This window comes from Drosophila tropicalis, unplaced genomic scaffold (genome assembly GCF_018151085.1).
Source record: "Drosophila tropicalis isolate 14030-0801.00 unplaced genomic scaffold, ASM1815108v1 contig_158, whole genome shotgun sequence".
Classification (NCBI taxonomy): domain Eukaryota; kingdom Metazoa; phylum Arthropoda; class Insecta; order Diptera; family Drosophilidae; genus Drosophila; species Drosophila tropicalis.
In genome coordinates, this window is record NW_027172602.1 from 4,754,171 (window position 1) to 4,896,744 (window position 142,574).

General features: G+C 38.3%; 13 protein-coding genes and 2 long non-coding RNA genes across 19 annotated transcripts; 4 read left to right on the forward strand and 11 right to left on the reverse strand.

Moving 5' to 3' along the window:
• Positions 1-6,646: 6,646 nt before the first annotated feature.
• LOC137587137 (cuticle protein 76) lies at positions 6,647-12,609 on the forward strand. The gene is made up of 4 exons (XM_068303402.1): positions 6,647-6,745; positions 9,180-9,438; positions 11,958-12,054; positions 12,149-12,609. The coding sequence occupies exons 1-4, from the start codon at positions 6,734-6,736 to the stop codon at positions 12,213-12,215; spliced, it is 435 nt and encodes a 144-aa protein (XP_068159503.1). The 5' UTR covers positions 6,647-6,733; the 3' UTR covers positions 12,216-12,609.
• Positions 12,610-18,123: 5,514 nt separating this feature from the next.
• On the forward strand, positions 18,124-22,687 carry LOC137586844 (uncharacterized). 2 transcript variants are annotated; one of them, XM_068303022.1, is made up of 3 exons: positions 18,124-18,345; positions 18,424-18,474; positions 21,757-22,687. In XM_068303022.1, exons 1-3 carry the CDS (start codon positions 18,175-18,177, stop codon positions 22,537-22,539), a joined length of 1,005 nt encoding a protein of 334 aa, XP_068159123.1. In that variant the 5' UTR covers positions 18,124-18,174; the 3' UTR covers positions 22,540-22,687. The 2 variants fall into 2 exon arrangements, with proteins under 2 accessions (XP_068159123.1, XP_068159122.1); XM_068303021.1 differs by lacking the exons at positions 18,124-18,345; positions 18,424-18,474 and adding an exon at positions 21,376-21,629.
• Positions 18,635-19,059, reverse strand: LOC137587274 (uncharacterized). Its single transcript, XR_011033909.1, has 2 exons — positions 18,961-19,059; positions 18,635-18,894 (listed from the first exon to the last, which is right to left on the reverse strand). It is a non-coding gene; the product is annotated as an uncharacterized lncRNA (long non-coding RNA).
• LOC137582472 (uncharacterized) lies at positions 19,468-19,812 on the reverse strand. Its single transcript, XM_068297042.1, has one exon. It carries the CDS (start codon positions 19,810-19,812, stop codon positions 19,468-19,470), a length of 345 nt encoding a protein of 114 aa, XP_068153143.1.
• On the reverse strand, positions 20,409-21,189 carry LOC137587133 (uncharacterized). Its single transcript, XM_068303398.1, has one exon. It carries the CDS (start codon positions 21,078-21,080, stop codon positions 20,520-20,522), a length of 561 nt encoding a protein of 186 aa, XP_068159499.1. The 5' UTR covers positions 21,081-21,189; the 3' UTR covers positions 20,409-20,519.
• A 1,815-nt stretch (positions 22,688-24,502) lies between the features above and the next one.
• On the forward strand, positions 24,503-25,199 carry LOC137583857 (uncharacterized). The gene is made up of 2 exons (XM_068299011.1): positions 24,503-24,709; positions 24,777-25,199. The coding sequence occupies exons 1-2, from the start codon at positions 24,503-24,505 to the stop codon at positions 25,197-25,199; spliced, it is 630 nt and encodes a 209-aa protein (XP_068155112.1).
• Positions 25,200-27,997: 2,798 nt separating this feature from the next.
• Positions 27,998-65,510, reverse strand: LOC137586757 (uncharacterized). The gene is made up of 7 exons (XM_068302905.1): positions 65,314-65,510; positions 48,862-49,365; positions 46,089-46,268; positions 31,229-31,320; positions 30,976-31,101; positions 30,056-30,397; positions 27,998-29,986 (listed from the first exon to the last, which is right to left on the reverse strand). The coding sequence occupies exons 2-7, from the start codon at positions 49,354-49,356 to the stop codon at positions 28,333-28,335; spliced, it is 2,889 nt and encodes a 962-aa protein (XP_068159006.1). The 5' UTR covers positions 49,357-49,365; positions 65,314-65,510; the 3' UTR covers positions 27,998-28,332.
• Positions 65,511-66,508: 998 nt separating this feature from the next.
• On the reverse strand, positions 66,509-70,926 carry psh (persephone). 3 transcript variants are annotated; one of them, XM_068302499.1, is made up of 8 exons: positions 70,592-70,926; positions 68,924-69,022; positions 68,659-68,848; positions 67,875-68,450; positions 67,655-67,737; positions 67,310-67,584; positions 67,055-67,238; positions 66,509-66,990 (listed from the first exon to the last, which is right to left on the reverse strand). In XM_068302499.1, the coding sequence occupies exons 2-8, from the start codon at positions 69,015-69,017 to the stop codon at positions 66,626-66,628; spliced, it is 1,767 nt and encodes a 588-aa protein (XP_068158600.1). In that variant the 5' UTR covers positions 69,018-69,022; positions 70,592-70,926; the 3' UTR covers positions 66,509-66,625. The 3 variants fall into 3 exon arrangements, with proteins under 3 accessions (XP_068158600.1, XP_068158603.1, XP_068158602.1); XM_068302502.1 differs by lacking the exon at positions 67,875-68,450; XM_068302501.1 differs by lacking the exon at positions 66,509-66,990 and having other exon boundaries at positions 67,073-67,238; positions 67,305-67,584.
• Positions 70,927-72,748: 1,822 nt separating this feature from the next.
• LOC137587285 (uncharacterized) lies at positions 72,749-74,647 on the reverse strand. Of its 2 annotated transcripts, none has more exons than XM_068303613.1 (4): positions 74,480-74,647; positions 73,504-74,399; positions 73,269-73,440; positions 72,749-73,200 (listed from the first exon to the last, which is right to left on the reverse strand). In XM_068303613.1, the coding sequence occupies exons 1-4, from the start codon at positions 74,601-74,603 to the stop codon at positions 72,860-72,862; spliced, it is 1,533 nt and encodes a 510-aa protein (XP_068159714.1). In that variant the 5' UTR covers positions 74,604-74,647; the 3' UTR covers positions 72,749-72,859. The 2 variants fall into 2 exon arrangements, with proteins under 2 accessions (XP_068159714.1, XP_068159713.1); XM_068303612.1 differs by having other exon boundaries at positions 73,501-74,399; positions 74,480-74,646.
• A 365-nt stretch (positions 74,648-75,012) lies between these two features.
• On the forward strand, positions 75,013-78,048 carry LOC137587284 (ice-structuring glycoprotein-like). The gene is made up of 2 exons (XM_068303611.1): positions 75,013-77,682; positions 77,760-78,048. The coding sequence occupies exons 1-2, from the start codon at positions 75,205-75,207 to the stop codon at positions 77,763-77,765; spliced, it is 2,484 nt and encodes an 827-aa protein (XP_068159712.1). The 5' UTR covers positions 75,013-75,204; the 3' UTR covers positions 77,766-78,048.
• Positions 78,049-81,296: 3,248 nt separating this feature from the next.
• Positions 81,297-83,261, reverse strand: LOC137583868 (uncharacterized). Its single transcript, XM_068299037.1, has 6 exons — positions 83,151-83,261; positions 82,576-83,078; positions 82,205-82,361; positions 81,644-82,124; positions 81,389-81,581; positions 81,297-81,332 (listed from the first exon to the last, which is right to left on the reverse strand). Exons 1-6 carry the CDS (start codon positions 83,227-83,229, stop codon positions 81,297-81,299), a joined length of 1,449 nt encoding a protein of 482 aa, XP_068155138.1. The 5' UTR covers positions 83,230-83,261.
• Positions 83,262-84,688: 1,427 nt separating this feature from the next.
• Positions 84,689-85,418, reverse strand: LOC137587147 (uncharacterized). Its single transcript, XM_068303417.1, has 2 exons — positions 85,055-85,418; positions 84,689-84,983 (listed from the first exon to the last, which is right to left on the reverse strand). Exons 1-2 carry the CDS (start codon positions 85,266-85,268, stop codon positions 84,727-84,729), a joined length of 471 nt encoding a protein of 156 aa, XP_068159518.1. The 5' UTR covers positions 85,269-85,418; the 3' UTR covers positions 84,689-84,726.
• Positions 85,419-88,235: 2,817 nt separating this feature from the next.
• On the reverse strand, positions 88,236-89,413 carry LOC137585715 (uncharacterized). Its single transcript, XM_068301621.1, has 2 exons — positions 89,066-89,413; positions 88,236-88,740 (listed from the first exon to the last, which is right to left on the reverse strand). The coding sequence occupies exons 1-2, from the start codon at positions 89,316-89,318 to the stop codon at positions 88,484-88,486; spliced, it is 510 nt and encodes a 169-aa protein (XP_068157722.1). The 5' UTR covers positions 89,319-89,413; the 3' UTR covers positions 88,236-88,483.
• Positions 89,414-91,961: 2,548 nt separating this feature from the next.
• Positions 91,962-94,483, reverse strand: Pgant7 (N-acetylgalactosaminyltransferase 7). The gene is made up of 3 exons (XM_068303273.1): positions 93,868-94,483; positions 93,246-93,722; positions 91,962-93,168 (listed from the first exon to the last, which is right to left on the reverse strand). The coding sequence occupies exons 1-3, from the start codon at positions 94,058-94,060 to the stop codon at positions 92,075-92,077; spliced, it is 1,764 nt and encodes a 587-aa protein (XP_068159374.1). The 5' UTR covers positions 94,061-94,483; the 3' UTR covers positions 91,962-92,074.
• A 41,932-nt stretch (positions 94,484-136,415) lies between these two features.
• On the reverse strand, positions 136,416-136,931 carry LOC137571903 (uncharacterized). Its single transcript, XR_011031499.1, has 2 exons — positions 136,855-136,931; positions 136,416-136,782 (listed from the first exon to the last, which is right to left on the reverse strand). It is a non-coding gene; the product is annotated as an uncharacterized lncRNA (long non-coding RNA).
• Positions 136,932-142,574: the final 5,643 nt, after the last annotated feature.

Genomic DNA, 142,574 nt, shown 5'->3' on the forward strand with positions numbered 1-142,574 from the left:
ATAAATAATCGAAGATTTTAACATGTCATAATGTCTTCAAAACTTTAGAGTTTAAGAAATGATTTAATCAACATTTCAGATTTAAGAGTGGAAAGATTTTGGGCTGAATGCAATAGCCCTGCGAATGCAGTGTGCAATGTCATTTAGTTTATTCGGTCTTAGCCATATGGTGTGTGTGTGTGTCGATAAGATAAGCTGGCCAAGACTCAATTCCTTTGGGCCACACGCACCTAGAGTAGAGTGTACGTTTTTTGTTTTGGACTAGATGTTGCTCAAGTGCGGCACTTAATTGCTGCATTTAAGAGCAATTTTCTGCGTAAAAACTCAGCGTCGACTCATTGTTATCTTGTTACTTTATTTTTATTATATTTTTTTGTGTTTTTTTTTGCGTTTTTTTATACCCTTGCAAAAAGGGTATATTAATTTTGGTCAGAAGTGTGCAACGCATAGAACGAAGCATCTCCGACCATACAAAGTATATATATTCTTGATCAGCACGACGAGACGAGTTCAACTAGCCATGTCCGTCCGTCCGTCCGTCCGTCTGGATCAACGCAAACTCCTCCTAGACCGTAAGAGCTACAGAGCTGAAATTTTGCACGTAGGCTTGTATATACTGCAGGCGTTGTATATCTCGGATTCAGCCGGATCGGACCACTATATCATATAGCTCCCATACAAACCCCAAAGTCACGAACAGTGACTTTTCTCAATAACTTCGTTATTTTCTATGCTATTATCGTGAAACTTAATATTAGAGAGTTTACTACGCCTATAAGCGACTATGCCAAATTTGATCAAGATCGGGTGACTATATAATATAGCTCCCATACAAACGAGCAAGTCACGAACAGTGACTTTCTCAATACCTTCGTTATTTTCTGAGCTATTGTCGTGAAACTTAATATTAGAGAGTTTACTACGCCTATAAGCGACTATGCCAAATTTGATCAAGATCAGGTGACTATATCATATAGCTCCCATAGGAACGATTGGTCGAAAACAGTGACTTTTGTAAATAACTTCGTTACTTTTAACGCGATTGCTTTTAAATTAAACATTTCTTAATTTAATATATATGTTAATGACTGTGCCGAATTTGATAAAGATCGGGTGACTATATCATATAGCTCCCATAGGAACGATCGGTGGAAAACAGTGACTTTGATCAATATCTTCGTTATTTCCTATGATTGTAGGCCTTTCTTTCTCAAGCTTAAGCCTTTTTAGATAAAACGTTCTTCCACATTGATGGCTAATAGGTAAGGATAGAGTTACCAAAAAAGTTGCAAGGGTATACAAACTTTGACGCGGTCGAAGTTAGCCCCGGCCCTCTGGTTTTTTTTTTTGAATTGCTCTTGTACAAGTAAACTTGATTGCGAAAATATCTAGAGAGGCAGCAACAGCAGGCGGCATGCATTGTTGTTGTTGCTGCTGCTGCTGCTGCCCCTGTGGGCGTTGTTGTAATTGTTGCTTTTGTGGCAAAGAATTTGGCATAAGAATGAATGAGAGAGAGATATGGAGGGAGAAAAATTAAATTGTTCTGCAGCTAAACCAACCAAAAAAAACAGAAAAAGAAGTTAAGAGTGCAGTAAAAAGTTTTTCATAGACGAGATAATCATCTTTTTGGTTTGAAATTTGTGGCAACAACATTGAAAGAGAATTAAAGTGGCTAATAATACCTTGTAAAAAAAAAACTTTAAGGGTTTTCATATAATAAGCTAGAAAATTGTATAACCCACAAAGTGGTTAACTATTTTCACACAACTCACATAATTTATCGTTGTTATCATTGTTGAAGGATGCAACACAAAAACCAATAAAAAAAAAAAAAAAATGGAAATCTTGTCTCAACAATTTCCATTTATGAAATTACACTATAAACTCTTAAATGGGGGAAATATCTTAACCCCGCAACATTAATCGTTGGTTAAACTTGAGTTAAGTTTGGCGGTCATTCGATTTGACCTAGAGAGGAAATGGCGACTGTTTCCTTAAGAGACTTTTTATGACTATATGAGACAACTCTAAAGATATATCTATGAAGTGTACACAATTCTTTTGATCGGCTGAATGAAGGCAATTAGTCAGAATTATTTTCATTGTAGGTCGTAGAGACAGACAGGCAGAGTGTTGAAATTCAAAAGCAAAAGTCTGTATTTGATTTCAGTTTCGTGGGCTCACATTCTTAGTTTGTGCTCCTCCCAAAAATACAAAATTGTGGGCGACACTCGGGGCGTGTTAGCTAAAAATGTAGCAAAAAAGAAAAAGCAAGAAGAAAATGGAAATCTTACAACACGAATGATTTCTGAACATTGCCCTGTTATTTCTATTATTCTTTGTGTTTAGCGCCTTTTCTTCATTAATTTTAAACATTTTGAAAGGGTATATACATTTTGACAGGGAGGAGAGCTTTTAAGAAGTCAAATTGAACTCGTAGAAACTGGCAAGGACTTAAAACTAAAATGGACTTTGCAGTTAGCTGAGAGAATCTTGAAAACAAAACTCATAATTATAACTATAATTATGAATTTGGCATGTAAAGGTTATATCAAAGTCGGCCATGATTAAGTGAACATATTTTAATGTTTTCTTGATTTCATGTTTTTTAATTTTTTGTCTTTTTTTCTTGGAGGCCTGTTTGCTTATTGATTTTGCCATTGAAGGTTGAATTTTTAATGTGTTCAGGCTCAAATTAATACCAAGTGAAACGGCCCACATCTCGCTCCCCCACCAACAACAAAAAAAAAAGGCGGTCCATCCCCATTTTCCTTTCCATTTCCCAACCCAAAAGCAACGCGAAGCGGCTTCTTGGAAACGTCTCTAAGCTTTACAAATTGAACAAAGTTTTCGTAATTAAATTGCTTAATTTGATGTTTGTTTAATGATGAAGCGCCATCAGGTGGGTTGATTTGATTTTCGGTTCTTTTTGGCTCCTCCTTCCCCCTGCCCCTTTAATATTGTTTTAAAGTTAAAAAGTGCAAATTTGATTACTGTCGGAAAAGTGGTTTGAATATTGATACTGATAATGAAAGCAAATGATGATGATTATGATGATCATGATGGCTAGAATTGTTGGTAATTTCTTATGGGAATTTCAACAAAATTTGAATTGTTTGCAAGCGACCTTCAACCACATGCACACACGCATACATACTCATCGCACACGTCCTTCTCATCATCAGCATCATATCTATCCCCCCTTTATCCTCATCATTTCCATAGTCGTAATGATTCGCATTCCAACTGAAAATGACGCCATTTTGCTTGGCATTGCCAATTGCCTGCGGTGTCCCAGAACTGCCAAGGCAAATGGGGTCGGTCCACAATTCTAGTTGGATGCATTCTCAATCCTCTCGTCCCAAACCCAAAGCACATCCCATCAGAAACCAAGTCATATTATACCGAAAACCATTACGTTACATTTTCCTTCTTTGCTCTTTGCCTTCCCTTGCCCTTTTTGTTGTCACTTCTTTTACTGCTTTACAATTGTCCTTGCAGGCTATCATTTTTGTCCTTCTCAAACAGTTAGAGTATACGCACAATTCGGTTTACGCTCTGGATTGGTTTTTTCTCCTTTTTTTTCCATTCAATTGCCACACCCATCAATTACCAGAGCTAAACAAAAACAATCTGCACACGCTTTTGTCTCGAAATTAATTTGTATAATTGCAGTTGCCAATACGAAAAATATCCAAGCACAGACAAAATGCAGTCAGCCATGTCCCATATCCATATCGATGTCGATGTCCGTGTTCATGCCATTGCCATTCCCTGCATCCTTTACACCCGGCACCTATGTAAGTATGTACATACATACAAACATATGAGTGTGTTTGTATATTGGTTCGGTTCCCACCACTGTGTGTCCACTCAGGCGCAACATTTCGCCATGTCTATGTGGGTCAGCAAAAAGGCGCAGACTTACAAACAAAAGAACAGCAATAAAAAAGCAGACAATCGGATAATCAAACAGGAAACCCAATTCGAATTCGAAATGCCCTAAAAATACTAAAAACATCCGAAAGCAAATGCCGAAGAATCTGATGGACAACTAGCATTTTGGAAAGGAAGGAAGTAAGGATCCTTCGTAAGATCAGAATTCAGACTTGTCTTAGAAGGAAGAAAAAAAAAAAAACATTAAACATTTTTCAAACTTGTTTGTTTCATTTCCCTTACCATTCAATTGCTTTTTAATATTTTAAATCTTAAACCGCCTTGATTGATCTATGAAAAGTAATTTAGCTAAATATATATACACAAACGTTCCTGGTAATTGATCAGATCCAATAGAAAGGGTATATAAAAAGGACAATGCCTTCTATTGACCATTGTGTGCGCTGTGCCATGTTGCCCATTAGCCTATTGTTGTTGTTGTTGTTGCAGTGTCTAAAGTTAACATGCCGTCGACAACACTTGTTTCAATTGCGCCTATTTGAGGAGGATATTGATGTCCTTGTGGCTAAATACTTTGCCACCACCACCACATCCACAACCATAACGCAAGAACCGCCCATCAACCGCCAACCACCACCCACTAACCACCGCCTGGGACATTCAACCATTATCAAGAAAACTGCGTTGTTGTTGTTGTTTTTTTTTTTTTTGCTTTGTGCCTTCGGTGTAGAATTTCCCATGCTGATGAATAATGAACGACATGACCTGCCCCGCCATAAAATTTGTGTGCATTGTGTTGGGGTCATGTTTCTGGCTAGCGAACCCACCTGAACGCCCTGAAGCTCATTTCATTTCATTGATGGCTCAGGTATTGCAATTAATTTGATGGGTAAAAGGTCTGACAAAGTACTCAACTTAAACCATTTCGATTTTTAATCCCCATCATCCCCGCCAATGCACACCACGCACTTTTTCTCCTGATACTGTTACATAACCACAGCGAACAAAAAACAACAAATCCCTCTTAGTCTCAGTCTCAGTCTCAGCCTGGCTCCAATTTTTTTTTTTTTTTTTTTGGGTAAGTCACGACTCCAAACGACGCATAAATTGTGCGACCCACAAAGCATACAACAAATGCAAAAATTGTTAACCAAAATAAAACAACAAAAAAAATCAGCTTAAAAAATCACAAATCAAAGCACTTGCAAGCGTGTAAGTGAGGCCCACAGAGGCCTCCAATCTCCACACACAGAAACACATTATAAAATTTTTTTTTTTTTTTTTTTTTGCGAAAGCAAAAAACCAGAGTAAGCCAAGTCAATGTGTGAGTCTTTGGGCCTCTGGCTGACTGCCCAATTTCCGCGCCCATTTGGCGGCTGGCTTGCTGCGTGAGAACAAATAGCAAAAACCAAAACCAACAAAAGAGAGAGAGAAAAAAAAACTCGATAACTGCCAACAGCAATATGAGGCTGGGGGCCCCATTAATAAAGCACTTGACGTGAGCTACACGAATGATATCGACCAAAATGAGAGCAAGTTAAGGCACAGAAGGAGGCATAGAAGGAGCCACAGAGTCCAATTCAGTTGCAGTTGCAGTTGCAGGTGGTGCATGGTGCAATGGTGTCAAAAGGGGAATGAATGAAATTGAAAACTTTCAGAATTCATACCAAAAAAGGGATCAAATATTTTATATACAATACATATTCGGATATATTCTGCCAACTCGTAGTTTTTAATGAATCGCTCATGTGGGAATTTGCTCGTTTTGTTTTTCAATGCAATAACTACATTTTTTTTTTTTTGGTTTTTCATGGCATATAATTATTACCTTTGTTACTTATATTACAACAAGCAAAAAGAAATAACAAATTATTATTCTTTTAATGCTTTGAGTTCTAAAAAGGATTGGACAATATTATTGAAACGGGATTTCATCAAGTCCATCGGATTAATGATGAAAAACTATTTCAATTTTAATAAAATTTTATATTATTTATCCACTTGTGTTTTATTTAAACTCAAAAGAAGGAAAGGAAAATACTTAGTAACTTTGATTAACTAATAAAAGCCTAAGGAAATCTTCAATACTTGTTTGTTCTGCCTTCTTTGTTACTTTAATCTTAATCAATGAAATTGAACTGGACTACAGATATTTGTATATTATTTTTAGCATATTTAGTTTGAATGATGCACTTCTTTTTTTTCTTTTTGATTGTCATTATTCAGTTCACTGACCATTGACAAAGTCAATCCTCACCTTGCTTCTTCACAGCTTGTTGGCATTTCCTTTTGCCGCATAGCTCTACAAATAGTTTTAGACAACTTGTACAAAATTAGTCAATAGTCAACAGTCAATAGGCAGTTTCCAATTAAATAATGTGGTGATGTGATGTGATATGTGCATGTGAGGTGAATTCGATTGATTAACTTGATTTCGTTTTCGGTATTAGTGTTATGAATCGAAAGGCAATCAAGAAACAGCCATGGGGCGGGTGCAGCAACAAAAAAGACAATCCTAAAAAGTTGCGTAGACTTTTGGGCCGGGCCGGGCCGGGCCAGCCGAGCTGCAAAACTCGGCGCGCCTGCGCACATTCACAAGCTCTCCGAACTCTGCCTGCTTTGCCAAATGGAAAACTCGTTTTCATGGACCATATTTTCCATGGTTTCCACTATTCAATCAACATGCTCGCCGCCTGGGCATATAAATAGAGGCCAAAGAATGCCAAACTGAAACAGTTAACGAGACGCATTCAAAGTCGTGCTACTATATACGATTTACAAAATATATTTTTCTTTTAAGTGCAACTATAAAGAAACACACACAAACATATTAAAAATGGCATTCAAGGTGCGTGCAATTGAAATTAAAGTGCTTTGCCAGTGCATACATACATATACATAAATATATATATATAGCTGAGGGAAAAGGAAATGTAGTTTGTTATCCTTTGAATGGTCCCCTCAATCTCAATCTGAAGCTCAACATTTCACATGGAATTCACTCACAGGCTGCCAAACGCAAATGTTCATTGCAATTGCAGCTCCTTTTTCTTTGTGGCAGTCCTTGCCAGTTTTCATCCTTCAACCATTTTTCGTGGGTTTGTGCCTGGAAGGCACTCCGTCGTTTCCCCAGTCCCACTCCTGTGCCAGTGACTTCTGTTGTAGTCAAAAACTATTTGTCGAACAAAGCAAAAATAAGTGCAATTTTCCCTTTTCGCATACCCTTTATTCAAGTCAATTCAAGGTTAACGGACATCCTTTAAATCTACTTAGTATTAAAGGGGAAGGGTATCAAGTCGTCGGTCGGCAAACAAATTGCAAATGCCACCGAAAGTAGGTAAAATTGATCAGGTAATAGCAGAGCTAACAAAAATATACCTACAATTTTAGAAAAGGAATAAGCTCACACAACACATATATGCCCCACGCCATTATGGCATAGAATACATTGATGTACTTAGCAAAAATAATTAAATCACTCGACTTTAAATGGAATTTAAAGTAATTGTATTTGCTGTGTAATTAAATGTTTGCCATAAAAATTTTAGAAATTCAATTAGGCGCACTTTAAATTTATCTATGAACATTGACCCAAACGAGTGACCTCCTCTGATTTCGCATTTCACCCCTCCGCCGCTCTGACGCTCTGCATGCAAATTTAAAATGCATAACTCAAGGCGTTAAAGCTCTCTCTCTCTCTCTCGATGAAAAAGAGAATGCATGCTAATTATGCAAACATATATCTAGCAATGTGGCTTAACTTGCCAGTGGCTGTGAGAGATTGAAAAGTAAACTGGGTCAATCGGATGCAAAAAAAATACCAATTAACCAGTTGCAGATATCATAACACTAGCACTCAGCACTCAGAGTGTTGAATAAGTGTGGTTGTCCTAGCATCTGAACCCTTATCTTTTTTGCTGCTCTAGCAAAAGTCACGCTTAATTAAAATCTGATAAATACCGAAAGGCAAATAAAAAATGGAGTCAAGACCAACGCAAAAAAGAAAGGCGAATGAAACGAATAAAATGGCAAACAAACGAAACCAAAAGGACATAAATTTTACATACAAAACCATAGGGATTCTCCAGGAATTTCAATTCCATAAAACCGACAGTATCAATGCCCTGCCAGGATCTTATAGCAATGCCAAAGGGATCAACTCCAGAAACCCTTAAAAAAATTATAATCAAATGACGATGTGAAAATGTTTATGTCCTGCAAAAATTAAAGTTTTAGTCATAGAATCAAAACTGTTTATCCCCTTCCTGCGGTCAGGGTATATAAAAGGAGTCGTTTTTCTTTCATTCTGTTCTTTATTTCGTGTTTTTTTTTTGTTGTTGGCCTTTGTGTCTGCCCTAAACCCAAATCTTTTTCTCTCTTTTTCTTTCTGGTTGTTGTCTTTGGTATTCTTTTTTTTGGAAGTTAAAATTCAATGGAAATGTTTACATACAAAATGCGAAAGAGCCAAAATAAAAACCAAGCAAACAAAAAGAAAAAAAGTCACAATGCGAATAAGAACGAGAGAAGTTGGCAAATAAAGGCTAGGATAAAAGGTGAAGAGCCAAATGCATTTCATATTTACCATTTGCCAGAAACAAGGATACAAAACGTAATTGATTGTTTTCATAAGAAATTATTCGAAACTATTCTCAATAAGAAAATGAAATCTAAAAACTTTTTGAAACTGCTTCAAATGAAATGCGGCTAAAGATCTGTTTTTATTGTGGGCAGATGACAATTATCGATATATTATCAGCAAAATTTGCTCTAATTTGACAGTTGACAGTACTTGAGACTGCAAGAGCTTATTCTGAAATATTCGACACTTGATTTAATTAGTCGCATCGTTTGGAAAGGTAACTTTTTGGTCCTTTTAGAGTCATGTTTAGTTTGTCTTCGGCTTACAGGATATCTTGATACACACACATACATATGTACAGAACATGGATCCACATATGTATGCGAAGGGAACATTTTCCATTGCCCTTGTTCTGTGTGTTTCATCTTTTCGTCTGCCTTCTTTCTGCCAGCCAGTGTTGTGAACTACTTTAGCAACTTAATTAAAAGTTTGTGCGCCTGCAATTTCCTGCTGCGTTCTCACCGATATGCAAACAAAATACAAAATGAGCAGAAGTTGACCTGCTCCTGTTACTGCTTCTGCTTCTGCCTCTTCTTCTTCTTCATCGTGGGTACCTTGATTTATGCAGAAAGTGAAAGAGAACCAAGGGAAAAGCGCAGACATCTCGTTTGTATTGTAAAATTATATACCCAACATTTTGCAGGTTATTTTCTGTTTGGCCGCCATGTCGATTGCCTGCACCCAGGCCAGGCCCGGTGGTCCAGCTGCCTATTCCATCAGTGCGCCAAGTGTGGATCACGCTTCGGTGGGCAACACACAAGAGCATACGGTGAAAGGACACTATGGCCAATCCTCGCAATCGGACTATGCCAGTCAAGTGCAGACGGCTCATTCGCAATCGCATGTCCAGCGTTCGAGCATTAGCAATGATGCTGGATTAGCTCCTGCTGCCCATTATGCTGGTATGTCGTATCTACCAACCTATCTCTCAATATTTACATACACACACACATGCCCTACCTTATCATTCTCACTGAAAGACTTACTCACCAATTTAGCCACTATTATCCAACACTCCGCACTGCCCCTGCACACAGAATACATTCATTCCATCATATAAATTATTTCGAGCACGTAGTTAGTTAATAGTTAACCCAAATCTAGCTGCTCCTGCCGCCACTTATACCCTGGGACACACTGCCCCGGCCCAGATTCAGCATCAGGGCTTGGGTCTGGGATTGGGATTAGGCCATGCCGGTCATGGTTATGCAGTCGCTGCCGCTCCAGCTCCAGTTTTGGCCTATGGCGGCCATTATGGAGCCACAGCTCCTGCTACTCTAGGTGGACACGCTCAATTGGGTTTGGGCCTTGGACTGGGCTATGGATATGCTGGTAGCATTGGAGGCTATGGCTACAGTGCAGCCGCTCCAGCCTACTCACATGGCTATTTGGCCGCTGCCCCAGCACCAGTTGTGAAATATGCCGCTGCTCCAGCTTATGGTAGGTGGTCCGCATCATCAACATAATCAGCATCATTGTTATCCTGAAAAGACCAGAGAGTCTTGCTCCATCTTTTCCTCTGTTTCTCCTCTTCTGCTCTAATCCACTGCACTTTAACTACGCTTTCTTATACTAATTTTCACCTATGTAGAACTTAAAATTGAATCTTTTGCAGCAATCCAATCGATATTCTGCTACTTTTTACTGCATTAAATACATATATGTACCTATGTGTTGGCATATAGTATCCTATCACCGACCGAAATGCACTCGAATTCTGTGTAAACAAGAAAGAAGAAAAAACGAAACAAAAAGCGCAAAATATATGTGTATCTTCCTTTAGCGTCATGCTTGACGCTCGTGCTCGGTCTTTCAAGTTACGGCTTTGATGACCATTCAAATGGAAGACCGACATTTAGATGCTCTATCAAATTATCACAAGAGTCAAAGTCTCTTAAAAACAAGTTCGTTTTTTGAATCGATCGAAAAGAACTTAAGCTATGAATTTGTTACTGTCCCTTTCTCCATCTCACATAGTTGCTCCTTGGGTGGTGGTCATGGCATTTACGAAATCGAATTTTATATGTACCTGCAAGGCTTTGTTTATGGAAATTAGACACTCCTACCGAGCACCTTATTACCCCTTCCATTCTGTCTTTCACTCTCTCTCTCCTTATGTCAATAGGGAGAGCAGAGCGGGTGGAGGGCAAAAAAATTAAATAGATTACCAATAAATAAATAAAGGCGGCTTTTGTTTTGCTGTCGACCTAGTAGGTTCAATATGTAATTTTTTTTTGCCTTCTTGGGGCCTTTCCTATCGATTTGTCGATGACTCCGTCTACTTCTCCGTCCGAGCTAGTCAGTTAGTCAGATATGTAGTCCGTCAGTTTGACAATTCCTCGGTCGGTTGTCAGCCAGTTAGCTATCCATACGGTGTGGCAGCGCGTGCCGTATAATCAATCATTCATTCATTCATTCGTTTGTTCATTGTTGCCGACCACTTTAAAGCATTGACACGAGGCCCGCTGATGATGAGCCTTTTGGGGTCCCATGTGGGACTGCCATTCCGATGGAATAGTGTTGGGGTCCGTCTGAAAGGACAGAGAAGGTTTTCTTCTCAGTTGGCTCAGCTGCCACAGCGATATGGTCAGTGCACATGACAGTTGCTGCGGCAACGTTGCCGCACTTCAATTTGGCTGACTAGTCGAAGGCTATACAGGCTATGTATGTATGTACATATGTTGTTATGTACTTGTACACACATTGAAGTAAATTACATACATTGTTTTCCCATGGCTGCATTAGTTTCATAATTTTACACAACAACCGGAACAAGTAGTTAATAATTTCAAATTCCATTGTTGTCACACTTCTTTTGGGACACTCTATCTCTCACTCTCTCTCGATCTGAGTTTTGCACCTAACAGATTTCAAATTGATGCCATTTCATTGTGCTTAGGTTTCGTGAACATCCATTGAAGACACGACTCTCGTATCATACTAACGCTGTGTCATTTGATTGATGTCATCTTGTTGTCATCCTGGCCGAAGGATGGATGAATAGATGATGATGCTCCTTGGTCGTTCTCCTACGTCCAGTAACCATCTTGTTTTTGTCAATTGCCATGTGTGTGTGTCTGTGTGTGTGTGCTTCGATACAATTTTACATTCAAGTGTGTGGTCGATGGAACTGTCGAAATTCTATAGTGGGCGTGTGTGTGTGTGTGTTGTCTCTGTGGGTGTGTGCATATTTACAACAACAACTATACTTTGGGATAGTCGCATACATAATCATGTTGTTGCTCTTGACAACTCTGACAAGGAGCCATCTTATTGTCAACACATTGCCAAAACGAAACATGCTGTTGCCTTTTTTTCGGTTTGGTTCTCCAGTTTCTTACTCTTTCTACTTGTCTCTTTCTCCATTTAACGATAGTTGTATTTTAAATACTGAAAATACTTGTACTTGTATACCTCTTAGCACCTAGCATCATTGGACATGGCATTGGACTGGCTGGCCATGCGGCCATCGCTGCCCCAGCTTATGCCACGCATTTGGCTGCTGCCCCCGTTGTGAAGTGAGTAATGATTGTTAACTTGTTTATAAATAGATGTCATCGTGGTTATCATCATCCACATCATCATTACCATCATCATCTGCTTTGTTTATAGGGCCATCGGAGCTCCCGCTTTGGTGCATACATCGGTTTCGGGCCATGGCATTCAATATGGCTACTAGAGCGGCGGAAGGGCAACAGCTTTAGAAGGTCTCTGCCTTTGCACATCGCACCGACCACCTGCCCGCCCTCGCCCCCACCAACAGAAACATGGCTAATAATAATCGTATCGTAATATCCGGAGCGTGTCACTAACTGTAAATAATGGCTGACTTAATTAAAACTCAATTTGCAGCGTTGCCAATTTTAAACGGGCAACGCTATTTTTATTACTGTTGGCAGCCCCCGTCACTTCTCCATCCCGCGCCACGCCCACTCGAATCATCGCCCATTCGAAACTCTTCTCTACCCCCTTTCTCCTTCAATTCAATTCAACATGTTTTTATCGCGGTTTAATTTTACTTCTTTTTCTTTTGTACAATTGTGAAATGCGAAATATTGAAAGTAAAAAAAAAAATATATATATATATATATAAATGTATATACAAAAAATATCATGTAAATCATGAGACTATCAAAAAAAAAAAAAACGCAATACTTTTTCTTTGGTTTTCGAGGTCAATTGACAAAAAAAAAACACACACACACACGACTAAGAGCAGAAACTATAAACTAGTTTTTAGCAGGGAATCGGGGGGATGAACAGATTTATGGGCTACGCATCAGTTGGTAAGCATACTTTATGGCCCAGAACATTGCATGCATTGGATCGAATTTATATATCGGGGTGTTGGGGATTAATGTCAAAGCGAAAGGGCAAAAAACTGAAAATCACTCCTTGACCCACGGCCGCCCCAGAGTGGGGAATTGTGTCAAAAATAAATGATATACAGGTATCTATCTATGTCGCAAACGGGGGCAACCCTTTTATGTTCGCCCTCTACGTTTTATTTTTGTTTTTGGAAATAGATCGAGAGAAATGTCAATGAATTTGGTGTCCTCAAAGGAAGTGCTTTTGGCCTTTTCATGAATGAAGAACAAAATGAAACATAAAACCGAAATGTGAGTGAGTAAGAGTTTTTGTGAGTGATATCGTACGAGATGGCAATAATCACATCCTGGGAAGTAATCTACTATTGGCCTTTTCTGCCTATCATTACCAATTATTAACAGTTTTAAACAGTTTTAAGTTTAACATTTCAATTTTAAGTTAAAGAATCAATATTCATTGTACTTTCTGTCTCTTAATATGTTCAATAAAAGAAACTTTTTAATTAGCCCATTAAAAAGTCATAAGGTCAAAATGACAAAAAAAAAAAAAAAAAAAAAAAGATTTTTTCTTCATTTAAATTTGACTTACTTGTTAATATTTCTCTTACACACGCTCAGATACACACACACACACGCATACTGAGTCAAACGCACATTTATATAAATGGACTTTTGCAGAGTTTTAATAAGCCATGTGATTGCAGTTGTATGAACACATACATCTTCAGAAAGGGACACAGACAATACGGCCAAATGGTTGAGTGGGTGTGCTGATGAATGTGGTGGGCAGAGGGAAGCGGAGAGGGGTTAGTTTTGGGACAGCTGCTACCCCAAAAGTTGAATGCAAACAGACGTGCCTAATAGAACGCATTGCATTTTCACTTAAGTTGAACTGGAAGCTCTCTACCAATCCCACCATACCCACCCCGACCCATCACCGACCACGACCCCATTCTTAGTGGGCTCTACAAAACAATGGCAATCAACAGACATGGACATGGACACGGTCAGGTCCTTCTCTTTCTCGCCCCCCGGGTTACACACAAGTTTGGTCATTGTTTTATGCCTTGGCCAAAAGGGGAAATGAAGGCACAACACACACACACACACACACTGGACCTCCATAACTGTAACTGTATTTATTTTGTGTCTCGGCTAGTTTTCTTTGTTCCGAAATTTTGTTTTTTTTTCCTCCCTCCCTCTCTCTCTCTCTCTCAATGGTCGACACTAAATTGGAATTCTCTATGCAAATATACAGAACCCATTCCCAGTATTTCTACCAAAGTTCTCCGCCCCCAAGGTACATCAGCATCAGAATTCTCCAATGGATACGTTTGTGTTGACTTTTGTTTCCATTAACGTTCTTTAAATCGAACCAAATGCTTTGAAATTCTAGTTGAAAAAGAATTTTCTGTGATTTATTGGTTATGTATAGAGGAAAATGTAAAGAAAATTGAACACAATTAAAATATTAATTAAATTGTACATATAACTAGAAATTTTTTTATCAAAAAATTACACATACGCAGTGTGTGCCATGGGTATTACTATGTATATGCGTGCTAAAATGTAAATTAACTTTGAATTGATGGTTAAGTTTGATCAAGAATTATGTGGTATCTGGTTTGAGATGCATCGGAGGCTTGGGGTTTGGGTTTTTGTTTGTCTTATTTATATTGAGCAAGTGGCTTAGCCTTGGCTTACCATAACTGGAACCCTACTGGGCTCTTGCCTTTGCTTTTGCTTCTTACAGCATGGCAAGGCATGGCATCTCCTTAATCCTCTCACTCCTCTCACTCTTACCTACTGCGTGTTTCTCACTTTCTCTTTGTTCTCGACTTTATTCGCCGCTATGGTGGCCCGCAGCGCCTTTTCTAATGCAATTGTCATGTTTTGGCTTTGAGTTTCAATTGCCATTTATTTTACTTGGCTTTCGATTTAGTATTTACATTGTGTGTGTGTGTGTGTGGGTGTGTGTGGGTGTCAGTGTCCTTGCTGGCAGGTGTCCCAAGCAAACATAAAGCTGGCAACAAGGACACAATAGCCATCCAGCGGTTAACTAGCGTCAAACGCAGCAGTCTAAAAGAGGGGCTAATAATATGTTTATGTTTCTTTTCCAATACAAATTCATGTACATATAGACAACTTTATCTATGTATATGCTTTTTTTCCTTTTCTTGGTCGATCAAAACAACTCAGTCACTTTACTAAATCTTTTGGCAAACTTTAAGGGCACCTGTTGCCTTTCATCATAGGAAGGAGTGTAGGAAATTGCAGAACAGTTGGGAAAAGTCATCTTTGCATTGCTAATTGATTTGAGTCCGGAAAACTTTCATTTTCTCCAAATGAACAGAGACATCTACAATCTATTTGACATATGCATGTTAGGCCTGTCTATGTCTGTGTGTGTGTGTGTATCTTTTGGAGTGTTTGTGTGTGCCAATTTTGTTTTGCTTACCATCCTTTGCTGCAAATAGAGGCTTGTGCTCTGGCAAATAACCGCAATATGTTTGCCTGTGGTAAAGTGGAAAACTGTTTTTCCACTGAAATTGTGCTAGTCTCCATACATACGTATGTATGTATGTATGTATGTATATATGGAGATAAGCAGTCAGACAATTATTGTACACACTGCGGTATTTTCGAAGGGTATTTATAGCTCTCATGTTTATGGATATCGCACCCCCTTCCATCCATCGACCAGCCTTTATTATAGAGTCCCCTCTCATTCTCGTCTTCTTTGTGTAGATATTTGCATTTGTGGTTTTTTGGTTAATTCGGCAAATTCACATTTTAAGCGCCCATTTCGCCCACTCTTGGCCCTCTCTCTCTCTCTCTCTCCATGGATATCTATTTATAGGTGGAAGGCTCTGTCAATGTTGCCATGGTTTGTTGAAGTTTTTTTTGTGGGGGGAGGACAGAGAGATATAAAAGGATTAAATATATTTTATATTATATTACCGTATTGCATACAAATTGCTTTATGGCCAAATGCAGTTCTTTAATACTTTGTATATGGCTAAGAAGATTAGAAATGGCTATTGTATGGCCAGATGGTAGACAGATTTGTAATTGTCTACAAACCTTTGATTTTGATTTAACAAAACATTTCAGACTGCCATAGCAAACGTGCTTTAGTTTGCCTCAAAAGCAGTCTCAAGTCTCAAGTTAACAAGAATATTTCTTAGAATTAAAAGCGAGTCTTGAAATTGCACTAATCTAAGGACTAATTGGAAAAATTCCATCAAAATGAAAGGATAAACTTGATCTAATTAGAATAGTTAAATTTCAATCAACTCGCCTACTTTTAACTAGAAATCTTTTGCTCAATTAGTGGGTAGATGGAAATTGGTACATAAAATCATAATATTCAAGTTCTTTAAATTATTTAAAATTTAGCGATTGTGTACACTTTCTCGCACTCTCCCTCTTCTCTGGCATTGGCTGGTCAAGGCCCAAGCAATACCCTGCTTAAATTAAATAACCTCTCAGTTGAATACTTTTTTAGCTGTTTTTTTTCGACACTTATGCCCAATATACCCCATCTTAATGTGGAGTATGGAATAAGCCGGCTTCATTATTGTTGTCTTCGTTGGCGGCGGTGGCGTGCTGTTGCGGCTCTTTGGGGCGATCCTAAGTTAAGTACGTGGCAAGACTCAAGCCCCCCAAACTCTAAACTGCAAATGTTTGAATGACATACAAACACAGTCGTAAACAACTTTCAATCATATGATATGCGCTTTCAATTATGTGCGGGTCGTTGAAATGAAATGCGCGCAAATAAAATTTATGTGGATCACGTAGTCATTCAATGGACGGCGTTAATACCTGATGGCCGCCCGCCCCCTCTCCCACTTCTTTGCCGCCTCACCTGTGTGTGTGTGTGTGTGTGTGTGGTTGGCTTAAAGCAAATTGATAACTCCATTGCGAGTGTATCAAATGTGCAGTAGGCATGTGATGCGTAGGCTTTCATAATCGCATTTCGATTGCGAATAAAATTTCTTGTTATTTCGGTTGCCAGCACAAATATTGCAAATTGCAAAAAAAAAAAACACACATACACACACACATACATAGTTTCAGTCTGGTCTGGTTTTTGAATGGCCTTAACCCCGCTTCCGTCCAAAAATGTTCCCCAATCTCCATTCTCGCCCGTCCTCTATCTCTCTGTGTTGGTTTATTTCGTTTTATTTTTCTTTTTTGGCATTCATTTGGTAGTCGAGACACGTTTCTATAAACAACGTTTTATGCCCGTGTTTATGCTTTAGTTTGCCCTATGGCTGGACACTGGCGTCCAGCTTGTTATGTAAGTGCCAAAGACCATATTCAATTTGAATTGAAATTGCCAATGTCTCTATTTCTTTCTCTGTCTCTCTCGAATTGTATATACACACATACATACATAGGTATGTGTCTCTCAACGCATTCAAATTCAATGCACATGCCATATTCCAGCAACAAAACAGTTTTAAAGAAAGTTGGCCACAATGCAGAAAAGAAAACTAACTAAATCAATACACAAAAATAATATAATTACTTAACGTCTAAAGAAAAAGGTGAGGGCCAAAGCAAAGCACAAAAATTACTATAATTTTTAAAGAATAGTTTCCATTATTTACTAGCCATGTTAGTTACTTAGAATGGAGTTAATAGATAATACTTTGCTTTAGCTATTAAATTGAAATATTTTAAATATGAAAGTGGTTGATGCTGGCTCAAAGTCCTAATTATTCCTTTCTTAAGGCCAAAACTGCTTGCGAATTACACTTAAGTTTTTATTTCTTGTATAATGACAATGAACAGCCCTAAACCCATTCGCCAACAAGTGATAGTATTAGCTCTATATAATTATTATACGATTCAGTTTATATAATCCTTCATGCAATTTGGTTTTTTGGTTAAATGCTCTTCTTGGCCACCTTTTAAGACTTATGCAACAATAATAATAATATTCAAATGAAAAATTACATGGTACGCACTTTTTATTTCTTATGTCTCCCTGTGTTTTTATTGGCTTGGCTATTGTGGTGGGTTACTCTCTCACTCTCTCCCACTCTCTGTCTGTTGGCTTTGTGGAAATTGTCGTGACATATCAATTGAATTGTCGTTTAAGCCATATTCAAAAGGTAAGTATAAAACACTTAAGCCCTGAGCCGGCGCTGCACAGTCTTTGTCTTTGCGCCAACGTCATCGCCATTGCCATTGTCTTTTCCTCCGATTACGAGACCGACGAGCGTCGTTTGTTTTTGTTTCTTTTTTTCTTTTCCTACGGTATCGGTTAAACGAAATCAATTACAATTAGTATAAATCATGTTGTCTAAAGCGTTTCTACTGACCTTGCTGGTCCTGGCCAGTCAGCAGGATGCTTGCAAAGCACAATTATCCTTCCACAACGATGCCCACACAAATTCCTTTACACTAAAAACACCCGGACTTCAGCATACATACACAAGATACTACGGAGCGGCGGCCAAGCAACAGGCACAGCAGGAACAGCCTCAGAGTCAGGCGGCCGCCAACCAGGTTCAGAGCCTGTCCCAGGATCAGGCGCAAATTCAGCAGCTGCAGCAACAACAATTGCAATTACAACTGCAACAGCAGCAACAATTGGTGAGTTATTCCAAAAGAAAAAGAAGAGAAACGCTCGTAAAACAGAAGCAAGTCAGAATTTGTATTTGGAGGACAAAAAAAAAAAACGTTTCATCAATTTTACCAACAAGCGAAACAAAAAAAACAAAAACCACCTCTGAGACAAAAAAATTGTGAAATGTTTTGAGCGTTTTGTTGTTTCTGTATTTGTGTTGCACATTTTTGTGGAGACTTGTATTCTTCATTCGGACTCAATGATCAGCCGCCAATAGATCATAGTCCACCCGACATTGGTTGCATGACCTCACCGAAACCCATTTGCATGCCTCCTTTGATCTGCTGGCCCAATATTTCCACACTTTGTTCTTGCTTCAATCCACCGCCCGTTTCGATCATCTCTTTCACCTGGGACGCGGCTAACATAAGGCCAGTGCTGAGATCCTTGTAAAAGAAAATAACACTATTAGAAGGACAAGATTAAGGGACTTAATTCCAAATTAGTCCCACCTGAGGTCGGGCCATGGTGTAGCCCAAAAGTAATAGTAACCAAGTCCAAACAAGAGAATTCATTTTGAGGAATGAGTACTTCAGATGCGAGATGGGGCTTATTTAAAGCTTTTATTGAATCTAATTAGCACTAGCATGACATTTGGCAATGTTGCGTTGTTTTAATTACTCTTCCTCTCTCTTTCTCTCACTCGTGAAGTGTCTCTGTTTTGCCGTTTTTTGTTAGTTTCCGGTTGCAAATGACTTGCATAATGCACACAACTGGTGTGCATTGATCGCTCTGTGATAATCTAAGTAGTAATTACTAGTGCCAAGTCAAATTATAGCTTGTTCATCATATCCCACATTGAGTGGCTTTTCCAAAAAATACGAGCTTCATTCTCATTACAAATGTATAAAAAAAAAAAAAAAAAACTCTCTTCAAAGTAGTTATATAATTGTATCAATGCAAAACGAAAATGAAATTTCAAATTCCCAAATTCTAATTTATTGAAGCAATAAAATAGCTTAATTGTTTGTTGAAAATACTTCAGCATCGCCATTATTTATGTCTCCATAACCATAGGGTTGATCATTGCCATCTGTGGTAAAGAGATTCTTGAGCTCATTGAAATAGTTATGAAATGAATCCACCATCGATTCCCAGGCATTTTTCATTTGCTGTCCAAATTCCTTGGCTGCCTGACCCAAACGTTTGTCCAATCTCGGCTCATCGGGATAAATCAAATGTGGTCGCACATCGTCATACTCATTGGAGTACTCGAAATCAACTTGCTCATCCCCGGCCTGGGCCAGCAGCAGCATTGTGGCTGCAATCACAATAACGAGCACAAAGCTGAATGCGGAAGTCATTTGGCCAAACTGATGACCCGCCAGTCATGATTCGGTCTTTTTGTAAACAGCATTTCATTGCATTTTGGCTACGTGTACGATTGAAATGCGATCAACTGATATGAATCGACACTCTCAACATACTAGAGAGTGTTATGGCCAACTTTTGAGATTCATCTCGAATGTGCCGGAAATTGTTTAGCTAACATAACCCAATTATCGTGTTCTAGCACACCAAAAAAACAATTAAATGAAACTCAAATAATTCTATAAATTTATAATAATGGCATTATAAGCTATATTTACTTGATCAGCATGATTAAAAAAAAAAAAAACACAAAATGTGACGGACGGACGAATGAGCCAATTAAAAAATAAAAAGAAAGTCCACGGTGTCATTTTTTTTATCAATTCTCTTAGTTGTAATTCACATCTTGTTCGAGAGCTTCATAGTAATCGACCTGCTCACAGGTCGATTTCTTCTATTGAATGACCACAAAACTTGTCAAAAACAAGTTTTTCTTTTTATGCCGTTTTAAAATACATTCTTCTACAAAGTCCTTACAAAAGTTCTTAAATTTGATATTGGTTTTTAATTTTCTTCTTTTTTTTTTTTTTTTTTTTGAATCCCTTTGGTTTATTATTGTAACAAAGAACGAAAACATAATACAAATTACTTAAACATATGTGGTTTATCCAGTTGATTGCTTTTTGAGGTCTATGATGGTTCAATTGGCTGGCATTTGAGGTGGGGCAGCTGGTCCCGTCGCCTGCCCCGCGGCGGAACTGATCTTTTGGCGCACTTGCTGCACCACATCGACGACATTGTCGACAAATCCGAGCCACATGCCTTTGATGCGATCACCCAAGCCAATTGTTTGTTGTCCACCAGCCTCCTGTGTGGCCTGTCGTCGACGACGATGGAGCTTCTTCTTGGTTTTCTTAGCTGGATTGACACGCGACCGGGAGGCATTGTTGGCAGCACGTTTTAAAGCTCGTCGTCTTCGGGCATCGACATCATCATCATCGGCGGAAGATTGGGTGGTGGTTGCCGTCATTTTCCAAAAGCACGGTTCACGTTTCACTCGATGCAAGTTGATATGTCTACGCCGGCGACGACGACGACGCTCCTCCGAGGAGTCATCGTCATCGCTAGGCGGACGCATGGCATCGCCAAAGCCCGCAACAGTTTTTGAATGCACCGACATTAAGGGATTGTCGAAATTCATAGACCGATTGATAGCTGCTCCGGATTGAAGGGCTTCTGCTATATTGCCAGCAATATTCATGGCGCCCAGGCTCAATTTCTCAAAAGGATTTGAATTCTGCGGCCTGCTCCATACAACACTGACGAGCAGACATAGCCCGAAACCAAAGCCAACTGTCGCCTGGAAATGCATCTCGTAACTGCTTTGATCACGGCACAAAATTTCACTATTTATGTGCGACTAGCTCCCCGTTTCGATAGCGTGTCGAGCTTATCGGAAAAATGACTTGAAAAACAATTGAAATGAATCAAATGAATTGATACAAAACAAAGTAGGCCTTGATATTCACTTTCCCCTAGTTCAGGCTAACTGGTCCAGTCAGTCTCACTTGTTCGCTTCATCAGATCGGTTTTATTTCGACTTTTTTCCTTTTATTTTTTTTTTCTCCCAAATAAAATTCTCTTTGTAAATCTCGGCATTTGGAAAAAAAAAAAAAAAATAGTAAACAAAAATTAAGTCAAAAGGATAATCGTCAATTGGTTCGAAAAAGTAAATAGTTATTAAAGATAAGGATAAACGGTGCAGAAAATGAGAACCAGCAATACACGTGGAGGAAATGGCGCTCGATTGGTAAGCACTCAATAGGAAAGTTTTGCTAGATTAGGATAGGGGGAAGCCTTTTCTCTTCATCGCCGTTAAAAGGATTGAATCGATTATTAATAGCTGAACATACATACATTGCCTTTCTTTTATATAGCAAAATCCAACTCAATACTCCAGCTTTTCCCCTGCGGGAGTACAATATCAAACTGTCTATCCGCAGCAGCAACAACAACAGCAGCAGCAGCAGCAAGGAGCGCCCTTCGGTTCAGGATTGTCAGGAGCAAGCTCAACTCGCGGCGGAGCCAAGGTCAAGTCAGCATTTGTGCCAAGTCTGCAGCAGCAGCAGCAACAGCAACTTCTTGCCCAGCAGCAACAGGCAGCAGGAGCCGGCGGAGCAACGGCACTCAACATGCCAAGCTACGCGGACCAGATGCAGGCAGCCTTCCTGGACTACCAGCGCCAGCGAGTGGAGTTTGAGCAGCAGCAACAGCAGCTGCTGCAGAAGCTCTATCACTACTATCCCGATGTATCGGGAGCGCTGGCAAGCCAAACTGGCAGCCAGTCGGCAGCAACAGCAGCATCCGGAGCGGCGCCGACAAGCGGATCACGTTACGTCCAGCGCCAGTCTGCCAACCTTAATGGACTGCAGCAGCCGCAGCAACAACAGCAGCAACAGCGTCAACAGCAATCAGTCCCTAGTTTCTATTCAACCCAGCAGCACTTGGGATTCATGCAACAGCAGCAGCAGGATGTGCTGCGCGACCAACAGCAGAGTGTGGCCCAACAGTTCGCCACCAGCCAATTGGCCCCCACAACAACCCAGAGCTTCGGCATGGCAGTGCCAATGTCCTCCGTATTGGGTACTCCATCGTACCAATCTTCCCCCGAGGTGTCCCATGTGAATTTCAGCAGTGGTAATCTCAACTATAGCTTCTAAGTGTATCCAATCTATCCAATCTCTTTACATCATTCTTTTTCGCATTCCTTAAATTATGTAATAGTTTCTCATATATTTTTTTTTTTTTTTTTTGACAATTTTCTGCATTTTGGCAAGAATAAATTATTAAAGTGAGTGTCATCTGCAATTGACAGAAGTTTGAATGGTGGCAAAAGTTTCATGGCTAAGAATGTATCTAGTAATCAAACCTGGAAACCAAAAACTATTTAAGCACACCTCGTATCTAAATGTCTTCAGATTCCTTCTATTTCAGTTGAAACTTTGATTTCTTTTTGAATCTTAGGTATACAAGGGATTTGTCTTTCATTCCTTGGTGTTGTTGCCTTTGCGTTAAACGATTTTTCTAATGACAAACCATAAAAAAAGAAAGAAAAAAAAAAACAGAAAAACCCAAGTCAAATGAAATGCTTGTAATTTTACGATTACTCCATGGGCCATAAAATAAACAACAAAATATGCAAAAAAAAAAAACGAGAGGAGGAAAGATTTGTGGTATGGGCTAAGGAGCTAGAGGAGAAGAAGCTGGAAAGTATGTACATATATTGTCGCAGGAAAATCTATCTAGAGTCAGTTAATCATTTTACTGGGTCAGGTCGAGCCACAGCGGCGGACGACTCAGCTGTGGTTTGTCGGCAGGGGGGGTAGAGGGGCTATTAAGCCCAAAAGTTGAACTTTTGAACTCACTCACTGACCCCGTTTCTATCTGTGTGACCCCTCTGCACCCCAGCGAACCATTTGCCAACGCTCAACAAAAAGTTGAACGCGCGTTTATTGCTCTGCGAATTATTTTGGCCTTTTTTTTTTTTGTTTTGGGTGCGGCAATGCGAGGCTTTTGCATTGGCACAGATTAAATAGAGGCTAACTTTGTCTCCATACTCGAAGCCAGTTTACCTAGACCCAAGATGCAAGGACCTGACTTTATATGTAGAAAGATAAACATTGAGAATCACAAGAAATCCTTTTCCTTTTCTCTCTCCTTTTCCCTTACCATTTTTCTTCTTTTTATACCCTTGCAGGGTATTATAAAATTGGTCAGTTGTTTGTAACGCACAGAAGGAGACGTTTCCGACCCCCTAAAGTATATATGTACATATATTCTTGATCAGCATGAGAAGCTGAGTCGATGTAGCCATGTCCGTCTGTTCGCCTGATCGTCTGTGTGTATGCGTTTTACTCAGGCACCTTAAGAGATATCGGGCTGAATTTTGTGCTTTTTATTATCTGGCGCTGATCAAGTATGAGAATTATCAGGATCGGACTTTATCATATAGCTCCAGAACAAACATTTTCATAAAAATTGGAGCATCGCTATGAAATTTACATATGTGATAATATAAGATATAAAACCCCAGATCCCAATTTGAATCGGATCGGATAAATATAACACAAGTTACAGTCAATATAATAATCTCTGCTCTGCTCCCAGCTCTGCCGTCAGTGCTGCTTGCTGTCTACTACGTCATACGTCATCAACAGAGCACGTGCTTACACACACAGACGCAACGCTACATGAACTGTATGTGTATGCGTGCGTTGCTTTGCTTAGGGAATGAGGGAAGAGTAAAATTGTTTTGTTTTGTATATCGATGAATTGAGTTGCAGGGAAAGAAATTTCAAAATGTAAAAATACATTTTGAATACAAGGGTATATAAACTTCGGCATAGCCCAACTTAACTTCTTTGATATTTTTTTTTTTAAGTGTCGCAGAAAACCCTGATACATATGTACATATGTATACCTGTCATAAGATTTCAATCGAAGCAATCGATATATGTACATATGCACGTGCATTTATCGCTTTTTCTCTTTTTTTTAAGTGTTGGAAAGCAATCTAGTCTCCTCGCTTTTAGCTCTGATAATAATATTAAAAGTTTTGTGTTTCTTCAATTTTTTTTCCTATTCTGTTTAAATTTTGTTTTGCTATTCTTTATTGCTTGGACAATGGCGAGTGTTTCTGGTTTCCTATCGAGCATAATGCCAGCCATGGATGTTAAGAGCAGTCAATACCGTTTGATCAGGTACATCCTAAGGCATTCGATGAATGGTCGACCCATTCGGTCCATCGTATTAAAGAATCTGGCTGGAGGAGCCCGCAAGTTCTATTTGGGCTTACCATCGCTGACACGTGTGCTGAAGAATCGTTTTGGTGTCATCCTGAAGGCCATAAGAGCTCCGAAATCTTTTTTGGATCTCACGTTTTGTGACATACGCCAAGGAACCAATGGAAGAAGTCGATGAAGTGCATCCAGAAAAGCGTCCCGGACGCATTCTATTGAAATATGTTCTCACCTATCTGTTTCTGCGTGGTGAGAAAGTCGAGGACATTGACCTGTTCAATACCCTCAGTGTTATGGGTGTTGATGTCGATGGCAATGACAGATATTTTGGCCCCGGAATGCGTAGTCTCATTGAGGACGGTTTCGTTGATATGCAACTATTGTATCGCGAGTACTTAATCATGCCAGGCAATCGCCCACCCCTGATCTACTACTCATGGGGCGAACGGGCTCAACAACTATTCACCTATGAGATTGTCGTTCAATACGATTATAAGGAGGTGATTAAATCCTTGAAAGAAATCAATCGGGAAGCGCTAAATGAAGATCTTGATGTTACCCACCCTCCTGAGACTGCTTAAGCTTGACATTTTATCCATGTACTTAAATAAAAGATAAGTTTTCGAAAACGTCAAAATCAAGGTTGTAGTCTTATTGTCTGTAGTTGGCCAAGCTTTAGATAATTAGATTAGTGACATCCAGTGGAGTCAGCTCTGCTTTGACCCACTGTGCCTTCAAATCAAATAAAAAGTGTTTAATTTTGCTTTTCATTTGCTTAACTCACATAAAATGGTGGTTTCACAGACCTGGATCAAAAATGGGCAACGCCGACTTCTTAAGCCGATGCCCATTACCACAACAAGGCGAAGGCAACACTACAGAAGAAGTGTTAATGATTGAATGGGCCGGAACACCACTTGTCAGCGCCCAATCTCTAGCATTACAGACGAAGAAGGACGCGCATTTATCAAAGGTTCTGAACTGGGTGTTAAGGGGATGGCCCAATGGAAAAGTTGATCGTTCAGATCAGCTCTACTCGTATTTTTCTCGCCGACAGGAGCTTTCAGCAAACAAAAAAAATTCTTGTATGGGGCAACCGGGCTGTGATTCCCGAACCATCTAGACCGGCCTTACTTCAAGCGTTGCATGTTTCACACCCGGGGATTGTAAAAATGAAAGCCATGGCTCGAAGCTACATTTGGTGGCCTAATATTGATGCTGAAATAGAGCTACTTGTGAAACGTTGCAATCTCTGTCAGCAAAACCGAAACGAACAGCCTCATACAACTACACATCATTGGGAATCTGCCAGACAACCTTGGTCACGCCTTCATATAGATTTCGCTGGCCCCTTTAATGGGAATACCTTCTTACTAGTCGTGGATTCATTTTCGAAATGGCTTGAAGTCTCTGTTGTGAAATCTACATCATCTGCTGCTGCCATAAAATTCTTGAGACAGCTGTTTGCAAGGCACGGATTACCGGACGAAATAGTGTCAGATAATGGCACTGCATTCACGTCTGAAGAATTCAGGATCTTTATGAAAAACAACGTGATTCGACACATTTGGTCGGCTCCATTTCATCCTGCCACAAATGGGCAAGCCGAGCGCATGGTACAAAGTACCAAGAATTACCTGAAAAAGTTTGACAGAAATCTTAACATAGATCTAGCACTGGCGCGGTATCTTTTTAGCCAACATACTACCCCTCACTCCACGACAAATCGTACCCCTGCAGAACTACTATGTAATCGAGAGCTTAAGTCACATTTCGACAAAATTCAACCCAAGGAAATAACATACGGAAAGGTCTGCGACCCAACAACTGAAAAGCAGTTTTCTATTGGTGCTCCGGTTTGGGTCCGTAACTACGCCCTCGGTCCGAAGTGGATAAAAGGCGAAATTGTGGACCAAACAGGCCCCATTTCATACAACGTTCGTTTACATGATCGCCGTATTATTAAACGTCATTTCGACCAACTTCGCCATCGGGTTCCTCCTGTCGAATGTACTCAAGACACGGAATCAATCGAACTACCTGCTGAAGATGCAGTCTCGATATCTGATGATATACCCGACTGTCCTAAATTGTCTGAACCGGCACCATTGTCCCCAGCTCCAGTGACTCCTCGCAGATCGAGTCAGAAAAGACAACCCCGGAATTCTTTAACCCATCTAGGTGTTAAGGGGTGTTATGTATGTGACCCATCTCTAAGAAGCTGTTATCGTCGCACTGTTAAAAAGGTCTGTTAACAGCTGCTACAACTACGAGGGACTACTACTAAAACTACGAGGGATTTCTACTACTGCACTACTACTATAGATACGAGGAATTACTACTACTGGACTTCTACTTCTACTACTACTATAACTACACATCCCAGAATTCTACTGTACCATTATCTATTAAAAAACCATATATATATAAGTTTGCACAAACACAAAAGTAATATATTTTGTTTTTTTCTTTATTTATTAGTTTCTTCTCTTTACATTACGAAAAACAAATATGCAACTTTTTTTTTTTTTTTAAATATACACATTTTTGTATATTTATGTATGTACAGACAGAACAATAGTCAAGTACATGTACATATATATATATATTTAATTAAGTATGTATTTGGATGTATAATTTGTTTAGTTGTTTTGGGCGAGAGGAGGGGAAGGAAAGGTTCACAATTCTTGGGGCTCAAAAGAATTGCTAAAAATGGATTATGGCCATTTGGCCATTCATTCAATAAATACTCGTAGGTATGTCTATTAGTTGATTCAATTTATCTATCATCATGAGATCAGATCGGGTCATCCAAGTTATCTCTATAACATTAATAAATTGTTACTGCTGGTTTTGTTTTGATTTGATTTCGATTATGGGTATAATTAATAATATATATATATAAACATATATATATATATGTATAGTTTTGTGTAAGTGATAAACATTTCAAAAACATTTATTTATTTATGCACAACAAGTTCAAAACACAATGCACAAAACATTTTGTTGTTGTAACATTAATTAAGTTTAATTAATTAATTAAGTTATTTATGTTTTTGTTGAATATTATTTAAGTTTTATTTCATAGCCTAGGTTTAAATTTCGTTTTGTTTTGTTAATATTTTTTCCGTTTTGTTTTGTTAAGCTTGGCACATTTAAAAAACTTTTGTTTGTTTGTTTTTTTTTTTTCATTTAATTTTTTGTGTTGTTTTGTGTTTTTTTTCTTGGTTTTTTTTTATTCTCAGGTTGAAGAATATTTCATAAAATATGCAGAGTAATTTAATTAGTTAAATTTACTGAGCAACTGATATTCAAAAATATTTTTTCATTGTATTATATATATATTTATGCATATTTATGCAAATATATATATATATATATGTATAGGGACAATTGTATAGACACACACACACACACACATTCATATATGTATGTATGTATGTATGTAAGTGTGAATATATATTTTGATAACATTTTCAACATCTGGTTTTATTCTCACCAAACTTTTGCAAGTGTTAACAATGCAAACAAAAAAAAAAAAAAACATTTATTTATACATATGTATATATAGAAATTTCCTTTCATTTTTCTTTAGTTTTTCGCAAGTAGAAAAGTTTTGGCGGAGATTTTTCTCCTTTTTGTTTATTTTTTAACAAATTTGTAATCTAAAGCTTTTCGTTTCGTCGTCTTAGAGCTCTTTTTTGGAGCTTTTTATAGCTCGGCAAATATATTCTCCCTAAAATCCAATTCCGGATGAGCTGAATGCGTCGAGCCATGGCCATAGTCCCGTGACGATGACTTCATGGAACTGCGGGCAGAGCCAGAGCTGAAGCTAGAGTTTCTTGGACTACTTCGTCGCATGCGGCCCTCAATGACGGCCATTTTATTGAGTGGCTGTGTGGGATCCAGTTCACAGAAGGCTCCAGCTATCAAATCCGTACCGCTCAATGAATTGAAGCTATCCCTTTTCGATGATCGCGATGACATGGCCCCCCCACCCATCTGATGATGTGAACTGGAGCCGGAACTTTTGCGGCTTAAGCGTCTTGTGTACTGATACTGATAGGCGGGCGGAGCAGCTGCAGCAGCAGTGGCAGCGGCGCCACCCTGGACTTGTGTGGCAGCAGCGGCAGCAGCAACTTGTGGTGGCAAATTTTGACTTCCACCCGGCGTGTAATTGTCATAGAAATCTGTGGGTACTTCCTCCTCATCTTCGGCTCCAACAGTTGCGGTCACCATGGTTCTGTCTTGCGACCCACCGCCCGTTTGGCTAAGACTTGAGCACATACTGTACTCGGTACTGGGCTGGCTGCTACTGCCGCTGGACATGCTCAAGGGATCACTGCCGGGCATAACCAAGGCCAGTGAGCCCTTATCATAGCCATAGACTGATTCACGTTTCGGTTTGGGGGAACGTTGTGCGTATAATTTCTCAATGTCAGGTAATTGTCGACCAACTGGTCGCACCTTTTCGGCCTCCCTTTCGCGTTGCAACATCTCCTGTATATCCATACTTCGTTCCCGTTCTAGCAGATCAATAATTTCCAAATCCCTTTCCAGAGTGCTTGAAGAAAAGGTGCTACTGCACTCGCTAAACGAAACATCCTTGTGCCTCAAGCTGGAGGCGGGCCAACGCTGAGGCGGCATGCCACTTAGCACGGAGCTCTCTTCCCCATCACCGCAATAGCTGGTGCTGCTATCATCCAAATGCTGTCCACTGTTCCCATTGCAATACGTGGAGGCCGTAATCTGTGACACCGAATTGCTGATACTCTCCCTGTGTCTCTCACGCTGACCGGTTGGTGCATTGTTGGGCTTACTGCGGCTGCTGTTGTTGCTACTACTGCTCGGACAGGGCTTGCTGCGGAGCGCACCATGCCCGCTGCTGTGCCCACCATGTCCGCCATGTGACGTACCATCCGAGATGATATTGATTTTCACATCATGCTTCTTATTTCGCATATCCTTGCCCAGATTGTTAACACCAGTTCCATCGGCTGTTCCCCTACCACGTTGCCTATCTCGTTCTCTATCACGTTCCTTGCCAATAGTTCCGGTGGCAGTCACAGGGCCAGTTGATCCTGCTTGTCCTTGTCGATAGGGAGCACCACTATAACGATCATTGCCCGCATTATGCCCACCATGCCCGTAGCCACCACGATCATGGGAGAGCGGAGCGGCCACACTGATCTTACCACCGCCTGGCTTCTGATTCTCCGATGGCAAACTAGTGGTATTTGTGGGCTCATCCTTCTCAATGGAATCCTCACGCGAACTAGCCGTACCAGCATCGCTGCGTCGTTGGTTTTTCTGCTTGCGTTTCGAGGACAAACGGAAATATCCACGAAGACGCTCTTGTTCATCTCTGAAATGGAAACGCAAATCGATTCGAAGCGAAATACATAATGATAATTTTGATTCAAAGCATTATCACCTGGGCAGAATCTGGGATGCATAAATGCATGGAAATATAACTGTGGGTAGAAATGCCACCCAGACAAACATCAAATAGGTCAAATCGAAATGCTTCTGATTCTCATAGGTCTCCTCCAGTGATAGACGAGCGAAACGCAGGATCATTAATGGACAGAGGCAAACCACTTGGGTGGCGGCCATGCTTCCAAAATTACGTTGCTTTCGCTTCTCCCGATGAACATCCAATTCGGCACTGTATAGGTCATAGGAACGAGAACTTGTCCCTCCTCCATTGCTCAAGCCGGCCACGCCTCCGCCACTGAGGGTGGTACGTGGCTCTGTCGATGCGCTCGATGAATTCCTGCCAAGCAAAACAACAACAAACAAAACCAAACCAAAAGCATAAGCAAAGGCAAAAGCAAAAAGTGTGTAAAAGAGTCAAAAAGTTAAGCGAGAAATCAAACTCATTAAACTGCCATTGCGCTGGGGATGGCTGGTTGTGGGGTTCGGGGGTGTTCATCGTTGGGATTGAGCTCATTAGCAATACAGTGGCTCATGGGTCGGGGGTAATAGGTCACGGTTTAGCAGACACAATTCTGATTCTCTATGGCCAAGTTTTCACAAATTGTCTGTGTAGAGCAAATAGGGCTATCAACTCGTTAAGCAATTAACTTTGCAACTTATAACTACAAATTCTATCAACCATATTTTAATTTACCTACTTTTGCCTTTGTTGTTCTAGCAAAATCCAAAGATGGAGTAAAATAGTAAATTTAAGATCATAATTTTTACAGAATGTGATCATAACTTTAGCTCCACTAGTAGATAGGTCTATGCCGTTTAAATTGATTCTCTTAACTTGAGGCAAAGAATTCCCTATGGATGCATTTTATCATGCAGTACTCGTTGATGTTTTGTTTGCTTGTTTTTTTCTCTCACCTTTGTCGCATACGCAAATCCGCACGATGCTCGTACATCATTACAGCGAATGGTCCTTCCGGAGGGCGTAGTTCTTGGGATGTGCGTATGTATAGATACGATAGCAATATGGCTGGTCCACAATACCTAAGAATAGGCAAAATTTAATGCACACACACACACACACACATTGTCATTTAAAATGAGCATGAAGAAGAGTGGAAAGTTTAGGAGGGACTGGGTCATCAAAGAGGCCGTTTCGAAGTGAACTTACATGAGCAGAAACAATCCTCGAGTGTATTCATGCATGTCATCCATCAAGTTGACCACGCATAGGCCAATGCCAGCCAATTGGGGCATATAGTCCTGCAAATAGAATATAAATTGTATCAAATTAAAGACTTTCCAAGTCGAATTGATTGAAAGTTTCGCTCAAATTGATTTTATAATTACAAGTAAGAACGAACAATAAAAAAAAAAAAACCAAAAAAGGCCAGCTGAAGGAATTGCCATTGCCTTGCCTACCTCCCACCTCAGTGCACAGCCCCTGTCCCATAGTCTTGCCACGCAACATAAACTTGGCGTGCCAACGTGTCTTTCTTTGACATATTATAAGCTATAAGTCATATATTGGTTTGGAATGTGGCATGTACATACATACATACATACATACATATGTATGTAACTATATATGGATAGATGAATGTATGGACAAGTACGTACGTGGGTACCAACAATATCGATTGCCATACACAAAAACATTAATTGAATGAACTTTTACGCCAAGGAGCACAAACGAAAAGTTCCATTTTGGCCCCGGGGTGGAGACCTTCTACATCTCTTACACACTTTCCACTGAAAAAAAAAAGGAAGAAGAAAACCTGTCCTCTTTCTCCCCTATGCCATTCCCATGATGTGCGTACCTTTTTGCCGTGCAAAATATCTTTAAAAGGTATCGCATGGGTATAACAACTTTTGCAATGTACACAGAAACAAGGTCAACGCATGGAAAATCACCACTTTTGATTGTAGTGGTGCCTTTAGAATCTATCATTTTATATGGGACATTTTGTATTGACCATTTCTTAAGATCTATGCCTACAGTGAGACTGTAGAGATCAAAGTTTTCTGTTCAATGACTTAAAGATTACCTTTTTTTTTTTTTTAGTATTAAAAGTGTTGAAATCGTTTGCAGTTTCAAAGATTCACAGAATCCTAAGTTTTGAAGCATAAGAGTATTTACAAGTCGGTGCTTTAATTTGTAATTTTTCACACTGTTTCAATATTTCTCCTTCGCTTTCTCGCGTTTATGTCCTTGTTCCTGGCGTTGTTCCCCTTCCCCTTCCCCGTTGCCTTTACCTTTCCCAGATCACCATCTCTTTTGGCAATGGCAATGGCAATGGCAGATGTCATGCCATCCCCTCGCCATACACCCTCTTAATTGTATTGTTTGCTCACTTCCATCTTCATGCCCCCAGCCCCACACAAGCGAACTCCAACCCACAAGGTGGGAGATTACTTTGCCGCGATGTTTCGCATAATTGTAATTACATATGAATTCGCGCGTAGCGAAAACTTTTTCGATGCTACCAAGGAAATTAAACAAAAGCCGGAAATGAATTTATGGATGGTAGTGTTTAAAGTTATCTTGTCATTAAACTGAAACTTTTGGTATAATAACCCACCGTTCCATCCAGTGCACTGGTTAGAGATGGCTGTTGATTCAATCCACGAAGACAGGGAGATCAAATTCAATCACTAAACAAATCACTTGATTACATTTTGCATCCTAATTGAGATTAATGTTAAAACGATTATCGAATTGCACCTGACTCTGGGTTAGATGCTCTTCAAGTAGAGGCCATCAAATTTATTCCACTAGATTGCTCATCACACCTGATCGAGGGGGGTGGGGTAGGGGGCCAGGATGATTTCGTGCAACAAAATTTTTTCGCTTAGCAGCTTGCCACTTTTTTATTAAGTTGTGTGTGTGTGTGTGTGTGTGTGTGCGCGCCTCGTGACGGGGAGGGGCAGGGGGGTGGCTAAGTAGAAAACTGCCAACTCACTGGCATAAGGAAAGAGTTCTCGTAAATGATTTTGTATGAATAACTATTAAAAAGTTTTTAGCTCCCTCGATAGCAACAGCAGCAGCGGGCAAAAACTTGGGACGAACTTTTAAATAAAATTGCTTAAGCTTCAAGTATAAACTATATACATAATATATATATATATATATATGTATGCATATATACTACATGTATATATATGTACATATATAAAATGAAAAATCTGATGTGGCAAAGTTTTTCACTGCCTGAAATTTGTAATGAAACCTTTTTTGTATAATTTTTTGTTTTTTTGTTGCCTTCTTACTGTGGGACTCGAAACGCTCTGTCCCTGTTCCTGGTCTGGTTTATGGAATGTTGTTGTGTGTATGGAGTGGGTGGTGAGGGGAGTAGAGTGAGCTTGGAGGAGTAGTACCCCGCCGCAGTCATTTGGGTAATGAACTGTTAGCGCTTGCTACAATCTGGCCAAGAAATCTGTTTTGAATTCTTTTTGCCCAAATGCAAATATAAAAGACAACAACAACGCGAGCCCAAGACGTTTAACGAGGAAGCCCAGCGCCAGTGATTTTATTAGATTGGATGGTTGTTGGCGGCAGGCACGAGGGGAGGTGGAAAAGCAAAGGAATGGAAACGAAACTCTGTGGCCAACCGCGACGCCTACAAAGACAAGTGGCGAATGGCAAGGATGGGTATGACAATAAAGATGAAGATGATGATGATGCCAATGGGTAGTGGTAGTAGTAGTAGTTGATGATGACGATGATGAGGGGACGGGATGGGAGATGCTGCACACAATTTAACGAGTCTTGGGGGCATCTATCTCTCAGTTATTTGCCTTTCTTTCATCGCATTTGTACGAAGTATGTGTGTGTGTGTGTCTAAAGACATTTTCTAATTAAAATAAATTTATTTCACATAATGTTTGAAATATTTTGGTTAGCATATTTCAACTTTGACTCTTTATGATTTCTTTTCTTTTCGTCATAATCATCATCATCATTAACATTAGCTTCATCATTATCATTGTTTCCGTTTTTCTCCGTGATTTTCAAGCTTTATGGCATCTTGGAATTCGGCGCTTTCCATCTATTTCTTTCATGGGTTTTCCTTTTTATTATATGTTTTTCACTTGACCCAAGTTATGATTTTTTCTTACCTAAGAAAGGAAATGACAAAGTTCGTTTGCTTTCCAGTTAATGCGATTGATTCGCTTTCATGCTGAGCACAAATCAATTTGAAGACGGCTCATAAACAGTTTATACGAATGATGAGGATGTGGATGATGAGGATGCGAGTGCCACGAACGGATGCGGATGCGGATGTGAATGGGGTTGGGATTGGGATTGGGAACATAGGAACAAGGATGATGCCCTTCAACAAGTGGCCAGGACATTAAATAATGCTGGCGTTATACTTTTATTTTGCTGTTTGATGGGCGTGGCACAAAAAAGGAAACGATATTTACAATTTAGCGCGCGTTTCAAATAAATTATTGACTGCCAATAAGCGAGAGAGTGAGCAAGAATAAGAGACGGAGAAAGTGAGACGGACTGCCTCAAGGCAAACACATTAATAACAATTTATTTCCTGCCTGCAGGACACAGAGACAATAACCCATGGTAGCTTGCCACCAAAATTGTGGGTGGAAAAATGATGAGTCTACTAGCTGAGCGAGTTTGAGTTATGGAGAGCCAAAAATATTATTATCCTTTTCAGTGTCGTAATTTTGACTTTGACGAATTGTAGCTAAAGCATAAAACTTGAAAAGGAAAGCACTTAATAATAATTTACAAAGTGGAAGGGAAAAAAAATAACCAAAACCAACAAACCGTGTAGAATTCGGGTCTGGTCCAAGTCGCTGTTCTTTAAAAGGATCAGCAATTGAGATTTGGATCTTGATTTGGTCTTAGCTAAATGCTCAAGCTTAACTATCAATTCAACTTTAACAAACCAAAAAAAAAAAAAAAATAAAAGAAAAAAGGAAAAAAAAAAGGAAAACTGAGTAAACTTTTAACCCATCCCAACCACGCACACACGCACAAAGATAACCCATCCTGGAGGCGGAAAGAAGGAAACTTGCTAAACAACTTTTCGGCTTTTCCCTTTGCGCATTTATTTGTCTCGTTTTACTCAAAGTAAAAGAGAAAAAAAAAGGAACCGAAAAGAAAAGGCACATAAATTACATACATATAAATGCGACTTCCGTTTAAACCGGTAATCAAACAGTTCTTCAAAATCTACTTTCCAATCATCCACCATCATTCAAGTCATCATCATTATATTGAGCAACCAATAACATAATTAACAGTATTAGATAAAGGAGTTGGAAGACAACAAAAACCCTATTCATACGATCCAAAAGTGACTGAAAAAGAAGACAACAAGAAAACCACTTAAAAATATAACAGGAAATCATAATTGGCCATGACTAAAATGTGTCTGAGATTCCTTTTTACAAGTCCTTTTGTTCTTTAGTTTTATCAGCAAAGTCAAGATGAGAATCGTACAAGAATCTGTCTTAAACATCGGAGTATTAAGCCATGTTTAGTCATTTGGAATGAACAAATAGTTAATAAGAAGAATAAATTGATTTTACAAATTTTTTATGTCTCTAGACTTAGATTACTCATACGACACGTGCGACATAATGTTTTAAAATCTTGTATACAATAAGTGCGAATACAAAATGGTTCTACCTCTCTAATATCTATATATATTTATGAATCATTACGATCATGTTCCTTTAGGCCATTGTAAAAATTATAATGGACTTAATTCTATGTGTAACGAGCAGCCGAAATACATTTTTCGAACTAATCAAATGTATTTGAAGCCACTTGAAGGCATTCGGTTTACAGGTGACTGCTTCACTTCAGACTTTAGACAGAGACTAAAAGATGTAAAAACTTTGGAACTTGTAAAACCCCTAAAGATACAGGAGTCATTTATCTGGTTACACCGCGTCTCATTTGACTAGAAGCAGAGGGCTAACAGTGCTACGTTTATATATGAGATGAGGTAATGGGGTTTCGGTTTAGAAAGAATTGTCTTGGCATTTTTATCCCGTCAAAGCATTATTTTGTGTGTTGGCGAAAAGACCAACCATAACGCTGACATATGTGTTTGTGTGGGTATGTGGGTGTGTGAGTGTCTGGGTGGGTGCACAATCTACATTCATGTTCCAGAGGGAACATTGTTAGCTTATTAACTTGCTATTTACCTGTACAAAAGGAGCAATGCAAATTGCCTTAGAGTCAAAACAAATTAGTTGGAATGGAATGGTTGCTCGTTGTCTGATTCTAGGTTGATTGCATTCATAAAAAAAGAAAGAAATAAAAAAAAACTCACACACAAAAGACAAGAAAAGAAAATGTTGAATGGGAATACGAATAGGAATGGGAATAAAAATGGGTGTGAGCGAGTGGAGGGAATAGAAATGAATGATGGCATGGCAACCATCATTTAGTTAAGAGATGACATAGTCAACATCAACATTCCGTGAGTGTGTGAGTGTCCCTGTGTGTGTGTGTGTGTGTGTGTCTGTGTGTGCACCAAATGTAAACTCGATCTTTCTCCTTTTTTTCTTAAGTGGGATGAGGGGAATAATTTTATCATACAATTTATGCTAGAAACTTTCTCAACTGCCAGGACAGCAGCAAAAAAAATAACTCAAATGATGAAATATTTCCCAGCGCATCTCATATGGTCAAAACTATCTACCATCAAGAATAAAATGAGCAAAAGATAACGACTAGTAAGTACACTATGTATTGTAAGTTACATTGAAACGGAATGATAGAAAAATCAATAGGTTAGAAATTGAATTGAAATGAATCTGCTTACTTTCCTTTGCTGTCTATCTTTATCCACCATGACCAATCATCCTCTGAGAAAAAACGGAATAGATTTGACTTACAGTTAACTCAAATGTAGTTCAGTTTACTACACTTTCTTATTTATTTGTTTCCTGGCACACTCTGCGTATACGTTATGGGTGGCAGATGAAGCTGTTGCCAAGTCGAAATAAAATCAATTTTCATTCAATTGTTCAAAAGTAACTAAAAGAGTTTTAAGTAACAGGCATGGCTAAGAGTATGCAAATTTCAAATGTTTTCATTTGAGTTAGTTCCTTGTCTTGTCTGATGTCTCTGTGCCTCTGTGTGTGTGTGTGCAAATGAGATTGTTGGAGCTTATTAATAGCAAAACGTAAATTTATTTCACAACAGATTGTGCTTTCTAGATAAAAATAGAATATACCTAGTAAATGTTTGTATGACATTTATAGATAGAGACAAGAGCAAAATTCATAGGGTTTTAGTCCAAATTTATTCGGCATTTTTGCTTTTGTTTTTCTCTCCTTTTCAGGGGAACTTTTGGGGTAAATAAAAGTTTTAATGCTCTTTAGCTGTTGCTGCTGGCAAATTGCGTGTCGATGGGTGGAGAAATGCTTAAATGGCAGCAAACTTCATTGATTTTACGGGTAATAGAATCGCCCCGTTTGTAGAGCAATCAAATTTTATTACCTTCTTTCCTCTCACATCATTGCCATCCATTGCCACGTTCACATCGCGAAGTCTACAGACTAAAATGAAGTTTTCTTTTACGTGTTCGATGTTTTTTTTTTTTTTTTTTTGTGACATTGAACCATTTTAAATACTAAAAGGTAAAGCTCTCCATTGTTTGCCATCACCATTTCCTTTGGTTTCACGCATTGCCAAATTCCGGGTAAACGTTTTACATATTGTAAAATAACAACGTACTCGTACGACGTACATATAGAAATTCAGGAAACGAGAGCGAAAGGAGCAACAATACGTTATAATGGAGCACAAAAAGTGTACGGGCGAGGGTGGTTCATTTAGTTTTTAATATCAAACAGAATATATACATATTCGGCTAGAAACCTAGAAGGTGTAAAAGGCCAAATATATCATTGTTTGATATCTTGACTTAGCCGTGACGGAGTTTCTGTTCCTTTCAATTCCTATGAATTTCATTTTAAGTTCTTTGCCCAACTTTTTGGACATCCTTCGCGATTGTGAAAATTTTTGTTAGCAGGAGCACATAAAATGGCAACTCAAATTTCGTTATAATATTTATGCGATATTCTTGTGTGTCTGTGTGTGCGTGTGCCTTGGGCACGCTGAGTGTCTGTGTGTGTGGGCGTGTCTTGTTAAGACATACATTCAAATAAAGATATACATTCGATTCGATGCTTGCCAAGTGCCGCATTTTAAAGCCAAAGATTTCACAAAAGTCCTGGCCCCCAAATGCGGTTGATGTTGAAGTTGAATATTGAAGGTTAAGTTGGGTTCGAATGGGGTTTTTGTTTTCACTTTTGAGACTCAATGGTTTGAGCTTTGGTTACCCACCTTACCGCCAAGCTACCAACCAATCTACCAATCTACCTACCTCACTTCGTATGTACATATAAATAGTATCGTAAGCAGCTTATTGTTGTAAATCATTTGTTTGGTAGCTGTTTGGTAGTCCCAGTCAATGGGTTGACTTTATTTTTCTGGTTAACTGACTAAAGCTCATTATATAGACGAATCGAAAGTAAATGGAAAAACTCATAAATAATGCAAAATGTGTATGTATTATGAATTGGAACGGAATACATAGTAAGGTGAAATTTTGAATCTCCTTTTAATTTCAATTTAAACGAAACTTTTCTATTACGATCCATTACTAATGTCTCAGCAGAACGATAAGCCTGCTGGCTGGCCCTGTTAAGGAATTAAGGGATATGACTACTGATACTTTTGGGTTATAAGAATGCCCACCTAAGTCTGAGGAATGCAACAAGTGCCAGAGAAAGGCTTGTTCTTCTGGGCAATTTCAGTTAAACAAAGCTTTATTTGGCCTAAAGCAAAATTGTGTTTAACCACACTAAAACATTGTCTTTGGTCACCTGTTTCAACTCAATGAGAAGCCTCTTCCATGTATGAATCATGACTTATGAAAATAAGCAAATGCAAATCAAAAGACTAGACATAATACACACTAAGGCATACATGTGACTGTGTGTGTGTGTTTGTGTACTTCACGCACTAATTAAAAGTAAATAAAAACGACTCTATAATCGTCATGCAATATGGAAATATTGTGCCTACAATATTCCAGTTGTCGTCTCGTTACAATTTCTTCTTTTTTTTTCGTTACGCAATGGATAAATAATTAAAAAGCAATGCGCATTTCGTAATTTTTGTAATTTAAATAATAAGAAAACAATAAAAAGCAGACAAAGGCAAAGACAAAGCCAAAGCGGAGCCCAGCCGAGATTATAATGTAAATAAAGACCCCAAAGGTTAGGACCAGCCAAATGACCCAACGACCAACGAAGGAGACCCAAAATCACAAAACTGAAGAAGCAAATACAACGCAGAAAAAAAAAAAACGAGGGGGTCGCAAAAAACAAAAAGCTAAACAAAAGACACTGCCGGACTTAATGGCCGTAAAATGCTTGCCAAGCGGTCCAGCAACAGCAGCAGACGAGGTCGTGCCATGGCACTCATACATACATACATATATGTACATACATATGTATGTATGCAGGAGCAGGAAGACAACCATGTCCTGCACTAGGGCCCAGACACGGACACGGATGCCAACACGGACCCAAATTCAGACGCGCAGGGCGCCATTGTGGACACGGACCTGGGGATGTGTTGCGCTTGGTAAGCTTACGATAATAACACAATTATGTACTTACATAATTAAAGTCGTAAAGTGCACACACACACACATATGACACGCCTCCTTCACACACACACACAGCCTCTATTATATTCGTTATACATTTTTAATGCACAACTCGACATTTTAGAAAAGTTTCGCAAAAATAAAAGAAAAAATTAATAACAATGTTGTTTTTGACCCCTCCCCCCACACACAAAGAAATTATTTTTTCTTATTTATGTCTAACAGTGTGTGAACTTTGTACGAAAACTTTGCTTTATTTTAAAGGAAATATTGAAATAATATAATAAAATGATCATGTCTTTTAAAATCCTACTGAACATGATACATTTCATTTCATATCAAAAAGCATTGCCTACTTTAAGGCAGAGCTAGTTTCAGGCTGGTACAGAGTCTTATCACATTCTGGATATGAAGATAGTAAGATATTTATGTATAAATATATATTTAGTGAAAAGCCTGGCATTTGGTGCCTGCTTTTTGTTAGTAAAAATAGAACCAATTCAATCAATGTTTTAATAGTTTCCTATTGATAATTGATTTACAGCGTTAGATGCATAATTTAAGCAAAACTTTGTCACTTTTCAAGCAAAGAGACAAAGAGAGAGAGAGAGAGAGAGTGTGCTGGAAATCGCTTGAACATTTAATCAATGTGAAACTTCTCGCATAGCAATAAGGATTCTATGGCGAATTGAACTTGAAGCTTATTTGAATTTTCTTTATTTTGTTTGTATTTATTTTGATTATTTGTATTTTTTTTTTTTTGGCAATTTCATTTTTGTTGTTGCCCTTGTCTGTGTGTGTGTGTGTGTTTTTTTCTCTTTGTTTTTTTTTTTTTGATGGTATTAATATTTTATGCTCATGTGCATAACAACAATGGCGAGTGGCAAACAATGAGAGTGGCAACATTGTGGGGCAACGAGACAAACATTTCTTTTTGTTTTGGTATCTAGACACACACACACACACGTATAAATATATATATATATATTTATATGTATGTGTACACATATAAGTCATCCACAGATGCACACACATACACAACGTTTGGCACTTGAAACTTTTCCTTTCTTTTCACTTGGCCATGCAAATGTGATGAGAAAATTGGCCAAAATTGGAAACAGAGTCAAAGCTGAAGACACAGACAGAGGTTATAGGCTTATGAATTGTTGGCATTGAAAATGGAACGAGTCCATAATAAATATACAAAAAAAAAAAAATACGTTTATTAATTAAATTGCGCAACTATGAGAATTTAATCCAATCCAATTCATTTAAAATTAAATGAATGCAACTGCTATCTCATCCGAACGTTAATCAACTGTACAATACACAATTATATATATATATCTATGTAATCAAAAGGTAAGTAATTACATATATTCTTATCGAATCAATCTCTACGTTTGATACGATATGATTTCACACAACTTTAACTCAATAATGGTTTATATTCTTAAAGTTTATTGAAAAAAAGCTGATGGGACAATCTTTTCTTTGTCAAACCCATGGCAAGAAGGGCCATGTCAACTTTGTTAGTGTACATAACCTTAGCAACCCTGTTCATTTATCGATAAGATTTTGATCTGGTTCTGCTATCGACTACTAAAAATGTCAAACAGACACCTTAAAATGAACTCTTTTCCTTACTTTCTTTCCCAACTAAATAATTGGTTACCCTCTTAAGTCTATCTTTGTCAGTATATAGTAAGACTTAAACAGATCAATTAAGTACATTTTTCCATTATTGTCGAGAATTTACAAATACTTTTGAAAGAATAAAAACTTTCGGAGTCACATATGTCCGTTATTTAACATAATTCATGATTTGCTTATAAATACCCATAAAGTTGCCAAAAATCTTGTTTACATCTTTTTCTTTCTTCCAAATCAAAACTGCACACAAATAGCAAAAAAAGTGACTACACTGTTAAATTTTATGCTGCCAGCTAAAAGCACGTGCCATTTTATTGAAGAAGGATTGCCAATATATGTATGTGTACTTAAGGAACATTGTTGAGATTGTTCGCTTTTGGAGAAAGGATGATTTTAGTGTCAATGTATTGCCAGGAAAGATTGCGGTTACAAAACCGCTAATATTGTAATTAGATTCTCGAAAACATTTCGAGTCTCTTTAAGTAATCAATATAATATCATGTGCCAATAATCTAACCACTAATTGGCTTAGTTTAGGTTGATTGAACCCAAACTACATACTTACTTGCCTACAAATATGCAATTTTCGTCGGCTGGGCGACAATTTCTATAATTTATATGTCAATTCAATGAGTGTCGAACGTACGGGGAGGATATATAGAAGAAGTGACAAGCAAACAAGCAACAAGTTGTCTCCTTTAATGATAATCATAATGATAATAATGTTGTTTTCTTGATGTCAAGGCGCAACGATTTATAATATTTGCGCCTAAAAGTCGATTATCATTTTCGGAGTGTACAAGTGTGTGTGTGTGTTTGTGTGTGTGTATGGCCTAAACTCACTCAGTTGTCAATAATTTCATTAATTCAATATTTGCTTACGATTTGATGGGCAACAAAAACTTGAAGAGAGACGAGCATGTTTTTTTTTTTTCTTTGCTTTTTCCGATACTCTAAGGCTTATTATCTGACTGCTACTTATGAATATTTTAGCATGACATTTATTACACATGTATGTGAATGTATGTATGTATGTTTTTTTGCCCGAATGTTGCTACGATATAAAGAAATTTGGGTTGGCCAAATTGGTTTGACAGAAATGCCACAATTGTTCACTGAAAAGGGATTTTCGGGTTATGTATACGCTATCAATTTTCATTCTCAAAGCAAATACATACATACATACATACATACATACATATGTACATATGTTTGTAGTTGCAAGCTAAAAGTGTGGAAAAGAGAAAATGTAAGCGGAGTGAAATGCAAAAATCAACAACTCTTATCCCCAAGGACAAATTGCTAAAGGTTTTCACTAACAGAAATGGCACTAAAACTAAATTTAATGCTAAGATGCTCAACGATATACAAAGAAAACACATAAAGCCATTCATTTCATACATCAATTAGTTGAGGCTCTCGAATCCCACACTGAGGAGAAGTTGCTTCCACGGGCAATCTGTTTAAAATTTCAAAAAAATTCCAAAGATAATGGAAAATGGAAAGTACGCTTAAATTATTCACCTGCTGACAGAGAAATTCATATATTTGGGTAAAGCCAAACTCATTTCGCGTAATTTATGTAAGAATAAATGAAAGAATATTAGGCACTTTGATACCCTAGTTTAGCAATAAATCTTGAGAAGGTCAGTAGAGCGTTACAAATTTATAAGCGGCGTATTATATAGTTTTGAGTTTTCTATGATAAAATCGAATTAATATGCCCATTCGCTTTAACCAAGGACTAGGGTATAATACAAATATTTTTCTTACTTCTGGGAATTGCCTTTTGACCAATTTCTGTAGATTTTGTTGCTGGCAAAAACAAAAACAAAAAGTTTTCTTTGTTTGCATTTTGGCTGTGACCATTGGAAAAGTGTCAAAACTTTATAAAAGGACAAATTGAAATTTTTGTTTAAGTACCTATATACATACAATAAGCAGGATTTTCCGATCTGCGTATATGTGTATGTGTGTGTGTGTGTGTGTGTCAACAAATTGATTTTTTTGTTTACCTTTATCAAACTGTTCAACCTGTCGTATGCTTTATATTTTAAATCAAAAAAATAACGTCTGGGGATTGCATGGGTTGAATTAATTATGAAGAGTCTTACCCAACAGACAGGTACAGATAGATAGAAAAACAGACAGAAAAAAAGAGTGAGTAAGTGAGTAAGTGAGAGAGAGAGAGAGTAAAATGTAGTAAAAAGGATTTCGAAAGTGACTTAAGTCAAAGTGCCGCCACAGTTTATTTATGTTAAAGTTCTTGTTGTTGCGGATATCCATTTGCCGGCGTTGACTAGCACAATTCCTCGCTTTCTCTTTCTCTCTCTCTCTCTCTCTCTCTTGGTCTCACTGTATTCTCCATTAAAACACTCCTCTTCAAGCCAACAACCCACACACGCGCCCAACCACCCAGTTAATCCGTGGCAAAGAGTCTGCCAGAGAACTTGGCCGGATATGCGCCTGCAAAAACGAAAATTATGCCACAGGGCATAAGAATTCAAGTCACTGCGTAAAAAAAAAAAACCAAAAAACAAGAAACGAAAAGAAAAGAATCGTCTAAAAGTAAACATTATCAAAACGACTGACATCAAGCGTTGTACGGCTGTTTGGCTGTGTGTCAGCTATGCTAGAAGACAAGCAGACCCAGTGTGTTTTATGGGCCAAGAGTCAAACTATTATGATTTATGAAATAAAAACATTTGACTAAAAATTGCCAAAATTGCAATTCCACATGTTATAAATTCAAGCAAAAGCGAAATGTATACTCAATCGAGAATGTAAATTACATTTTTTAACTTTAACACGCTTTAACCAGTTGAGAATTGCAAATGGCAATCGTCAACGGGACTATTTATGTATATTAATCGCTAATCTTGGGTCCACTTATAATATTTCTACCTTAGCAATCTATACAATAAAAAATGTGTAAAAGGAAACTTTGAAAGTAATTAAAATTCTACACAGGAAATGAATTCGATAGAAATTTGTCGCTAGCTGCGATTGATTATAGTCAGCATGGCATGGCTCATAAGCGAGACAAAATGGAATGCCCATAATTGCCAAGTTAGTTGAATCAATCAGATAGTTGAGACTACTCACTTTCACATAAGAAAAATGATTAAAGGAACAATTAATGAGAATACTGACAAAGTATCACAAGCATAGAGCACAGAATTAGTTAGTTACTACTTGGGTTTATATATCCCTACTTAATAATTAGGATATAAAACTTGTTTTGAAGTGCCACTGGGAGACTTTTATATAGTCCAGTCAGCATGCTACTTTATCGATTTTCGATATACCTTTGTACTCAATTATCGACAAGAGAGTCAACATTGATAATTAACAGACTTCTTTCAGCCAGGAAGAAGGCTGTACTTAATCTAATTAAATTTAAAATTTCTATTATTATTGTTATTATTTTTGTTTTGTTTTCGTTTTTGTTGTACCTACATTTTTTAAGTTTTATTTTATGGTCTTTTGAAATATTCCCTTAGCTCGGATTAGAACGCTTTTTGGTCTCAAGTCTCCATCTAACACACAATTTTGCACACAATCAACTGCTTCAATACTCACCTCAGCCAATTTGAAACTCGTTAACATGCCATGTCAACGATGCTTGCATTTTGTGGCCAAAATATTTACTACATGGGTGGATACTGGATACAGACCGAAGTTGTGCCAGAAGGCTGGGAGGCAGGCAGCAGCCAAGCCAACAAGCAAGAACAAGAGACATAAATATTTATGGGCCATAAAGTGTTGCAACTTTTTGATACACTCACTCGATGCTGCCTTCCCCTTCCACCGTCTATCTCGCAACAACAACAACTACATAAACCCGATCCATGGCCGGGCATGGTAAGTTAAGGATGAGTTCAAGAGGAAGACAATTTTTGGCCCAGTGTCAAAGCATCGAAAATCATCACATACCTACACTCTCTCTCTCTCCTTCTCACTCACACACATTGTTGTCTGTGTGTAAGTGTGCAATTTAGGAACTAGTTTCCCTTGCATATTTCATAGACCAATAAAGAGTTGTCACAGTGGGTCAAATGTCAAACTCTTACAATAGAAATTTAATCTTAAAATCTATGAAAACAAAGACAAAATGCTCTCTAAAGTTATTAAAATAGGAACTCAAAATAAACGATGATTATGGCTAGGTAAGCCTGAAGTCATTTAAATAGAAGGTAATTCAAGCTATTGATAATCCTTATTTATCCTTTATTTATTTTTTTTTAACGTTTTGTCAAGATCGAAACATACTGCTTGTTTTTTTCTTAAGAGTTTTAATTTGAATATTTTTTATTTGAATTTTTTTATTTTTTTTGGTTTGCTTCTGTTGTCAAGATTATAAATTGCAAAGGAAAAGAGAGATTATAGCATGGAGTCCTTGATGCTTGACGCTTTAATGGTCTAGTGCATTCACTTTGATCTAGACACACAATTATTCATATGCAGATTGTGTGTTTGTTTTTGTTGCTGTATCTATGGCGCTGTCTAATTTTTAATAAAACGCACACGACGGGAGCTCACTCAGCTCACTGGTCGCCCATTCCCCAACCAGCCACATCACTCTGAGCTAAGGTCTTTATAGTACTTACTTATTATTACTTTTTTAGACACACACACACACACGGACCCCCCCGGACACATACACGGAACCCCCTTCAACACAGACCAACGCCTTCTCTTAATACTTACACCAAGTTCCACGTAAATTGTATATATGGGATATGGCAGGGCTATGACCATGCCAGTCAACCAGGTGGCACAACAGCAAACGAATCCAGGCAGGCGACCCTTAAGCGGATCGTTTAGCCAACGCATGCGATCCCAGGCTATAAGGATATGCGATATCATGGCCACATGCAGAGGAATATCCTGCAAAGGAAAACAAAAACAAATCAAATAGAGAAAAAGAATCAAACATTCAAGAGATAAATGATTTTGCAGCAATGATGGAATGGAATGAAGTGTTGGAGTTTGAGATTGGGATTGAATGGCAAGACCATGGCCTCATGGCAACCGAGAATTGTGAAGGGCGGAAGGGCAGATGGCGGAAGGGGCATGCTGGGGGCAACTGTTGGAGCCTTGTTTATTTAGTCCAATGGGCTTAGGCTTCCATTTTTCGTGTTTCGGTCGTGTGCGGTGATTGAAACAAATTCGTTTGTCTCTGATTGCAGGCTGGCTAACACCCTGAGGCAAGCATATGTCTATCTCTCTCTCTCTCTCTCTCTCTTGCTCTACATGAACGCTGTTTACTCCCACTCAAAAACACGCCTCTTGTTATTTTACTTACAAAATCCCCAAGATTTGTGCTAGGCTAGAAAAACGATTTTTCGCTTTCCTTCTACTTTATATGTATCTCTCCATCTGTTTTGTTTATGTGGACTTCATCTAATGAGACGGATGCTCTCCATCCCCCACCAATCCTTAGAGCCACATATTAAAAAAAATCACAGATAACATATTTAACAAAATAACTTTGTTTTTGCTGTCAGTTTAAAAATAAATATTAAAACGAAACCTTCATCATATTCGTAATCGAAAACGGTAACGAAAAAGTGCGTAAAGTGTTGCTCATTTAAGGATCTATTGAGCGTATTTAAGTCAAAGTCCAATTCACTTTCCGGATCATGTGCGCTTGCGTGCAATATGGTAAGACTGTCATTTGGCTTTGTCAAATCAATTACAAGAATTTGTGATAGTTGAATTTTTCAATTAAAGTTAATGTGCTTGAAATTTCTAAAAAGAAAATCTTTAACTCATTAAGGAGTGAAATTTTTGCCTTTTGGTTGGGATGAAGGGGACATAAGCCAGCATTTTTATTTCATGCCACATAGTCATTTTCAGTCTCAGTCTCCGTCTCAGTCTCATCAATCAATCACACCAAGAAATGCGTGTGTGTGTGTATGCCTATTGATGTTTTTATTCCTATTCTTTGTGTGTGTGTGTGTGTGTGTGAGCTATTTGTCGCTCTTTTGTGATAGCAATCAAATCGAATCATATCCCGTTGCCATTCCTTTCCTGGTGGGTAACACAATCTCTCTCTATCACTCTGTTCACTACCATCAAAACAGAGCAAACAGAGTCTTTTCACAATATCAATGTAATCATTTAGAGATGCTCTTACAATACGCCACACGAACACTTACACACACAGAGACAGGTGGCCATGTATTAAAGAGGCAAGTCCTTTTTTATGCTTTAAAAAGCTCATCATATACTATGTATGTATATCCGGTCCTGTATGGACACACGTGCTAGATTCATCTTATCGAAATTCAATTAATTATTTTTCAGTGTTACGATATTTGGTTTCAGTTATGTATATATATAGCAACTGTCTGCATGCACACAATCATAATTTTATCCTGAAAATCCTGCTTTGTGTAATCGACTATGTCGACCACTGATATGAAGAGAGCATTCAATCTTTCGGCTTTATTTAACTTTTTGCCAATGTTGTTATGTGTTATGTGATTTCCCTTTGCCACAAGAATGACACTCTAGATGAAGAAAGCAACACGCAAGTCGCATGTGGGGCATGAGGCATGAGGTATGAGGTGCAAGACACGAAGGCCGAGTCAGAGGTGGGAAAATGGCGTAGCGGACGGTGGGGTCGGCGGCGAGAGCAAGCAACGATGACATTAAATAAGAGTAACAAAACAAATCGAATGAAAGAAAGTATAATAATATATGTATGTATGTATGTACATATACTATGTATGATTGTGTTTACTGGTTGCTTGCTTCCACGTAACTTCACTGCTTACTTTGGTGCGGGGCGTGTCAATCACAGTGTGTGTTTCATAATAAGGTGAGATAGGTTGGGTGGTGGCGTTAAATTGAGCGAGAATACCCATCCAGCAATAAATAAATGCTTCAATTTAGCATGAAAGACTCTTCATATACTTTTAGGGCTAGTAAGGCTAGTTCAGCAACTTGGTCACACTTGTCATGAAACTACTTTAATAAAAGATTTAAAACAAAATCTAAAAAAAATACATTCAAGTTGAAATCAAGTTTAAGATTTAGATTGGTATAACCTCCTCATTCCATTTCTTACCATTGCAATGGGAGTCGAAAAGTTGTCGTTTATGCCCAGAGCATACATATGTAACTAGACATCCATATGTATGTATGTATTTGGTTGCCCATAGACCAAATAAAGTTTAATGAGTTTTTCCCCTCTTACTCTGGTGATTCCATGAATCTCCATTCTAAGCTTAGCCACAAAGCAAACATATGTATGTAGCACAAACATGGACTCACATTTGTATGTGTAGTAGTGGTGGGTAGCAAGTAACTAACTAACTATATACAAATCTAGTCTTATTTTTATATAGCCATAAAGTTGGCCTACATTTTGGGCGAACGCACTTCAAATACCTTTATTAACTTGACCAAGATTTATGGGCTTCAATGGGATTTTAAGATACAACGAAGATACGTTGAAGATGACACAACTCACCTGCAGCATGGGCAAAAAGAAGCACAGGAATTGTCCAAATATCCAATTCTGAATGAGCATGACCATCAGAGAGACAGGCAAAACGAGGGCACATTGCACAAAATGGCATAATGCCAAATTGATGATAAACGCATGCGTGACATCCTTGTAGAGGCGATGGTACATAATATACACTATTATGACTATATTAAGGATCACACCGAGCAGAGCCAGGGCCGCGTATTGAATGAGAAATAGCCAATAGACCGATTTAATGCTCGACTTCAATATGGGGCCATTGAAGCGTTCCATATCGTCCGTATTATTCACATGTCCTTCGAGGAAATGGGCAATCGCCATAAAATATTTATCGGGCATCTCTTTAAGCTTCTCGCCACCGCTTGTTGTGCTGGCCGCCAATTGATAGTCATCGTTAGGAGCGACCATCGCTCCATGGCTCGTTCCACTGCCAACACCTCCGGATCCGGAGTGCGGCTCATGCCCAGCGGGTGACATTCTTACCACCTGCAAAAGAAAGGCAGAAAGAGAACAAAACGAAAACAAAACAATGAACAAAGTCGATTTCACACAGTTGGCAACAAACCACAACAATGAACTCAAGGGAAATGACAATGGGGAAGGATAGCTATAACCGGCCGACAATTGACGACTCTGCCATGCATTTTACGACACACAGTGCATTGGGTACAAGACAGAGAGTGAGAAAGTGGGCGGTGGATCGACTTCCTCGGTTTGTATTTGTCAAGACACACACACACACAATGACAGCAAGGGGTAGGCAAAGTGAACAATAGCCATAACCAGCTTAAGCGCACCCAAAAAAAAAAAAAAAAAAGAATTCCACAATGATGACGTTTTACAAATCGGCAACAAGACTATATTTGACATACATCGTACAGTTTATCCAAAAAAGTAAAACGAATGTATAAAAATACTTCGTTTTAGAAAAAGCATTTTGCACAAAAATTTTTGTAGAAAGTCTTCCTTGGGGACACACCAGTCACGGTCCAGATTAAGTCTCAATTCTTCTTTTTGTCAGCTGCGACATGAGTTCCCTGTTGAAACGCAACTCCACTAGAGTCCAGCGGTTTTCGTCTATGGTGTGATCATTCAATTGCTTTGTGGACAAAGTGTACACGGTTATCCTTATCATGGCTTATAAATGACCATTGGACTGCATCCAGCAACAGCCGGTCGACATAGCGCCGAGTCGACTTCTTCTCCAGGTCCATAGCTGAAGCCAACGTTTTGGATATCTCCGATGCAGTCAGTGGTCCCGGCGCCGAGTTCCCGTTTTTGTGCCCTTTTTGGATTTTTATCACTTCTTGTCAGCTGCGACATTAGGTTCCTGCGGGGGCGGAACCTCCACTAGAGTACAACGGAGTTCGTCTACGGTGAAGTCACTCAATCGCTTTGTGGACAAAGTGTACCGGTTATTGTAATCACGGGTTACAAATGACCATTGGACTGCATCGCGCAACAGATGGTCGACATAGCGCCGAGTTGACTTCTTCTCCAGGCTCATAGCTAAAGCCAACGTTTTGGATATCTCCGATGCGGTCAGTGGTCCTGGCGCCAGTTTGAGAATCTGTAAAACGACACTACCGTCGGGTTCCTGTGCCATTTTTGGATTTTTTTAACTTTACAAAAATTTGGTTCAAAAAAAAAAAAAAAAAAACAAAATGAAAAACTAGAGCGTAAATAATAACTAGGAATTTTGTGTACTTCTCGTTACGATAACTGAAAACTTAATGATACTACGGAGCGGCAGTTGGTATATCAACAAAAATTTGAAAGTCACAGCTAACTTCGATCCTCACAATTTTGCCCAGTTTGACATTTAAAATTTGTCTACATCTAATGACATTAATGTCTAGGTTGTCTTTGTAAGATAGAAATATTTCGAAGCTAGATTTCAAAATATATCGCATAGCATTCTGTTGATAAATATTTCAATTAGCTAATACTGGTCATGGCTTCCATTTGGCCACATTTGTCGCCTTGATCCGGCCTTTAGACTAAACTGGCTGAGAAGGGGGATCATTCTGTTTCATTCATTTATTTCAATGTTTTTGTTTTCGCCTGTGTCTTGCCGTTGTTGGCCACGTTTAGTTGGCTTTTGTTTTAACATTTTGTAACGGAAATTACCAAACAGGAACCGAAAAAACAAAACAAAAAACACACACACACACACACAAACCACAAGAAAAAGAAGGAAAAAACCTGATATGGGAATTGAAAATCTGTATGCGACGCCTAGGCCAAATTGTCTGACTGTGTGTCGTGAAAATTTAACTACCACTCCCATTTTCCGTACCATCCCATCCCATCCCATACCGTTTCGTCCAGCCCTTACCTTTACTGAGTTGTCCTGCCATCTGTCCATATGTTCGTTACTGGAATTTCAATCTAGACAGGACCAAGGAACGGAACAGAATAGTATGGAGCCGAATAGCACAGGACAGAATAACAGGACACGACTAAACAGAGCAAACAACATGACACAGACACAATGACTGGCACACGTTCGTTTCCATGTTGGCCAAAAAGAAAACGACAAGCAGAAAAAAAAAAAACCAAATAGCCACAGTCTAGAGAACCGCAGACGAACGATTCCTTAAAGCCCCAAAACCTTTGCATTCCTCTTTAGATACTCCTCTTTCACTCTCTCTCTCTCTCACATTACACCAAGTTTTCACATTTTCCTTGCATTTTTCCAAGCTTCCGCCTGGTCGTTTTCCTCTTTTGCTAAATAAGGTATAAGCGCTTTGTGTACTTTCAAGCATGATTACTCTGAGGCTTCATATGTATAATTTTAGACTTAGGGTATGCAACATTCGGTTTAAATTTATGTGTGTTTTTATTGGTTTCCCTTTAGCCAGTTTTTCCCTTCACATTTTAAGCAGCAACTTCCGTTCAATTTATTGCGCCTAATTTTTCTTCACTTTTGCGGCGAGCATTTTTGTATTTTTTTGTTTTTTCCGCCTTCTCCTTTTTCACAATGTTTGTAGAGGGTGTCCCTTTGTGGTAATTGGCAATTGTAGCGCAAAATGAAATGAGTTTTAGGCACAATTTCGTTACTGAAATGACCGTAATATTGAATTTGTAATTCTCTTTGTTGATGTAATGAGTTTAGCAACGATATGGCAACGCTGCATATATGCAAAATGCTGTAGACTCGAAAGCAACTTTCGTTTGGGAAAACCCTGTATATCAAATGGCATTAAATTACCGTCACCTTCTTTGTTACAAGGTGATTATTACAACAGAATTAAGCGAAGTTTTTGGGCGTTTTCCTAAAAAAGTGAAGCACCCTGTATATATGCATGTGTAAAAGCCAAACATCCTGTTTTATACTCTATTGGCCTAACATGAAACACCATTTATTCCATTTTGTCATCCTAATGCTTTCTGCTTGCAGTAATTGTCTCCCTCGAGTAGGCACGATTCCCCATTGGGGAACACCCTGTATGCAGTTTTTAGTAGTTGTTTTTTTTTTTTTTTTGTCTTATTTTCGTACAGGACAAGCAATGCCCGGTTTGATGACCCGTTCTCCAACAAACTGGCAACTGCTGCCGCTGCTGCTGCTGCTACTTTTGGTGCGCTTAATTTTGTTTGAACATGCTACATACCATACAAACCATTGCTTTCCCATGGCCCATGCCCCTATCTATAGCCCCGTATGCTCAACCATCTCTCAAACATTAGGAGTTTTTTGCCCTCACAGGACTTTATCTATGTTACGTTTGGGCGCGCACACATGGCCTAGTTTTGTGGGCTAAAGTCGACAACGACGACGACGACGACGATGAAGCCAAGAAGAAAAAAAACATGAAAGATACAGAGACAGAGCCGGGCACGTAGATGGAAATTATGGGCGTGGATATGAAGGTGGGTCCACTGTCTACTAGGACTAAGGACTACTGCATTTTGTGCAGAGCTAGTTTATAATGCTTTTGCAAATGATTTATATATGCGCATGTAGGCATATTACAGGGTGTATTCCTTGTGGACGGTGAAACCATCCATCTCTTTGAGCTCTTTGTACTTGTTGAGCTGTGATTATAGCTATTAGATCGTTTGTCAATTAGCTCCATATTACATATTTATCTGTGTGTATCTCTCTCTCTCTCTTTCTGTGTGTGTGTGTGTCTGTTGACTTTTATTTCATTAGAGATTTACGCCAAAAACTTTGTACCAACTTTTGTGGTTTGGCTTTTCTGTCTCTCTTGTCTGGTCTATTTGTGTACGTTAAATTTGTTAATTAGCTTAAAATGTTGATAGACAACGAACGCCTTGTGTTTGTGGTCTTTAACCTCAAACCACTGGCATCTTTGATAAGTTTTCACGCTTTTTGCTCCCTTCAAAAGTCAAAGTGTACAAATTTGATTTATGTTTGAATGAGCTTAATAAATTGATTAACCCCCAAAGATTCTTCTTTCTCTAGGAAGTCTTTGGTAGAAAAAAATAACCAGATATCCATTAAGAAAGATCCATTCAATTGTAGTCTAATGCATCATATTAGTTATGTAAGTATCTATCAGAGTTGTTTTCGAAGTACTCACAGTGATATCGATAAACTTAGCCACTAACAATGCATCTACTAACACAGCATTCATTAAAAACGTAGTTTTACAAGAACAAACGAATTTTTTTCTGCATTTTCTTAAATTGGCAACTTGAATTGAACCTTTTGCTGTGATGCACCCAACCCCGGCAAAAGATTGATCTAAAATTGGTCCTGTGAAAGCAAATTTAAAGCAAAGTTAATGGATTAATAGATTCAAAACGAGAAACTTGAATAACATGTTTGGCCCCAGATTCCCCAGTTTGGTAACTAGATGAATAGCTAACTGGGACCAGCCTTATGGTGCATCAATCACCAGCCATTAACACTTGTTCTCTAACCCATTTGGGCCATTAAATATTGCCGAGGATTCCGCTAACTCAAAACAATTTGTTTGAAAAATGTACCAAAAATACATATAAGCATGTTGTTATTATTGTTGTTGTAGGCAACCAAAAAGTCAAGTAATTAATACTGATTCCTCTCAGGCTTATTGATGCGGAACATCGCACACAATGTAGACGCGACGCGTATATATGTACATATGTTCATATGAAGCAGACTAAGGTGGAATGGAAGTGATGTGGGGGGGCACAGGTAACAGCTTTATGCGTCTCAAGGTCTTAACTGTCTTCGTTAGTTAACACCAATGGAAAAATAAATGTCCTTAAAGACCTTTGGACTGGGTAAAATGTTAAAGGGAGTGAAATTTATTCAAGCCGAAAATCAAATTTAAATTGCATTCCAAATGCAAATGGAAAATTCCAAAAACAGAAAAAAAAAATAGAAATTATTTAGATACTAATTTACAATTCAGTGAAAATTGCAATTTGTATGTCATCTTCTGTCTCTCTCACGCCCACACTGTTTATCGGCAGTTGATAACTCTCTTTTTCGCATGTGTGGGCTAGCATGGCCTTGACATTGCCAATGCCAATGCCATTTGTCTGTCATTGTATCTGTGTAACGAGTTGCAAGTGCGTTTTACATACATATATCACCGCCGATATATGTATATATATATATATCCAATTAAGAGAAAATGCTTTTGTGTGTGTGTGTGCGTGTGCGTGTTCGTGTGCATGGACAAATTGTAAGTAATGTAATTTTGGTTCTGACGAGGGGCCACCTAATCCATTCGATAAATTCACTTGCATCATTTCAGCTAAAAAGTAGGCAACATTTTTGTTAACCCTCGCTAACGCAACGCTTAATTTGGCATTTGTCAAAGGAGCTTTTGAAAATGAACTACAAATTTCATACATATGTATGTATGTATGTATAAAATTTCTCTGTTGGCTTGTTAAATTTCATTTGCCAGAACAAATTTCGAATGCAATACCATTTAAATAAACCCGCGCCCTGTTCAATTGGCAATGCCAAAGGGAAACGCAGTGGGAAAATTTGTTTTTAATTAACAGGCTCAATTAAAATGGGGCGTGGCCACAATTACAAGGTATGTGCATGGCAGATGGAGAAAGAGAGAGATACTGAAAGAGAGTAAGAGAGAAAGAGCGAGATATATATGTATATCCAAATTATTGGGCCATAAAAATTTGTCAAGGGAATTTAATGTATTTTTTTTTTTTTGTTTTATTTAAGATGGCCATAAACGTGACTCCCTTGTTTCTCTCTAACACGCTCTCTCTCTTTCTTACACTTGACAGTTGTTTTCGAAAATTAGCAGGCAAGTAAAAAGTAAAACTTTTATCAGACTTTTTACAGCGTTTACTTCCCATCCATTCATTCCATCAACATTGACTGATTATAGGCAGGCAAATAAGGCGAGGATTCTAACCCCAAAAAAGGGAGAAAAAGGTAGCCTTTTAAAGGACAGATGGATGGCTGAAGCGGGGAGTAGGGCAAGAGCAAGGCTAAGGCTAAGGCTAAGGACTGCGGGTGGGAGAAGGTGGGAATGGGTTTGAAACATTGAAATTGATAAGCCAGTTGGCTGCTACTTTCTAAGCTCAGCGTCTTATACGCTGTCTCTCTCTCTCTCCCCCTGTCTCTTCCTGTGTGTTTGTATTTATGTATTTTATGTTTATTGTCTTCATTCGCTTCACGCAAACCCGCACACACACACACACACACACACACAGACACAAACCAGCACAGGGTTTACAAATAAAAATATATAGTATACTTAGCAGCGCACAAAGTGTATTCACAGATGGCAACAATAAGTTGTTCTGCGTACTTAAATTAAGAATTCCGTTTGCAATTTTCCAAAGTTTAAACAATTTTATTTTCATTCAGTCAATATGTTTTATTTAACCTTTATCTTACTAAACAATAAACAAAGGTTTTACGTGTGAGATTAAAAAAAAAAACACAAAACCCTAACTCGTTAATCGAAGCAATTTATTCATTCCTTCTACTCATTCGAGAAGGTCTCTCTGCATCTGCATATTCTATAAATAGTTTTGTTGATTAAGCCATCAACCCTTTGGACCGTGAGCTATAACAATTTATTTTGAACCCCCAACGAAAGCAAATCTTTTGCCATTTAAATAATTTAACGTCATAGTTTAAGACCTATGTACGAGAAAAAAAAGAGTATACAGTATTCCTGATTTACTCACTTTCTCCTTACTTTCATCTGTTTTTCTTTTCTTGCTTGTTGTCAGCTTGGTTTATTTGTCTCCGGTCTTATGGGCGTAAAAAATATTTGTGCGCACTTCTGTCTATAGGTACTACATATACATACACACATACATGTTTGTAAGTCAGTGTGTGTGTGTGATTATGGGCTTTCAATTGGCTTTTGAGTAGCGTAAAATTCATTGAGACAAGAGTCTAGCTGTTTACGACTCTCTTTACATTTAGTGTCAAGTCTAATAAAAGTCTCGTGCCCTTAAAAAAATATATTTAGATGGAAAAATTATTTAATCCCTGAAATGATTTTCGTATTAAATGTAATTGTATTGTGAGATGGTAACCCATTGTAATTGGGTATAGTTTCCTTAGCTAAAACCTAATTAATTTAATAGGTGCCAATTAAATGAAGTCGTCATGACGATAGTCCATTGTCCACAGTGTGCAACAGTTTTCTGTATATATGTACATACATATATCTAAATATATATATGTATATGTACATATATCCATTTTAACTGCGTGCAAGTAATTGCATACTTCTTTGCATAAACAGAACGTTGGGCCATGCCTTGTTCATAGTTATGGCACTCAATGTAATTACATACGGTTGATTGCCTCACCCACCGACCACCCAACGACACCATCCAAGCCATCCACCCACTCATTGGCACTCTAAGCTCTAGGAATGTCTGACAAACCCTAAGCGGAAATTGATTTTACCAGTCCGCTATCCGCTGTTGATCATCTTCAATCTTTAGGACTGTCTTCGGTCACATTGAACATTGATTTTTTTTTTTCTATCTTTTAGTATTGTCCTTTTCATTTGCCTTTAGGCGTGCTATATATGTATGTATTACCTTTCGATGTTTGATCTAGTCTAGTTATAGTTTAAGAGAGCATCAGCAAGTTCGTTTTGAATAATTCTGGCTAAATTTTATTATCCATCCATTTTATTTGATTTTGCTACTTTGCGTTAGCCAGGCAGCTCGTTCGTTTGCAATGTTCGGTACGCTTTATTGAGTAACAAGACAACTATAAAAGCGCAAAACGACAAAGAGGGATGATAAGTATGTACATACATATAAATATATATGTATATATCGAGAGAAGGATGATGGGCTGGTGTGTACCCACAAGTTGGTAGGTGGTGCAAGTGGAAGGAGGAAAAAGAGGAACGAATGAAAAGGCAACCACGCTCAAGATGGGGCAAAGATTGAAGAAATTGACAAGTTTCCACTGTAGAGTGTGCATTCAAAGAGCATTCGCCTGAGCTAGGCGTCTCTGTCGCTCTTACTCTAACACACACACACACACACACACACACAGACCAGCACTTTGTCTCTCCTCACTGTCTGCTCCGTCTCTGCAATTGTGCTTTAACTATAAACGCCGACGGTCATTGACTTTGCAGTGCTGCAATTTTCAACGTTTTACCCGCCAGCAATTGTCAATAGCAACAAAAAAGAAAACCCAAACGAAAAAGGAACGAACGAAAAACAAAATATAACAAAAATCAAAGAGAATTCCCAGAACAGAGCAAGGCTGAACAGAACAGAACAGAACAGAAGAGAATTGGCGATGGCTGAGACGTATATTTTGGGTGATTGGGCTGTTGAGTGGGTTGGCTGGTTCGAGAATACAGTACATTGATTTTGGTCAATGTCCTGCATGTCCTCTCTCTATATGAAATCGTAATCAAATTGTTGCCTCTCAAAGTTGCCACTCGTTGTTAACTGTCAAAATTGTTTAACGTTGCGTATGATTAATCTTGAAGCAACACAAACGAAGCTAAAGAGTTTCGCAAGTGGCTAATAGGAAAATAAAGAAATTCTTGTGTTTTTTGGGGGTTTTGGTGGCAAAATCTAAAAAATTCTCTGAGCCTCGCTCGATCGTTCGTTCGTTCTCTATTGTAATTCAAGTTAACAACTAATAATAGGTAGGGTATGCTAGAGTTATTGTTCAAAGCATTTGCTTTGGGCAACTAAAAAACTTATTGAAACTGAAAGTTTTATTACGGTTCAATCATCTATGAGGAGAACTCATTTAATAGACTTCCAGTTTAATTTCGGTTGCTTTCTGCCTTTGTCCTTACCATTTGTGTTAGTCTAGGGTGAGATGGCGAAATGTGAGGAGGCAAAATGTCCTTACCCCTTTTCAGTCCGTCAGTCTGACTTAACAAGTGAGTGGATTGCATTGGTGGTGGTGACAAAGTAGATGAAGGTAGGTGCCTACCATGTGCCTCTTGACCTGACGCCGTGTGTTACCTTGACTTGGTTTTTCCCATAGCCTGAGCTGGTTTTATTGTTGTTGCTGTTGTTTTTGAATACGCTAACGCTTCGATATCCTTGAACTTAATGGGGGGGCCAACAGCGAATAAGGCAAGGGAAAAGGAACAAAAGGCAGACATTGTTTACGCGTCGCGGCAAATACATACATCCATATACTCTTATGTATGTGTGTGTGTGTTGGTCTCTTGTTTGCACAAAAGATTTGCATTATACTTTTTTAGTTTATGCTTTTTTTCTGTAATTCTCGCTGTGAGCCAGAAAATAAGGCACAAAGTTAAATAAGCCGCATTTTCATTTACTTTTTCTCCTCCTCTTATCTCTTTTCTCTTTCTCCTTGCACCATTTGTAGACAATTTGCCAGGCTATAAAAATTCGCCACATAAATGTAATCGGCAAATTAATTGCCAAAGAAGTCAAGTGCAAGCACTTAATAAATTGCCATTAAAAATTCAAATGAAATATTATGAAAAATGCAAACAAAACACACACAAAAAAAAAAAAAAAAGTAAACACAAAATTGAAATGGGTAGACTCCGTGACGGAGTAATTGACTCTCCCTCGCTCTCTCTCTCTCTCTCTCTTTCAATAATTAATAACTTTTCATAAGTCTCAGCTGGTGGTTAATGATCATCTCTGATCTTAAGCTTCAATTGGCTTGAAATTTCTTTTTGAAAAAGAAAAAAAAGAAATTCTGCTAAGCCAGAAGCTGAAAAACAAGCAACAACCCTTTTAGGCTACTTTCAATTTTCAGTTTATTTTCTCTAACCAAAAGGACTGACATCCTTTTAGCTTCCTTTTGCCTTCCCCATCTACCCATCTTCTGCATGCGTGTGCTCTGACTATTGATGAACTGAAATTCGCACAATTGAAACCAGGCGGCGCGTGCGGTAAACTTCTATAGCTTCTTCTCCGCCCTCCCCTAGAGGCGTTTTATGTTTGACAAAACTTTGTGGTCGAATTTTACACCTGCTCACCCGATTGTAGATCCCCTGTCAAAAACTGTCACCGAACCGACATTTGAAATACCCTTTGGAAACCAGTCAACCAAATATAGTCCATCAATTATCCGATTATCGATCCGACAGAATTGTCTGATGTATTTCCCCCAAATCTTACTGTGTCGAAAATGTTGGCTCAGTTAATGTACTCTTGTGGCAAGGGTAGTCAATTGAGAAATTGTCCCTTACTCTATGTATGTATGTATGTATAAGTATTCGCAGTCAATTTGTGTGGCAACATTTGTTCATTTTTGAATGATTAGATTAAGTGGGACAAAATTTTTGGGATATATTTTTGGAGAGACATTAAATGCCGCCAGCTGGCTCTTTTTCTTTCCTTCGGTTTTGTTTTGTCGTTATTCATTAACATTAATGAGTTCATTCGTTTGGTGGATAGAAGGGTAAATGGCAACTGGGAGAGGGCCATGTGGACGGCATAGGGAGTGGCAGCGATTTGCGGGCGGCAAATTTTTAAAGGTTTGAGAATGTTGCAAGGTTACTGGCTAATTGACAGTCAGCCATCAAGTGGCAAAGGCATCTGGCAATGATGGTTTGGTGACTTGATGTAAAAGTCTAAAGCTATGGGTTGGGTTCGGTCTACTTGGTCTTTGTAGCTCCAAGTGACAGACACTCCATCCAACCATCCACTCCGTCCTTATCATCATCATCATCATCGACAGTTGCCATGCTGACTAATTCAATTAGAGGCACTAATTTCGGACCTATTAGACGAAGCATTTTCAGTTGGCCCTCTCTCATACACTCGTTTGTAAATTGTCGCCACTCAACACTTTTTCTTTGCCACGGCACACAGAATCCACTTAATAAGTCAACTCTCAGCCAAAAGGAAAAAAACGAAAAACGAAAAAGAGGGGAGAAGAATAATTCCCACCCACATCAGAAACAGCAACAGAAAAGACAAAAACAACAAAACAGAAAATAACATAAAGACTGGCATTAAAACCAAATTATGCTCTTACTTTTTATAATGTACAAAATATTATTATGCAACATTATTAGCAATTTTTTGTTGGTCTCTTTTCTTTTTGTATTCCCCTACAATTTATCCCATTTTAAAATGGGGTATATGCATTTTAGCTGAAAGCAGATGGAGTCTCTCTCTTTTTCTCTCTCTCTCTGATGACTTTTGAACTATTATGAATATAAAGTTTTGATATTTAATCATATAATCATCATGAGAACAAAAAGTGTATACGAAATTCTATATGATATACTTAACATTTGTTTACAGTATTCTTTGTCTCTCGTTGCTTTCGTTGCTTTAACACATTTTTATTGCAAATTGTGAATATTTCATGTTTTTTGTTGCTTGTCAAAGCAAAAATTATAAAATGGTGTCACAAGGAGAGATATGTTAGTATATGTATGTTTAAATCCCTGCAATATATGTATGTATGTGTAAATACATTATGTATATACATATGTATGTACATAAGCTTGTTTAATCAACATTGCTTATAAAATTGACTTTGCTTTGTGTCTGTGGCCTATTTGCTCTTTCAGTCATAAAGATATACCCAAAAGTTGATTATATCAAAGAGCTTTAACTTTTAGACATTCGGATGTTCACTCATTTGTCTCAAGAACTTTTGTCCACCATATGTGACGGTGTTATCATTGCTGTGAAAAAGGTTTTTTGGGTTTTGTTTTGTCCCAAATTTGTACTGATTAATTTGACAAATATGCTTTGATATAAGATCTTTTTAATATTAAAAGAAATAATTGATTTGATATAATAGAGAGATAACATCTCGCGATACATTGTAGTTCTAATGAGAGAATTTTTTTATTGTGTTGTTTTACTTTATATTTTGTAGATGAAAACGAAAAGTGGCAAATAGAAAATTGCTTTCAAGTGCGTAAATCAATGTTGGTGGAAAAACAAAATCAAAAATAGGAAGAAAACTGAGAGGAAACTCAGATTACAGCCCACGCTCAATGCGTTGGCGGCAGTTCTGTTGATGTTTTGATGTTGTTTTGAGGAATGCAGCAATAAAAATGCCTCAATGGCTCCATCTGGATGGAGAAAGTGGTTGGAGTCCACTGTGATACCAAGTGATGATGGGCCACGGGCCAAACAAATGGAGAAAAATGGAAATGCCAATGAGAGTATAGGACGACAATGTGGTGGTGAGTGGTGAGGGTCGACGGTTGGTAGGCGAAACTAAGAAGCTAATGGCGTTAGTTACTTAGCCAGGAGGCTTCACGACTTCTGCTTTGGTAATGCACATAAATTTACACAAAAGCGTAAATCTCTGAGCAAATCTCTCATTTCGGAATGGTGCATATAAAGCCAAGGATTTCGTCCTTTACCCCATACTGATGCCACTGATGCCCATACAGTATACACATGTGCGTGTGTGTGAGTGAGCCACTTAACTGTGATAAGGAATCAGCTGAACTCAGCAATGTGACGTTAGACATAATTTTGTGTCTTTTCGTTTCGTTTCGTTTCGTTTCTTTTTGTTTTGTCCTCAGTTGTTGCCTTTTGCCGTTTTCGGGTTGAAAGGTCGTTGACAATGCCAGCAAAATTTATGGTTTGTCCTTAAAAAAAAAAGCAAATTTAATCGATTCCACCCATTCCCATGTCATTTTGGATATTGGACGAGGCTAAAGCACGTGTGTTTTTCAGGACCCCCTTGCCCTTTGCCTGATTCCTTCCGGGTTTTGTTGCCATTCCTCTTGTTTTATTCAGATGCGTGCTTTGGCCTGCATTTGAAAGTCGTCTTTCTCCTGCCTAAGGAGAACACGCATCATAAAAACAAAACAACAACAACAACAAAAACTCCCATTTCCATTTTCACACACGTCTCAGTTCATGAATTTCCTTAATGAAAAAACAAAAAGCAAGTAGAAAAAAAATATACCCCCCTCCAAACAACAAAATACAAACAAAAAGTTTAGCATACACACGCACACACACACACACACACAGGGCACACTCGGTGCTCGGTGCTCGGCACTCTGATACGTGCGTGTAAAGTGCGTGAATTATTTTTCAGTTTCTTCAATTTTCTGTTGCCTGTCGCCTGTTGCTCAGTGGCATGTAATTAAAAAGTATGTTGAAAATGTTGTCACGGTTTGTCAGCGCTGTAGGCCACATGGAACTTTGTCAAGTGATTTTTCTGTAAAACCCAAAACCAACACGAAAAAAAAAAAAACAATAAAAAACATAGAAATTGAAAACAACAATTATAAAACATGTTTGTTGTGGTTAGTCGATGCAAAAAGTATACTCACACACAAAATATTAATGGGCAATTAGTACGCCGTAAATTCAAATTCTTAATGAATACTCTTCTCAATTATCAGAGAAGTCGGAATAGTCAAGATGATTCATTCGAGATGATAGAAAGACTTAGATGGAGCATTGAATTACCGTCAAGCTTGGCCATTTTAGAGCTATTTTGGGAATAAAACAGAGCAAATGGCTTTAAGCGAACTTATCACATTCAAGTTTCTCTCGAAAAGGGAAACGGAAGAGTTGGGCTGTTCTCGTTTTTGATTCCGCATACAATTGTCGAATTGGGTTTAGTTGTGATTGATTCATTGTATGGTAAACCAAAGTCGATGCGACGAATTACATACTTCATTTTCAATGTAACATAAGTATGTGTATGTGTGTGTGTGGTGTGTGTGTGTGTGTGTGTCTGTCCAGCTCTATCATTGCCTCTGGCTTGTGGCTCGTGGGTGTCATTCTAGTTCGGAGGGGTAGCACAAAGTGGCTATAAATGTGACACTAAGTTAATAAATTTATGGCTAAAACACACCCAACTGATGATGATGTGCGTTTGGCTGCTAATTTAACCAACAGCAACCACAATGCCATCAACTGAATCGTGGGTCAAATATGTACATACACATGTATATGGTGTGGAGATGGCATTGTGTGTGTGTGTGTGTCGTTGGCGTATTAATAATATTTTTATTGGCCGCTTATTTGCCTTTTGTGGCTTCTACTTCTCTTTCTCTTCATTGTTGTTACTGTCTCCCTTTTTTTCTCGCTCTCTGTGTGTTTTCCTGTGTGTGTGTGTGTTGTGCTCAAATACAATTACAATTTTAGCTGACAAATACATTCGTATTCCTGTGTCCCCCTATCCTACCCTTCGGACTCTTTATACTTTTTTAATTAATAAATATGGAAGATAAGCAGAGGTTTTTCCCCCATTTCCTGTTCAAACTTGAAAAAAAATGTTCCCAAAAAAAACCGTAGCATACTTTTATGGGAGGGCCACAAAACAAAACACAAAAAGGCAACGAATTAACGACATGTCGAAAGCAAAAACAAAAAAAGAAAACATTGAGGCAGGTCACAGATCGCCACTGGGGGGCAACTTGGCACATTTGGGCCACTTTTGGCCGTTTTCAAATGTCCACAATACAAAAGCTAAGCTATGAAGAACATTTTTCTTTAAATTTTACTCATGAGTCCCTCGATAAAAACTATTCTCATGTTAAGCAATCTGCAACTTTTCATTTTTTATTTGTAGTCATTATTTTAGCCTCTGAATTTAAAATTTTCCTACAAACGTTTTGGGTTATAAAACTTCACTTCAATTGATCTTTTCTATATATACAAATAGATATATGTATGTATTTATATGTGAATGCGATGTGAATTGGTGTAAAAGTGATAACAACTTGATTCTCATATGCTTGAATGCCTTTTGTGCAGACAATCAATCTATGTATTTGTATCTATTGTTATGACCGTGTGTGTAATATGATAATATGCATACCTAAATCTATTATTATGCAACATTAATAAAACATTTTGTATAGAATAGATTTCCATTTAAATGTCTCTTGGTCTTGGCTTTTTATCAGCATTTCATTTTAAAACTTCACAGCTGGACAAGTTATTCCCATTCCACCAACAGCGTTCTCCCTTTCATTTCACACACACACACACACACATAAATTAGAGAAGATTGACGCTTCAAGACTTAAGCAGACTTGAAGGTGTTTTTCCTCATTTTGTCGTCCATGTAAAGCTGGTCATTTATCAACTTACTTTGCTTTATCTAGTCAATGTGCTCAAAAGGTGCAAATCAAAGGAAAAAACTACAAACAGAATACTTGCCTAATCCAAAAAGATTCATTTCAACTGTTTAAAAAAAAAAATACAAATAAATGATTCAATTTGGACCTCACTTTAAATTTAAAGCTTTCAACAATCATGTAAAATAGTTAATGATGGATGATCCATCTTTTGAAAGTCAAATAAAAATTTATATTTTGATCGTAGGTGCAATTTCTTATACAAGTTAGCCTATTATGCCTGTTTTCACTGTATTTTCACATATTTGAATTTAAATGTTTAATATATGAATAAACTAGCAAATTATCAAATGGAAATCAATTCGAAATGTAATTGAAATGGAATTTCATACAAAAATGATTCATTTCAAAAACTAAGGCCATTTTTAAATAATTTCCTAGATTTTACATTAAAGTATTATTTAAGTTGAATGATTTTTTATAAAGTTTTTGGGCTTTATTTAATCATTAATACTAAATGGTTTGATTTCCTGTTTTTATTTCCACTTTCGACATTTCAAATTAACATTAATTTCAAAATTGTTTGAGTTCAGAATTTGTCAGTATTCCAAAGTTCATTTGTCCGAAACGAAATAATTGGTATACACCTGTTGTTTGGACAATCGATTCGCATTGTGGCTTTATATTTCTTATCAAAATCAGCCACAATTGGCGGCTTTAATGTCTTTTACCCTCAACAACAATTACACCAAAACACCACACACACGCAAACACACGCACACACATACACCCATTGAGACTGCAATAAACCGTGGGTAATGTTTAGTCCAGGTTGCTTATCAGAGGTCGTAACAGATGTACAATTGAAATCAATTTCCCAGCATTAGCCATATCAAATATATATGTACATAACGATAAGTTAAAATTATGTACATATACATGTACTTTGTTGTTCTTTTTTTTCTTTTTGTTCACTTACATTCAATAATTTTTGCTTATATTTCCAAAAAAAAACAAATCAATTTTTCAATTCGAAAATCGTAGCATATTTCGCGGCGCCCACTTTCAAAAAAACATACAACAACAGGACAAGAAAAATAACGAACAAACCGAAGGTACGAACGAAGTTTGAATTTGATTTTATTTGAGTTCTTTGTTGGAATCCTTTGAATTGGCTTCCGTGGTGTTACTTCGCTTGCCTTTTTCTCTGGGGGGCGAACCAACAGCAACGCAGTCTCGCGACCAACTGAAGCCCCCAGCCAGTTGGCACCAGCATTTTAAGAGGAAAAGCCCACCAAAACGATTGAAGCAGTCGCAGCCACCTAGGACATGGGCGGTTGGTGGTGGGCAGATGGCCAGAAGCAACAAATTGTCCGTTACAACAATCTAGCAATATAAATTCAAAGGGAAACAAAAGCTTTTTTAACCATTGGAAAATCGTTTTTCAATGTGACAATTTGGTTTCTTTTAAACATTAGTCAATTTTTTGTTAAGTTATTGCTTTTATTTGTTGAGAATTCATTTAAAATCAATTTTCAAATATGATTTTAAAAACAAACTATATCGGCTTAAAAACGCTTTCGATGGCCAAAAGCAAAGCAGAGCTTTTGCCAAACAATGACGTTAACGCAAACGTAAGAGATTACGTCAGTTGGCTCTCCGTTCAAACAGATTGGCTGGCTCTCTGTTTACGTATATGCGTGTGAGGCAGAGAGCATGTTAATTTGACAATTCATTAACCAGGGCTGGATAATTAGTTGAATGATGAATTAAATTGACTTACAATAAGTTAATGGATTTCGATACTCAATTTTTGCATAATTCTCGAATATTAATTCAAATTTATTTCCTATATATTTATTCCAGAATTTACGCGCTCCTGCAAAGATTTTAGACCAGGGCTACATGACAAGTATATCAGCTGTTGGATTATTGAAAATGCCCTTAACCAGGTAAACGTATTCAAAATCAAAGTATCTTTCCAAATTTACATCCTTTTTTAAAGTTAAAATAATGTCTTTCAATCTGCATATAAAACTCGACAAAACTTTCAATTAGAAAAGTGATTTTGCACTTTTTATGATGATTTGAAAAACTTAAAGTTCTTGGATTGCTAAATGCCCTGAGCTGGCTTAAACCGGCACTGATCAAATGTGAATGAATACATACATACATACATAAATATAACTGTTTTATTTAGATCCTTATATTATTAGATAAACAAAAAAAAAAAGGGAAGAAATCTATGTATTTTATTTTATAAGTATTAGAAGTTTGAATTTATTTAGTTTCTATAGATCATTGGTCCTATTACCATCCTCCGGCCAAACGACGCCCTCAATAAAGTCCAAATAGGAGGCGACACGTGTATAGAGTCCTGGCGTTTTGGTGGCACAACCGAAACCGGATGCTATAATACCCACAATGGTATAATTGCCATCCGTGAGATTTCGCTCAAAGATCAATGGTCCGCCCGAGTCGCCTTGACAGGCATCGGCCTTCTGTCGTCGCTTATCGGCGGCACAGAGCAACGAATCGATCACTCCTTGTTTCAGTTCTCTCTTACTGCTCGGCTGTTCGGCAAAGAGTTCATTGCACTGGGACAAATTCACATTCTCCAAGGCGGCTCTAAGCAGGATTTTCGATTGTTGTCGAGCTGTAAACACAAAGCAATTATATATTTGGCCATTATCTCGTGATCTGTGAATGTGTTAGCTCACTCGTTGTATTCATTACACCCCAACCGGCTACAAAAAGGCTGGCTGTCGCTGGTGGATCTCTGGCATCCGTTTCGAGGCAGGCTGGAAAAATGTTGCCCCCGAGAATGGGTTCCGTAGCTAGCTCCAATATGGCAATATCATTGTATTTGCTGCTACTCAAATAGTCGTCATGGATTTTAATATTCTAGACGAATATGACAATAAATCGATCGATCGATTGATAATTAACTTTTTGGTCAATTGATAATACCTTACCGATATGGGAATATCCTGATAGCCAGGACTTGGTGTCTCCAGATTCACAGATCCAAGTCGTACGAAATCTGGTGTATCATCGTTCACACAGTGGGCGGCGGTTAAGACAAATCGAGCCGCTATCAATGAGCCACCACAGCGAAATTGATTCGAACCAAATTTACTAAATGCTATGGCCGCCATATGGGGATAAACTCCAAGATTGACAGGAATACCCTCCAGAATGTGAGGGGTTAGAGCGTCCTTGTCCATTCTAGACTGAATCACATTGCAAGCTGCAAAAAGAGTTTTAAGAGACAATTAAGAAGATAAACATAATTGGACTTGGAGATTTAATTCACTTACCTCGCACCACAGCCCTCTCTCGAGGAACATCCACTCGCGTTGTTGGCGTCGGAGCAATCGTCCTAGTTGTTGTCGTCGTTTCACTGTAATACGTATTAGTTTCGTATAGAATTAGCAATTGCAATGGCACAAAAAAAAAAAAAAAAGTAGACGAACAATGAAAACAATCTTTGCATGCTTAGGCCAATTGATGCCCCTGATTAGAAGATTATAGACGAACCCAAAGATCAGACCAGGTTGCTCTTTGGCCTGAAAACGAAACGGTGCAAATGGATCCAACAGTGTCCAATCCGTTGTTGTTGTTGTTGTTGTAGTTGTCCTCATGGTGGTGGTGCTGGTGGTTGTACTTGGTCTCGAATGCATCATCATCTCTTCAAAGGTAGACACTTGACGCGCCGCCTCAATGTCCATGCCCTGTTGACGCAATCTGTCATTGACCTGCTGAATGGGATCCCAGCCAGCCGGTTGATTCCATCTTGTTGGCTGCCTCGATGGTGGTCTATTTACTATAATTTTTGGCTCCCTTACACGTGGTGCCTGAGTGGGATGAAATCTAATGGCTTCATGGGTTTGAGTAGGTGTTCCCCGAGGTGGTTGCCTTATGGCTTCATGATTCTCATTCGGCAATATGATATTTGTCTCTTGCTTCTTTGGCTGTTGCTTCTGATTGAGCAGTTGTTGGAAGTCAAAGTATGGTGAAGATTCATCCAAATCCTTTGTCTTGGGCGCATTAACACTCGATTGATGCTGCTGTGGCTCTTGAGATGGCAATTGTGATGGCTGTGGCGAACTTTTGCTGTTTGGTAGAATTTGGTTTTGTTTCAGATATACATACATACAAATAAATATACAATTAAACAAAATATTTCATGCATTAACAACAACAACAACAACAGTAGCAGCAACAACAACAACAATTGGCACCAAGCTTGCAGCAGACGAAACAAATTAACATAAAGAATGTTTTTTTTTTTTTTTTTTTGTTTAATACTAATCTTTCTTACTCATTGGGACAGCAATCTTGTGCGGGACAGCAAACAATCTCCTCATATGTGCCAAGGCCACAACTAGGCACTTGCATACTGGTTAATCGTCCAGTACTGATATACTTAACAATACGTGGCTCACATTGCGATTCTAACATACAGATACCCTGCACACTCGGCAGATCCTTAATCACACATAATTCACCCACTACAAGTGGAAAGTAAAGTTCAAAGTTAGAACATTAATGACTTTAGATCACATTGATCATTGATCGAAACGTACCGTCTTGTGCCCAAATGCATTTGGCATTGATCAGTAGATAGTATAAACCACATAACACCAGATGATTGACTAGACTGACACTTTGCCTACGCATTGTAGCTAAAAAGAATTGTATTAAATGAAATTTCAGTCAAATATAATTGAAATATATATAGTTCGAAGCAATTTTCGCAGCTGATAATGTGGAACCTCTGATATTGACCCATATGTATAAGCTATATGTATATGTACATATATGATGTGTATATATAGACAAAAAACTAGCTTTAATTTTGCACCATCTGTAACCCACATATTCTTGCGAAAAAAAAAACAACAATGTGTTAACGATTACATATCATATTTGATATGACTAATTCGGGTTGCAAAAGTTTTGATAATACACACTTAAAAACCTTGGCCTAGACATTGTTTTAGATCGTTTCGTTTTATTTGATTTGTGAATGATCTTATCAATTTGTCAGTTTGGTTCTTATGACGTATGGAGCATAGGCATTTCCGGCTCGAAACAGTATTTTAATAAAAATAATTTTTTTAGTTATTAATTATTAAGAATTCTCGCCCAATAATTTATAAGGCATTACGTTAGCTATGTATGTATGTATTTATAATATATGGGACCTTTCGCACAACTTAACCACGCGGACTTTGGCTCACTTTATTTTTCTTAGACTTTAACTGTTGACTTTAAATGTTGTGACTAACTAAGACTTGATTCTGGTATGATTATTTCAATCATTGCAAACTTTAGAACAAAACTAATGTACTCATTGTGGCAAGTGTATATCAGAAAGTATGTCAGCATGAACTGATGAGATGATTTGATTATCTCTTTCATTGTTTGTCTAGGTCTTGGCAACTATTTCAACAAACTAAAAGCCAAAACATCTACACCCAAATTCAAATGTATATACTTAGATAACGTATGGATGAAGTAAAATCAATAAATTTTCACAAAAATAAGTCATATTTTTACACCTATATAATTGTAAATGTTTCTTTATAAACAGATTTTGTTCATTTCAAATAAGCTGTTAAGGATAATGGGAAGAAATACAAATCTCATGTAGAGCAAAACAAATCCAAAAAAAACTAAAATTCCTTTGTGCATAGTTTAAAATATAATGTTTCTCTGCAGCTAAATGTAATTCCCAATTAGTTTTAGCTTTGGTGTGTCATAACAAAGTCAAAGTGAGGCGATAAGAAAACTTGGAAATTTGTGTGTTAATTCGTATTGTTTTTTGAATTACTCCATTGATGATCATTTAAAAGGAAAAGCCTTGAAAAACTTTTTGACATATTGGAAATGCCCGTTAGTAGGTATTTAGTATAAACTAAACGTATTTCTGTTTTCCAAATGACATCACAGAATTAATACAATAGATAATAATTGTTGAGCGTCTACTTCAAGGCGTTAGAGATGACGAGTTCTCTCTCTCTCTCTCCCTCTCTCTCTGTCTCTTTCTCTATAAATCTCTTTTTTCTCATTGCAATGCATTCTTATAAATATTGCAGTATTTAATAAGTAAATATACTAGGTATATGTAATTTATGTGCACATATTTTTTATATTTATGATTGTGTATGTAAATGCAACACCCCTTCTCAGGCCCACAAACTTTATCTCACTCTCTCTCTCTCTCTCTCTGTCTCTGTTATTAAACGCACCTTTGACACGAATAGCCTTTCACCTTTTGATAAGAATTCTCGACTTCGATTTCGATTGCGACTATGAATTCAGTTCAGCGCATTCGATAAAAAAGATTGTTTATAAAAAAAAAAAAAAAAGCAATAAAGAAATGAACTAAATACACTCACTAGCACTCACACTCCCAAACACACACACACACACACACACACACGCACGCACAACAAAAAATAATAATAATTGTTGGAGTAAGTGAAGAAGCGACTGAAAAATATTAAATTTATGAGAAACAGCGAGTTTTGGGAGAAACCGGTGTGCCGGAACAAAGATCTCTGGGGAACTGAACGACAACGCGTCGCTGCGGCAACTGAGTTTGATTAGAACCGAAGCCAAGCCAGATCTTCCAGAAGAGACCCGAGACTGTCCCCCAGCTATACAGAATTGCTTTGCATGTTGATAGTACTGAGCGGGCCATCGAACCGGTTTTTTAGCATTTCACAGAATCACAAAACAACAACAACAGCAGCAGCAGCAGCACTACCAACAACAACATGAGCAACAATATGAGCAAAAAGAAAAATATAAATAATAATACATATAAGAAAAAATAACACACACACACACACACACACCATACACATCATACACTCTGAGCGTAGCTTTTGTAATTAAAAACAAGCGCAACTCTTGTCATGATTCAACTCTCGACCATGAGCAAATGGAGTCAACAGCAACAGCAACAACAACAACTTCTCGCTGCAACGACTTAACCTATACCCTGCAACTTATCAGACGACAAGTAACATTAAGTTTAATACATAAAGTCTTTTGGTCTAAAAATGCGGTTTACTTTATGAACTTGGAATATCTTAAGGATTGAGAATCGACTTCTTCTTCCTGCCTGTTTTCCCTAACCAAACACTTGCCAAAGAACAGTTTCAGAATCAACCTCAAGACGCTTTCCAAGTTGGCTTTAAAATCCCTCCTTGATCCTGTTTTAGGTATTACAAAAATCACTTGCAAACTAAACGACTCTTTTTGGGAAAACTTGTCAGGGTATTGCAAGGGAAATACACAGAATCAGCTGAATTGGCGAAACGGTTTAAAATATTTTTGGATTTACCCGGCACAGAGAGCATGAGAATAATTACATATCATATTTATATATTTACTACTTTGCTGCTCACCGGTTGATCAGGAATTGCAGGTAGTTAATACTTGCATTTTTAATTGAGCCATGTGCCTTTATGTATATATATTCCATATTATATAAACATATATATATTTATTCATATATGTATTGATTTAGATTAAGGCGACGGCGATAATGTTGATGGGCAATTTATTTAAATTTTCAACTGTATATTTGTGTGCACAAGCCAATTCACATTTGACTCATTATTATCAGTATATTGTTTTTGATATTTTTTTTTATTTATATGCGTTTATCCGAAAACAATTTAACCCGGCACATTGACTTTAAGATATATACTTACTAATCTATCCCATTTATCACAATGGGAATGAACTTCAAATTGAGTGGCAAATGTAAGTTAATTGAAATGAAAGATTTCTGCTCAATGTGTACTAAAAATAAAGTAATTAATGTAATTACTAATGACATTTTATATTTGTTTATGAATGAATTTATGTATTTATCAGACAGACAACAAAAACCGCAAAACACTTTCACTCATTATGCACTTGACAGGCAACTACAGTAAGACCTGCACCCTTTTCTATGGTCATGGAAGTAGCCTCTATGGGATTTATCGCATATAAGAAGTTTTTACTGTAGATTGAGTCAGTGTGTACAAGGTTTAAGTTAGGTTGGAAAGTACACAATGACTGCGGCATTTTCTTAAGGACCTCATAAAATAATTACTTAATTACACGTTAAATTGTCATTACTTTGACCTAGTCCAGCATTCATCGAGAAAACAGTATTGGGATTTAAATTGTTGTCGTTTCACAACACTCTTTCATATTAAACTCAATTGACGTCAAAAGACTTGTTATTTTATATCTTTCTACGTCAATGTGTAATTTCCATTAATTTTTAGATTTTCCAACTTCAAATTTGTAAGTAACCGGATATTCAATAATATCTGAATAAATGAATCGTGAAAGGGCTCAAAACCTTTTGTCCTTAATCACATGGAGGAGATCACTCTGTGTATGATTATTAATATTATTATTATTGTTATTATTATTATCTAAACTTATGCAAAGACTACTAACTAATTGACTAAACTACATACATACATAATTAACTTAAAGTAGGCAATTCACAGTCGTTGTTGTTTCTCCACAAAATTGATAAATGGCGGATTCAAAAGACTTGTAAAATACATGGCTCTTGCATCGCATTCGGCACCAGTGGGCGTGGCTAGGCCAAGGACACAACGATTGCCATTGGGTCGAATCAAATGAAGAATACTGCCAACAACAGCCGGACATGGAGCACATTTTGTGGCTCTCGAGAACATATTCAAATCATTTTGATTCTTGGGTTCAACGCACAGATGTGTCGCCGATAGTCCTTGAACATTACCAAGATTGGTTAGATCAGCGCAATCTGATGTGGGTACGAGTCGCATGGGCAATTCGTAGAGTGGACAATCTGTATCTATATATTTGAATGAGAGAGGATTATTATTGAGTACGTTGAGGAAGATAATTGTATTGGAAACTAACTATTCCCCTTGCCCCAAGCTACGGCAACAAGTTCACCACTGGCCTGAAGGCGGGTCAACTCGAATTGACTGCAAATGGGAGCCAATGTCACATTCGATGAGGTTTCTGTGCCCAGAACTAATGGCTTCAGTAGACGCATCAGGGCCAGGTCATTTAGATGATGAGCCAGGCGCTAACAAAACAATTAGGAACTTAATATAAATACTATTTATAGACAAGTTTTTCCGCTCACCACAATATCCACTAGATAGTCCTCATCGACATCTACATCCCTCAAATCGGCAACGCCAAAGACCGCATGACTTGGCCTCTGACAGCCGGCGCCACTCACTAATAGATCCGGAGTCAGAGCCAAGGCGGTGCACTCGTAGACATGGCCATCGAAGGCCGCATTGGGATATGCCAGAGCGGCCAAATGATTGTAGTGGGGCAATAGCTTATCCGCCTTAGCAATGGCCGCCGCATCGAGTTCATCCACATCATTCGTAGATGCGGGTGAATTCAGTGTCTCTTGCGAACTGTCCAGACGACTGACACTGGTCACCTTTTCGCCGGCAATCGGGCCACGTGCCTGGATGGGCAAATTGGTGGGGCAACATATAATCTCCTCGGTGGTGCCGCCATTGCAAGTTGTGAAATCATCATCGCGCAGTCTACCCTGAGAGATCAGTGGCTCAACACTGGGACATTTGGATATGGCCAAGCATTTGCCCTCATACAAAGGTGCCGAACAGGCGTCCTCCTCCTCGCGGCCCGATAATATTAAGCTAGGAGGCTTAGTCACTGGAACCGAACGTTGAACATATTCGCGATTGGTATTGAAAATATTTAACCAAAAAGGAGCTTCTGTCGTTGTGGTTTTTGTAGTTGTGGTGGTGATGATTCTTGGAGTGGTGCTGGTGGTGGTAGTTGTCGTTGTGGTAGTTGGTCTTGTTACTGGATATGGAGCACGTACTTCGATGTCGCCAACCTCATCCAAGGGGCAGCAAACCTTTTCAACGCGTACTGTGAAACCACAACTTAAAACCGTTGCGGCTGTCAATTGGCCACTTTCAATAAATTTCGCTAATGACCGACATTCATCCTCCGGCTGGCAACTGCTGCGATATGACGTGGCGCAAGGATCACCGACTGTAATACCCAATAATCATCATCATCATCTCCATATCATCGAAGTGTAGAAAACTTGATGTAACAACTTACATACATACCTTCCAAGTTGAAATAGGCCCAACAACAGTTACTAAACCAGATTAAAGCAATAATTACGTTATAGCCAGAATGTAACATTGTTATTCTCTGATGATGATTTTTATTTCTGATAGATGCGCACATCGAGCAGCCCGTTCGGATTGCTGGCCATAAACTTACTAATCAACACAAAAAATATTCTCTACCAGCCTCAACTAGTTCAACTCAGAACTCGAAGCAAGAGAATGCCTCAGAGACTAGAGTCGGTGAGAGAGAGAGAGAGAGAGCGAGAGAGAGAGAGAGCGAGAGAGAGAGAGAGAGTGAAAGAAACGTGCTGATTCTCTTGCTTCACGTTTATTCTCATGAGCCTTTTCTTATCCCAAAAGAGATGCGGAAATTTTACTGAATCACAGGAGATCCAAATCTTTTTTTTTTTATGTTTATATAGTGTAAGATTCCAATTATTTACAATGTCTGTTAAATGCTCATGCATATACCGAAACCAGTATTATAGTATCGATTGTTAGTAATAAGTATCGATTATTAGTAATAAGTATCGATTGTTAGTACTAAGTATCGAGGTTAGCGATAAGTTCTCGATAGGCACGAGACGGCGTCGCTCTCTTTTCTTCCGGCCTCGAAACGAACAAGACGTCTGCGGACAAACCAAAATCAAATCCAAAAAATACTAATTAATCTTTATCGTTTTTGTTAAATAAATAGGTTGTAACAACTCAGAAGTGGGATGACCACCCGAAGAGATTCATATTTCGGGACACGGCAGACCACACGTTCGTCATCTCGAACGGCTGCCTCCACGCCCACCGCTGCGGATGTACCCACTGCTGTGACTACTGCTAAAGGAACGGCGGCCACTGGAGCCGCCGCGGCTGCGCCTGCCGCTGCAGTACCGAAATCTGCTGGGCCAACGACTGAAACACGCGCCTCTGCGAATCCCGTTGCGGACACACTCGCCCCTGCCGGGCTCGCCGCTGCGGAGCCAACTGCCGAAACACGTGTTGTTGCGGGTCCCGTGGCTGACACACTCGCCCCTGCCGGGCCCGCCGCTGCTGCATCCGCCCCTGCTGGGCCAACGGCTGCCACATGCGCCCCTGCCGGGCCCGCCACTGCTGCATCCGCCCCTGCTGGGCCAACCGCCGCCACATGCGCCCCTGCCGGGCCCGCCGCTGCCGCATCCGCCCCTGCCGGGCCAAAGGCTGCCACATGCGCCCCTGCCGGGCCCGCCGCTGCTGCATCCGCCCCTGCCGGGCCAAAGGCCGTCACATTCGCCCCCGCCGGGCCCGCCGCTGCTGCATCCGCCCCTGCTGGGCCAACCGCCGCCACATGCGCCCCTGCCGGGCCCGCCGCTGCTGAATCCGCTCCTGCTGGGCCAACCGCTGTCACAATCGCCCCTGCCGGGCCCGCTGCTGCCACATCCGCCCCTGCTGGGCCAACCGCCGCCACATGCGCCCCTGCCGGGCCCGCCGCTGCTCAATCCGCTCCTGCTGGGCCAACCGCTGTCACACTCGCCCCTGCCGGGCCCGCTGCTGCTGCATCCGCCCCTGCTGGGCCAACGGCTGCCACATGCGCCCCTGCCGGGCCCGCCGCTGCTGCATCCGCCCCTGCTGGGCCAACGGCTGCCACATGCGCCCCTGCCGGGCCCGCCGCTGCTGCATCCGCCCCTGCTGGGCCAACGGCTGTCACATCCGCCCCTGCCGGGCCCGCCGCTACTGCATCCGCCCCTGCCGGGCCCGCCGCTGCTGAATCCGCTCCTGCTGGGCCAACCGCTGTCACACTCGCCCCTGCCGGGCCCGCTGCTGCCGCATCCGCCCCTGCTGGGCAAACCGCTGCCACACTCGCCCTTGCTGGGCCAACTGCCATCATACGCACCCCTGCTGAACCAACCGCTGGCATATTCGCCCCCGCCGTAACCGCTGCCGCCTCTACACTCGCCGCCACTGCTGTACCCGCTGCCACTGCTGTACCCACCACCGCTGTACCCACCACCGCTGTACCCGCCGCCGCCTCTGTACCCGCTGCCACGGCTGTACCCGCTGCCGCCTGTGCACCCGCTGCCATGGCTGTACCCGCTGCCACTGCTTTACCCACCGCCGCTGCCACTGCTGTACCCGCCGCCGCATCTATGACTGTGCCTGCCGCAGCTGCCACATCCGCTGTGCCCACTGGCTATATAGCTGCCATGCGGGCTGCGGCCTCACTCGCCGCACCCGTTACGGGTCCCGACGCGGACCCATGGGAAGGGATGCCCGCTCTAGTGCCTTCCGTGTCGTCAGCCGAGGCCGCCCTCACACCGGCCGCTTCCGCTTCTCCCAGCTTGGATGAGCAACTGGTGACGCTGCGGAAACAACACGAGTTGCTGCAGCTACAACAACAAATCCTCAAACTGCAGCAAGGGATGGACGAATTCCGAGCACCGAGGCAGCAAGTCAGCGACGTGAGTGTCATCGAGAGCATGGTGGCTCGGTTTTCAGCGGATACCGCGTATGATGTAAAAAAATGGTTGACCGACCTGGAGGACGCATTCGAAATCCTGCAGCTAAACGATCGCCTACGTTTGGTCGCATGCCGGCGTATGTTAGAAGGGACGGCGGCGGTGCTGCTGCGCACAGTGTCGGTGCACAGCTACGAGGAGTTAAGGGCAATCCTCTTGCGAGAATTTGGACGCTCGCGCAGCACGGAGGAGGTGTATCACGCTCTGCGGAGCCGGCGCATCAAGGCCGGCGAGGGATGTCTACGATTTGCGATTGAAATGCAAGAGATTGCTATGAATGCTCCGATTCCGGAGAATGAGCTGGTCGATATGATTATCGATGGTTTGCGGGACAGCTCCACTCGAGTCGGCATGCTGTACTCAGCGCGGACAATGGCGGAACTGAAGCCACTCCTGGAACGCTACGAGCGCATCCGTGTACAGGCTGTCGCCTCCAAACAAAGCAGTAGCGTGAAGGCGCAGCCAGCGACCAATGCTGGAAACAAATCGGTTGGCTCCCCCATGAGTGAAACCAGATGTTATAACTGCTCGGGATGGGGGCACTACAAGAGTCAATGCCCGAAACCAATTCGACCCCCGAATTCGTGTTTTAAGTGTGGCATAGTGGGCCACATCTACAAGAACTGCCCGTCTCGGATCGGTAATGCCACCAAGACCACTGCTGCCGCCGCTGCTGATGACTCGGGAGATCGAGTAGACCATCTACAATGGGTGAGTGTCGCTTTTGTTTGTGATGAAGTGCAAGATAGGAAATTTATAGATATGTTTTCTCTCCTTGATTCGGGCAGCCCTAAAAGTTTTATACGTTACTCTGAAGTCCCTTCCAACTGCCGTCTTAGACCCCATAAATTGAACTGCCGTGGGTTAGGAAACAACCAACTTATGTCATTAGGCCAAGTCCAGTGTAGGATTAACCTCTGCAACACACAGACAATACATACGTTTGAAGTCCTGGCGAACCAAGCAACTGAACTGCCGATGATCATAGGCAGAGATCTCCTGTATAAAAATAATATTAGACTCTGTAAAATGAAAGAACTGAAATATAAAAAAGAATCATTGATACTCATGAACAAACCGACTGAATGTATAAATCCAAAAGTTATTGCTGTTCTGAAGTCTTTTAATATATTGAGGAAAGAGCTAGCGGTACTACCGCACGACAGGAATGAGATTGTGTCTGCCGAATTGTTGTCTGATTCTCCCCTTCTAGAAACTTCTGCCGTACCTTCGGAAACACTAAATGATGCACTCATGACGATAAATGCCATTGAGCTCCCGGCTGTCAGTGAGTTAGATTTTGATATAGAGCCCACGTTACGGGAAGAGCAAACCGCAGCCCTTAAGTCTATTATTTCCACTTCATACGTACAGGTTAATCCAGATTTAGTCAAGCCCATGAACTATGAGATGAAAATAGAATTGACTAGCCAAACTCCGATTTTCTGCCGCCCCCGCCGTCTGTCGCACCACGAACGCATCGAAGTGCGGGAGATTTGTGATGATCTCTTGAAAGCTGGCATCATTCGCCACAGTAGTTCTCCTTACGCTGCCGCTATTGTCCCTGTCCGGAAAAAGGACAACACAATGAGGAAATGTGTAGATTACCGGCCGTTAAACAAAATTACAGTTCGAGATCATTTTCCGATCCCTCTGTTAGATGATTGCATTGAACATCTGGGTGGCAAGTCATTCTTCACTATCCTGGACTTGAAGAACGGTTTCCACCATGTGAAAATGCACCCAGACTCGATCAAATATACTGCCTTTGTAACCCCTGATGGCCAGTTTGAATATGTACGTATGCCCTTCGGACTTTGTAATGGTCCCCCCGTGTTCGCTAGATTCGTTTATTTTGTCCTTAAGAAATTTATAAACCAAGGTCAACTAGTGATATATATGGACGACATCCTAGTCGCATCGCATGACTTTGAAACCCACCTTGAGATTCTGAAGGAAATATTGTATGTGTTAAGAGTGAACGGGCTAGGCCTGAAGCTGACCAAATGCCGTTTTGCGTATAGGGAATTAGAGTACTTGGGCTACTTAGCCAATGCCGCCGGTATCACGCCCAAACCAGCTCATATTCAGGCGATACGGGATTTGCCCATCCCAAGAAATGGCAAGGAATTAGAGCGTTGCTTAGGCCTATTCTCATACTTCCGCCGATTTGTATTAGGTTTCGCTAAGATTGCGTGTCCGCTGTCCCGATTGTTAAGAAAAGATACCCCTTATGTCTTCTCCGAAGAATGCCTGGAAGCTTTCCGAACACTGAAGTTGAAATTGATCGAATCCCCCGTGTTATCTATTTACAACCCGAAGTTTGAAACAGAGTTACACTGCGACGCTAGTTCAATTGGTTTCGGAGCAGTGCTCCTCCAGAAACAAACAGACGGTAAATTACACCCAGTGTCCTACTTCTCTAAGATGGCCTCCGCCGCTGAATCGAAATTGCACAGTTATGAGCTAGAGACGTTAGCCATCGTATATGCCTTAAAACGTTTTGAGACATACCTTAAATTCATTCCGTTCAAAATTGTGACCGATTGTAATTCCCTTGCGCTGACACTGAGAAATGGTGGACATTCCGCCAAGATTGCTCGCTGGGCCCTGCTGTTGGAAAACTATAACTACACGATTGTACACCGCTCGGGGGTTGGTATGCCCCATGCTGATGCTCTAAGCAGAATAGAAACTGCCGCCTACGTTGACGATCTAAACCTCGACTTCCAGCTGCAGTTAACCCAGAACCGGGACCCTGAGATTGTCAAACTCCGAGATGAGTTGGAAAAATATGAGATAGCGGATTTCGAACTGCGAGATGGAGTAGTGTACCGCCTGTCCTCGACGAGTGTACCCCAACTTTATGTCCCTTCCGAGATGATAAATCATGTCATACGAGTAGTGCACGAGAAGCTTGGCCATATGGCCACGGAGAAATGTTGTACACAGATCAAGAAGCACTACTGGTTCCCGTGTATGAAATCTTATGTTAACAATTACATTAGGAATTGCCTCAAGTGTATCTACTACTCCGCGTCCGCCTCGGACCACCGTGTCACGTTACATAGTATTCCGAAAGTGCCCCTTCCGTTTGATACCGTTCATATCGACCACCTGGGCCCCCTTCCGTCCATACGCTCTAAGAAAAAGTATCTTCTAGTTGTCATTGACGCTTTTACTAAATTCGTGAAGCTGTACCCTGCCGCCACGACGAATTCACGCGAAGTGTGTCAGGCATTAGAATCCCAGTACTTCGCCAATTACAGTAGACCCCGCCGAATCATCAGCGATCGAGGTACCTGCTTTACTTCCTCTGAGTTTGAAGAATTTCTGAAGGCCAAAAATATAATTCATGTGCTGAATGCCACTGCCTCACCCCGGGCTAACGGCCAAGTCGAGCGGGTTAACCGTGTTTTGGGCCCCATGTTGGGGAAACTAACGGAACCCGTGGACCACGCAGATTGGGTCCAACAACTGCCGAACATAGAGTTTGCCCTGAATAACTCTGTCCACTCCACAACCAAATTTGCCGCTTCCGTACTTCTATTTGGTGTTGAACAGCGAGGTGTGGTAATAGATGAATTAACCGAACGATTGGGTGAGAGAACGGAGGAGGTCGATGCCTCAGAGGTAGACGTCCGGAGATTAGCCTTTCGTAACATTGTTAAATCCCAGGAATATAATTCGGAATATTATTCGAAGCATCACCCCCCGGCCGTTAGTTTTGAGGAAGGGGATTTCGTAGTTATTAAGAATGTAGACACTTCGGCAGGCACAAACAAAAAGCTTATCAGGCGATATCGTGGTCCGTATGTGGTTCATAAGAAACTTCCGAATGACCGATATGTGATCCGGGATGTAGAAGGTTCCCAAATCACCCAACTACCATATGACGGGGTCCTAGAAGCCTCCAAATTAAAGCTATGGGTTGCCCCTGATCAAGATTGCACTTCTGATAACCAAACAAAGGCGACACCAGCCCCGTAAGGTTCTTATTTACCCCCCCTCTAGCTGTTAACTATTGGAATCGAGGTCGATTCCTCGTCAGGACGGCCGAGTTGTAAGATTCCAATTATTTACAATGTCTGTTAAATGCTCATGCATATACCGAAACCAGTATTATAGTATCGATTGTTAGTAATAAGTATCGATTATTAGTAATAAGTATCGATTGTTAGTACTAAGTATCGAGGTTAGCGATAAGTTCTCGATAGGCACGAGACGGCGTCGCTCTCTTTTCTTCCGGCCTCGAAACGAACAAGACGTCTGCGGACAAACCAAAATCAAATCCAAAAAATACTAATTAATCTTTATCGTTTTTGTTAAATAAATAGATCCTTGTTATGTATTTGAGGATCCTGTAATAATACATTGACTAACATTAAAACGCCATTCATACTGAGTATGTACTTACACCCAAGATTTCGGAACTCTGCTGATGATTTCTTAGTAAACCCAAACGCACTCGAAGTGGCCGATGACCTGCAGCTTTAAGGCAAGCATAGGTGGCAAGGACGTAGTTCTTATCTATAATTAAGCCCGTACAGGAATATATAAATTCTAGCTTTTCTTCATCCTTGTAGTATAGCGTTGCTAAATGGCTAAAGCTATCAGTAAAGAAGGCCTAATACATGAGTGAAAATTTGGTTAGTTGACAAGAAATCCTTACCCTGTAGAAAGAGTTTGTGGGACTGCAGTTCGGGGTGATAGAGTTGCTGGTGGAGGACAAGGCGATGGTATATAACTTGGGGGGAGAATAGTTTCAGGTGAAGGAGTTGTCGAAGGTGGAACAATTGATGGTTTCTCAATTATTCCTAAACGTGGAGCATATTTAGTTAGAAAATTTCTATTAGTTTGATGCAAAATGCTTGTATAATAGAGTGGTGACCGTAACGGTAAACATTCATCGGCTGTGGGTGTGGCAATGCCAGCCACACAGATGCCACCATCCGAACGTTCGACATGAAGGACACTGGCACTGCCTCTTAAGCACTTAATGCAACCGGTGTTAAGCCTACTCTTTATAGGCTGGAGACACCAGTGTGACTCTCTAGTGGCATTGACTTCGAATCGCTCTTTATTTCTAACATTTACGCATGCCCCATACGAAAGCATCCTCATTTCCTTCTGGAATAAATCACAGTTTTCGTCTAAAGCAAACAAAAAAAAAAACACACAAATTAGATTCAACACAAACATCTGAAATGGCAAAAAAACAAATGTCACTCACGATTCTTTTGAGCAAAGGCCACTGCAAATAGTTTTGTATAATTCTTCATATCGGCTTGAGTGCAGAATTCGGCAATTTTGGCATCCGGTGCTATCGTGTTGTTTAATTTATCAAACATTTCAATTGCAACCAAGTCAAATTCATGAACTTTCAAAGGCTATAAGTATTATACATATTTTAAAATTTGATTCAGTTCTAGAATCATTTGGGGTTTTACATCATTTCGTATCACTTATATATTATTTTCATAATCAACAGAAATTAATACTTGTTCAAGTATTCAGTGTTGAATTACTTGTAATTGAACAGTGTTGTGCATGCAACTTTAAGGATACCGTGTTCAATAAGTGTTTAGTGTGTGTCTTACTTACTTGTTTGATCTCAGAAATTTGCTGATGATTCGTTTGTAGTCCCAAACGCACCTTTAGTGGCGGTTGGTTATTGAAAATACGGCACGCATAGTTAGTCAATACGAAATAATCGTCTATGATCAAGGCCGTACAGGAATATATCGTATCATCCATATATTCATCTTTGAAATACTTGAGCGATGCCAGATGGCCAAAGTTATCAAGATAAGATCGGACAGGCGTCTCTTTGGGTGTTGTAGTTGATGGCTGTGGTTCGAATACCGCTGGTGAAGCTGGTGAAGTTGGTGAAGATGTTGAAGCTGGTGTAACCGTGGAAGCTGTAGCATTTCCATTATGACCATTCGGACAACACACAAGTTCCATGTATACACTAATGCCACAGGAAACAACATCATATAAAGTACGGTTTTCCTGATGGACAAATTCGTCCAGTGTTGTGCAATTTCTTATGCCCATGCATGTGCTCTCTGGATAATTTGGATACCGTGGACAGGGCTGACCCACTGAGTGCCATATAATTAAGGGATAAATTCTATGACCATTGAGTAATTACGCACAAATCCCTTAATCCATACCTTTCAACACAATTGACTGTCCCAATGCAATGCAAAGCGTCAGGGCGACCAAAAAAATTCGGAATTTCAGAAACGTCATCTTTTGTAGAACGTATACTAATCGGCATAAAAGCCCATAACAGACTGATGCTACATCTCAGCTAATGGTCAGCTTGATAGCTTCGTATCAGCTGAATACAATCTGGAATTTATATACCTAAATATAATATACATTGATACACATGGATTTAATGTTTGCCCATAGCGATGTTGAGATACCCTTTAAATTTCCTTATGCATCGGTATTCGGTTGTAAAATATTTCTTTGCATGAAAGTCAAGTCCAATTTTATATTATTGGTGTCCACACCCCCATGCTAATCCCCCTTTCTGGATCCGTCCATGATGTTGACTCTTGACATATGTAGGTATTTCCTATGAATTCGAATGTTTTTATTATTGTTTTCTTTTGAATAATATTTCTTCTTTTCTTTTATGGGGATTTATAGCAAATGACTGTTAGAATTCATTAGCCTAGTTGAACTTATGACACATAATGTTGGTTTGGTTTTTTTTTTCCTTTCCTGGAACTGAAGACTGTAATTGAAGTTCAATTTATATCCTTTTACCTGAGCAGATGCTCAAAATGCCCTTTCGATCCTTTTAAAGGATCCCCGATTGCAAATGTTCTTTTGTTTGTCTTCGTGTGTCTCACAGTCATTTAAAATTAAGTGAATAAAGTTGTCGATATCACCAGTATGGACTTCTATAAGTAGGTCATTGATCTGTCAAATCAAAGATCGGTTCATCAGAAACTTTTTTTCAGTCTTTTGCTTATGTGGTTTGTTCTTTTGATCGATTCGCGAGCAGATTGCTTTGGAGCACTTATGATTCTAAGGCAAAGTTGGGTTTAAAGAATGTCTTTTTCTACAGGGAGTTCTATTTACTTTCTTTCTTAAAACAACAGTTAAGAATTAATTAATCACATCAAATGATGCCTAATCGAAAGATAAATAATTTCTTTAGATAAGCATCTCCATAGACCAAAATCTTGACTTGGTCTGAAGAGAAGACGGCAAATTTCGTTGAGCGTTGTGCGCCCATATGCCTTTAGATTCTTGCTCCATCATCATTGTCTTTATCAATATTAAATTACAATAGATGTTGCAATACTTGAGGTAATATTTTGTTGACTATTCGAACATCTAATCTTTTAGATCACATGACAAATAGACACACACCCACACACATAATTTCAATTAGCTGCGATCGGGAAGATGACGCAGTCTTGATTTGTTTCTTTTTGTTGATTGGAAAAACCTATTGGAGGCCAGAATTGAAACGAATTGACGGACGATAAGAGACCAATAAATCGCATACAAAATAAAAGCAAGAAAAAAGCACACACAAGAACAAAAACAAAAAAAACAAAAATTAACCATATTTTTGTTTTTGCAACAATTAAATTGAGTTTAGTTAAGTTTAGACTTTTGTGTTTAATATCAAAACAAAAAAAAAAAATGTTGATTGTTTAAGATCTATAATACTAACGAGAAGCGATCACAGTTGATGTTTTATTTGGTCTGGCCATTGGCTCTTTAATAACCATAGAAATAGGTTTCGTAGACATATGTGCGAGTTTGATTGCAGGTCAAGAGGATTTCGGCATTAGCCTTGCCAATGCCACCATTGATCATATAGGCACCAGCATCATCCGCCGACATATCCACATAGATCTCGATGCAGGTTAAAGTGGCGCCGGTGCTGCTACTCGATGGATACTTCATGCCGACCTCAATGTCGGCAGTTGTGGTGAAACTCTCATCATCATAGTGATTGACAATCAAACGATCACCTGGAGCGAGAAAAACCGATCACTTGGAATGAGTCCAGGATGGACGATGGGGGAAATTGATTGTGTTATACCTGTAATACGTTCACCCGAAGTAAAGACAATATTCCCCTTTGAATGTTTCACCTTATTGAATTCTTTCAGCTCTGCATTTGGATTTAGTGTCGTATAACGAGTCTCATCACTAACGGGCGTTATGGCCGTATAATAGAGATCATTTGCCCGGGCGAGTGGTTGAGCGTTCACTAGAAACACTACACCGAATAGAGCAATTAGCGCATGCCACATGGTTGCCCTTTGACCCGTGGATGACTATCAAGGGAGATGATTTGACTTGAGATGGGTTTATTGGTTTAATTTTTTTTTTTTTTTTTTTTGTGGAATAGAAATTTTTCCGACGTATTGTATGTGCTTGTGTGGGCTTTTTCGAACCTTTTTGGCGGACCGGACCAATGTGGTTGGTTTTTATATCTCGCCCAAAAATGGAATTGTCAGCCTTATCGGCGGTCAGCGAGCATTGCGAGTGCGATAAGACGCTACTCGGAGCGATAATAGCTCGACAACAAGAACAAACGATGGAGCGAGAAAGAAAACCAAAAGAAATGTTAGAGAGACGTAAAGTCAAAATGTGAATGATGGGCTGGGGCATAGGGAGGGAAGAGCAATAAAGTATTGGCCATGGCTTATTGAATTGGCTTTGCTAATTGAGCTATTATATCTATTTATAGACATGTGCCACACTCTTAAAAATACTTGATATGATTCACCAGGAAGATCTTTAATCTAGAGGCCCTCAGGAAGGGGTTTCCGTCCTTCTTTCTCGCTCGCTCTTTCTCCCTATCTCCCTTTCTCTCTCTCTCTCTCTCTCTAGCTCTCTTTGTCTATATCACTTGAGAATTGTTTATCTCTCAATGCTGAGATTGCACAAACAACTGCTTAAGTAGGCGTACATAAAATAATTGTCTATAATTTGCTTTAACAATTATGTTTGGTATACACTCGAACAGTGCCTGCCATAAGTAAATGGATCATCAATTATACGATTATCTTTTGGCTCAAGCACAAATTACTTACTATCAGTACATATAGAAAACACTTGTATACCCAATCGAAATTATATATGACTTAAAAATATTTGAAGGAATATAGATTACATTTAATTATCATTAAATATTATTATCAGTTGTTGGTTATTTAATTCTATTCTTTTAGTTTACCGTCTCGCCCGAGCGGAAGCCCTTATTTTCCAAGTGTCATCTCTTTCTCTCCCTCTCTTTCTATCTCTTCCTCCTTGTTATTAAGTAATGTTTAATGAACGTTTATTTACTTTTCACCTGGCACGTGCATTGTGTTGGTTCTGCTATTTGAATACCCTTAATGAAATCAAGGGTATAAACAATTTCAAACTCAATATCAGAGTGAGGCATTGATTGATATAGGGTACTGGGAGCTTCGTTGTGTTCGAGTTTTTGTTAAACTTTTAGAGTCTCTAGTTTTTGTTATTTCACTTCGCAATCTTAGCCTTGATATGCATAATTGCGCACAATGGCAAACAATCTAATAAACAAATAAACATTGTGACCGACTACGCAAAACTTAACCATACATACTCATGGTCGATATCAAATATGGACTTCATTGCTACTTTTATCGTTAATTAATTTAGGAAGTTCAATTGCAAAAACACAGGAAAACAAAAACACTACAATAAACACTGGTCAACTGGAAATTGAATTAGTCCCACAAATGAGGGTATCTGGAATGGATGTACCTATACTACATATATATTATAGTTACATATATAATATACCCACCATTCAAGTAAAAGAATCATATAGTATTGCCTAATCAGCATGACATTGAATTGATAGGTAAAATGCCTCAACAAGTGATATTAAAGTGAGACCTCTGTCGTCGAGTGATATCTTGGATTATTTTAAGGTAATTGTGGTCCGAATAGGTAAGAATAATTATTATTTCCAGGTCTTGTGAGAAGTTCCCGGGCTAAAAGTCTTTTCTTTCGGAGGACTCCTTAAGGAAATAGTCCCGCTTGCCCTTTCTTAAATGCAATCCTCTCCCAATCTATTATATTGAATTATGAGCCACGACAGTTTAAACTTTAAACTGTTTAAACAAGCCTTCAGCCTCTAAAACTTTAAGAGTGCCTCAATGTAAACTAAATGTTTTTTATTTGTTGGAAAATTAATTCATTACCAATTCATTTATAAGACATGTGCTCAATGAGGCTTAGAGTCTTGACAATATTTAACACCTTATATTTAATTCGTTTAGGAATCTCAATCTTTTCTTCTGCTTACAGCATTATGGGCTTTGTTTTTTGGGCATTGTAGGCAGAGTTGTCGATTGGCAAAATTAAAGTCGAGTCGACAGCCCTGACGATAGATTTAGTTAGGCATAACCCACCCTTAGGCAACTCAATCCCAAATTTAAGCACTTGTCATTTCATTTAACAACGAACGAAAACTGAAATTTTCACATTTTAGAGACATGTAAAACTTTTTAAGTTAACTGCAGGTTATTTTTCAAAACATTATGTGTTTGCATTGAATTGTTGAGTTAGGACTGAATCATTTAGTCCCTTGGCTCAAATAATCATCTAACATTTCAATCAATCCAAAGACATTTATCGATACAATTAACTCGTAAGGTAAGATAAATTATTTGCATACTAAAGCCGATGCCTGCAATCGCTATGGATTTTCTATTCAATACGAAAATTAACCATTTTTTTTTTTGCCGATTTTCCATTTCAATGATTATTCTCTCTCCCTAGACTTCTATATATATAGAAATTGAAGTCTCTCAACGATGAATGTCAGACGATGTCTACTTGAGTTTATTTTTAGGTTTTTTTTTTGTAGTTTTTAATTTTTAATAGCCATGTGAATTTCATACAATTTAACGAGAAATTTCCCTTTATTGAATAAGCGATGATTTGATGACAGAATCCGAGAACTATGTATGTGCTATGGGCAGGGGGGAACTTTTTTAAAAATTTGTCATACGACATATGATATCTTTTGGCATGATCATGCCAAGTGTTTGGCATTTTTTTCTATTCAATTTCGGGAATGTCCGAAATCAATATCAAAAATCTCTCTACACGTCATCGGCTAAAATGTCTCCGTTTTATCAGATTTATGAAGCGGCAAGCCAAAGGCGCGTGAGTAGCCCCCAGGCTGCCTTTTTTTTTTTTTTTTTTTTTGTTTTAGCCAAAGAGAATTACCAATGGAATTACTTGTTCGATCGATTTCGCTAATAATTTATAATGCTCAGTATACATTTATATAAATGTTAGTGTGTGTGGATCTGTGTGTGTGTGCTTATGTATGTCTGTGTATCGTACGTACGTGTATCGTATGTATGTATAAATGTAAATGTATTTCTAGTTAGAACGAATTGTATAAAAAAAAAAAAAAACAATAAAAATTTGTTAGGTAAAATTAAATTGAATTTACAAAATTTTCATTCGATATTTGTTTTTAATCTGTGCCATAATATTGTGCCTGATAGGAGAAGTTTTTGGTTTGATTTGCCTCCAAGACAATGGAGATGAAACGCTGTCCAATGCCACCGGCAACCACATAGGCATTGCCCTCAGTGTTATCCTGACTGCAGATCAATTCCACATAGGTGACAACAGCCCCAGTACCAGATTCGGGATATGTCAATTGCAGACTGACATCCTTGACCGAGGGATAGGTGAAGACATCGGCACCTTGAGCCACCAAGCGATCGCCTGAAAGTGATCATCAAAAGATTTAATTCGATTATAATAGAATGTCTAGCAAGCTTTTAGGCGCAGCCTTGACTTTGCATAGAGGCCCCAAGACGGTCATTGGCCCATCTGTTTGTGTGTGAAAAGCTTTAGCCAGGCAAAACAAAAAAGCAAAAACCAACAGCTTATAGTAATATAAGCTTTTGCTGATAACATAACTTAATACCAAGTACTATCGATATTCGTTCTAGAACATCAATATCTAGGTATTTGAGATAATGCTCAAATTATAGCAATAATCCATAGCAATTAGATTTGCTTATCTTATTTTATGGGTTCTACTTACCAGAGATACGAGCTCCCAGAGAGTAACGCACCGATTGGGTACTACTTCTTGCCTCAGGATGCTTGGTCAGACGTTGCATCTTGAGACCCGGATGCTTGGCGGCAAAGGCTCGCACATCCTTGACCACGGTAATGTCACGAAGACTAACCTCATTGGTACTGGCATCACGGGAACCCAAACGACCTGCCTGACTGCCGGAGACCAGGAGGCAACCGAATACGGCCAACAATAGCAACAGACTCAATTTGCACATGATGAAAGGAGGAAAAGACGTTCACTACGATTTGATATCCTTGAAAAGTAACTAACTAACAAACAGCTGCAATGAGTAAACAGCACGGACTGATTGATGGTATGGCGATGGGTTTATTATTTATATATACACGCGGCCAGAGAGTTCCGAGTAAATGGAAACCTCTGATTGGGCCACACCTTGCCCCGGTTCCGGTTGTGTCGGATGTCTGCCTGCCGAATGGTTTTTTCTTATCAGGCAGGCGGCAAATTGCCAATTTTCATTGACAACTCACTGACAATGTTTTAATCCAACTGCAAATGGTTCTAAGCGAACTGATTAAATACCCTAACAGACTTGAAATTCAACTCAAAAGGGATCAGGCATTAGTTTTCATCTCGCCAATCCACTGATTTTGAAAGCATTTTCCTCTAACTAGGCTTTGTCTATTTATTTTCATGTACTTTTCACTGTATTTTCATTGAAGATTCAAAAAACATAAATTTGTTTCTGTCAACCCTTTCAATTAGTTTTCACAGTATAGTGTATCGTCTCAGTGACAATAACAATTGATAAGAAGGGTTCTCGGGTCTCCCCCGCCCACCCCCAGTGGTCTAGCCCAGCCCACTTCAGTCAATTAAATTGAACAATTCGGCGTTTATTGCGTTCCATCTCCCATTGCCCATTATCAGCTAAAACAAAATGTGTATAATTTCTATATAAAAACATACACACACAAATTGTGATAAGCTGACAAACTACACACAACATAAACATTGCTACCTAATTTGACACGCCCCGTCCCCCACCCTTTGACATTTGGAAGCTCTCCTTCAATCTCATAAGACCCTTTAGAAGAATTACTTCACCTGTCCATCCATCTTATTCCCATTGCATGTAATTCTATCACTCTTACTTCGATCGATTTCAATACATTTCGCAGAACTTTATCAGAGAAGAAAAAAAAAAGAAAACAAATGACAAACATACTCTTGAGGACTTCCCTAGAATTGGACGATTTTGATAACATTCAGAGACTTCAAAATAATATTATTATTCACAATTTGTTCAATCCATCAATATTGGCTGACTCATATTCTGTAATCAACACGAATCGATCGTAAGTATATATAGTATATATATTATCATAAATGACAATAATCAAGTCACGATTAATACGAATACAATCTGATCTGATTCAAGAGTCCAGTAATATCACAATTCCTTTCTACACTTCTTCATCCCCACATTCTTCTGTAGACATATTATCATTAATCTAATTAAAATTTGTGTTTAATATTCAAATGTAGAGTTCGATGTACAATGATTTATCACTTGTTTGATAAAAAAACAAAAGGTAAAGATTAAACAAATCGATTTTAAAGAGTTTAGAAAACATGTTCTCTTGTTGTTATTATTATTATTATTATTATTATAGTTATTACATCTATTAATTATTCAGACTTATTACTCTAGACTTATATGCGAATAAGAAAAAAAATTAAATTATAAGAAAATAAATTGTATATTCTTCATATAAGTAGTTTATAGAATGTGATTCATTTGGAATGTAATTCTCGGCAGTATTAATTATGAATATTAACTTAATTGGTTCAAATATTATTTTTTTTTTTTTTCCCATTTCGTTGGCAATCAAAGAGCAAAAAGTATATATGTATGTATAAACAAAAAATTCAAGAAAATATAAAGAATAAAGAAACATTATGTTATTAATATTAATAGTAGGTATAAAAAAGATTTCGATTTTCGAAAAAAAAAACATCCATGTTTTAAACAAAATTGGGATCGATCCTATATATCCTGCTATACATTTTTTATATAGTATAAATGTATCTCTGTAGATATATATGATGATATTGCACACGATCCTCACATCGCACATATTCTTTTGTGTTTTTATATATATTTATATATATATATATTAAATATATTATGTATATATAGCTAATTCCCTTTTCTCACACCATCAACTAACGCACTAGCTCGATCTCTTTCATTTTTGCTCACATTCTATCTCACTCACACGCACTTAACAATCGGTTTAGACCATATTTGCTTAGGGCTAGGAAATCTTTTGTAAATTCGATATTCGGATTTACATATATAACTGAATATTATATAATTTAACAATTGCCAATTGATGGTTTTACTAATTAATATATATGCATAGATATATATATTTACAGCTGATGCTAATACTTTTATGTATGTGATGGAATTGAATTTGCTTACAACAAATACATAGATAAATCTTAATAAATGGATGGATTTTCTTTCTGTCTAGAAATTCTGAATATCAATTTGTTGGATAATACAAAGAAAAAGGAATTGATTCTGACATATGTATATAGTTAATACAGATTTGTTTGTTTATCAGCTAATATATATGTATATTCTACAATATTATGCATTAAATGCTTACAAAACTTTTAACTGAAAAAGATTTCCCCGACCCTAAGCATATGGAAGTGCGTTTTGGAATATATTATATATATGTATATGTATGTGTGTGTGTATATAGTATATATATCCAATAAAAGAAAAGGAAAAAAAAAAAACAAATACCAACAACGATTCCAAAAAAATTTTGTTTGTTTTCTTTGCTCCTCTTTTGCTATTTTTCATTCCATTTCACTAAATTCCTTTTGTCTAAAAACATTATCGATCCCCGCCCCCGTTACTTGTTAAACTTGTGAAACCCTGGTGAGATTTGCATTTGCGTTCCGCTTTTCCGAAAACTCGTACTTACTCAACGTCTACCAGCGTGGATGTATCTCCTTGAACCACCATTGCTGATAGCTATCGTTGACATCACAACGAGCCAAGGACAATTGCTGTGTGGTGGGATGGAGGGCCATGCATTTCTTGTGGACACGATGCATAAGATGTTTGGTATGTTCATTGTATTGCCATGGCCCATCCACAGTGCCGAGGCGACAGACGGCCAATTTAATGCCCTGGCGATCCGCTTCGATGCAACGTTCGCCCACTCCCAGCTGGCCAGCGGCATTAAGGCGGACCAATTGGTTATTGCCACCGCCATGGCAATAGGTAAGACCCATTATGGCTGGCGGCTGATGTCCCATCGAGTCCAGGCAACCATCGGAGGCCACAGATCTGAGCTCGCCCCAGTGGAGATTAGCCGGCAAACCGGGGAATTTGTCATACACATCGTAGGCAATGTGATCCATGAACCATTGGAACGATTTACAATTCAAACGCTTCTTTAATGCCAACTGTTCGGTAATATCGCCCATGTCGAGATAACGAGCCAACGGTTCCCGTGTATAGAAGTATTCCTTGTGCGTCTCATCGAACCAGGTTTCAATGACGCGCTTATAGTTGATCGTTATCAAGGGGCCCTTCTTCTTGTTGGCCAATTTTCCGAAATTGTAAGGCATAAATCCGCGATAGACATGTCCAACACGCGAACACGGCACCCATTCGATGCTGCCGCCACATTGCCAGATCTTAAAGCTCAGTTCGAAATTCTCACCGCCCCATACAAGAAGGCCGGGATCGTAGGCGCCCAGTTCAAGGAAATATTCCCGATTGATGGCAAAGAGGCCGCCAGCATGGGTGGGACTGCGATACGGTTCCGAATTGTGGGCACGACGACGTTGCTCTCGCCGTGGCACCTCATTCTCTTTGTACAGCATACCCCATTCGAATATGCCACGGAAATGATTGTCTGTCCCATAGACAGGACGATATTCGAAATTCTTATGATCGATGCCATCAATAATGGGCACAGTCATCACAGTACGATCCCGATAGATGGGAGCCAGCAATGGCGGCAGCCAATTTAAGTTCACCTCACAATGAGCATCCAAAAAGACAATGACTTCACCTAATGGCAGAAAGGACACACAAATCAATAGAAATCAAATAACGAAATCAATTAATAAGAAATTTTTTGTTTTTTACCTGTAGCCTCTTTGGCACCCCTCGATCGCGTACGAATTAAACCCTCACGCTCTTTGTTCCTAATGATCTTCACCAGTCCATCGAACTGAACAATATATTCATCCAGTTTGGATTTCAAGTTCTCTTTATCAGAGAAATCATCCACCAGTATGATCTCGTGCAGCATATGTTTGGGTGAGCGATCTATAACCGAATGAACTGTGCGCATTAGCACAGAGAATCCTTCGTTGTGGAAGACAATGATGACACTTGTCGGTGGCAAATCGTAGGGATAATCCCAATGTTTGCATTCCTCCAGCCGAGTTTCACGCACCGAGCGATGCATCGAAATCTCATCGGAGCAGGCAATATTCATGCCATATTCCATTTCTGACGCATCGGCAGCATTTTTCTTACTCGCATTTAGAACGTGGGCATCGCCATTTTCGCCAGGTCCGCTACGTGGCTTCAGGTCTTTGGGCTCGAAGTTTCCAAGACCTGCAAAACGTGTGTATCAACATGAGATGAGTAATATAATAATAATGCACTTGTTCAAACAGAAAAAATTGTGCAAATAAGATTTGAAATGGGTCGAAAACAAATTGCACACCTTCACGTTTCACTTGCCCCTCTATCCACTAACCTTCTATTAACTTGGGTACTTCACGTGGCCGATTCTCCAAACGCTGGTGATTGGGCCGGCCTTGATAGGGCGCATCCTGGACGCGTTTGTGTTGATCACTCCAGTTGGTCAATAGATAAAGTAACGGCAGAATAACCAGCAGGCCAAGTGCCAATCGGCATATCCGTCCAATCCTCACATTGCTAACTCGCATTGCGCTCAGTTAGCAGTTCTTCTCGCTGCTACCGTTGTTGATAATGATGATGATGAAGATGGTGAGCAGCAGCCTCCCCCGCCCCCGTCAAATCACGATTGTTGACGTGTCTAAGCGCAGCAACAGCGGCACCGAAGAATAAAACAACAAAAATGCCGCTAAGGCTATTATATGTGTGTGTGCATGTATATCGTGTCGTGTGTATGTGTGACAGGTGATAATACGATGAGAGCGGCGGCAAGTTTCCCAAACAAAACAAACAAACAATATCTTTTTCACGCTCAAGTAAACCACAATTACTGCATTCTTCACATTAGTTGCCAGTGTGTCTATGCTTTGCTTTTTGTTTATTTTAAATTTGAGCGAAATTTTGTGAAAAGTCACATATGTTTTTGACACTGTTAGCAGCAAACTCAAAGTGCCGCTGTTAATTAATCGATTAATCATGTTAACTCTCTGTAATCTTTCTTGCCTGCTGGCGCCATCTGGCAAAATGCCTAGTTCGATTCGATATCATTAGCGATAGTCGAGCCAGAAACTTATCGAAAATCGGTGAGTCACTGACTGATTGGGCTATATAAGAGCCTGCCAGTGCCGTTTTAAACTTCATTCAATTTCGACTCTTTCATCAAGCAGACTTCAAATAGGCAATTTTCCTTAATCCATAATTTCCCACTTTAACCACATCACATTTTCTCTTAAAATCATCAACCGGCAAATAAAAAGTCCGCTTTAAATAGTTATTTTAAACGTTTTTAAGAGATTTTGTTGGGGTCAGAACCTTTAATGTGCTCACTTTATTTAAGTAGTTCAAAATATCTTTATTTAGTGTCTGTCTTACTATTGTATCTGACTATAAAAGAAACCTAGTGCCATTTTAGACTTTATTTAATTTTGACTCTTTATCAATAAGACTTCAAATAAGTTTTTTCGTAAATCTATAATTTCCCAATTCCCAAATGCCGGCAATTAAAAAAATCCGCTTTAAATAGTTATTTTAAGCGTTTTTAACAGATTTTGTTGGGGTCACAACCTTTATTTAAGTTATTACAAAAATCTTTATTAGGTGTCTGTGTTAGTATTGAATCCGTGTTCTCCACGGTTGAAACCAATGAATCTGCAAATTCTTTAATAATTCGATTTTCAACATTTGGCCCGATAGTCGTGCAATAAAACTATCGAACACCGCTGTATCACCGGCCGATTGGGCAGTATAAGAGCAACCTAGTGCCATTTTATTCCCTTTCTGTCTCGTTTATGAGGCATTTGCTGACTGTAGACGAAAGCATATTCCATTTTCTAATGCCGGAAACCGGCAAATAAAAAGTCCGCTTTAAATAGTTATTTTAAGCGTTTTTAAATGATTTTGTTGGGGTCAGAACCTTTAATGTGCTCACTTTATTTAAGTAGTTCAAAATATCTTAATTTAGTGCCTGTCTTACCATAGAATCTGAATATGAAAGAAACCTAGTGCCATTTTAGACTTTATTTAATTTTGACTCTTTATCAATAAGACTTCAAATAAGTTTTTTCGTAAATCTATAATTTCCCAATTCCCAAATGCCGGCAATTAAAAAGTCCGCTTTAAATAGTTATTTTAAGCGTTTTTAAAAGATTTTGTTGGGGTCAGAACCTTTAATGTGCTCACTTTATTTAAGTAGTTCAAAATATCTTTATTTAGTGTCTGTCTTACTATTGTATCTGACTATAAAAGAAACCTAGTGCCATTTTAGACTTTATTTAATTTTGACTCTTTATCAATAAGACTTCAAATAAGTTTTTTCGTAAATCTATAATTTCCCAATTCCCAAATGCCGGCAATTAAAAAAATCCGCTTTAAATAGTTATTTTAAGCGTTTTTAAAAGATTTTGTTGGGGTCAGAACCTTTAATGTGCTCACTTTATTTAAGTAGTTCAAAATATCTTTATTTAGTGCCTGTCTTACCATAGAATCTGACCGTGAAAGAAACCTAGTGCCATTTTAGACTTTATTTAATTTTGACTCTTTATCAATAAGACTTCAAATAAGTTTTTTCGTAAATCTATAATTTCCCAATTCCCAAATGCCGGCAATTAAAAAAATCCGCTTTAAATAGTTATTTTAAGCGTTTTTAACAGATTTTGTTGGGGTCACAACCTTTATTTAAGTTATTACAAAAATCTTTATTAGGTGTCTGTGTTAGTATTGAATCCGTGTTCTCCACGGTTGAAACCAATGAATCTGCAAATTCTTTAATAATTCGATTTTCAACATTTGGCCCGATAGTCGTGCAATAAAACTATCGAACACCGCTGTATCACCGGCCGATTGGGCAGTATGAGAGCAACCTAGTGTCATTTTATTCCCTTTCTGTCTCGTTTATGAGGCATTTACTGACAGACGAAACCACATTCCACTTTCCAATGCCGGAAACCGGCAAATAAAAAATTCGCTTTAAATAGTTATTTTAAGCGTTTTTAACAGATTTTGTTGGGGTCACAACCTTTATTTAAGTTATTACAAAAATCTTTATTAGGTGTCTGTGTTAGTATTGAATCCGTGTTCTCCACGGTTGAAACCAATGAATCTGCAAATTCTTTATCAATTCGATTTTAAACATTTGGCCCGATAGTCGAGCAATAAAACTATCGAACACCGCTGTATCACCGGCCGATTGGGCAGTATGAGAGCAACCTAGTGTCATTTTATTCCCTTTCTGTCTCGTTTATGAGGCATTTACTGACAGTAGACGAAACCACATTCCACTTTCCAATGCCGGAAACCGGCAAATAAAAAATTCGCTTTAAATAGTTATTTTAAGCGTTTTTAACAGATTTTGTTGGGGTCACAACCTTTATTTAAGTTATTACAAAAATCTTTATTAGGTGTCTGTGTTAGTATTGAATCCGTGTTCTCCACGGTTGAAACCAATGAATCTGCAAATTCTTTAATAATTCGATTTTCAACATTTGGCCCGATAGTCGTGCAATAAAACTATCGAACACCGCTGTATCACCGGCCGATTGGGCAGTATAAGAGCAACCTAGTGCCATTTTATTCCCTTTCTGTCTCGTTTATGAGGCATTTACTGACAGACGAAACCACATTCCACTTTCCAATGCCGTTTTATTCCCTTTCTGTCTCGTTTATGAGGCATTTACTGACAGTAGACGAAACCACATTCCATTTTCCAATACCGGAAACCGGCAAATAAAAATTCGCTTTAAATAGTTATTTTAAGCGTTTTTAACAGATTTTGTTGGGGTCACAACCTTTATTTAAGTTATTACAAAAATCTTTATTAGGTGTCTGTGTTAGTATTGAATCCGTGTTCTCCACGGTTGAAACCAATGAATCTGCAAATTCTTTAATAATTCGATTTTCAACATTTGGCCCGATAGTCGTGCAATAAAACTATCGAACACCGCTGTATCACCGGCCGATTGGGCAGTATAAGAGCAACCTAGTGTCATTTTATTCCCTTTCTGTCTCGTTTATGAGGCATTTACTGACAGTAGACGAAACCACATTCCATTTTCCAATACCGGAAACCGGCAAATAAAAATTCGCTTTAAATAGTTATTTTAAGCGTTTTTAACAGATTTTGTTGGGGTCACAACCTTTATTTAAGTTATTACAAAAATCTTTATTAGGTGTCTGTGTTAGTATTGAATCCGTGTTCTCCACGGTTGAAACCAATGAATCTGCAAATTCTTTAATAATTCGATTTTCAACATTTGGCCCGATAGTCGTGCAATAAAACTATCGAACACCGCTGTATCACCGGCCGATTGGGCAGTATGAGAGCAACCTAGTGTCATTTTATTCCCTTTCTGTCTCGTTTATGAGGCATTTACTGACAGTAGACGAAACCACATTCCATTTTCCAATACCGGAAACCGGCAAATAAAAAATTCGCTTCAAATAGTTATTTATTTATTTATTTAGACTATGATTAGTAGGTAATTACAAAATACCTCTAATCTATGTGCTAGCTATAACTTCTATGGTCTTAAGCTAGTTGTAAAAAATGTATGTATATACAGTATAATTAATAATTATTTACATTTCTTTTGTTAACTTATATTTACATGAGTTTGGGTAATATTTTACAATAGGTGGTATAGGTTTATTTCTTTAAAGAATTGGGAGATAGCGACGATATTGGGGTTACTTAGGGATAGGGATTCAATAGGCTTAGGGTGTAGGAATTTTTTTCTCGGCTCATTATATTGCCCTGAATGCCAGTGTGACCTGGTACCCATATCAAAATTATTTTGGGGTATTGGTGAGTTACTATGTCTCGTATATGCGAGATGTACGGATTTTGGTTGTTGACCTGGGTTACTGCCTGTATTGCTGACAGTGAGTCTGAACAAATTGCAAAATGCTGTTTTTCTCTTAGTGCATATTTACAGGCAGCCAGTATAGCTGCTGCCTCCGCTGTGTAATTCGAGGTGTGGGATGGGAGCAAAGCCATTTTAACTATGTCTGACTCAGTTGTGATGCTGTATGAGACTCCTTGTATTGATTTTGACCCATCCGTGTAAATAAACTTATACCTATCATATCTCTCTTTGAGGCTAAGGAGCATTTTGCGATATATTATGGGGGATGTAGATGACTTAGTCGCATAGTGAAGAGAGAGATTAACTGACTCTTTACTGAGAGACCATGGGGGTTTTAATAATTTCCTACTTCTTATTGGGGTAAACGATAGATCATTGTGTTCGCAGAAGTTCAAGGTGTTATGCAGAATCGATGGTATTCTGGGTGTTTTTTTTGATTTTTTTAGTTTGTTTAACACTTTTTGGAGAGGTGTGTTTGATGCGAGCATTAGAGTTTTATACAGTTTTGCTGTTGCTAGCGAAAATCTCGACTCGATTGGCATAAGGTCGGCTTCATAAAGAAGGTTGTTAGTTGGAGTAGACCGAAAAGCTCCGAAGGTTTTCCTCAATGCATCATGGTATATGGATTTAAGTTTTATTTTGTAGGAATGAGGGCAATTGCCGTAGAAACGTAAACAAAAGTCTATTTTTGACATGATCAAAGCTTTAATTGTATTTATTAGTGATCTAATGTCACAACTATATTTTTGGTTAGCTAACCATTTTATTATATTAAGTCTTTGTGAGATTTGGACTGTTAAGTTGTGTATGTGTTGTTTCCATCTGTATTTGTCCAAAAAACTATCGAAAACTGCTGTATCACCAGCCGATTGGGCAGTATAAGAGCAACCTAGTGCCATTTTATTCCCTTTCTGTCTCGTTTATGAGGCATTTACTGACAGACGAAACCACATTCCACTTTCCAATGCCGTTTTATTCCCTTTCTGTCTCGTTTATGAGGCATTTACTGACAGTAGACGAAACCACATTCTACTTTCCAATGCCGGAAACCGGCAAATAAAAAAATCCGCTTTAAATAGTTATTTTAAGCGTTTTTAAGAGATTTTGTTGGGGTCAGAACCTTTATTTAAGTTATTACAAAAATCTTTATTAGGTGTCTGTGTTAGTATTGAATCCGTGTTCTCTACGGTTGAAGCCAATGATTTTGCAGATACTTTAAATTTGCCCCGATAGTCCTGTAAAAACTATCGAAAACTGCTGTATCACCGGCCGATTGGGCAGTATAAGAGCTTCCCAGTGCCATTTTAGACTTTATTTAATTTTGACTCTTTATCAATAAGACTTCAAATAAGTTTTTTCGTAAATCTATAATATCCCAATTCCCAAATGCCGGCAATTAAAAAAATCCGCTTTAAATAGTTATTTTAAGCGTTTTTAAAAGATTTTGTTGGGGTCAGAACCTTTAATGTGCTCACTTTATTTAAGTAGTTCAAAATATCTTTATTTAGTGTCTGTCTTACCATAGAATCTGAATGTGAAAGAAACCTAGTGCCATTTTAGACTTTATTTAATTTTGACTCTTTATCAATAAGACTTCAAATAAGTTTTTTCGTAAATCTATAATTTCCCAATTCCCAAATGCCGGCAATTAAAAAGTCCGCTTTAAATAGTTATTTTAAGCGTTTTTAAAAGATTTTGTTGGGGTCAGAACCTTTAATGTGCTCACTTTATTTAAGTAGTTCAAAATATCTTTATTTAGTGTCTGTCTTACCATAGAATCTGAATGTGAAAGAAACCTAGTGCCATTTTAGACTTTATTTAATTTTGACTCTTTATCAATAAGACTTCAAATAAGTTTTTTCGTAAATCTATAATTTCCCAATTCCCAAATGCCGGCAATTAAAAAGTCCGCTTTAAATAGTTATTTTAAGCGTTTTTAAAAGATTTTGTTGGGGTCAGAACCTTTAATGTGCTCACTTTATTTAAGTAGTTCAAAATATCTTTATTTAGTGTCTGTCTTACCATAGAATCTGAATGTGAAAGAAACCTAGTGCCATTTTAGACTTTATTTAATTTTGACTCTTTATCAATAAGACTTCAAATAAGTTTTTTCGTAAATCTATAATTTCCCAATTCCCAAATGCCGGCAATTAAAAAGTCCGCTTTAAATAGTTATTTTAAGCGTTTTTAAAAGATTTTGTTGGGGTCAGAACCTTTAATGTGCTCACTTTATTTAAGTAGTTCAAAATATCTTTATTTAGTGTCTGTCTTACCATAGAATCTGAATGTGAAAGAAACCTAGTGCCATTTTAGACTTTATTTAATTTTGACTCTTTATCAATAAGACTTCAAATAAGTTTTTTCGTAAATCTATAATTTCCCAATTCCCAAATGCCGGCAATTAAAAAGTCCGCTTTAAATAGTTATTTTAAGCGTTTTTAAAAGATTTTGTTGGGGTCAGAACCTTTAATGTGCGCACTTTATTTAAGTAGTTCAAAATATCTTTATTCAGTGTCTGTCTTAGTATTGAATCCGTGTTCTTTACGGTTGAAGCCAATGGAGTCTGCAGATTCTTTCATTTGGTCCGATATTTGTCCAAAAAACTATCGAAAACTGCTGTATCACCGGCCGATTGGGCAGTATAAGAGCAACCTAGTGCCATTTTATTCCCTTTCTGTCTCGTTTATGAGGCATTTACTGACAGTAGACGAAACCACATTCCATTTTCCAATGCCGGAAACCGGAAAATAAAAAAATCCGCTTTAAATAGTTATTTTAAGCGTTTTTATAAGATTTTGTTGGGGTCGAAATCTTAGGTGTGCGCATTTCTTTAAATAGGTCAAAGTATCTCCAAGTAATTCTTCATCAATCCGATTGTTAACACTTTGGTTGCGTCTTTTTTTATGTCTGTACATATTTTGAAGAATAAAACATATAAAATGTATGTATGTATGTAATTATGAAGCACGTGCTACCTGCTCTGAAGTTACAAGCGAACAGTTATTAACTTTAGTCAGCTATTTTATTGGCCTTTAATTCTTTTTTGTGCAGAGTACAGACGTTATTTATCCTTCTCATACACGCCACTGACAAGTCGTGTCAAAGCGCTTTCCATCTCCCTTTTATAACATCGTTTTGTCTTTTCGAACTGTCTATTTCCAAAGATGATTTAAGAAATTATTAAATCGAACAAAACCAATTATTTTATAGTTTAAAAGTTATTTAGTTGTATTAATGGGTGTTTAAAATTTCTTTGTGGGACACAACTTGACTTCACCGATGCTTAAATGGAAGTGATTTAAAACATAAAAAAGCAATTTCTGGTAAAATCGAATAGACAGAGTTGCTAATACTTTGTTATCGATTCCATTTCGCTCTTAATTCGATAAAATCTGGTCACATTTCATTTATTTTGAATTATGAAGTTCAAAGCGAATTTAAAGTTTCTCTCTTGACCCTCACGTTGTCTGTGATCTGGGTTGTCGAGGATTTTCTTATTTCTTTCTTTTTTAGTTGCTAATTACTCCAGATGTAAGTACATAAATAAAGTGACTTTGATTTGTTGACGTGTGGATGGCAAAAGGCATTAAGATGTTCGGTAATTTTTTCCATATTCCGCTTGGAAGGGGGAAGCAGAAAGCAAATTTAACTACTTTACAAAGAAGTCGCATTGAAGTGAACTAGTTCGGAGTATTTTATGTCCTCGTCGATGTACGCCCACATTTACATCACAATACAGGAAGGTGGATTGAAACTCCAACTCCAGAATATCTTTTGGTCATAAAAACAAAAGCAGAAAGGAACAAAAAAAAAAAAAACTTCATTTATTCGCAAAGAAATAAATCTTTTAATGCACATCGGAGAGTCGTTATTTGGGCATTGTTTTCTCATTTGCCACAACACCTCCAAACACACCCATTTGACCACCACTCACTCGTATGTATGTTAGGTATATCGTGCCTGGGAACCATCATCCCACCCACACACACACACTCACAGGAGGAATAACGAGGACAATTTTGGGCTAGAAACAGCTTCCTTTTTCGGCTGCCCTCAGTCCATTCGGGGCATGGCAAATGAACGTTGAATGGCCATTTCAATGATTCTAATTATGGAGCCGCCCGGCGCAAAAGTTTGTTAAGTATCGCGTGCATCATTGTTATTGTTTTGTGTTTTTGCTTTCCATGGACAAGGAGCTGAATCCAAATTGCCTTGTTGTATGTCTCTGGACCATTTCATTGCGTGGGCGGTGCTCACTCATTAGGTTTACTCCATGCAAAATGTCCCACATGGCCGGGGATGCCAATTGTCACGGTATTCCTCCTCCTCGCCCCCCATGCACAGCAGTCTCTCTCCCTTCCAGCGGTGAAAATGTCTGTGTCAAGTTGTGAGTAATAACACGGAAATGCGAAAAGTAAAAGGACAAACGAAATACAAGTCGTAAAATAGCCAAATGTCTGAACGATTTATTTATACGCCACTCAAAAACATAGACGATCCTTGTATACTCTATATAAAAATCGAAATGAAATATACTTTTCAAATATTTCTCGCTTCTGATGACCAAGATTAAGTCATTTCATGTTTTGGAATTAATTCACATCTTATATCGGCGAGTGCAAGTGACTGATGTCACAATGTCCTTGTGACATTCGCAATTGCGATGAGTAAATTTTCTGATGGGGAGTTTTCATCGTCTATTCGTTCTGGTGAACTGACAAATGTAACCCCAAAAACAAAGACACATTAATTAGCCGTACGTGTCCATGCATTACAAAAGTATTTGTTGTCGTTTTCGGTGTTGCTTCTGATACTAAGGGCAATTTCTAAGGATGTAGCCAACAAAGACAAAAAAAACAGGGGCAAATCTTTTAAAGAACAAGAAATCTACAATATTTCAATGCTTTGCATCCCTTCAAATGGGGACGCCCATGAAGAACTTTTGTCTCATATTGGATTGGAGAGACCATAATAGCTCTTTTGGTCTTGTGTCAAAACGTAAAACAAAGACCAAACACACATAAAGCTTCTCAGGATGAATGGCCACAACATAATTACGAATACTTCTTGTTTTGTTTGCCTCTTTTTGGTTTTTCCTGTCTCATTTTCTTTTTGGTTTGATTCAGTCTATCGGTATGTCTATTTCCTTGCCATTTCTTCTGCCTAGCCAGCAAGAAAGTTAAATTGCAGAAATCGCAAACTTTAATATCTACGCCTCGCCCAGTCAAACCGAAGTCAAAGTAATGGAATTGTGTAATTAACGAGACCCAAGGGGAAACGACCTGATGAAACGATCCTGTTGAGTAGCCAAAAATTTTGCAGCTACAATTTAATGTGCCTGCACACATGGGTGTGTGTGTGTGTCTGTGTGTGTGTTAAAACTCGAACCTTGAATTTAGCACTTGAACAACTTTTCATGTACAGGTATTTAGTTACTTTCTTTTTTCATCGCTATTTATCTTCAGGCTTATCGTTTAATGCGACATATTTTGAATTTGTGATGTTCTTTGGCCCTTTGTTTAAGTTTTTTAATTAATTTGTGGCTATTTAACATTTCACAAATAAATACTCCTGTGGCTACCATGAGCAGTGGCAAAACCTTAGAAGCAATTGGATTTAAAATACAAAATCAAGAGTTTTTAATGATGTTTAAAGTGCTTTCCATTTAAAGTGGCTAACTGGGACCTAAGCTTTAGCCAATTAAAGTGCTCCCTTAAAGACCTGATTTTGTTACTTTAAACGTTTTAAACGTTTTTTCCGTCCTTTTAATAGGAACGTTGTTTCAAGTTCCTCTCGGACTGAATAATGAATGCATCGAGTTGGGGTTCTTTGGCCCTATGTGATGGCACTACATTTCGATAACATAAATATAAATCGATATCGATAACAGAATAAAGTAGCTCTTAATTAGCTAGCTAATCTAGCCTATAACCAGCTAGATTAACTAGCCTTTAATCAGCTAAATAAACTAGCTTATAATCAGCTAGATAAACTAGCCTTTAATCAGCTAGATTAACTAGCCTTTAATCAGCTAAATAAACTAGCTTATAATCAGCTAGATAAACTAGCCTTTAATCAGCTAGACAAACTAGCTTATAATCAAATAGCTAAACTAGCTTATAAGCTAGCTCATCCCTAATTCAATTGGATGAAAAATTTTACATTTGCCCCCAAAATAATAAAAATCCGAATATAACTCTAGGGACCAAAATTATCGTCAATAATTGTATGTATATATCTCTATGTATTTAAGAATTATTGTTTCGCTTGAATTCCAATCAAAGCCGTGATGGTTAAAATAATTTAAAAATTTCTTGGACATAAAAAAGACACCTACTTATCCATGTTTGTATGTACATACATATGTATACATAAGTAACGTATGTATGTATGTATTAGTCTCAACCTGTCAAGGCTATAGCTCTACCAACTTCTTGTAATTTGAATTAATCTTCCAAAAAACAAGAACTAAACAAGTGAGTCACTGCTTAAAATAGTTCAATAAACAGGTTTAATCACCCATTTAATTTAGTTAGCAAAAATATTTCTTGAAAGTTGCAAGTTAGAACTTATCTGTCATAAACACAAAGTCGAGTCTCAAATAATTGGACTTCAATTAAAAAACAAAAAAAGGCATTTTCCCATAATCCTTTTCAAGGATGAGGATATTAGTGAATCAGTGTCTAAACACACCTGCATGATATCTAAAATGGATTGCTTATAGCAATTTCAATAATGCAGTTTTAATGAATTCTTTGAACGCATTTTCAGTGCAATCATAGTATCAGAAAATGTAATAAAGTAATTTGATGAAATTGAATTCATTGCATTTTGCTTTTAGAGTATGATGTTATTTTTAAAGTTAATTTCTATACCATATTCGATATTCTGCGGGGAGTGAGAGAGGAACACACTCACACACATATTAGGCTTTTGGAAATTACTCACATACATACATACATAGTTTGGGCCTTGTCTGGTAATTACCAAGTTGAACTCACTCCCAGAGCGGTCCCATTTGTTTCGATGGTCAGTTGCTTGACTTAAGTTTCTTCCGATTTTGGCTTGCGTGTGCTATCACTTGGTGGGGGTGGCGTTTCACTTGGATGTGTGAGTGTATGTGTGTGTGTGTGTGTGTGTGTGTGGCGCGTGTGTCGGGCAAATGCAAAACCTATAAATCTTTATACATTCCATATTATTGATTGGCATTGGCCCTGATCCTGTTTCTGCTCTGGACACGCATATCGACATATGTTTGCCAATATTACGGAATATTCATGTGGCTAGTGTGTGTGTGTGTGTGTGCAAGTATGGGTGTTGTTGTGTGTGGTGACCACAGCACCCCTTCTTTTTCTCATTTACCCATGCCCTTCTCTAACCTCCCTGTAGTCCATTGCTTGGTCGAATAATAGGATAAATAAATAATTCAAATAAATAACGCTGAAATAAAATCAAATGCAATGACGAATTATGATGGTAAGTGTGTGTGTGTGTGTGTGTGTGTGTCTATCATGTTGTTGTTCGTCCTCTGTCCCACATGATTGGGGAGCTCGTAAATCACTGACATTGGGCCAGAAAGCTCACCCCTCGGGCCCTGATTACTGTTTCGCCCCTCGTTTCCCAGCCTCTGCCCCTGTCCATGCCCTTAGGCCACTTCAAGTGTCAAGTGCCAAGGGCATTTGAAATAAACATATACCATACATATGCATATGTGGGCGATAGAGTATGTCTGTGTGAGTGTGTGTGTGTGTGCATGGGTGTGCTCGTATCTTGGTTTTGTCATAAATATTAAACGAACTTATCTCTTTCGTCTTTGTTGGCGAAAAAATTTATCATTTGAGTCAAGTTTGTTAATTATTTATATGGCCATGTTTCATATTTTTGTTGTTGCAACTGATTTATGGGCCAAGTATTACACAAGGGATATATCCCATACATATACATATATACATATACCAATACATACATATGTACATACATATGTATATCGGTTGAATATTTCTCTTCATTTGACATGTGACATTGCCTTTGACAAGTGAATGGATGCATAATGAAGGAGTGGCAATTATTCCAACACGCATCGTCTCCTTCTCCGTGGCTCCCTCCCCTCTCACCTATTGGTAAAACATTTTCTTAGGTTTCCTTCTTTCATTCGAAGATTTCGATTTTGGATGAAGTGCAATAAAGTCGAATTTAATTGCCCGTTTGAAATGAGCAAACTTAATGGACAATGACTCATTAACACTGACACGTCAAACAATAATGGCGTGTCTGACTAAAGGAGAGTTTGGAGAAGGTCCTGGTGGGTCGGGGTGGGGTGCTGGCGAAAAAAGGAAAACGGAAAGGCGGAAATTGAAATAACGCTTCCTGCTTAAATGGGACCCGACCAAGCGTTTGCCATGAAACACGTCCAACATGCCCATGACAAAAGCTTGCCTCGGTCTCTCACTCTCGGCACATCAAAAAGAATGGCAACAACTCACACACACACACACACACAACGTCAGAGGAAAAAAAAAGCAATTAAGGACGTTGAAAGGCAATCTTAAGCGCTGCTGACGGTGACAGTAACGATGACAGGGGGTAAGAGTAAGCAGAGAGAGAGAGAGAGACGTTCCATGTGAACTCTGATGTCTGTGGCACTACTGGACTGTGAGTGGAGGTCCTTAAGGATGTGACATGAAATGCTTATCAGCCAATACCCGACGCACACACACACACACACACACACACTTTTAACACAAGAACTCTCACTCAGACTCATTCACGCCCCTCTAACCAACTCAATGCTGAGAGACAGTAGGCCAAGGAAATTAGTTTTCCCACAGATAAAACTTATGTGGGTGTCAATTAAGCAAACGGCCAAGCAACTACTATATACTACAATCCAGGTCCACTATACCCCAATCCCTTTACCAATGAGTTCAATCAAAATGTATCAGGCGTCGCAGCGAGCTCTTTAAATGCTCTTTCTTTTCCCTTATCCACACCCAGAAAGTTTGTTTGTCTACAAAATTATTTTATTTTGCTTGCCTGGAGTGAAAGAGAGGAAGAACTGTGGCATCTATTGAATCCTAGTGGCAGGCTAACTAATGAATAATGCCTGATTTTTGCCTTCAATTGCCCCGTGGCCAAGTGCTATGTGCCATGTTGCCCATACAAATGAGCCCCAAACTAGGCAAAAAGTGGACAATGGGATTGTGGGCCAATAGAAGAGTACAATACAAAAGGCAATGGTGGGGGGGGTGGCTTCCTTAAACTCGAATGGCAGGCCAATTTTAATTGCACAGCCCATAAAAATCAACGAGCCATTATGTGAAACCGATTCACTAGTCATCCACTCATTCATTCAATGACTCATGGACCAACAAAACAGAGATTCTCTTTAGAACCCTTTCTGCATTGTGTGATTTGTTTTTCTGCTAACTGCAATTCGATTCCTACTGAACTTCTAACAATGGCATACATACATACATATGTATGTATGCTCTGATTTTGCATTTTTATTTCAGGCAACTCTATGAATTGAATGAATAAAATGAATTGTGGCAACACTGAGATTGTCTTGTAAATAACGTCAAAGCGGTATCTGTTGGCAATAACATAAAATTCACACTTAACTTTGACAAATTTCAAATGGTTTTTTCAAAATAATAAATGAAATTGAAATGTAAGTCATTCTAATTATTATTAGGATATCCTTTCAGACGAGACGAGAAAAATACATTTTCATTATCACACTTTCACATCGAAAAGTGATCTAATGATCAAATGTGGCATTTAATCGTAAATGTATTATCCTTAACTTTATTGGATTACAGGGTCATTTCTTAAGTGATATAAGGACAACTCAATTAAAGAGATTAAAAAAAGAGAGCTCCTCTTTAAGATTTGACACCTTAGCACTGGTTCTTAGAAGTTCAAGTGGTTCAAGTGCTTTACCACAACGTTTTAGAGATATTTTCGAGCGATAGTTGGATATTCTTGCCCATTTCACTGAATTTCAAAGAGTTATCAAAGTCAAAGTCCTTAATTCCTAACAACCGACATATCAGAGGAGTTGCCTTGGCTACTAAAATCTGTATGGGATGTCTCCATACATACATACATATATTATATTCCGAATTCGTTTAAGGTGATAAAGAGTCCTTAAATTCATAATGAGAAGAAGAAGGCAACGAAGTAGATGAATCTGAAGGTGAAGGGTTCGCTTGACATTGATAATCTTGAGATGTCTTTTCATCCATTTGATCTAGCAAACGCATGTCAAAGTCTTAGTGTATACAAATTTAGTCATAAAAACAAATTTCGTCCCGGTTCTGTGTTGATACTCTCCCTTCCATACTTCCTCCCCTTGCCAAGGCATACACACACACACCCACATACATACATATACCTCTGTCATTCCTTTTGCTTTTGTTTTTCTTTTGAATTTTTCATAAAGGAGCCAAAGCGAATTTTGTGGACATTAAAATGCCACAAAACGTTTTATAGTAATTTTTCATCTTTTCAACGGTCGCCGGGCCAAGCGGCGGTCCTCGTCAGGACTGTGTGCTATGTGAAGACAAAACTTTGAGAGTTTTTCCAAGTTGGTTAATGGTGGGTGCGGGTTGAGAGGGGGGCCCATCGTCATGTCCCGTCCTGTCCCGTCCTGTCCTGTCGTCACTGCTGCTGGCTCATGTTGATCTCACGCAGAGCGCTAGTAACACGGCACACGCATCTGGGCTGATAAATTTTTATCTTTGTATGACAAGTTAATAATGTGCCGCCAGTCCAGGCGCCAGGTTTCTCCTCTTTCCAATCCCCGTTGACTTGGGTCGTTTCGTTTTTAGGTTTTGCGTTTTGGGTTTGGGGTGCTTTTTCCACTCTTTCATTTTCTCATTCGAACATTCGCACCGGCATCCGCTAGTGAAATAAACGCGGCCCGCCCGTTGTGATGTTTCTTTCCTTTTGGTTGTTTTTTTTTTCGTTTTATTGAAATTTTATACTAACCGGGCAAGTAATTTTTTTTTTTGTTCCTCTTCTTTTTGTCTTGCTTGGACGTTTCAACGGATTTATTGTGATTTTTTCGGGGTCACGTGACTGTTGAGGAATTTCAGTACTCTTTTTTATCCGTTGCTTGTAATTGCTTTTCATTTGATTCATGGCAATGTGGTATATAGATATGTAGATAGACAGATAGATGAAAAAAAAAAAAAAACAACTGCATTGAAATTATATTGGCAAAATTGACTAAACGTTTGTAATTTTCATTTTTTTGGGTTTGAAATTTAAGTATCGAGAGAGTAACAAATTATAAAGTAAAGCGTTCATTTCAACTGATGCATACAGTTCGACAGTTTGAACAAAAAAAAAAAAAAAAAACGAAAGAAAAAATTGTTTTACATTCATATCTCAAAAATTACGACACCCAAGAGACTCCCCTCCCACCCACACACGCCCGCACACACTGGTCACTCGCCCCATAAGTGGATGTGGGAGGTGTTGGGTCGCTATGTGGCAAATATAAATCTTGCATCTTGGTATCGGCAAATCGGAATCACTGGCACACAGAGAGCAAAAAAAAAAAACAAAAAAAAAACCTCATGTTTAGTATTCCTCGCACATGCGAATGACTCGCATTATGGGATATTGGAAACAACAACCACAAAAAAAAGGAACCCAAAGTACAAGGACAAAAATAAAAAACCAGAAGAAACACTCCCATCAGCCCACTCGAAAATTTTCTTGAGGTGGGTTTTGTGGCAATAAAAAACAAAAAAATTTTATGCCATTTTTAAGGGATTCTTTTTCAATTTATTATAGTTGGCTGCCTGATCAATTTGACTTTATGAATTTATATTATTCGATGAGAATAATAATTTTTGTTTTTTTTTTTCCCCCGCACTCAAAAGGGCAACAAATGGATACGCTGGAATCTATGGTCTTGGACAATCTCCGAATCCTTGCATAAGAGATCTGAATTTGAATTTGAATCATTCGTCGAGCTCTTGAAATATTTCAATGGCCAAACGCATTTACATTTCATGTGGCACGTTTTGCTTACAAATTCTAGCAATTTATACTTAGTTATTTGTGGTTGATGTGTGGTATGTTATGGTCATTATATGGTCACTTCTGCTGCAATCGTTCTAACTGAGCAATTTCAGTTAATTTATGGTGTTATGAATGTCTTTGCAAGAAAGCTATTCAACCGAATTTTTGACCACTTTTAATGATTGCAAATGAAAATTGTGAGAGTGAGCAAACTGTCATCTGTCGATATATTGTATTTGGTCGATTTGTTTATCTGTTCAATATAATTATGGAAAACTATGCTCTAGATGAGTCGGTAAAAATTGGATTTTTATTACAACCTTTGATTATTTTCAATTGCCTACTTTATGCCTTATCCTTGTCTATCGTTCAGTTAATTCAGTTAATAACATCACAGTTGGAGTTGGAGTTGGAGTCATTTGTAAATTGGCTTGAAGCTATCAAATATTTTGTTTCGTTTCGTTTTTATCATCGCTTCATTGCTCTAATAGAAACAATTTATTGAATGCCATCCGCACTTCCTTTTGCCCATATTCCACCAGGTCCCAGGTCTTGCCCTTTGCCATTTTCTCTGTTTCTCTGTTGTGTCTGCTTAAATAAATGTAAATTTGCATTTCCTCTCACCCTCGTGCCACCGGCAAAACGGGCTTCCTGTTACTGTTTGTGTTTTCCATAATGATGGAAAGCGTCTTCTTTCCGATGCTATAGATTCTTGGGCCATGGCCATGGGTTTTGTCCTTTCTAAACGTTCTATAATTTGCTTATTATGCGCTTCTTGCTGTTCGCTTTTATGTTTTGCCACTTTGCCACTGTGGCAGCAACAGCAACAGCTACAGCGTCGCCACCCAGAGCATAAAATACGCACCCTCCGCCAGCCAGAATGGATGAAACAGGCCCAAGTCAAAGCCTCGCTTCGGTGGTGGCCATCGTCTCTCACCGAATGGTTCATATTTTGTCATAATTTATGTCGCTTTGGGTGTTGTTGCTGATGCTGTCTCTGACTATGACTTTGTGGTAGAGCCATCCAGGACACCTTTGGCTTTTTTCTTTCCCGTTTCCCCGTTTCCTTGTTTTACTTTTCGTTTTTTTTTTTTTGGCAGTGGTTGATTTGCTTGCAAATTTATTAAAAATCTTCTGGTTGCTTCATTTTATTAGGGCATATCTGTCAGAAGATGCCGTTGCTGTGCCAGGTCAGGGGGATGTGATGGATACAAAATAGCAGCGACCTCATGCCAAGTGTTATGGTTATGGTTCTGCTTCTGGTTTTTGGTCCTGCTCTTGGCTCTGTGCCCCCCGCCTTGTGTTAGACACATTTCCTCATGGGGATTCCATGCCGTTGCGAGAGACTTGCTTCTCTTTTGATATTGTAATGTGCATAATAGGATTTTTATGACACCTTCACAGAACACTGCCAATGGCATTCACTTCCTGTCTTCCTTCCTTCCATCCTTCCCTTATTCCATCCGACCTTCATTCTCTCCCTTGGCTGGCTCATCCTGCGTACACATGCGGTGTTGGCTTGTCACCAAAAGTTGCGAATTTTATTGGCCGGATGTGTGCGCGGCATGTGGATTGTGGATTTGCATCAGATCATGAATTTCGCACAATGGTAATGGCCACATTAGCATTGACTACACGCGTTTATTGCCGGTACAAGCGTCTAGAGTGGGCCAAAAAGGGAGTGAATTGTGGGGCTGGGGATGGGAGAGAGGCGGGTCATGTCTAAGATAAGTGCATGTGCTAAATTTTTAATATGCAAATTCTCATTTTAGGGCCACATTGTGCTCAGCTTAAACATTTCATTTACACTTGTGTTGCATATTTTATTATTGTTTTATGCGTATGTGTGTTGTGTTTGTGTGTATTTGAGAGTGTGTAATATACACTGTATTATTGCACACAAATGGCCAGTTACCTATGTATGTATAGAATGAACTAGGAAGGTGAGGAGGAAGGTTTGCAGACAAACCGAGGACAAAATATGTATACACCAAACAGATGGCAAAATATTCCCATTTGACACACTCACTCGGATTCCCATTATATTTATGAATATTTCCTTAATCGAGCATCTAAAAGACATTATATTAGATGTGCTCCAACAATGTCATAGGAATAGAAAAACATTGAAATTTAAGTGAAAACAAGAAGACCACCTGAACCACCCAGGCCATGAAAGAGTGAGAAACCAAAACCATAAGTTTTCAATTTTCAATTTACATAGCTTGAGATTTGCTGCAAAATCTGTTATCGAATGATAGTGATGATAGTGTCTCTATCGATAGCTTTAAACGATAGGCAGAAATAATCAAAAGCATCGCTAAAGTAATCAGCCAATGAAATGCCCGTAGAAACAAGGAAAAAATTTTATAAACTGCAAATTCTAGTTGCTTTTCCAAACATTTAGGGGTCATTTGTGATGAATGAAGTTGGATTTAGGATAGTTTAGCCAGCGTTTAGTAAGAACTTTTAATTAGTCTCAAATCCCATTAAGTTGTGTTTGAGATAGCCAAGTTATGTCAGCCAATTGGCAGCATTTTATGTAGCTCTGATTATGAACTAATCTGGCATTGTACTTATGCAGATATTTTAAAAAATCAAATTTTAAGAGACCTATTCAAATATTTTCTTAAGTTTGCTAAGCTTTTGTTGCAGTTAAACACGTAGCAAGGGGCATTAGGCAAATGCGGTTTACAATTCAAGAGGGTGAAATCAGTCCTCTGTAAATAATTTCACGTCAACGGCAAAAACAAAATTGGGCTCGCTACAAATTGTCGAGTGATAAATGGTCTTAACAGGATTCTATTTACGTTTCTTTTTTTTTGGTTTCACTCTCCTTCTTCTCTTGTGTTGGTATATTATGCAAAAGTTGCTCTTCATTACATTTGTTGTTTGTTGCTGGCGTGTCAGAGCGATGGTGAGATGCCTGGCAAGGCATTACTTTATTTTAACATAAAAGTGTACATAATTTGACATTGACAATGCCCAAGACAAGTGCCCGGGCCATGGCCAGGGTGAGGCTTAGACGGCGCAGGAGGAGGAGGGCGTAAATTGATTAATTGGTTTGTGAGCGTCTAATTAAATAAAGCGGTTCGGTACCAAAAGAGGAGGGTACCAAAATCGGCACGCTCACACGATGCCAAAAACTCCAATTTCTGACTTGGTGAGTGTTAGACCCACATCACCCAATCTCGTGATGGGCGCGCGGGTGGTGGGGCTCATTTTTGGGGCGGGTGACGGCCGGATGCTTTACTTTAAAAACACCACATTTTTACTTTTTTGTTTTTATTAATGCGACGGCTATTTGTTTCTAGTAAGCAATTACAAAGCAATTTTATAGCAATTACCTTCTTCTAACAGCTTGGGACAAGGCATTTTAATGCTGTTTAGGGCAACCACACCCGCTCACCCCTCTCATCCATTCACCCACTTACCCAGCCCAGCCCAGTAGAGTCCGCCTGGCCATCCATCTATCCAACACAGTCACCATCAGCGCCGCCACCCACCCACCATTTCCGCTCAGTTGCGCTGGCCGAGAAGCAAAATATTGCCCGTTGAAATATGCAATTCACCCCGTCACTCTCTCCCCCTCATCATTCGTCTCTTAACCGATGTAATTTTGGCTTACGTTTGAGACAGATGTGACCAGGCCATGTGCCGTGAAATATTTCCATCTTTTTTGGCTTACATTCTTTGGATTTTGTTTACCATTCTTAGCTTTCTTCTTTTGCTCCCCCTCTGAGTGCTTCCTTTTTTTTTTTTTTTTTTGCATTTTAAAAGATTTACGTAAGTTTACCTATAATTACCTGACCCACAACCAGGTCACAAGTAGCCAGCGAAACACTTAAACATAATAAATAGAAAGTGATCTGCAAACAGGCATTATGCCATCTGGCAGCTCTTATTATACATAATAACAATAATATTTTATGTTAATCTTTATGATATTTGCATATAAAATCTCGTTGAGACTTGCTAAGTTAAAACGAATAAGAAGTGAATTGTTGAGCTAAGATCCATTTGGTGAATGCTAAAGTAGGTCTAAAGATTTAAAAAAAAATGTATATAACCAAGGAAAACTATAGCCTAAATAAATAATGGACGACTTCTTTAAAAAAAAGATCAACAAATAGCAAAATAATTTACACAAACTAAGAGATTCATATATCTCGATAAACCATATTAACTATATGTATGTAGTTTAACAGAAAAAAGGGCTATGCATAGAATACTTGTTTCTTGAAGGATAAGCAGAATAGTTTCTTAAGTTAACTATTGATAGATTAGATCTGATAGATTGAGGTTTTTTCTAGTCCTATTCTTCGCGATTAGTAAACGTTTACATTATGCCCAAATAAGTATGCTAAAAAATTTAACGAAATGGTTCAGAACGGACAATAAGCGTTCATGAAACAAACAGATAGAAGACATACTTTTGGCCTAAAAAATAGTCTGCCAGAAATATAATTTTACATAAATTCCATGTTCACTTGCTTTCAACTGAAATTGCTTGGGTAAATGACCAGTTTCTAGTTAAACTTGGTGATTTTTAAGTTAATTTTTCGGCTTCTTTTCTTCTAAACTAATTACCAAAGACCCATGCCCAAAAAGTATGCTACAATTCTTAAATGAATGGACTTAATGTGTCTGGAACTAGTTCACCTTGGGCAATACCCAAAAAAGTATGCTATAATTTCAATGTATGAATGAATGATTTGAAGCATTTGCATTTATCCTTATCCGTTTACTTATAAGATATACAAAATCTAATTAAATATTCACTTTTTTGTTAAAGATTGTAAATACCAATTTCAGTTACAATTGCAGCCAAAATCCAGAACCAGATGCTGTCCATGGGAATAGCAAACGAAATGTACTAACCACTTTGGATACCAAAATATTTTCTTTTAAGCAATGCCGAGCATTTCTTTTGAAGTGCGTTTGTATCACACACAGCATCTCGCTCTCTCTCTCTGTCTCTCTCTCCGTCTGTCTATTGAATGCTTTTCTGTTTACTTTGTACTAAAACTTTTCCCTTCGACTTGAATAACTTTCTCTCTTGGACTGCAGAGTGAAGACTGTCCCCATCTCCTAGGGGTTGTGGCCGCAGTTGACTTGTTAAAATGCCACAGGCCAAACAAACCAAACAAAAAAAAAAAAAAAAAAAAAAAATGAAAATCCAAGAAGAAAGTGTTTTTTTTTTCATTTCTCTCCTCCGCTTGCTCTCTTTCACCGATAATGCGTAAAATTCCATTAAATCGGGTGTAATTAAATGACATTTACTTTAGCCACATTAAAAAGAACATAAATCAGCGACTACTGCCCAAGCCCGAAAGCATATTTTTATGCTCGCGGCCGCCGGACAAAAAGTTTTACCCCACGCATTTGCCTAAAAAGAAAAGAAAACAAAATGCCAACAAGAAAATGAAAGAATGAGAAAGAAAAAAATCAAGCCAAAATAAATATGGGGTGAAATTTTTGCTTTATTCCTGCTTCCAGATCCTGCTGGTCTTGGTTTCGGTCTGGTTCTGGTCGCGGTCTCTGTTCAGCTGGCAAAGTACAAAGCACCAAGGTGTGGGGCAAACGACGCGGAATCTGTAAAGAAACCTAATTTATTGAAAAATTGTTGCTCGGGGTGTGTCCCCGTCATCGTTGTCGTCGTCTTGGTCTTGGTCTTGGTCTTGTTCTTGTTTTTGTTGTTTGGTTGCTTGAAGGCATGCTGTGACCTTTTCATTGTTTGTGTTCACAGTGTTATAAAGACAACATTCTACTACTTAATGTCCAACGCACCCATCTCCCCCGTCCACATCCATCGCTTTCCCCCAATTCCCATCCTCCCATTTCGTTAGGTGGGTGGAGTTTGATGCATCAAAGAGCAAGTTTTTTTTTTCCGCCTCTACCATTCGTGCTTTTACATTTCCCTGCCATTAAAATGTTTTTCGCCATCGCTAAAAGCCACAGAAACTTGGCATTAAAAACAAAAATATTACTTTTATTATTTGACTTAACTACAATCCAGGTTTACTTTTTTCATTAAAACTTATTGCACATTGTCGAAATTTTGTGTTTTCATCTCAGGAGTTCATGCTGAGAAAAATCAATAGCCCAAGACAATGTAACCTCAACTATAGACAAATAAATGTATGTATGTATGTTATGTATCCATGCATGTATAAAGTTTATGTTCAGTTGATGGCTTCAACCCTTTCAATCATCACTTGGGCCTCGTTGAATGCTGCTCATACTCGTCTACCATACATCACGCATCCTTGACCATTCTGTCCAAAAATGAAGGCCCGAGGTGAAAACCGCATCGAGGGCTGAATTTATTTGTGCAGACAACTATCGCAGAGATCAAATTGCTTAACCATTCTCGCATTTCCACCAATTAAAGCCAAAGTTTTTGTGCTGCTGTTGCAAAGCGAAATATTTTGCGATTAAAGCCATTTCCCATAGCTTTGTTTTTGTGCGAAACTTTAAACAACACATTGTCGATTCATTTTCTAAGCTCGGTTTGGCACGATACATTTCGATGTTGATGCAATAGTGAATAGTGAAGAGTGATCTGCCTTCTTTGTCTCGATGCTCTCTTGGGCTTTTGGCAAGCTTTGCTCCTATTCCTCTGGCTATGTTACCTTTTTGGCTTTTGATCACCTCAGATTACTTGGAATATCTTCTGGTCACCTTGCTAGCTTTGTTTTTTAGATTTATCTACGCCGATGTTAGCCGTGTTGGCTTTCATCATATTGCACATCCTTTGGTATCAATCATAGTCAGTTTGGACTTAATGGTAACTGATCATTCTGTTTAAGAAGCCATCAATTTGTCACATCAATTTACCGGATATCTGCTCTTCTTATTTATATATCTTATTTTAAAATTTTCCCTAATTAGATGTAGTTTGATATCAGTTTATTTGAGATATTGGCTTATGGAAACTAAGGTAAGCCCAAAAGACACACACACACATACAGAAGCAGAGAGTAAGAGAGATAGAGAGTCACAGTCAGAGGTTTCGTGTATAGAGTTATTCACATTGCTAGCTTATTTACACAATGAATGTGAATGTTCTATAGAGTTAATCACATACTCATACTGCTTGCTTACACATACATACACATGCCCACAGATGGGAAAAGTAAACTTCAGAGTTGAAGCATTCAACCACAAAAGCAACCGAGAGTCGCCCCGAATGGCAAAAAGCACTAGGCAGCATCAGCGCAGCCATTTAACGAAACGTTTTCAATTAAGGGGAAATACCTTAAGGTAATGTTGAAATCACTTAAAGAAATGATAATCACTTTGTACACACACGTTTAACTCGTCGTCCTCGGGGCTGCTCACTTGGCCTGCCTGGTTCCCCCTCTTTCCCCATCCACCGATTCTCTCTACACTTTTCCGCAAAATTTAGGTAAGTTGCGAGGAGCTATTTTCTTTGATGGGTAACGGGAGATGGGAGATGGGGCCAAGTCAATGGCAGTGGCTTAGTTCAGGTTTTGTGGTTCAGTTTTGTTCAGTTCAGTTGTTTTTGTAGTGGATTAACCCGAGCAAAAGAAATAAATTCACCTGCAGATGCTGACGAGTATCTTAAGAGCGTTTTACTTCACCACCGTGCCACATTCCCACAAAGCTTCTGATTCTCTGTTCAGTGTTTGAATGTTTGCCTTGAGTGTTGAATAGGATGGTGGGGGGAGAGCTGATGTTCTGTTTTTCTTTTCTTTTTTTTTTTTTTTTGCCAAAAGGAAAAAGGTAATTTAGTAAATAATAGGGTCAAAGACAAATATTGCTGTGTGTGTGTGGGTGTGTATGTGTGTTTGTGTATGGGTTGGCCAATGAGCTGCGCTGTCGGCGTCTTTTGTGCGTGAAAAGCGTGTATAAGTTACTTTTTGGTAGGCAATTGAGGACGATTAACTGCCAGGAAGTAGCAAAAACCAACAGCCTAACAAGAGCAAAAACAACAACCCATCCAAAAGAAGTAAAAAAAAAAAAAACATCTGACCCCCTCAAACTCTATCACTTTATCCTTCTAACAAGCATGTTTCTGGGTCTGGTGTGGGTGTGTGTGAGAAAGGGGAAAGCTGGACAGTTTGAATAATGAGCCAAGATATTTGTCAAATTATCTCCAGTTATATGGCCAAGTCTCCGAACATATTTATCACTTACCCATAGCATACATAACACGGTCTATAGTTTGCATTTTCCTCCAGAGATACATACATTCCATCCCCTTTATCAACTTGTTTTGTGCCATTTACTAGGTTATCGATGAAAAACTTTCCCATAGACTGATTTCTTTCGAGGGTAGAAGTTTCAGTTTCCAATACTTTATTAATATAAATGAACTTGAAGTACTATATCAATCAGGATTTCGAAGATTTACCTGAGCAGAAAGTTCAGTTTGTAATATATAAATCGTAGGAGGAATTGCTAAAATGTTACAAATATTTCTGAAAAGTTTCCAAAATGTACTTAAAAAGATGTTAGATTACTTTTATTCTGCTCTTTTGCAGTTTTGCAGTTTTTTAAGGTCACTTTCATTTACCTAAGGGGCCCTTTCCCACCCTTGATGCGGCCCTGATATTGTACTATTTTAACAGACGATTATTGCACCTTTAATTGATTGATTAACTCTCATTTGACTAGCTTCTAAAGCCAATGCAATGAAGCCAAATAAAGTTTCAAAATTGTCTACCCCAAAAGGATTAAATGTTAAACTTCATTGAGTGTTGATAAACATTTTAAAATTTCCACGAAAAGTCTAGAAGATTTTTAGTATTCCCTTTCCTTTTCTTTTTTTTTTTATTATCCATTTCTTTGTTCATTTTAATTAGTTTACGAAAAGTTAAAACAAAAAACTCAAGAGAGAGAGAGAGACAGGAGAAAGAGGAAAAAACTTGCTTCTGTAAAGTTTTTTTTTCGTTGCCAATTTTCGCCACCTTGATGAAGAGCTTTGCATTCATCTTCATAGCCCTCACCACATTTAAGATCCTTCTCTAACTGATATTTTCTCTGTCCCATAGCTGGCCATGTAATACAAATAACAATAAAAACAACAAAACCAAAGGGGCAACAAGGCGTTTGGGGCGGGGAGACGGTAGTATATATAATGTATATAGCATAGAAGTGACCCTCGGTTAGCGTTTTTAACTCGTCCATAATTCCTTGACAACGGTTTGCATTATTCACATAAAACTTTATGGCTTTGGCCATATTCCGAGGGGGTAGACTAGGCTAGGCTAAGCTAGGTAGGTAGATGGGTCTATATATAGTATTTAGTACGGATATGCCTGGTCCCGGCATTTGCATTTTAAACATTAATAGGTGCATAATTTAAGAAACAATGAAAAAAAAACACGAAGAAGAACAAAATAGAAAATAAAAAAAAAAACAACTGAACAACTGAAACACGGTAGAACAAATGAGGCCGCTGTGGGCTAACAACGGGTTAATTAATAATTCCCAACCTTAAAAACCTAACATGGTACTTATTTTCGAATGGGTGGATAGGGGTGCAGGTGGGGACCGGGGTCCATTCGACAAATGGCAACTCTTTAAAAGGGTTTGTCTTTAAGTCCCGGGACAGTCCTTTTTTTTTGCTCCAGACTTTGGTGTGTGTTTTTTTGGATGTTTTGGCTTTCCGTATTTTAATTATTACGAGAATGTCCAATAAGGCGCGCAGGCTGGTTATGAGGGCTATATCACCCCGTCAAAAAATTTGAAATCCAACAGGGCAAACTTTCGAGTCCCTGCAATTACTATCGACTTTCCATGCGAAGAAACATTTTCCAAAGTGTAAGTGCTCTCGGGTTCGGATTCGGTCTGCCTTCCCCGTCCTTCGTCCCATATTCCACCTAATGAAGCCAACTCCAGCTTCTGTTTTCTGTTTGACGCCTGCTTCAGCGGTCTCTCCATTGCATTTTTGGATTTTACATTCTTGACTGTTGCCCTCTCTGCTGCTCTCTGTCGTCAGAAGATTGTCGTTTTTAATCTCCAATGCCAGCCCAGTTTGCCCTTGCCGCTGCCTCCTCACTGACAGAGACACTGACACTGAAGAAGTCTGGGTCGGGGGTTGGAAGTTCTGGTTATGGATTCTGGTTTTTTACTATGTTCGACAACGGATGGTGTGACGGACGGGCGGACGGATGGAGGGAGGGAGGGGAGAGGTAACTGAGCTCATCGTCTGCTAGGGTGCCACACTGCCACTCTGCCAAAATGATTGCGAAATTGAATTTTCAATTTTATTTTTCAAATAAAAAATTCAAAAGCAAAAAGCGCTCACTTGTATCCAAAAAAATATTTATTGCATATAAACTTTTATTACAATTTGTGTTTATTTGTTCAACCTCTTTTCAATTAGAAGCCAGAAAGTCGAGAGCATCATAAAACACACACACACACACACACACACAAACACATAAACCCAAGCAAAAACGACAACAACAAAAAAAAAAAGAAACAAAAAAATCAGTAAAAAACAAATAAATGGCATTGCAAATTAAAGAACAAAAAAATTAAATCGAATAAATGAAATACACATTAATTTAAAAAACTTAAATGAATTAAACATTTATCAAAAAAAAAAAGAAAACTAATTGTAAGATTTATGTTTTAGTCATTTCAGAAAAGATAGAAATGAAAAATATACATATAAGTTTAAAACAAAAGAAAAAGTTTAATTAAAAATTAAAAGAAAAGAAGAATTTTTTTTTGGAATTTATCTGCAACAAGGATAAAATTATCTCAATAAAGCATATATGTATAAATGTTGCTGCAACATTTCGGTCAGCAATTATTTTGTTGCATCTTTTAGGCGCAACAAAGTTAAAATTGTTGCATAGTTTTTAGCAAATGTTATGACTCTATTTAAAATGTTTTCTATATGTATATCGAATACACATTTTTGGTATAAGCAAGTAACTTAGTTTGTCGTGATTCATGTCCTGCAGCTTTAGATGATGAGGGGAGAGGGAGGTCTGGTAATTATGAAGATTTCGTTATGGGTGTGCATGTGTGTGTGTGTGTTTGTGTAAGTATGAGTGGTGTTGCCCCACCTCGGACATATGACTGGAAAAAGCACATCACGCAACAGCAACACACCTAAATGATTGATGATTGTCATAGAATTCTGTCGATGGAATGGAAAGACTTTTCAATTATTGGTTCAACATGACGATTGCTTGCGTGATTTGCTTTTGTTTTAGTCTTGTTTGCTTCGCAATTTCATGCCATCGAGACAGTCTGTCATTTGTATAATATAATGCCAACACACACACATAGAAAACCAATGTCCCAGTGTGCCAAGGGCAGTGAGCTAGAGACATTTAAATGTCTGCATATGGATTTGGAATATGGCCTGGCCAAACAACGTTAACAATGATTTGTTGAATTGCCCTCTGAAAAGGTTGACCAAAATAAAAATATGCCTATTGATGAAACACACAAGTCACTCTCATTAATTAAACCAGGAAGAGGTATATGCTTTTGATTTAAATTTGCTGTCATATACCATTAACGCTCCGTCATGACTGAACAACCCAAAAAAACAGCAAGATGGCTGCTTGGATTTCCCCTCAATCGAAATATATCCAATTAATTGACTGCAATCTCAGACAAAGCGATCTTTATCCCTGAATAAATTGATCAATCCTTTGTTTAAAACCAATATTTTAATATGGACCTAATTATGACCTAATTCATTGTTAGTGCATTGGAAAGATAATCTGATTATCTCTCAATTGAGATATTTCCAGAAAGTATTTCATACCAAAGTACTAAGCTGTAAACAATTTTGCCTGAGGTTTAAGAATTTTCGAAATCTAAATCTATGGCCTACTTTTAGGCTTTTTCTTTATGTGTTAACAGATATTCAACAGATTTAAAGAAATCTGATTTGAAATCAGAATTTCATGAAGTTTTTAAAAATAAAAGCAAATATTCCAAAAATATTCTTGATAAATAACTCGACATTTCTGGGAGTGAAACTATTGGGAGAAAGTAAGCAAGCGATTAGCAAATTTTTAATGAATAAAATTAAATATTCTATAATTTTGATTTAAAATTGAAATTAATTGTTGAATTAATGCAAATTCATTTACTTGTTGAAAAGTTGTGTGTTTATATATGTATATATGCTTGGGTGGTTTGAATATATGTATGTATGTATGTATCTAAATGTATATGTGAAATTGGAATGTTGTCTCACCCTTGAATTAAAAGAAGGAACAAAAAAAAAAAAAAATAAACATTCCAAAAACTGTCTAAAACAATCAAATTAAACGTATTTGCTTACTTCCGCTTAATTAATTTGGAACCCGTAAATTCAGCTGTGCCAACAGAGTACAGACTTTTCCGCTGTGAGTGGAAAATGCCCCACGGGTCATGCGTGTGTGTGTGTGTGTGTGTGTGTGTATCCCCATCTCTAGCCATCTCTCTTTCTCTCTCCCATGTTGACGGTCAAACGCTGAACGCGTGCTCTGAACTGAACTGATTGCCCATTCCCAAGCAAGGCAATTTTCACTCGAATTCTGTTCAAGTTAAAAATATATATCAGAAGGACAGACTGAGGGATGGGCGAAGGAGGGGTGGTGGAGGGGTCAGTCGGTTTGTCACTGAGGGCCGTTTTGGGCTGTATTCCCATTCCTCATTCACCGTTCACATTATGCACAAATTAAAATCTAATTGTAAGAACAGCAGCAACAAAGGCGGCCGCAAATCAAGCAACAAAGGCCAAGGCCCCTTTCCCCCATATCTCCCCATATCCACTGGCGCCAACCCCTCAAACTGGCTGCCGATATTTGCTTCAACTTCACTCTGCTCTTGGCTCGTGTTTCTGGTACTGGTCCTGGACGTTGTGTGTGTGGGTGAGTAGGTGGTTTGGTGGGCTGAGTGGTTGTGCGTGTGCGGACATTCCTTTATGCAAATTAATTTCAATTGATTGCGCTTGAAACACTTTTTATTTTGACATTCCGCTGGCGCCAACACACACACACACACACACACATGCACACACATTATATCCTTAGATAAATAACAACGCTTTGATGTCGCTCATGTGGACATTGGATGGCATAATATTGTTATTCCGTAATGGGTTATCCTGCAATTTGTTTAAAGGGCAAATATTGTTTAAGCAAGCATATCTGTCAAACATCAGAAACTGCTTAGCCAATCAGGACACCAACCGAGGGCAGTTGTGTGTTTTTGCGATCATTTCAGTAGCCACAGCAGCGCCGCCTATTGCCCACATCTTTGGGTTGAAGGACTGACTAAGCTATATACATATATCCTGTTGATCGCAAAAACATCATCCATTACGACATATTTTAAATTCCTAGTTTATTTTTGTCTTCTGTCATCTTATTCAATTGAAAATCTATTTGCCCGAGTCAACAACTCGTTTCTATTCAATCATTCTGGTATTAATTTTGTAAATTATTCGAATTTAAACCCTTTCAATGTGTACACAAAAATATTTTTCTCTCTGTCAACCATCAAGTCCGACAATCAACAAAAAGGGGTGTGTCCATGTGGGGAGGGTCCAACCCCTTTGCCCTTTTGGTGTCCTTCATGAACATTTTTCATTAATAAAACGCATTGGCATCTGCATTCAAATATACAAATACATATAATACATATATACTGAGATTTCTGGAGTATGCATTAAATTCAATCAGGTTTCGACATGGCAAAAGGGAGCTAAACAATTCACATTGAGGGTAGTCCACAAGTTCTGAAATAATCCTTTCACAATATGACATAGAAATATATGAGCACCTAAGTGTATATGTATGAACATACATATGTGTATGTAAATATTAACAAAATGACGTCATAGCAATCATCAATTGGCAAAGAAAGCAATCAATATGAAATTCAAAATATTCTTCCATACTCAAACTCAGTTATGAATGGCTGATTCTTTAAGCCATATAAACATATACATATATTCAAAGTGATTAGCTCTAGGTTTACTTTAAAAGGGGCAAATAAATGAAATGAAAATGTGTGTAGATGCCTGTTTACTATAAACCATTAGACAGAATAAGAATCCAAAAATGACAAAAAAAAAACCTGATAGAGTTTTGCCATTTTCCATTAGTGAAATATTTCCGACCCTGAGAAGTCGAGTGGATATAGTCATGTCCTTTTGTCCATCGATCAGTCTGTTCTTCTGTCTGCCCGTGCGTATTAACTTTCCGACCTTCCTTATAGAGTATGTATTAAGCTTTTTACTTACCATTTGAGATAACGTTTAACAATTCATTGGATCCAACCAATATAACATTGAGCTGCCCCAGGAGCCTACGATCAAAATTTTATTGACAGAGATTCCAAAATAAATATAAAACAAAAGTCTGCTTAGTTAGAAATTTCTCACTCATATAAAATACAAATCATATTTGGAAACTCAAGTAATGAAATTTATTAAAGAAATCAACGAATTTAATATGTAAGGTTATTTGTATTTCGGCATAGCCAAAGTTAGCTTCTTTATTTAAACAAAATTTTGTAGAATTACTTACTAAAACATGCATAATAAACCAAATTAGTTGTTTAGTTCATTGACTTATAAATATCTACTTTTTTTGGACAGACCTTATGCCTTTTATGATTTTGGGTGTTCATTGATGAAAAATAGGACTTGGAAATCGCAATCTGCCGAATGAAACCTTGAAACTATTAAATGTAGAAATTTTCCAATGGAAAGAAGACATTATTTAAAGCTTTTACTTCACTTTTTTAACTAAAGTTTAATTTACAAAAGTTTATGCTAAAAATCATTTTCATTATTATCTCAACAAGTTGTTAAAGATTTGATTAATTAAGATATAGTCTGCCAGATATTGAAGACAATTTTTCTCATTTTGTTGGGGAATTCAAAATAAAAGAGACCAAAAATTACAGTCACCACAATGTAAATTCATTATCTAAGTGATTTTTGTGATCGAAACAATTTGAATTTTAATGAGGATTCTTTTGCGGTGTGTGAGAATTTCATTTTAGATCTCGGCATGGGGTTTCCCGCACCGTATTGACCTCCCGCCCGAGCGCCCTTTTATGCGATATTTTTGAGTAATTTCAAAAGAGACAGAGAGAGAGAGAGAGCGAGAGAGAGGGAGAGAAAACAAACCAAAACAAAAATCCAAATTGCGCTTTTTTTTGGGCTTTGATCGATCAAAAGTGCTGGCTCACTTTGAGAGTAAGATTGGATTTGGGCGACTCTCGAGTCGTCTGGAGTCTTGAATTCAAAATGTATTTCATTATGTTGATTGACGATGTATAATTTAGAAACGAAATTATGATTTATACGGTTTTCTTTTAAAGAATAGGAGATGAGTAGATGATGATGATGACGAAGAAGAGAGAGGGAGGATGGTGGGGGGATACCGAGTCGGAGGGCAAGTCATATGTATTTTGGGGTGTATATTTTTCGGAGGGTAATGTAATGTAGGGTCTCTTCTCTTTCTCTCTAGGGTTAGAAAAGGTTTCATACCTTATAATAAAATTTAACGCTGATGTGTTGCAATGCACCGCTCGACGGATTGGGACTTGACTGAGACTGGATGGATGTATTGACTGCCATTTGATTAATCATCCTTGGCGGCATTGGCGGCGCCGTAGTCGTCTCCCAGCGAAAAGAGAGAGAGAGAGATGCTGGAAAGTGCAACTACATTGTAGACACGCGTACTTGGAATGAAAATAAAGTCCAAAGAAGAAAACCAAATCCAAAATAAGAAACATAAATCGGAGCCGCCATGGAGCAACGCCCATGGGTAACCAACAGAAAGAAAACAGGATGGGAATAAATATAATTAACTGCTTATCGACGGGGTGCGAACAATTGGCCGATTCATCTTTGCTACAGAAAAATAAAAAAAAAAAAAAAAACTTGAAAAACATTAACATTACGTTTTCAACTTTTCGATTTGAAACAGGTAGAGTGTATACTGTACAGGTTTAACCATTATATGTTCTTACTATATATGTACATATATGCCCTGTTTTGGGAGAGTTTGATTTTTGCTTTTAGGGTGTTTGATTGATGATTACCTTATGCTCATCAAATGGGACTCAAACTCAGAGTCCGAGTCGAACTGGGACTGCGACAAGGGATTTGGCCATCAGACAGTCAGCGCCAGTTGCTTGACGGGTCAGCAAATGTCATCAAACTAGTTTTCTTCCTTTGTCACTTGGCAAAAAAACAAAAAAAAAAAGGAAAGCCATCAAAATGATGAGGCAGAGTTTACAGTTTGTGCAGATATAATCGGTAATTGGCTTACAACAGTAGGAACAGCAGGGCCCAAAAGTATTGGCCACTTGACAAGCATCGATCACTGTAGAGTGAAGGAAAGTAATTCACACACACACACACACACACACACAATCGACACACACTGACACATTGGATAATTAGTCGAGTGTTGGCCCTTTGTGGCCCTTTTCTGTTCTGCCGCTCTGGCTACTGTGGTCCCACACCGATACAGATCGCTTGGATTTTGCCGTTTTTGCTCATTTTTTTTTTGCGTTTGTTGTTTTTGGTATTGCCGACTGACTGTGTTTGCCATTTCCACAATTTTTCTCTTATTTAACGCTTAACTGCATTGTTTTGCCTGCTGCGCGGCCGCTTTGCCTTTGTCTTAAATCGATAGAGTTTCTCGGTTCTCTGTGTGTGTGTGTGTGTGTGTGTGTGCGCTAAGGCTAAGCGCATGGCGCTATACTACAATCGAGCAAACCTCCAGTAGGAGTAGGAGTGCTGAGGATCAGTGCCTTTAGATCCTGGCCCTTTGTTCTGGCCTTTGTCCGCAACCTGCTGCTGATGCTGCTTTGACCTATTATTTTAATTATTCATTCGCAACACTGTGCCATTGTCCTTTCGTTTAGCCCTTCAAGTGTGTGTTTACCTTTTCTTTCGCTTTGTGCCCTACGCTAAGCAGTTCAAGCCGGCGTTACCCGGCGTTTTGTTTCTACCTATGTATGTATTGATCACTGCCCATGCCCATACAGACATATGCATACATACATATGTATGCATATCTCTCCTATCGAGTCTATGAGTCTTGATTCTCAACTCAACTTTGTTGCTTAATCCCTTTCCTTTTCGTATTTTCCTTTTCTTTGGCTTTGCCATTTCTCAGGACTTTAGAAAATTATAATTGTCTTAATACCAAGATCAAACAAATGTACAAATAAAGAGCAACAACAACAAAACGAAAGCCGAAAAAAACTGAAATCACATTTCAATAAAGTTTCAAAAATTATTCAAACGAATGTTAATGTTGTTTTCAAACATAAAACTCAAAAACATGATAGATATAGTTAGAAATAAAAGGTTTAAACTGCTAAAATAGCAATAAAGTCTTAAACTACTTTTTTCAGTTCACTATTCTTATGGAATCTAAAAGATATAGTAATTCGATCTTGATGATATTTAGCACAGATGTTCGTCTGACAAATAACAATTTTTATAACAATTTCATGGAAAAGAGCAAAGTTATTTGGATTAATCGTTCAGGTGGGAGCTGGTAACAATCATATAGTTGTCCGTTTCAACTGAATCTGAGATAGAAGTTGGTTTGCTCAATGCTTTGCACATTTGTGATCCATATTAAAAAACGTTCGCAAAATTTTCTCACTCAAAAGTTATTTTCAAAAGATTTTAAAGTCAATTGCTCACAAAGTTTTTAAACCAAATGTGATCAATCTCAAAGTCTTTGATTCATGTTTTCATTTGACTATCAGAAAGTGAATAACAAAATTTACATGAAACTATGGCAATTGCTTTCTTTTAGAGCCCGTTTCGATTAGAAATTTTAATCATAGAAATATATGTATATACATACTTGGCTTCTGCTGCCCTGATTTAGGTATACCTATCTATGTATATGTAAGTAGTTTTTTTTTTTTGTTTGAGATTTTTGTTGATGGCGTTTTTATAAATGGATGACGCAGCTCGATGGCGTTATAATTTAGGTACACATCAATGAAAAGTGGTCAAAGTAGCGGCAAGTTTTAAGATGACTGCCACCTGGCACCCGACCCAGACATTAGATGTAAGAGAAAAGAAATGGAAAAAAAAACTAAAGTAAAAAGAAAAAAGGGAACACCTCCCATTTCTGTGATTCTTCAATTAATCACGAAACCAAAAGCCAACGACAAACCAAAAATGACCGGCGACAAAAGAAATCAAAACTGAGAAGTAACCAAAAAAAAAAAAAAAAAAATGCTGATGCTTTACCTTTTGGTCAAGTTGGCGCAATTGTAGTTAAGCAAACCTTCACTTAACCAGGTGAGAGTAGGTAGATAGCCAGAAATAACTTGGGTCATTTGGGGAATGCAACCAAAAAGGTGGAACTTAGTTCAAAATGCTCTAAAACTAATGTGGACAATAAAAAAGAGTCCACCAAATATCTCCTGGTGCGGGGGGAGACTCGTGTCAGTCTCTGTCCGGCTGGTTCTGTCTCGATCTGTCCACACTATAATTGGTTTACGGCACGCAGAATGAAGAGAGCGACCACTAATTGCAGGTCGCACCGATCATCATGGGGGAACCTTACTGATTCTATATGTATAACCTTTTCATTTTCGACACGAAATATCATACAGTTTTTCTTATTTTGGTGCTCTTTGTCATGCTGATGCTCATTTAAGTCCACTGTGATCCATTTTGGGTTTAGTTTGGTACAGTTGACTCCTTTTCAATCCATCGACCTGGAGTTGTGGCAGGATGTGGCAATCGCCAAGAAAGGTAGACGGCTGCATGTACACAAATATTTGCATACACTGTGAATCATAAAGAAAATTTAAATTTATGTTTTGTCAGTGCGTGCTGACCGACTGTAGGAGTAGGAAATGCAAAAAACAATAGCTTTGGCATTGGCATTGCCACAAAAAGGACCTGCATCCACCCATTTGATTTTCATTCATGGACCACTCCCACTCGCTCGCCCCCTCTGGCCCTTGCTTATCCCTGGCTTGGTCATCACCCCTTGTTCTTTTTTTTTTTTTTTTGTTTTTTGTATTTTTGCATCTTGTATATGAGTATTTAATTAATCCGCAGTTGACTCGCCAATGAACAAGGGTGCCTTTTTTTTTTTTTTTTGTATCCCCGGCACACAAGTAAAAAGGCGGCCAGTCAGCCAGCCAGTCATCAGAGGCAAAGGCTGGGAAATCTGGCATCATTTGACGAGTGAGATTGCTAAAAGTGCTCACAGTAAATTCAAAATAGCCAACTGCAACCAAAAAGCTCTCTTCTCAACAAATTCACACGATGATTGTATACCCTTTCGTAGCTAACTTTTATATATCTATCTATCTATTCTGTCTAGATATTCAGTATGTGGATTCTATATACTTTCTTCTACTACATTTATAAAGATAATATTTTTTTTAGAAATTTTTAACATACTTTTTTCCAGGCTGTAATTCGGCCAAGTTCTGTTCGATTTTAAAAAGTTAAAATATCAAAATTTAATTTCAACTGAGCATATTTGAAAATGCCATCAGAAACTTTGGGATAATTTTGGAACATTTTTTGGTAAATGAATAACTATTGAGACATTGTTTAGTGATTAATGAAACAGACCTCAAGCCGCAGGACTCGTAGCAATTGCTAAGAAAGTCCTTTTGGCTTAGACTTAGAAAATATTTAAATTTGATAACATTTTTCCTATAGTTAACTGAAGTATCCTATCCCAGCAAAGATTATACAAATAATAATAATCACATTAAGACCAAAATTTTTGTTCGACCCTCTGGCAAAAAAAAGGGTATGCAATTAAATATAAGTATGTATGGTGCGTGTGTGTGTGTGTGTGCACCCACTTATATTAAATCAACGAAACTGGAGAAATGTGTGCGAGTGTGTGTGTGTGTGCGTGTGTGTGTATTGTATAAAGAGACAGAGACTTCTGTGAAAGCAAAATGAGGAAATATCCTTTTTGGCATGGGAGAAACATTTTGTTTACAAAGCCATATAGACGGAACCATTGAGAAATTGAAAGCAAGCAGTTGAGAGGGATGAGAGAGCGAGAGAGAGAGAGAGAGAGGGCGATGCAAGTTTTTTGTATAATCGCTCAACGATCGCTCCTTGAACATCCTGCCGAATGCGCTGAGTGCCGCCTGCTGCCTGTCAACAGCCATTTGCCCAATTCACACACAATTCCCATCTCTCCCTCTCTTACATACACACACTATTGCCCTCTTGTTCCTTCTCTAATATAAACATTAGCTTATTGGGTTAGTTATAATTTTGGTCTGAATTGTGCAAGGGATGTGCATATATGTATGTATGTACATATATACTCGTGATTGTTTTCCATTGGATTACAACTGTTTTTTTTCTTTCTTATGCTTCTTCTTTTAAATCCATTCAGTTACAGTTATCACAAAGAAAACTATGTAACATTCGATTCATCGATTTCATTCCCTTTGAACAGGAACAACCCAATTTGATGGCCCTGACAATGGATGTTCTCGTGTTAGAAGGTCATTTTTTTGTTCCTGGATGTGAACAACACGCACACACACACACACACATACACCCACTCGGAACTAACACACACACACACTTACACCCACTCGGAACTAATACACACGTGTAGTTATTTAAGTATTCAGCCAACAAAACTCTTACTCAAATCCAAGAGAAATTTTTCCCAAGGCCAACAATAAGCCAACATTTTCTCATATGAATAATAAATAAATAAATATACAAATCTTAAAAATCTACAAACTTTAATAAATCTAGTTGTAACATTTTTCCTTAATTTTGTTTTATAGATTAATTGTCGTCAAGCGGGAACCGGATCGAAATGGATAGTTAGATTTTTTTCAAACAAACCAAAAAAAAAAAAAAAAAAGGTATGAAAATCAGAAATATTATATCTTATTTTGGATATTTAATTGAATATATTTTATTATAAAATTGAACAAGCGAATCGTACTTAAGTGTTAATACTAAATATCTAAACAATTTTTTAATTTATTCTTCTAATTGTAAGTCTTTATATTATTCTTTGTCATAATATTATTCTTATCATTGTATTCTTATATCATATTCATCTTAATCTTTAGTGACTTTTAATTCTATTTGCATAGTTTGTAATAAGTATTAGTCAAATACATAAAAACTAATCAAAGATTGCTAATTATTAATGCAGAAAAAGGTTTTCAGAAAGCATAATTAGTCTTCAGTTGGTGAGGTCATAACTTTTATCAGTGATAATGTATAATTATGATTCTTCTATCATTTAATGTCCTGACCATTTTACTCTGTTGTCAAAAATTTTGCTGTCATTTGCTCATTAAAAGAAGAAATGGAGAAAAGAAATGCAATTCGAAATTTGTTGAAAGCATCATTATACCAAAATCCTAGGGACTAGCCTTCCGTATGTCCTTTGGCATTGCCTTAACTTCGTCAAGACAAAACAAGGACATTCAGATAATGAAAGTTTCTAAAATTTTATGCTATATGAACAACCAGGTAATGAATTTGTATCTATATTTTATGTTTTTCTTCCTGCTTATGTTCAAGGACATATTGTATATAACAAAATGGTCCCAAACCAGTCCACATATTAGATGAACTTAAATCGAAAAGCTTTAATAAGACAGCAGACTAGAACTGAGTTCCTGTTTGGTCCTTTGGTATGGAAAATTATGAAACTCATTCAAATTATTGTAAACAAAAATTTAAAGATTTAAAGTCGACTCTTTATGCGAATTCTAACTTTTAGTTAGTGATTATATGGGCAATTAAATTTTATACTAATGAGAATTCACAATGATTTGAATTTGATTTGAAGTAATTGTTGCCATTCACAAAGTGATTCTCATTGGTTGAACTAGATTTACATATACTCAAACAAAGTAATGTGTGTGTGTGTGTGTGTGTCTCTGTCTTGGAAAGGGGTTAATTACATTTACAACACCCCGTGGCATGTCCCCGGATGCGTGTGTGTGTGTGTGTGTGTGATGGGGTAGGCGAATGATTATTGAAATGAAGGCTAAGCTGACTAAGGACTGGGACAATGTTGAAAATACTCAATGCTCAGCCGGGCGTTGGCGTCAATCAGACCAGGTAGATACACACCCACACACAAGCACTCACCCACACACATATGTACATACATACATATATACTGCACTGTATTCGAGAGTGTCTTTGTTACAGGTGCAACAATGGTGTCCATGTCCTTTTGACTTTCATGTGAAAAAGGGACAATCAGCAGGACACAACCGCAATGCTCAATGTTCTATCCCTCTACATTGTCCCCTGTCTCACTGGCTCACTTCGTCACTTAGTCAGTCAACTGTTTTTGTGGTATTATTTGCTGTTATTTTATTGTTGTTGTTGCTGGTTGTTAGCAGATTGCGTTGCCGATTGTTTTCACAAAAAAAAAAATTAAAGGCGGAATAAAGATGGTGTTGGGCGATTGCCACCGAATGGTAATGGTTACGGAAGTGACGGCTACTCTCGGTGACCGAAACGGAGGCTGTGGCCACACCAGTCACTCATTGTTGTTGGCTCGTCCTCCTCAGAGTCCTCCTCCGCCTCCTGCTAGGCAATTGCCAGCAATGGCCAACAAAAGCCGTAAAAATTGCGGATTACAATCGCGGATTTCCATCGCACAATTGTTTATTATTGCCACACTGCCGGGTTTCGAGTTCCTTTTTTTTTTTTTTTTTTTTTTTTTTTGGGGTTTGCTTTGCTTTGCTCTTTTTCTCCTTCTTTTCTGAGCTTTTGCTTTCTTTTCTCTGTGTTTTCCCCTTGGTGGCTGACTTTTTATTTTCTCCCACCGACGCCCCCAACCATTCCCCAATCCCCCCTCTCACAAAACTTATCATCCTCCCAGGATACTTGTACTTGTACTTTGCCGTATTCCCAACACTCCCAATGACAGACAGGACGAGAGACAACAAGCCATTTTCTTATTTTTCATTTAGCATTCGTTTCGAATGAATGCGAGTGGGAGGAGGAATATTTGTGTTTGTACGCGCCTTTTGCATGTCCTTATTATCGTTCTGGCTCCACTCTCCCGTTCGGCCACCCATTCCTCGCACCTCATCTGCTTGTCCGTTGGTTTGTTTTGCTTTGTTTTTCTTTCTCCTTGTCTTTTTTTGTATTTCTTTTATTATTTCTCCCCGAGATTCTCAAATTTGCTAATTTGTGAACTTTTGTGTTCACATTACAATTCGTTTCGTTCTCTGTGTTGGTTTGCTACCCTGTATTCTGTTGGACTTGGAGTTAGAATTAGAGTTAGACTTAGAAATTGACTTTCAAGTTGGAGTTGGAGTTTTTAGCGGGAGTTAGAGTGCGCTTTGCAGTTGATTTTGGAGTTGGATTCAAAGTAAGCTTTCAAGTTAGAGTTTTTCTAGCTATAATTGCCTTTAGAGTTGACTCTAAAGTTGGAGCTGATATATGTTTGAGTTTGAGTTAGACTTAATTCCAGAGTTAAAAAGCTAGAGCTAGCTTTAGAGTTGACTTCACATCTGAAATTAGCTTTAGCTTCAATGCTAGAGTTTTTCTAGCCAGAGTTGATCTTAGAGTTGGCTTCAAAATAACTTTGGAATGGTTCTAGTTAAAGATTGATTTGGCCATTGATTTAGTTATTTCATTTGACCTTTTTGTAATCAAAGCTAGTATTAGCTATTAAGTTGGCTTTAAAGATGGCTTCAAAATCAACTTTAAAGTGGACGTTTTTGTAGTTACGGGATACATTCATAGTCGATGCCCAATGCTTAATGGTTTGGCAATGGGAATTGAATCTCGGCGGTTGGGGGGTGATTGGGCCAGTCGCGGGTCTCTTAGCTCCTTCCTTTTAGCCACATTCAAATTGCTTCATCGTTCTTTTTTTTTTTTCTTTTCTCTTCCCCTTCTTCTCACCAATCGCATTTCTTGTCTTGACTGCATTAAGCGGCTCATTTTCTTTTTCCTGTTCTGTCTTCAGTTGGCAATATTAGCAAGGGATGGAATAAAGACGGGGTGGCCAGGGGCGTCTCAATTCAATTTAAAACGATAACATCTTAATTTGACATTAATAAATACTTGTTGTAACCTTGTCGTTTTTTTTCCACTTTCACAGCTACTTAACCAACTAAGTCAATATCATTTTGCTTAATAATTGATATGCAGGAATCGAAAAGATAGATACAATCCTTCATATACTTCAATATATCTATTGAGGGAGGCTCTAGAGTCTAGACTAATCCACATTAGGGACCAAAAGGATAGTTAGTTCATTTCTCTAGCCAATCTATATATATTTATTGATCTGCCTGTCTTAGTATGCGACTGCCAACTATCTCTATCTTTCTAAAGACTTCTAAATTGATATCTATTTCACCTTTATGGCATTTCTGGCCCATTCCATTAATTGTGTGTCCTGGCTACAGCTCATTTTGTGTAGAGAGCAAAGCCAAAGTGCACATTAATTAAAATGTGAAACCTAATAAATTTAAATTACAACTTTCAACAGAAAGTCAAAAAAAAAAAAAAAAAGCATACCAACGACGAAAAACTTTTTAACGCCCGCCTTTTTCGAGACCAAGTGAATGCTTCTATGATACTTTTGATTCTGGCCTCTCTCTCTCGATTGATGGATGGAGGTGTGGGGAAATGGGGGTAATGGGGATAGAGGAGAACTTTCATGAAACAAAATTATTTAATGAGCATGAAAATTGCCGGCCTGGCAAAATATATGAATGAATGAAGCAACCCCAAAAAAAAAAAAAAAAAAAAAAGAATAAAAATAAATAAATAAAAAAAAAAAAGGTAAAAAAGCAAAACAAGGAAGAAGACCGAATAAAAACATAGCGCGACAAATAGATAACCTCAGGTAAAAATTAATAAACATCCTTCCGTCTGTCTGTCGGTCGGTCGGTCCGTCTAGGTCCATGCAACCGTCTGTATATGTATATGCCGCAGGAGGCAAAACAAAAGGAAGTACACAGAAAATAAGCGAGATGGAGCTCAGGGTTGGCTGGGATAAAACTTGCTGAGTTTGCCTTAACCTCGACGAATGAAGGAGGAGGATGAGGAGGAGGAGGAGGAGGAGTAGGAGTTGAGGGGGTTGGGAGGGTCTGTTGTTTTTCTTGTAATCAAAAGCGTTTTCATTGTTTAACAATTAAATTGCTGGAAAAGGCATCATTAGCAGGAGTCGCGAACCGGAGCAAAGGACATCCAACAGCTTTGCTTGCCATTTGCTCATTTGAAAGCCTTTAAGAATCCCCATTTTTGTTCTGCTCATCGAGAACAAAAGAAAAGCTACCAAGACAAAGTGAAATGAAAACATTGCTGGTTGATATTCGGGACTGAATCCTGTTGCTGTTGCTGTTGCTTCTGTTCTGCGTTGGAATACCCCACGGTAATGGGTCGCCCATTAATGTAACTGAACAAACGCCAAGTAAAAGTATCAGAAGCAGAGCAAAGTTCACTTTCAGTCCAATACAGAGATGGAGACTGAAGCTAGACTGAAGATGCTCCCACCAAACTTCCAGGGTGGCATGAGAGAGATGGAGAGAGGTGGTGGTTGGGGAAGGCTTGGTAGGCTTGTCTACCGTATTATGTAGAATCAATTTCGTTTCGACGGCAGAAGGGTAAAGAAATTATGAGTAGACAACGACGACGACGACGACGACGACGATGGCGATGACGATGGAGTTGGAGTTGAATGGAAGTTAACGTTACCGCTGCCGTTACCGCTAACACTGCCGGCGGCTGTGCGACCTTCTAGCTAAACTTTTGTGCAAACAGTTGTTTAAATATCCAACAAACACGAAAGGGTTAAATTCATAATATGGCCAAATTAGATACAGGCGGGGCGGTACAGCAACAGCAACAGCCCTAGAATAACATAATAGAATGGCCATGGCCGTGACTCTTGTTGTCGCAGCATCTCCTTCCCCACATCTTTGCCTATCGTCTCTTCCCCCCCTCATTTGCCCTTTATCCCTTTTGCTAATGAATTCCCAAAAGGAAATTTCCATGAAATTTGGTTACAAATTTTAATACTTTTTCTTGTTGAATGCGAAAAGCTGTTGTCGACTTCCGTTCTTTTGTCTCTTTCTCACTCATTCCCTTGCTCATCATCCTTGTATGTCCTTACTTCAATTAGCTTTAGCTTCTTGCCATCTTTGTTTGTCGTTTTGGCCGGAATATCCTCCGGTTTTTTGAGTTTACACTGCAATCGCCTTGTGATTTCCGCTGTTAGCTGATGATGATGATGCCTTCCTTCTGCTCCTTCTCCTTTACCTTCTCTTCCTTCGCTTTTTATCCTCTTCTTGTTTCCCTTACCCGGTCACTTAAGTAATTTCATTATGGTTTACATCGTTTTGGTTCTCTTCAGTTGCTGGAAAAGCTAATAAACCCATACTTAGATTTGCCATAGGTCATACTTTTATTTACTTCACTCCACTAAGTATCTACTTACTATATAAATATAGCTAAATCTCTTTAAAGATCTTTACTTTAACAAATATTTTCATTTCAAATGACAGCATTTTGAATTGCCAACTATAAGGAATACGTTTTCTAAACCCACTATATAATAAATTGAATCAATCGAATACAGCAAATCAATGTGTACTCAGAAAGTTCAAATAAAGAATACTCTATCTTTGTTGGCTAAAATACCATTTAAATACTCTATTTCTAAAAGAAGTCCAAGTTGAAGTTAGTTTTAGCTAAAATAATTAACCAGAGTTTAAAAAAAAAGGAAGAGTTCCAAATGATTAAGAGGATCATTGATCTTCTTTATGTCTAAGTTTCATTTAATGTTGATAAAAAGTTAATGGATATAAAAAAATTTGATTATAAATTGCTCGATCAAGCTACTTATCAAGCAAATAACTCTATGAACTCTAAAGTTGCAAATATTTCCTGCTTAAAGCGCATCCTGAGAACAAATGAAACGAAGGCTTAAAATTATAGTTTCTTGTGTTTGTTAGTCAGGGCTCACTCTAAATCGTATTCTGAATCAAAAATGAATTCTCGTTTCAAGTAATTCAAAGTTTTTACTTTAGATAATTTGGCAGATTTTATTATTAAAATTAAGGCAGTTCCATTTTGAAACCAATGAAAATAAACGAATACTATTCAGGAAAATTTAGATTTCAAATGAATATCAAATATTTTGAAACCCGAAACGGTTTATGAATATATTCACGCGATGGCTTACTAGATATGTAGAAAGATTTACATTGTTTCTTGTATATTAAAATGTAATACAAATCGACTGACTTTATTTAAGACTTGAAAGAAAGTGAAGAAGCAAATGATATATACTTTATTTAAAATATGTATAAATGTCCTTGCAAATGAATAACTTAACTTAACTTAGCAGCTTCTTCATTCAAACGTTTCTTTGTTCAATAATTTAGGATATCAATAAGGTTAGTCCTTGTCTTCATTCATTTAATGATTCTCTAATTATGAACTTCAACTCATTATAGAAGATAACGAATATCGCATGCATTTTCATTTCCAAACAAAGATTAGTTATTTTGAATAATTAAACAATTGATTAAACCTCTTTAATTAAAAGTATTTCTATTTATTTATTTTTTCTTTGATTTATAAATTTTTATTGGAAATTGCAGAGATTTCTTTCTTCAATTTTAATATAATGAAAATGAATATTTACTTTTGATTTCATTTCAATAGAGAAAAACCACACCCATTCACACACACACACATGTATGTAAATCTAGACCGACCACACATCAAGTAATAATTATGTTTTCTGTTGTTGTTGTTGTTGTTTTTGGGGTAGGTTTTTGCTTTTCCCCTTTTTAGAAAGAATCACAAGCAGCAAAAGAGAGGAAGATATTTGAAGATTGGGACTCAGAGCCCATATACAAATAATTGGTCGTAGGTCGGTAAAAACTATTAAAGCCATTAAAGGTTGCACCACCCCCGATATGGACCAGAGTTTGTTAGTATCACAGATGAATGTGCTCTCATTTCTATGATAGATGCTTTTCTGAGAGTCGTCACACACACACAACAATCTTGTGAGCACCAGGAACAGCTATAAAGATGAGTTCAAATGGCAAGAGGAATGGGAACTAGGAGCAGGAGCAGGAGCAGGAACAGGATCTGAGTTAGAGGCTTTAGGAACAACCCCATTTTCATGCTCATTGTCCGTATGGACTACGTGTTGCTGCTGCTGTCTATTCGCTGCTCTCTCTCTCTCTCTCTCTCTCTCTCAGTCTCTATTTTTTTCTATCTCTGTCTCTCTCTTGGTGCTACTATCAAGGGATTATTTGTGTGGTTTACAGTTTTTAATTATGCACCGCGACATGGATGCATGGGCTAGGGCCGCACGAGATGAACAAAAATGTTGTTTAGGGATGAACTGAAGTGGTGGCACACACACACACGCACACAAATGGCATGGAATGCATCACATCGCTCCATACTCTTATTTCATCCATCCACCCCATCCCACTATTCTCTAATGCGTGTGCCATGGTCCATGGATTTGGTCCTGGTCCTTGGTCCCAGGTCGTACTGGTCGTCCCTCGTTCACAGCATCTCCATTGTGTGTGTACATATATACACACATCTCATCTCATGTGTGTGTGTGTGTGTGTGTGTGTGTGTGTGTACAAAATGAACGACGCGTCGTTGGCGAATCCAGCACATTGCAAATGGATTTTGTTGTTGGTCTAATACTGGTACCTCAACAAAAGGAACCCCCAACTGAACCTACATGAACATGACATTTGTAGCCAGAGCTACCTCTATTTTTTTTTCCTTGTGACATGGATGTGGGTCGTTCCTATATAAAGGCAATTGAGTGAAGCACCCTCTTGGCCTCAAACTAGAACTGGAAGTCAATGGATCCCACATCTAAAATTCCAAATCACCTTCTTCGACTGGGCAAAAACAAATGGTCTAGTCTAGATGACTCTTACTGAAAATGCATACATATTAAATGCAATCAAGTGTCCTTTGGCTTAATCTTAAATTCAATACTATTTACTCTTTATTCAAGTGAAAAATCTTTCAAAGAATTTAATTCAAATGGTCAATGGATTACCTTTAAGATAGATTCTAAAAGTGGACCATGTGACATCGGAAATTCTAGAATCTGATCCAAAGAGTCAATTAGAATATGCTTTAATCTTGAGTGAAATTTCAAATCAACAACAAAGAAATACGACAATAAATAATTAAAATAATAATGGAAACTTTCAAATTGAAACTACATAATAATCTCTAACTGATGGATAAGGCTAAAAGTTAAGAAACTTTCATGGATCGGATCACTAGATATTCTCCAGTGACTCTATCAGAGGTTATTATTGAATAGAAATACAAATTTGATAACAAATAAGATGAACAAAAGGGTTTCTTTATGATCGACTTGACAGGATTCGAACATTTAGATAAATGGAAAGAAAGTTTTGTGGAATGGAATGAAGCAGAAGAAAGTTGTAAGTTAGAATCAAAGACTTCTCCCTTGATTAAGCCAAAGTCGAGTGAAATAAGATCAGTTTTCTTCAAACATATGTATAATTGAATTTACTTTACATCAAGCATAATGATCCAATTATGTGGTCAGTGTTATATTTCTCAGGGTGTCGGTAACTAAAAGATAGACAATAGACAAAAATTGATGCTATCATTATCAATATTAGATGTGGGTGGGCCTCTCTCATCTAATGGTTTCGTTACTAGATTCTAATCCGGTCAGCCAGTCAGCCAGCCAGTCTGCCAGTCAGTCAGGATAAAAGGAAATGCATACAATCGATCGGCCATATTTCAGTTCTAATCTTCATCAAACATCTGCAAAGCAAAAAAAAATAAAAATTCAAAATATGATGAGTTATAATAATATTCGACCACATTGTATAACAACAGACAACACAGATTGAGGAGCGAGAGGAGATTTGATCCCATCTGAGGGGCGCACAATACAAATCCAGATATAAATAAGCAAGACAAAACAAAAGCAAACAGAATAGAAAGAGAGAGGGTAAAAAATGAAGCAAGACAGACAGAGATATACATAGATATCTATACAAACACAAGTATTTTTTGTAGTATATAGTATTTCCGAATTGTCTTTTGTTGGCCTCGTCGATCTGTTGTAATTATGGCGTAATTGCGCATTGTTAGCAAAAAGTAGACAAGAAGAAATCAAAATCCTTCGACCATCCATCCAACCAACGACCATCCACATACATACATACATATATCTTGGGTTACGTTTTAATGCACTACATATTTATGTATGTATTTATGTATGTATGGATGTATGTACCTACCTAGCTACCTACCTACTAATGGCGAAGATATAAATGAAAATAAACATCGAAAGACCAGCCACACCCACATCTAAAAATAGTTTGTTTATTAAACATTCTCTTGATCAGATACTCCACTTAGCATTTTTCGAATTGTTTTTTAGGTTTCTCGTTTTGTTTTTTGTTCTGTTTCTTTTTTGAAAGAGTTGAATCGATTTAAGATTCTTCATCACTTTTCTTTTAGAACTCTTTTGTTTTTTAGTTTGTATCCTTAGATATTGGATGAGTTGAAGTTAGCTTCAGCATAAAACCTGTATAACTGAATAGTTTTAAGGACCCCCAAGTTCTAAGAAACTACAATCAACTTTAATAGCCTCTGCAAAGCTTCAACTGGTTGAGAATTACAATTCCAGAAATCCAATTTAATAACCAACAAAATACAAGTCCAAGAGTTTAACAAATTAGGTCCCACTAAGGTCCTCGCAATGATTTTGTTCCTGCAAATGTAACCGTTAAACCTTTTAGAATACATATTATGAGATATTTTCATTCATGTTATTAGATCTTAAAGTGATTGAAAGCATCAAATGATTAAGAACTCTTTCAACGAGCAAAAAAAGTATTCCTTAAAGGTTAGGTTAGGTATAGCTGGTGGATCCATATCCCTCTATGACCCTTTGGCTTTTATCTGTTATGATTTAAGGAAGTCCAGTTGCCAGTTGCTTAGAGCAATCATTTTGGTTTCAGTGTCTCTGGGGCTCCTAACTCTAGGACTCTCAATACTAGGACTCATGACTTTAGGACTCCTTACTCCGTAAAAAAGTGTCCAAGAAGGAGAGCATCTTACAGAGCTTAATAGGGAGAAAAAGTTTTCGATTTGTAAATGTAATGAATTTTTGGTTTTCATCACAACTTTAAACCAAATAAAAGAGATAAAATGGAATTAGATTCGTTAGTTAACAACAACAACTATGCCTTCAAGTTGATTTTTGCAGGCAATTAACTTAAATTGAGTTTAGATTGTGGTTAAAGCAGAATAGAAACTCTCATTATACATTGTGAGTTCATTTTTTGTTTCTTGTTGTTGCTTGGATTTATTGAGATTGCTGCTAATCGTTATTGGCCTTCCAGCGGCTTTGCCATTGAACCAAAAATCTCTCCCATGTCCTTCTATGCTATGCTGCATCCGTTTTTCGTTTTCGTTTCAAAGTTTTATGATCGGCCATTATGAAATTTCGACGACATGTCGAACAAAAACAAAGCAAAACAAAAATAAAAACCCTTTTTTTTTGTTGGTGAGCAAAAATTTTTATCACCCGGTTGGCATAAAGTTCTCATGAAGCCATTGTAACCCTTTCACTTAATTATTGGGCACATTATGGCACATATTCATGGCAACCGACAGGGACGACGCTGACGATGGCGGCGACAACAAGGGAAGTAGAAAGGAATACAATGGAAACTACTAGCAATCCCAGGTAGAACGGGATGATGATGATAATGATGATTGTGCAATAGCCAAGTGCCGCCCGAATGAGTGAGTAAGTGCCTGAAAATCTGAATCTGAAGCCCTTTTGCTTGGACCTCAACCTGGGCACATTTCACTCGTTCATTGAGAAATTTACAAAAAAAAAAAAAAAAAACAGAAGGGCGCAGATGAATAATAATTGCACCACCATCAGTAGAAGCAGCAGCCCAACCACCAGGCAGACATATATGTATATATGGGATTGTATATTAATACTACATAGACTTTGATTATAATGATGATGATGATGACGATCTGTGTGTGTGTGTGTATGTGTGTGTGTGTGTGCGTGACCCAGACAACCAAACAAACGAATGCATTCAATCAGCCCTTGTTCCTTATTCTAATACTCATCTATCTAAAGTCTCA

Bases quoted from the DNA above. Each gene is read 5' to 3' on its own strand.
- LOC137587137 (XM_068303402.1), top strand. The intron at 9,439-11,957 runs GTATGTCGTATC...TATACCTCTTAG, and splicing joins TCCTGCTGCCCATTATGCTG to CACCTAGCATCATTGGACAT. The intron at 12,055-12,148 runs GTGAGTAATGAT...CTTTGTTTATAG, and splicing joins GCTGCTGCCCCCGTTGTGAA to GGCCATCGGAGCTCCCGCTT.
- LOC137586844 (XM_068303022.1), top strand. From the start codon at position 18,175: ATGTTGTCTAAAGCGTTTCTACTGACCTTGCTGGTCCTGGCCAGTCAG. The intron at 18,346-18,423 runs GCACAGCAGGAA...GCGCAAATTCAG, and splicing joins GAGCGGCGGCCAAGCAACAG to CAGCTGCAGCAACAACAATT. The intron at 18,475-21,756 runs GTGAGTTATTCC...TCTTTTATATAG, and splicing joins TGCAACAGCAGCAACAATTG to CAAAATCCAACTCAATACTC.
- LOC137582472 (XM_068297042.1), bottom strand. From the start codon at position 19,812: ATGACTTCCGCATTCAGCTTTGTGCTCGTTATTGTGATTGCAGCCACA.
- LOC137587133 (XM_068303398.1), bottom strand. From the start codon at position 21,080: ATGAATATTGCTGGCAATATAGCAGAAGCCCTTCAATCCGGAGCAGCT.
- LOC137583857 (XM_068299011.1), top strand. From the start codon at position 24,503: ATGGCGAGTGTTTCTGGTTTCCTATCGAGCATAATGCCAGCCATGGAT. The intron at 24,710-24,776 runs GTCATCCTGAAG...ACATACGCCAAG, and splicing joins TGCTGAAGAATCGTTTTGGT to GAACCAATGGAAGAAGTCGA.
- LOC137586757 (XM_068302905.1), bottom strand. From the start codon at position 49,356: ATGTCACCCGCTGGGCATGAGCCGCACTCCGGATCCGGAGGTGTTGGC. The intron at 31,321-46,088 runs GTAAGTATTAAG...TTCTATTTGCAG, and splicing joins CAATTTACGTGGAACTTGGT to GACTATATGCCCCAATTGGC. The intron at 29,987-30,055 runs GTGATAATGCTT...TTTCCATTTCAG, and splicing joins GCATCCCAGATTCTGCCCAG to AGATGAACAAGAGCGTCTTC.
- psh (XM_068302499.1), bottom strand. From the start codon at position 69,017: ATGCGTAGGCAAAGTGTCAGTCTAGTCAATCATCTGGTGTTATGTGGT. The intron at 68,849-68,923 runs GTACGTTTCGAT...TTCCACTTGTAG, and splicing joins ATGCATTTGGGCACAAGACG to TGGGTGAATTATGTGTGATT. The intron at 67,585-67,654 runs GTAAGTGAATTA...CTCTTTTTGCAG, and splicing joins AGAGAGGGCTGTGGTGCGAG to CTTGCAATGTGATTCAGTCT.
- LOC137587285 (XM_068303612.1), bottom strand. From the start codon at position 74,603: ATGTGCGCATCTATCAGAAATAAAAATCATCATCAGAGAATAACAATG. The intron at 73,441-73,500 runs GTGAGCGGAAAA...TTGTTTTGTTAG, and splicing joins ACTATCTAGTGGATATTGTG to CGCCTGGCTCATCATCTAAA. The intron at 73,201-73,268 runs GTTAGTTTCCAA...TCAAATATATAG, and splicing joins AGCTTGGGGCAAGGGGAATA to ATACAGATTGTCCACTCTAC.
- LOC137587284 (XM_068303611.1), top strand. From the start codon at position 75,205: ATGACCACCCGAAGAGATTCATATTTCGGGACACGGCAGACCACACGT.
- LOC137583868 (XM_068299037.1), bottom strand. From the start codon at position 83,229: ATGACGTTTCTGAAATTCCGAATTTTTTTGGTCGCCCTGACGCTTTGC. The intron at 83,079-83,150 runs GTATGGATTAAG...TATGGCACTCAG, and splicing joins ACAGTCAATTGTGTTGAAAG to TGGGTCAGCCCTGTCCACGG. The intron at 82,125-82,204 runs GTGAGTGACATT...TGTTTGCTTTAG, and splicing joins GGCCTTTGCTCAAAAGAATC to ACGAAAACTGTGATTTATTC.
- LOC137587147 (XM_068303417.1), bottom strand. From the start codon at position 85,268: ATGTGGCATGCGCTAATTGCTCTATTCGGTGTAGTGTTTCTAGTGAAC. The intron at 84,984-85,054 runs GTATAACACAAT...TTCTCGCTCCAG, and splicing joins TTCGGGTGAACGTATTACAG to GTGATCGTTTGATTGTCAAT.
- LOC137585715 (XM_068301621.1), bottom strand. From the start codon at position 89,318: ATGTGCAAATTGAGTCTGTTGCTATTGTTGGCCGTATTCGGTTGCCTC. The intron at 88,741-89,065 runs GTAAGTAGAACC...GATCACTTTCAG, and splicing joins TCTGGGAGCTCGTATCTCTG to GCGATCGCTTGGTGGCTCAA.
- Pgant7 (XM_068303273.1), bottom strand. From the start codon at position 94,060: ATGCGAGTTAGCAATGTGAGGATTGGACGGATATGCCGATTGGCACTT. The intron at 93,723-93,867 runs GTTAGTGGATAG...CACGTTTTGCAG, and splicing joins AGTACCCAAGTTAATAGAAG to GTCTTGGAAACTTCGAGCCC. The intron at 93,169-93,245 runs GTAAAAAACAAA...TTCTGCCATTAG, and splicing joins GGGTGCCAAAGAGGCTACAG to GTGAAGTCATTGTCTTTTTG.